The following is a 121,896-nucleotide window of genomic DNA, read 5'->3' as shown; positions in this document are numbered from 1 at the left end:
GCTGTATTTTTAGCTTTTGTTTTTAATTTACAGGCCTACGGGATTTGTGGTTTGCCACATAAAAACAAGTTTTACTAGTGTTTAAGTGATCAGGAACTTTGGGTTCTATAACCTTTTACATAGCTAACCTATTAGTCCTTAAAACTGATGATATGGAGCTAGGTTTAGCCACACACTGCCATCAGCTATTGGTTTACTGTCATTCATAACGTGAGAATTCAAATACAACCACTGGAGTACCTAAATAACCTTCATTTGTTTAAATATACATGGGGATTTAGGAACTTTTTTCCTTTGGTATTTACTGTATGTATTGGGGCTGATGTGTACTATGGTCGTTGCTGCCGCCCAGGAGTGATGGGAGTTTGAGCGCAGGACTTGTTTTTTTTGTATTTGTATTCACTTCTTGTATCACACAGCTTTGTTACAATGCTGCCGCCCATCCCATGTGTTCCCTATTAAGGGTTAATAAGAATGAAGGGGTGTATATAAAAAATACCCCTCTCTGTCTCATTAGAGATATCTTTGCCAGAAGCTCAAGGAAGCAAGGGGACAGGTTAGTGTAGGACCCACCCAAGGTGTTTGCCTTGACGTGGCAGGCGGGCATTCCCTCCAATGGCCATTGGAGTAACTAAATCAGGTAAGAATTGTTTGGAAGATATCAACAAATCCACTGTTGAGAAATTAACAGATATCAACTCTCTCTCTATATCTGGATTTACTATTTACTAGTCGCTGAGGTCTCAAATTACCTGGCGAGTTCACTCCACTCAATTGAGAATTGCAGCGTTCACATATAATAGAAAGGAACTTACAGCCTCCACACCTTCCGACGATGCAAAAGGCTTCCTGGAGACACTTGTATATGTACGCAGAGGGTGGGGCAATAATTTATAATCTACATTCATAAGATGAAATCCCAGCACTACAACACTGCAATCTTAAAGGACAGCTGCCAACGCAACACTATAGCTTTTCGTGTTAAATTATCTATATATATAAAATAAAACAAAAAAACACGATATCCATACCTTAAGTATAGGACAGGATCCTTAAGCCAAATACATAGACCTTGGGTAACACAGTGTTTGAAAACCTCTATACAGTCTCTATGGTCTACCTTGCTTTACACATCATCAGACCGACTAACTGCCAAAGTCAAACACTGTCTGACCCCAGGTGTATATATATATGACTGAAGGATCCGCTCATATACTAAATGTAAGGGTGAGTCTGGTCTCATTTTTGTACATATACTTTATTAAACAAAAAAACAATTTCCTTTCAAACACGGATGAAAGGATCATTATATTAAAAGACAGGGTTAAGATGAAATTTCCCATTTAACCATATCCTAACCTTTCATGTTAGTGTGTAAGTTTAACCCCTTAAGGACACATGACGTGTGACATGTCAGGATTCCCTTTTATTCCAGAAGTTTGGTCCTTAAGGGGTTAACGGTGTATTGTCACAGTGTTCTTATGAATGTAGCAACTACTTAATTTAACACATTTAAAACGTGTTGCTTCCATGGAGACGTTTTAAATGTCAAGGCCGTTTTGTAAGCCAGTCAAGAGCACTGTTGTCCTGTCACCATGTTTACAAAAAACAAAAAACATTCACATCTTGGAAATACATAGATTTAATTTTATAATACATCTGACATACATCTCTTAGATTAACAGTGACTGTATTCTCCTTCCAAGTGCAAATGGTAACACACAGGGAAGGTAGCAGCGTTAAACCCTCCACTGATTCTTGCTAAAAATTGACAACATATTATGTGTGATTTAAATCATAAACCCAGAAAGTAAACTAACACTAGCCGTGCAGGCTTACCCTAACAATAATATAGAGACATCCTCCTAATATATATCCGAGAGCTAGGCAACCTGGGGCTAGCAAGCTGTTATATTAACAGGTCCCAATGATGTTCACCTATTACTTCCGAGGCCTGCAGCAAGCCTGGTGGATCATGGCAGTTATAATTTAACAGATGGAAAGGCAAAAGAAGCCTAGCTCTAAATGTGAACAGTCTGACAGAGTAGTTGAGGAGGTTAAGGAGAAAGTCTTAACCTTTAGTGTTGTATTTTACAAATGAAATTCATTAGAAAGACTTTATTATCCATTAGCCAGCATTTGGAGGATGCTAGGTGTCCGGTCAATAAAGCAGGTGTTGGTGAATGGCATTGGCCGAAAAGACATCTGTAGTTGAGGCAGAAGATCAGTACTAACCCTCCTGCCTGGGTGTCTACAATACCCTGAAGTATCCAGGCAAGCAGAATACAATGATCACTGTCCAGGAAACTGCGCATTGGATAGAGAATTACGTAAAAAGACATTGCTTGGGGTTACCTGAGATGGGAACGTAGAAGAGAAAATACAGGAAGCAGTGGGCTGCTATTTCCCAAATGAAGCTTGAAGTAGCAAGAGCATTAGGGCGGTCGGAGATGTAAGGTGCGCAGTCACTCATTTTGTGGTTTAGCGAAACAGTCAGGGCTGAACAAACAGTGTAAATAATGTAAGGGTTAGACAGTCTCAGGAGCCAGCAATGCCATAGAAGTCCATTTTATATCCCAGTGCTCCAAAAATGTTAAGGGCCAGCAGAAACATTTCAGGAGCCATGCTCACCTGCAAATTGTCTAGCCTCGGAGACTTTGGGTGAACACTGTGACTGTCTTCTTTAAAGACCTCTATGGAAAATGCACAGTGTTTTAAGACAGCTGGTAGCTGATGAAACAGGCAATACACAAATTGAGTGTGCTTGTTTTTCTGAAGATGGCAAAATGTCCCCATTGTAGTGTTAAATACATGGCTTTTCTCAGGCCTCCACTAGTCTGGAATTCGTGTGAGCTAACACTGATCAGTTTCAACAGTTTGAGTTGATAGAGTCTTTGGAGGTGGTTATCCAAAATCTGCATTCATCTATTTGTACTTAATGTTCAGTGTAACATCGTATAGAATGTTAGTAGGTATCAAACATGAGTGTCTTTCAGAAACAGGGCAATGGCCCCTTAAAGACAGGAAAGCAGGGGCAGAGAAAGTGGACCTGAGTGTGTGGATCGAAAGGGGCAAATAAAGTTACTTGTGGACGTGACAAAAACAATTCCTGGCTGAGGGTCTCTTGTCTTACTGCAAAGAGTCAACAAACGCATCAAACTCCTTCATGTTTTTTTCATGCACGGCTAATTTCTCTGGTATGGACTGCTGAGGGGAAAAAAAGAAGAATGTATAGATGAAGAAGAAGAGGAAAAACACAACAACACAACAGGTCACCATTCACATCATTTGCATTTGATATCCACAATATTTGATGGATAGTCACACCTTAAAATACGTTTTCCAGTTCTGACAAAGGGAGTCCATCAACAGTTGGTGTATTACTGTTCCAGACCTTGCCAGCGACCTATTAAAGAACAATGTTTCCCCCTGAAGTCAGTCAGTCCACACATAACACTACAAAATAGTGCTTTAGTTTATGGGGGGGCTGGATTTACCATGTATAGTGGACATGTCAGCTAGTAGGATATTAGCTTTACTATCTGCTTTCTTTAAAACTACCTACAACTTGAGTTGGGATGGATTTATTTTACCTCGGCAGAGTGGAGTTCAGTTTTATTTGCGGCAAAGCCTGTGTAGTCCACTAACACCCTTTTTCTCACTCCTTCTCCCTCTAAGGCTGTAGAACTTAATGGAAAGAAGTAGGAAGCAGTTATGTCAGAGAGTGAAGGAGGCGGCATCCATGAACCTAGGCCCACTTCAGACCTGAAATGCCAGCATCCCATTGCATGAGAGAATGTCAATACTTATCCCTCGTGGCGTCATGCGATCACGGAAGCGATGTCTCTTCTGTGTGCCTCATTATGACATCATATATGGAGTGGAACTCTCCCTTTGGTCTCCTTTTATAATGCCAGTCTATGTGGTGCTTTTTGATGATGTGTACACACTTGTGACATCATGGCCCTATGTACACTTCCTGATTGCCCTTGTTTGCTTGTCCTGTCATGGTTTCTGTTTATCCAAGAGTGTATACTTACTTGTTTTTTGGTTTGGTTTTTCTAACCTTGGCTTGCCTGATTATTCTTGCTCTCTGTTATCCTTGACCTCGGCCTGTTTACGTTAATTCTGCCTTTTCTTGCAGAAATTCCAACTTAAAGTCTTATATTATAAGTGCTAGACCCGGGTCAGGTCAGTCTTTACAGAAACACAGCAACCCCAGCCAAGGAGCTTGCCCGCATTTCAGATATGGACTGTCCATGCAGGAGCAATCAGTCTAATATGCAACAGCCACAGGTTCTGTTTTTACCCATTCTCTGTTCGCTTATATTCTGTCTGCTTTTGCTTAACTACTGACGTTCCTCAGATCTATTTTGTCTTTAAATGGAGGAAGTTAAATCATTCAGGACTGTTGAATTACAACTTGCATAAAGCTTTAAAAAAATAAATAAAATTAAAAAAAAAAAAGGAGAATATTTTGGTTTATGGGAGATGTAGTATTAAAGTTTAAGGCCTACAACAGCACTATTATTATTATTATTATTATTGCAATTTATATAGCGCCAACAGATTCCGACTATAACAGCAATGCCACTAGAGTCCTCACCAGATCTTCTGCCATTGACCGTGCACCGCCATCTACAGACAAGCTACTGAGCTGTGGTGGGTTCTGAAATTCCCGGAAGAAAGTGCCAACGTCCATTCCAATATCATCTTTGGTGAAGGCCGGTCTCTGAAAAGCAATAAAAGTCACATAACAGAGATCAGCTGGGAAAAACGAAAAAAACAAAAACAATTAATTCATTAATAGGCTTGTAAACAAATCCCTTTTACCTGAATTAATTCGCCAAGCAATCCCAAATTAATCGATTCATTTGACCATAGACTGACAGGCATTTGATTTGTTTGGCGCAGTTCAAAGAGATTTGTGCACAAGTCTATCCATTACGATTAACTGATGAGACACTAGACAACCAGAAGATAATAGTAATAGAAAACAAGGTTCTATAAGTGGTCTAGTTTGAAAGAATAGGACCACCTACCCAATCGACAATCACAAAATCATCTTGAGCAGCTTCACTGCTAGCGGTGGAACTCTGCAAACTCCTAGTTTTAGGAGAATCCTCTTCTGGGGTCTCTGGACAAACTACCTAGAATTAAAAAAATAAAGAGACCGACGGACATGTGAGTAAATAGGGATCAGATCTTACTGCAGTGCTTGCTTGGTATCTTTAAGAAGTGAAAAATGCTGGAGTATAAATTGACATCTTGTATGGTTCCCTCTAAGCTTTGTGTAAAAATGGTGGTTCTAGGGGACACAAAAAAATGATAAAATGCTGAGCAGGAGGCCTGATATATTTGGTATTGGGTGGGAGGCAGTACCATGGGATCATTGTCCGAATCATATTCACTTCTGGGAGCAAAGGCGGCAAAAGGTATATCCAAGCTTTCATAGGTGATCTGAAAGCAGAACAGAGTGTGTCATAGTCATTTTGCCAAAATATAGCAAGGCCTAGTGATGCAACGTTAGATGGAAATACAGAGATTGGATTCATTTATTTTGTCAGCTACCAAAAGCCACAAACACTTAAAAACAGAGCAAGTAATGGCCTGACAGATAGCTCAAGGCATGGGTGTAAAGCAAGATAGAGGAAGAAATGGAAATAAAGGGACCATACATTTCAGTGCTTGTTGTACTGTACATCTTGATCTTGCCACCAACCTGAGGAGAGGGTTTGTCCACAAATGCTCCAACTTTCCTGGAGAATAGGATGCGCGCATGTTTATTAGGGGAGGTGTTTTTGCCAGGTGCACCTTTGCCTGCAGGTAATTCTAATTCATCACTGTGGCAGAGAGAACATAATCAGCATTGCTTTTGCCGCAGTAACTTATCACTTTACACTGTACAGATGTGGGTTGTACCTGCTGGATGTGCCACTCATTGCATTAGAGGGAGGTGTGGGAACTGGTCTATCATGGTCTCCCTGAGCCGGCTGAGTGTTCGTGTTGGGCAATCCACCTTCTTTTACTGTATTCATCATCTACAAAGAGAATCAGATCCCAAGAAATGCTTTTATTAGCTTTCACTGACATTCTCAGTCTAGAAGACATGCAGATGACACTGTGCTTCAGTGAAATTTCAGCTTTCCTACACATGGAGATGCATGATCTTGCTCCATTTCATTTATTTGATGGAGCCAATAAGTATGACAGATTGTCAAACAGCAAACCAGATTCAGGATCTGCTTATTTTTTAAGCTGGCAGAGAAAAAAAACAACAACAACAAACAAACAAACAAAGAGGAAAACAAACGTAACATGAAGAGTACAGTGTTCGCCCAAAATATTCCGAGAGGAAAGACTGGTTTTGACGTTTACCAAGTCTTTAAACTTGCATGCATTTATTTAACAGGCACGCCGATGGGCTGGCAAGGTATATGCTCATCCTGTTCACTGTGTGTACACTATGCGTGTTTTGTCCACCTTCCCAGGAGTACCTGCTGGGTATGGGTGGCACTCACTCCAGCAGCTAAGCCTACTGGGTAACCCAGTTCCGAAGATCCTGCTCCAGCTGGCTGGTAGGACAGACGAGAGCTGCACAGCTACAAAGCGAAAGAAAAAAAGGAGACGAAAAGAAAACAAAAAAAGCTAAAATAAGACAGAGAAAGGTATGTAGCAGAGATGCAATGTTATGCAGCGCTAACTACCGTAGTACATGCCTTGTAGGTTTTAGTAAATAAACACGTGAATGGATGAGGAACTTTTGAGAAACTACCACTACCCCTACACAGGATACGACCACTCAAAGTTTAAAGTAGACAGGTCACCTACAGAAAAAGGTATTAATTAAATTCATACAAAAGTGTTGAATTTATCTGGTTGAGCAAAAGATTGTTTGAAGATGCACTTCAACTAACTGGCAAGTCATCTATAGTTTGTCAGGCATCTGTGGCAAAATACCTAAGTAAAGGGACTCTCTCTAAGCACTGCAGGAATGCATCTAACAGCAAAAAAAAAAAAAAGTTTAAAGGGACACTGTAGGCACTTTAACAACTTCATTTTATTGAAGTTGTGATAGTGCTCTACAGTCCTGCCCCTCCACACATACCTCCCAAAACACTTTAGTTCACTAATAAGAGAACTTGGAGGCGTGGCTTGAAGCCCTCTAGGATGGGGGACAACGACAAACACCTAATTGATTAGGGGCATCAGGGCTGTAGCATTAGGAATACAGGTATGTGTTACTTTAATGTTCTTTGCAAAACACTCCTGCAATGCTATGTCTTTGTCTCTTCTTTTCAAGGGAACTTGGGAAGAAACATAGACATAATCCTAAAACCGTATGAGTTACAAATATTCACTAATGGTACAGGACAGCATAGGGATGTTTCCGATCATAGCATTTAGGCATCCCTCAAAGACTAGTAGCCTACCAGAGTTCGGATATTTGTACTCTGCTTTTCTATGGCTCTTCTGCCATACAGCATGGATGAGAAGATAGTTCTGTGGACACACCTAGATATGAGGGTGGAGATTAAAGTAGGGACTTGTGCAGTGGATGCCGCTTGGCCAGGCACCCATGATCTGTCCTCAAAATGGAAGAAGTGATCTGTGAGTAAGTTTGTGTCCAAGTAGACTACGCTTAGTAAGACTTACTTACTTACGGATACCATTAGGAAATCACCCAATATTGACTACGATTTAGGGATGAGCAAATCCACAATGTCACACACAGTTCCTCAAATAACTGCATTAGAGCCACTATCATCAGTGATAATGGTCCAAAGAATAGTGGTTCATGGGAAATGTATAAGTTTCTCAAAGGAAAATATGGAAGGACCGGAACCAGTAGCTTACAAATGTCACCCACTGTAGAGTTACTGCAGTCCCACTATACAGTGCTGATATGTGCAGTGGGGTTGGGGGGCACAAAGAGACACACAAGGGGTAAAAGGGAGTTAAGTGATGCACGAAGAGGTAAATGGTGGAGTTAAGAGACAGACAAGAGGTAAAGAGGGTTTAGGAGATAATCAAGAGGTAAATGGGTCATGCACAATGGGGTAAGGGGATTGGAGAGAAACAAAGGAGGAGGCAGCGAGAACATTTTTTTCCCCCCCCACAAATTAGGGTGGTTGCCAACACACAATTCTGCCCTGGATGCCAAACAACCTAGGTATGTCTACTACCAGGATTTAAGCCCTTTAATTTCCTGGACAAAGAATTACTGCAGTAAGATCAAAGACCAGGGATTTCCAGAATGCATTAAAAATGGGTGTTAAATCCTGGGGAGGTTCCTTAAGTTCTAAGCACAGGATACAGACAAGTTAGGTGGAATTTAGTGTGGAATTAAATAATTCCACAGATGCCACAAGAATTAGGTGTGCATGGCAGCAAATGTATTTACAAAAATATATTAAACACTGTTCACCTAGTTAAAATATTTTAGCACAATTTATAGACAAAGTTTTTTGTTTTTAAGGTATGATATGACACTCTCCAAGATGAGTTACTGTCTTTGTCCACTAGTATGAGCCCTAACAAAATTAACACACTGAGCAGGCTGTACCTCTAGTTTGAGCTGCACAGAATACACAAACAGTTGCCCACACACTGTACGCATTATTTGCTACAGACTCACTTGGTGTGATAAGGCCAGTCCCATTGTCAGGACCCTGGGAGAGTCGGTCACCACAGGAATAGCGGTTTGACCCTGTGCCTTACTGACAGTGAACACATACTACATATAGGGACATACAACAAGCCAGAGAGAAGAGAGAAAGAATTTATAGATGAGGAATGAAGAACATTGTATGGGTCCCAAAATGTCACACAGACTAGTTTAGTGTCTACATCCTCTTCAGCAGTTTTGATAATGCAAACGTTACACTTTGGCATTTTCAAGGGTAATTTAATTCAACATGGATGGCGATGATAGGTACCCAGCATACCATTGCAATCCAAAGTTGGAAGTGTTAATGCAGAAGTGAAGATTCACATTAAATGAGCAGCAGGCTAGCTTTCTATTCACACTAAAAGGGACTGTCAGCTCAGTGAGATGTAGTTCCACCAAAGCAAAGCTACATCCTGGTAACTCTTATACAACCAGCTTTGTACCATCTTTAACAAATGGGTTTCTCCCTATGCTATATCAGAGAGCAGATATAAGTAAATATTCTATGTTCTGTAAGAAACGTAGCTTACATGACCGCAGCTCAAACATGCTTGTGCAGCATTTCTGGATACTGCCCATGTTAAAGGGGCAGTCAAGGCAACATAACTACTAGAGCTGTCCATTGGCACCATCCCAGTTTTCAAATATGAAACAGGTGCATCTAGGGAAGCCAGATATTTGTCAAAATGCTTTTATTAATTACCAGAGAATGGCGCCGGGTGACTCCTGGTAGCAGAGCCACTGCAGTAGAGATGGTTATGGTGCCTAGATTGCCCCTTTAAGAATAGGAGATTCACTGCACAGAAACAGATCTCATTGACTTTACATAAAATTATATAATGGAAAGACAGGCTGGTTAAGGACATGACTGGTTCGCTCCGCAGCCTCTGATCTTTCCAAATAGCATTTGCTTGTGGAGTACACTTACCTGTTAGGAAAATGTAACTGGTTGAGTTCATATTGGGGAAAGGCCACTCCATTTTAGGTACCCCATTTAATTCAAATAAAAATACATTCCTCATCAAGAATATGGTTTATGCTTAGCTTATGCTAAGGTCGGAATACAATACAAGAAGAAAGTACCTCAATCACTATGAAAACAGTGTAGGATATAACATTTGAGAATCTGCCCATTCATCAATAGAATAAACCCACATGACTGCCTAATCCCTTCAGAATCTGCCCATCTAGCCAGATAACTATCAAATCATGGTCAAACTAAGATTCTCAAGTATAGCAACAAGTTGTGGGAAAGCATGTGTATTGTTTGATAGGATATGGAACTACTAGAAATGGTGATAAAAACAACAATTTGCAGATTCTCACCTGAGAGGGTGGGGAAGTCGAGAAAGATGTGGCAACGTCTTGCGATTCGTCCCCTGCAGGATAAGCGTTCCCTTGGTCGTCAGGTGCCCTGTTTGGGAATATTTATATAAAACCCATGGGTGTTAGGAAGAAAGATTATGCTGAATGTGAAAGGCAGGAGGGGAGAGGCAATATGGTCAATACAGTTGATGTAAGGAATGAGCCAAAACTGTGAGCAGTAATCCAAATCCATGCAACAGGGTACGATTTCACCTAGTGACACAACTGTCCTTCACACCAAGTCCCTGCAAATTGATGAACATGCTAGAACTAGCAATACTTTTGATTTTACATCAATCTCTTTGGTTTTTGCAAGCTATAATAATAATATAGGATGGGTGAGGGCAATGGGAAAGGAGGTTTGCAGGTTCTCTGACAACTCAGTCTGAAGAAAGAGTGTGGAATATGAGGTTTGATATTGGCTTTCTGCTTATGAGAAAGGGTGCAGTTTATCTACAGCTGAAACGTTATGGGTGGCCTACCCCAATTTTAAGAACCACTGAGAGGGGTATTGATTTTATTTCGTGCTATCTACATCCTCACCTGTAGTTGCAGGGATGCATGTGTGAGGTGCTGGGGAATGGTCGGTCAACAAAGTGATCAATTATAATCCCCATGATGGGTTGGGTCCTCTCAAACTGTCTGCAATGCAACAAACACATTGGCATTATTTACCAGCAAGCCTCACTCTCTTATATAAACCCAGCCCATTCCAGTTTCCTAAGTTGAAATGTCCTCCAAGAAGTGGAGAAACATGAGCAGCGATGAAGTATAAAGCAGCTTGCTGAATGACAGTAAAGGCCGGGGTATGTGAATGCCAGTGGGTCAGTGGCTTTTCCATCAGCGCGTGGCTGGTACAATCTAAAGTGTCCAATGGCCAGTGTGTGAGTTTCTCATGGTAAAGAGTGGCCAACTTCCCTGAGAGCTCCCACTTACTTCCAGTGTTTCTGGCATGGTTACCTGGTTGAAATAAACGCTAGGTTGGTTCTGTAGGCGCAGGTCAGTGTGACCGTGCCACCAGGAGTTCCCACACTACCAACGCGTATGGTCTGGAATCCTGAAAAAAAAAAAAAGTGTAAAAAAAAATATAGAAGTCTTTTTTTCTCTAGCGAAAATACAACAGCACGTCTTGCAAATAAATACGAAAACATATCTTGAAAGGCAGAATTCTTATTTCCAAAAGACTACAATTCCCAGGAAATTGAATTGCTTCCTGTAACTTTGATTGAAACCTGGAAGTGTCTGAAATCATTCAACCTATCCTTAGCCACCAATAATTTCCTATGGTATAATCTGATCTTGGGAACCCTCTAGTGTTGTAATCCAGAACAGCAGAAAAACAGACGTTGGATAACTGCAGAAGAAGCTCAACAGGAAGGATTCTACAATTATGGGTCATTATTAAGTCTTATTCATCAGTTTCCAATTATCTTGTGGATGTGCATGACACATTACCTTCTTTAAGTCCAAGGAGTTGAACGTCCCCAAAATAAATCCTGAAAAGAAACATAAGGCAGGTTATAATAATGCAAGAAATTGTATTGTGATTGAATAATACAGAGGAACAGACTCCTGCACCTTCTTAAATGTTCCACAGCTTTATAGCCCTCCCAATCTACAAAGAAACGCAACACTATATAATACTAGGACGCATAATTGTAACCATGTCATATATTTTCACTGAAGAATAAATATACATATATATATTTATATACCAAAAAAGTTATAGTGGGGAAAAAATTGTGATTGAAAACCCCTTCCACCTGAAGTCTGTGGATAGTTAATACAATGTTAAACAAAAATCTGCACACCAGTCAAGCCATAGGAAAAGCAAGTCTTATGGCTTGACTGGTGTGCAGATTTTTGTTTAACATTGTATTAAATATATATATATATATATATATATATATATATATATATACATACATACACACACACACTTGATATAATGATACATACACGATCTTTAGAGAGGACTGTCCCATCTACAACAATTTGCAGGAGTTTACAGTAAAATGTCAAGGATTTATTTACAGATCACAGCTGTCCTCTGGGGCAGTTGCCCATTTTATTCTCGGGCAGTAGAAGAGATAGCCTTGGACGTGCGTCTTGATGCACAACATAGAAACAACAGGCCATATACCAGTAATTAAGTGGCAAAAAGCAAAACGTGAAGCTATTGCCGTGGACACCAAAGAGACCTTGCACATGTTTACTCCACAGTAAGTACTTTGCCCCCCGAGTTCTTTTTTGAGACAAGACAATTATGGATCAATGGAAAGGAGTTGAAAATTTACTGTTGTGCATCACCTGCATAGCTCAAGTTCGACTTTGAGAAGTTACCCTTGGGCACAGAAACTCGAGGAATCGGGTTTCCACGACAATCCCAGGGTTCCCAACTTGACATGCAAATGATAGAATCATGGTTTCTCGAGTTTCTGCCCCGGAAGGGACCTTTCCAAAGTCCAACTTGAGATATGCAGATGATGCCCAACAGTATTTTTTCCATTTTGAGATATTTTACTGTGTTTGGTCTCACCACAAATGTTTTCGGCACCTAATGTGCGAAGTGAAAGATTGATCGACGTAGAAGGAATTCATGTTTGGCAGAAAACATTTTAAAGTCAATGCCCAAGCTTTTTCTAGATATACAGAGCAATTCAAATGTAGAACATTCATGATGTAAACCAAAGTTATGACTGCTCCACGGCTGCTGTTTATGCATAGCGGCCAATGTATTTCAAGTTACCTGTACAGAATAACATATTCGTGACCCTGTTTTCTGGAGAGTCTGTAAGCGGGAGTCACTCTGGTAACAGCAACTAACGACTTCAGCAGGAATGACAGTCTGTTATACACAGTGTATGATACCTTGACATCCGACTCACACCTAGGGTACAGGAGGCAAGCAGTGAGTTCGAGATCATTTATTACAGCCAATCAGGTCCAGCTTTGCTGTGCAACATAGTGTGACATTGCCGGAGACACTGGCTGTGACACTGGCAGAGCATTGTTAAACCCCAAAACACACACACATTTTAAATAACAGACAGAAACCATAGAGCAACATGAAAGCCAACAACGCCAAGTATTATTTTCTCCAGAATGTTACTTTATGCCAATGTTTTCAGCTGACTTTGCTCTCGAAACAAACGATGATTTGCTACTAACTTTTCATTCATTCCCAGGCACCAAACTTCCAGCTCCATTGAATCCCCCTAAAAAATAGAAACAATGAATGAGAATGTGTAGCAATGTTTTTGTTCCACATTGGGCCGATAGAGAGAGAGTGAAGGGAACCCTAAGCCAGAGTTCTAAATGGAGGTAAATGAAAGCCCCAAAATAGAGGTAAATGATAAAATAAATACTGAAAGCCCAGGTAAAAAAATGAGGTGACTGTTCAACAAATTTATGAAGTTCTTAACTTGACCGCAGTTAACACAACATACTTTGAGCAGCGTAATATAGCTAACTAGGTCACATTGTATAAATGTACTATCTACAGAGATATACCTATTGCCGAACAAATCCTACATTCCCAACCTACAGATTAGTACTGGAATATAAATGCTCCTATGGGTTCACGAGATCGTGGTGAAAGAGATTTGGCTCTTCGATCTATGGTACACAGAATATACTTGAAATTAAAGAGAATTGTCAATGTCTACAAGTGCCCAAGGTTGCCTATCCCTGTGCTAGATGAATGTGTTCTCATGCACCAAAGCAAGTTGAGAAAAAGTAATATTACTACGTAATAACTATGGTGGTGAGAGGAAATTTAATAAGGACAAATTCTTTATTTAGAGAGTAAAATGACTGGTACCTCTGAAGTCTTTAGAGAGATCTCCACACACATAGAGCGTCCCACGGTGGGCAGCTGCCCACACAGAGCTTTCTTGGCTTCATGGGTAACCTCTGGGATGTCTTTTATCGCCAAGTAGAACTGCAAAATTAAACATGAATGTCTTAGCTTTACCCACTAGTAATGAGCTCAGCCAATCAACTAAGGCAGATCGTCTTTTCTTATCACAATAAATATTTAAAAGGAAAACACAAAAATGGATAAGTGCTAAGGAAACAACTGACTAGACTTAGGCAACAAACACTGGATATAGGGGATACCCTCAAACCCTACAAATAGACAGCATAAAATACAAAAATGGAGGTTGCACCAAAAGGTGTGAAAAGATAGAACATCATAATAATATAAAAAAGTACAAATACTCAAAGTCCAAATATTGCAATCTAGATGTGCAGTTAGGTATATAAAGAAGAAGAAAATATCCAACAGTGCTCACTGTAAACATAAATATGTGATGCAGTAGAGCTATTCGCCTCAAAAGTTATATCCACCAGTGGGGATTGTACCGCTGCAAGCAATTTTACTTAGAGCTAGATTAAGCTCTATGACATGTGAGTGCTACCTGTCATGGAGTTTAAACAAGCTGTTGTGAGTCCTATTTTTCTGTCAAAACAGTCTGCACTATTATTTGTCATTTTTGTGTCTCCCTACATATGTTTACAAGCACCTCAACCAAGAACCAACATTCCCCAGGAATCCAGAAACAGCTGGGATTGCGATATTTGGACAATAAATATGTGTTTAAGTAATACAATACATAATACCTTATATCTGGGAATGTAGCACACAAAACACATTAAAAACATGTATTTTATTTTAATGTATTTTAATATAAACATTTTTACAATTTAATGTCCTATAAATGCCAACACCATATTAAATTACTCTTAATAGTTTAGTCAATAAAATCCAAATTAAATGGATATTATAGGTACAAGGAGCACTTAATCTCAATAATGTGATCTGTGTGCAGTGCCCCTGGCATTTTGCTCGCTAAGGGCTGAACATACCTCTGGTGGTAGTACACGAGAATCAGGGGTAAGCAACCTCCGGGACTTCAGATATTGTGGACTACATCTCAAATGATCTTCTTGCAGCTATAATGCTGGCAAAGCATCATGGGAGATGTATCTGGAGTGCCAGAGGTTGCCTATCCTTGCACACCCTTGATGGTGCTTTCTGTGTGAGAACCAAATCATGCTCAGTTATTGGTGTTTGACGTCCTCACGCACTGCACAAGGATGTAAAATATTCAAGCAATGCTTGTCTTTGAGAAGCATTTGATTCAAGGAGTGCAGAGTTCACCAGGCATACACTTATCATTCACAATGCCAAAGAGAAGTTAGCAGGAATTAAGACAAAAATAGGAAGTGGAGCAGCCCTGTAAGGGATTATTTAGAGTTTATTTTGAAACAAAAAGGAGGGGTGTGTGTGTGTGGGGGGGTTAATAGGAAGCGAATAAATATATATATTTTAAAAAAAGGAAAATTTTTTTACATTATAGTTTCCCCTTAACCCCTTAAGGACCAAACTTCTGGAATAAAAGGGAATCATGACATGTCACACATGTCATGTGTCCTTAAGGGGTTAAAGTTGAATCTAGAACCAACTCACCATATTTTATGCTAAATACCCTATTCCTGAGAAATTCACCAAATCTAGTATAGTCACAGCTTGCTATTTTTATCTCAATTTTGCAATCTGGATTTTAATTTGCTTCAATTTTGAGTTTACTTAATAAGTACTCCACTAAAGAAGTAGTACAAGACATAATATAAACTAGAAGCAGAGGTTTAATGGGGTTATTAAAAAAGAAATGCAGAAGGTGTGATAGAAACCACACTTACCCAGTCAGAAATGATTGGCGAGGAGTCAGAAGGAGTACAGATCTTATATCCTAGTCGAGATTGCACAATCACTTGAACACACTATAAAACAATGACAAGAATTCATTTATTTACTGTACTCGTGAAGAGCAAATTAATTAACGGTCTCTCTTTGCATAACAAAAGTTACCACAGGTATAAATGCTGTCAGGAGAGATGGAGTTATTATCAGACAGCAGTATAGATCAGGAGAATCTGACATAGTAGCAGGTGGAGTTTACACTGAATACAGTTAAATATATTTTTACAATGTATTATCCAAATAATGTGCTTAAGATTGTAAAATTAATACATAAATACAATTTTAAAATAATACAGATATTCACCTACAGGAGTATTTGCAAGTGAGAGATCTCACCAGATCAGGGAACAGAAATTGGACACAAATAGCTTCAATAGTTACTCCAAACATCATAACATCTACAGTGGGCTGATGATTTATCTGTTACCTGTGTCCAGCTGAACCTCCTCTAATGCTGGGAGACACGTGTCTGGCTTCTGCAGAACCCCGCATTCTGATCCCGCTGGTCATTCATTGGCTGATAGTGTCAGCTGAGAGCTCTCAGCCAATAACAGACCGCTAATGCATGGAATATGCACATAATTCTATAGGACTCTGATCTGTAAGACTGACTCGCACTGCGCCCCCCACGCTGGTGGATATTAACTAGGGACTAGCCTCGCTATCTAACGACCGGTAAGAGATTGTAAGCAAGACTTGTGTGTCTATCAAAGTTGTAGGCCAGCATTCTTACGACTACGGCAATGTTACATAAATTAACGTTTGGCACATGCTGTGCTCATGTCGTCATTGTTAAGATGCAGATTGAGACCTGCGAGTCTCACTAAAATCTCGTGCATTACTACCTGCTATTGTACGAACTGCCCATAAATGCACTATTTACAAGAAAATACATGCTATGCTGTGGCCTACGTGTCACCAATGTATGATCGAACACCACTTCCTAGTATGATTGTCATTGTTTTATGCTGACAGGACCTGCGTGTCCTAACTGACGCATTCTCATAGTTATTTGACAAATCGAACGATTGCACAATTCAATAAAAGCATATTTACAAAAAAAAATAAAAAAAAGAATATGCACATAATTCACATAAGCCAACCTGCAGCTCTCAATCCGAGCTGGCTGATGACACTGCCAGGGGTGGAGTTACACCTCTGGCAGCAACATAAAATATCTCAGCATGTGCAGAGTATCAGACTGAATTGCTGCACATACAGACTCCAAGCACCATAACCACTTCAAATCGCTGATGTGATTATATTACTTGGAGTAACCCTTTAACTGAATGAAGGGTGAATGGAATTGTTTGCCAGCTGTACAGCTTCCTATTATTACATCTTGGTAGGTGTGTAAAGTAACTGAAGCAAGTGGGTAATTCAAATTATTTTAGTCAATTATGTTATTAGTGTCATAGAAAGTGATATTACAGTTCGCACATGATCTGCTATATTATTGTAACAAAAAGGGAAGGGGGAACTGAGAGGGGATAGATCTTATTACTGTGCACGAAATTAAATATGATTGAAAATAACGAAGTGAACAATCACTGATAAATCGCTTGGTTCGGGTATTAGTGAGAGTCATCCAACCCAACAACGATGATATTTAGCATTAGCTACTAGTCATGATGAAGCCTACAATTATAGAAAATACACCTTGTTACCTTCAGAGCAAAGAACCGGATAAACTTGTCCAAGTCTTTCCGATCTTGGGGGTCCATTGCATCCATCGGCCTGAAAGATAAAAATTAAAGAAAAAGATATGTGACATAAATAAAATGGGCTTTGTAGAGAAGCAAGCATTTGCTGCAGTTTGACAACTTAAAATAAAAAATTGAAAACCTATAACGTGTACCTGTTTCAATTTTATGTGATGCCCAATTTTCTTTTAAAGGACGACTATAGTCACCCAGACCACTTCAGCTCAATGAAGTGGTCTGGGTGCCAGGTCCCCCAGGTTTTAACCCTGCAGCCGCTAGAGGAGTTTCTGCAATGCTCAATGCGAAGATCGCATTGTTTACATTGCAGGATTAATCCAGCCTCTAGTGGCTGTCTTCCTGACAGCCGCTAGAGGAGCTTCTGCAATGCTCAATGCGAATATCGCATTGTTTACATTGCAGGGTTAATCCAGCCTCTAGTGGCTGTCTTCCTGACAGCCGCTAGAGGAGCTTCTGCAATGCTCAATGCGAATATCGCATTGTTTACATTGCAGGGTTAATCCAGCCTCTAGTGGCTGTCTTCCTGACAGCCGCTAGAGGAGCTTCTGCAATACTCAATGCGAATATCGCATTGTTTACATTGCAGGGTTAATCCAGCCTCTAGTGGCTGTCTTCCTGCATTCAGCACGCAGAGCGTCCATAGAAAAGCATTGAGAAATGCTTTCCTATGGCCGCACATGCGCATTCGGCTCCACTTGGGAGCTGACGTCGGAGGGGGAGGAGAGGTCACCGGTGCTGGATAAAGGTAAGTAGCTGAAGGGATTTTAACACCTTCAGCCCAGCAGGAGGGGGGCCCTGAGGATTATACAGTGTCAGGAAAACGAGTTTGTTTTCCTGACACTCTAGTGATCCTTTAAATGTGTATTATTAAAACAATTATGAGACGACATTGCGATTCAGTTCAAGGATGACCCAATCAGAGCACATATTGCATCGGAGCAGGATAAACATACACAATGAGGGAGATTTATTGATTCATTTTTATTACTGTTGAATAATCTGCCCATTTTCTGCGATTTTCTTCTTGCTCTTACAGAACACTCCAAACAAAAAAAAGTATTTCAGCTTGGTGTGTCCTATTGTTTTTTTTATTTTATTTTTATTAAAAAGTGTTGAATCAAATAGAAAACATCAATTGTATTAATGAGGCTTGTTAGACAGCTGGCCCTGTTATTTCCTGGTTTAATTAACTCATTGGAGTTAAACTGAAGAGGCAGCAACTGCCCAGAGCACCTGCCTTGCAAAGACTTCTCATGCATTGGGAAGACTGTGATTGGACAGCCACAGAAAGTCTGGGCGGGGTCAGAAGGGGAGAACTTGCTGTAGCTGCAGATAATAGATCTGCAGCTATTGCAAGCCAACATTTCTTACACTCCCAAGTAAAAAAAAAAATAGCATGCATATTTTCTTTGTGCATTCATTTTTTTTTCTCTTGCATAAAAGTTTTGTGCAGCACATAAAATGTATTAATATTTACTCTTTTTTTTTTTACGGCAAAAGTATTGTATATTCTGGAGTTCTCGTACATCAATTTTACAGTAGAAAGCAAAGCAAAAAATCTGCAGAACTATTCACACACTTATTATTTTGTGGCTACTTTTAAAGTAAATTCATTAACTGGAAACACATTTCTGTCCTCACTAAAATTACTTTTCAGAATTCTTTCTCAAATCTCCACCATTGGTCGTTTCTCCTCTCACTATGTGCTTTATTTGCGACTGACAGGTGTGAAGGACAGACCTTATACCTGTGATTGACAAGGTGTTTACTTCCACTGACAGCAGTGTGGGTTTTTACATATAAATTTAGGAATTTTCAGACCTCAGAAAACGCATTTCTTGACTATAAGAGATAGATAAACATGATATTAAAAATCCCGGGAAATGGTGGCCCACTTTGATTTATTATCAACAATCAATAAAAAAAACCAAAAAAAACCCCAAAAACTAACATTCAACAGAAAATAAGTATTTTCTATCGAGCCCTAAATTTAATTTGTTGTTTAGTAAACAATGCCAGCTGAAGTTCATTTGAGGCAAATCTTGTTTGCAATGTTTCTTGGCACACTCGTGTGTTTCATAATACGCAGAATAGACACTGGATAACTGCTGTCAGGGTTGTGTTTGTTGGCGGTATATTCAATGGATCTCAACGCTGTGTGATTGGTAGCAGCCAATTCACTTCCTATGTAATTGCTAGATGCAGTCACAGATTTTTGTTGCCAGCCATTCTAAGATAAGCAATTTATTAATTACATCAAAAATTCAACAAAATATTTGAAGAAATGCTCCACAGACATTTGGGAGAAATTAGTAATATTACAGTGTTAACAGAGGACATAGACATAACAAACCGGATTGGTTATGTAACACAGAAGAAGGGTGTGTGGATGAAACTCAGAACAGAGGTCAGTGACAGATGACGGCTCGGATTTTATTTAAACGATTCTGTGCACCAGCAGCTCTGCAGTATTTACATAGCAGCAGCAAACAGGACAAAGCACGGCTCGTAACCACCAAATGAAAATCAGGTCAAGATTTGCAAAATAGGTCAGAAAATCTATCTCACAGCAGTAATGCCAGAAAGCTCTCGATTCTCCTCCAAAAATATAAACCCGATTGTGCGGCAATGGTCTATACTTTATTTACACTACTGTCATCGAACATAAAAACAAGCATTAAAAATAGTAAAAAAACTAAACTCTCATATGAGCCATTGTTTGCACTCAGAGAAAATTTTCAGTAAGGGACCATTCTAAAATATAATCTCTCATTATGTTATAAAAATGTCAGGAGCTATATTTATTTATAAGAAGTTGTCTTCTAAATGTGCATGACACCGCAGGACACATTGCATATTGGACTGTTTGACGACGAGCTCCCAGGAGGACACTACCTTCCAGACGGACTATGAAGTTTGGTGGAGGAGGAATTTGGTATCTTGGACTATTTGTCACGGTTTAGTTTAGGCTAGCATCTTAGTACTACAAGGACATTCTAGGCAGGTTGTTGCAGACATATTCCAACACACAGTGGAGAGCCTTCACAGACCACTGGAAACAACAAACCTGTAAACCATGTAATTCCTAACTCCTAGTAAAAAAACAACTATAACAGATTAGATTGAAACAGCACGTCAGCAGAGCGGGACATGAGCAAGTAAGACATGTCTGACAAGTCAGAGCTAAACCCTAGACAGCAAGACAGGCTCTCTGATACATAGTAGTCACTGAAGTAGTCAAGAAGCACTTTGTGGGCATCTGTTCCACATCACTCGGCAATTGATCTGAACAGGCAGCACACGGAAAGGTTAGTGATGTTGATCATAGGAAAAAACGAGCAGTAGAGTATTTAAAAGGGCCATCTCTTAAGGTTCTTTGGAATGTTTGTCCACTTGGTCCCTGTAAAAGGTGCTACCTAACCCTCCAAATTTATTTTTTTTGTTGGATTATGTCTCAGTTTAACCTTGAGAATATACTCTCAGAGGTTTATCCTGCCTGGTCAGGAAAAATACATCCTTTCCATGTTACTGATTACAGTAAAACAGGGAGTTGCAGAAGCATGATAGACGTCTATCCAATAAGGAGTCAGATAATAGGGGTTAAGGAGAATCCATAAATTGCAAAATGTGTAAACGTTTCAGGAGAATGGCCTCACATGTTCAATAGGAAAAACAAACAGGTACGCCTCACAGAGCTGTGTCTCAGGAACACAGGTATTGGACTTGTACCCTATGTGTTCGAGAAGCCATCATTAAGCGTTTAGATTCTCCAGTAGGTCAACAAATAATGTTTGCAGGATACAGAGGTCTGAGCAAACTGGACCAAATGATTGCCTCTTCGTGACATCCAGAGACCGCTCCCAGGACTCTAAGCCAACAATACATCTCAGTGTATGCCAATCAGTCTGATAATGCAAAAGTATTATAGTAGGATTTGACAGGTACATAACTTATTTATTAGTAGTTCAATATATTTTGTTTTTTATAACGGAGTCTTGGGAGACTGATCATGAGTAATTTCACGAAGGAACAAAAGAATACAAATTGTTGAATTTTATTTCAAAATGGCAGTAAAATAATGGAATTGTTTTTTAGGTCTTTTAGTGGAAAATCATATTGAAATGTGGTTTCAACAGGATGGGGCTACTGCTCATATAGCCAGGGACACAATGGACCTTCTGAGACAATTGTTCAACGAGCAGATAATTTCAAGAAGTTTCCAATTTATTGGCCACCATGTGTGCTTGACCTTTCAGCTCCCGATTACTTCCTGTGGGGGTATCTGAAGAAGCGGGTGTACGTCAACAAACTGCGTACACTTGAGCAGCTCAAAGGGAACATCCGTGCAGAAATTCAAGCACTAGTCCAGGCATAGGCAACCTTCGGCACTGCAGATGTTTTGAACTACACCTCCCATGATGCTTTGCCAGCATTACGGGTGTAAGAGCATTATGGGGGATGTCCACAACATCTGGAGTGCCAAAGGTTGCCTACCCCTGCACTAGAACCTCAATCGAAAGAGCCCCAACTTTGCCAGGCAGCAAATGGAGCTCTTTTGAAAGATGTTACCGTCCGTACCTAGTCAAACAAATCTCCATACGTTAAGCATTCACTGTATGTAATATCACTGAAATTGATTCCTTAGTAAGAAAAGTTATTTACTCCTCAAACCCTACTCTGAATTTTGGTCCACCTTGTACTTAAGGACTTAAGGTAACATTGCCATTACACTGAGCTGTTGTGGTTATGTTGCTCACAGTGCCCCTTTGAAATAGCAGTTTAGGCACCATAACCACTACATGCCAATAAAGCGTTAATTTAGCTATTGGATACAGCAGTTATAGATCAGGCGCATACCGTATATTTCTTTGATCCTTCCAAACACTGACTGACAAATGCAGCAACAATATTGCTGCCCCCCTCTGACTTGGAAGCAGTGAGAACGTTTTACTTTTATTAACTGGAACTGTGGCTGGGGTTGAGCTACATATCCCACAAACCGTGTCTGCACAGGGGTTGATAAAAACAAAAAAAAACAAAAAAAAAAAACAATAACGTTGAGGGGCTCCAGATTGGTCTGAAAATGATCTACATACAGCTCATTCAGTGTTTTAACATAAGCAGCAGGAACTTTAAATATATATTTTATTTCGTCTATTCTAAATGCATTATTGCATTACCTTTTATAATGCAGAAAATACTGTGGAGACATACAGGTGATGGTGACTTTAATATAGTTTTTTCAGATAAAAAGCACGGGGTACAGAATTATCTACACCCACTCGCCCCATTACAAGGTACATCAGAAAAGATACTAGAGTGTCAGGATTACTGTTTGATCCAGCACGTAGAACTGTATAGCACGAATGACAAATAAGTAACGTATTACCGGTCCTTAGAATGGCCGGATTTAACGTACAAAGAATAGTAAAAAATACTAGCCGAGGTCAGGGAACACAGAAAGGGACGCAGCGATGAGGAAAGCCAGGAGTCAGGATACCAGAATATAGAGAAGTCAATAAACAAAGCCAAAGTCAAAAACCAGGTAGAAAACTAATAACAGGAACGCGCTCTCGGACAACCACAAGGGAAACCACGACAGGGCACTGAGCAGGATGAGAACGGGGCCTAAATACCCCTCCTCTAGATCTGATAGGCTGTAACCGGCCTTTGACCCCAAAGTCAGTTACCAGGTCTCATTTGCATAATTGCTGCTCGGCATTAACCCTTCTGTGGTTTAGGTTGCTGCTCGGCACAACTTTTCCTGTGTGGACAGTAAATGTCATTAACCACATTTCTATAAGCGGATGAATACGTGACACCAGGTTTCATTTGCATAATTGCTGCTCAGCATTAACCCTTCTGTGGTTTAGGTTGCTGCTCGGCACAACTTTTCCTGTGTGGACAGTAAATGTCATTAACCACATTTCTATAAGCGGATGAATACATGACACCAGGTTTCATTTGCATAATTGCTGCTCAGCATTAACCCTTCTGTGGTTTAGGTTGCTGCTCGGCACAACTTTTCCTATGTGGACAGTAAATGTCATTAACCACATTTCTATAAGCGGATGAATACGTGACATAGAGAGACACATGTAGAAAATTTCAAAATTTCTTTTAGATAGCAGTATTTTAAATTATTAATGCTAATCAAAAATAAAACATCTCAATTGTGATATTGGGCATGTAGCAATGATAATAAGAAAGCATCATATAGATTCATAGGGAGATTTTCATTACAACGTTCTCATGCTCCCCCTGCCAGAGTATAAGGTATAGCTGTAGAACAAAGTTTCAAGGGTTATTTACTAAAGAGAGAATTACAAATGTATTTCTAATTTAGGCCAGACCAGCTGAATTGATTACATAGCTAACCTAGAGAATATTTACAGTTCAACTATGTTTGTCTTTAAAGGAACACTACAGTCACCAAAACAACTTTAGGTTAATAAAGCAGTTTGGATGTATATATCATGCCTATGTAATTTTACAGGTCAATTCTCTGCCATTTAGGAGTTAAATCACTTTTGTTTCTGTTTCTGCAGCCCTAGCCACATCTCCCCTGGCTGTGATTGACACAGCCTACATGAAAACAAAATAGTTGCATTGGATTGAAAATAAAACTAACTTTAAAGGTTTTTATATCCTGCTCTGTAAATTGAACTTTAATTACATACAAGAGGCTCCTGCTGGGTCTAGCAAGCTATTAACAGAGCAGGAGATGAGAAGTTAAACAGAATTTAAAATAAAGTGTAAACATTAGATGACTCTTTACAGGAAGTGTTTAGGAAAGCGGTGCAAGTCACATGCAGGGAGGTGTGACTAGGGTTGTATAAACAAAGTGATTTAACTCCTAAATTGCAGAGAATTGAGCAGTGAGATTGCAGGGGCATGATTTTCCTATCCAGTCGGTCCTCTCACACCTCGCCCCTCTGCCAGTCCTTACATTGGCTCCCTGTATCCTATAGGAGTCAATTCAAAGTGCTAACCCATACATTTAAAGCACTGAACAATTCCAGCCCCTCTTATATCTCTTCACTGATCCAGAGGTATGCCCCTCCTCGTACCCTCCGCTCTGCCCGCGACCACCTCCTGACCGCTGCTCGCACCCGTACGGCCAACTCACGCTTGCAGGACTTCTCACGGGCGGCTCCTCTCCTATGGAATAACTTGCCTACTGCCATCAGACTCTCCCCTAGTCTTCAATCATTTAAGAAGGGCCTTAAATCCCATCTCTTCAGGAAAGCGTATGGCCTCCCAGAGTAATCTCTCCCTTACATACCTGTCTCTTGCTCTCCTATGGGATAGTGCTTTGCTCTCTCCTCCAGCTCTGCTCACTCCTACTTGATATTTCCTATCCTAATGTTTCTAATACCCCACCTCCTATAGACTGTAAGCTCATTTGAGCAGGGTCCTCTTCAACCTATTATTCCTGTAAGTTTTCTTGTAATTGTCTTATTTATTGTTACATTCCCCCCTTTCAAAATATTGTAAAGCGCTACGGAATCTGTTGGCGCTATATAAATGGCAATAATAATAATAATAATAATAATCTATACACCAAAACTGCTTCATTAAAGGGACTCTCCAGTGCCAGGAAAACAAACCGTTTTCCTGGCACTGCAGGTCCCCTCTTACCCCCACCCCCCATCCCAAGTTGCTGAAGGGGTTAAAACCCCTTCAGTTACTTACCTGTATCCAGCGCCGATGTCCCTCGGCGCTGGGTCAGGGTCCACTCACGCTCCTCCCCTGCCGACAATCATTCAGCGGGGGAGACCGATTGAGCATGCGTGGCCGCCGGCAGTGGAGATCTAATGCGCATGCATTCCCAGAAGAAACAAGTTTGGGTGCAAAAATGCAGCTTTCCAAGTCAGCCCTTTCAATAACTCTTGAGAATGATTCTTCTATATCACGGATCGGAAACCTCTGCCAGAAAAATGGCCAGAGTGAATTTGTGATGCCTACTCGATATAATACCGGCATTCTTTCCTTGAGGTTCCCAGCAAATCTTTCAAAAATCACCAGGACCTGGCTTCCTCTGCCAACGGAGAGCACCAGGACCTGGCTTCCTCTGCCAACGGAGAGCACCAGGACCTGGCTTCCTCTGCCAACGGAGAGCACCAGGACCTGGCTATCTCTGCCAACGGAGAGCACCAGGACCTGGCTATCTCTGCCAACGGAGAGCACCAGGACCTGGCTATCTCTGCCAACGGAGAGCACCAGGACCTGGCTATCTCTGCCAACGGAGAGCACCAGGACCTGGCTATCTCTGCCAACGGAGAGCACCAGGACCTGGCTATCTCTGCCAACGGAGAGCACCAGGACCTGGCTATCTCTGCCAACGGAGAGCACCAGGACCTGGCTATCTCTGCCAACGGAGAGCACCAGGACCTGGCTATCTCTGCCAACGGAGAGCACCAGGACCTGGCTATCTCTGCCAACGGAGAGCACCAGGACCTGGCTATCTCTGCCAACGGAGAGCACCAGGACCTGGCTATCTCTGCCAACGGAGAGCACCAGGACCTGGCTATCTCTGCCAACGGAGAGCACCAGGACCTGGCTATCTCTGCCAACGGAGAGCACCAGGACCTGGCTATCTCTGCCAACGGAGAGCACCAGGACCTGAATTCCTCTGGTATTGGAAAGCACCAGGACGTCGCTATCTCTGTTAAAGGAGAGCACCAGTATCTGGTTGCCTCTGTTAAAGGACACATCAGGACCTGGCTATCTCGGACAATGGAGAGCACCAGGATCTGGCTATCTCCGCCAACGAGGAGCACCTGACTTCCTCTGCTTATAGAAAGCACCAGGACCTGACTTCCTCTGCTTATAGAAAGCACCAGGACCTGGCTTCCTCTGCTTATAGAAAGCACCAGGACCTGGATTCCTCAGCTTATAGAAAGCACCAGGACCTGGCTTCCTCTGCTTATAGAAAGCACCAGGACCTGGCTTCCTCAGCTTATAGAAAGCACCAGGACCTGGCTTCCTCAGCTTATAGAAAGCACCAGGACCTGGCTTCCTCTGCTTATAGAAAGCACCAGGACCTGGCTTCCTCTGCTTATAGAAAGCACCAGGACCTGGCTTCCTCTGCTTATAGAAAGCACCAGGACCTGGCTTCCTCTGCTTATAGAAAGCACCAGGACCTGGCTTCCTCTGCTTATAGAAAGCACCAGGACCTGGCTTCCTCTGCTTATAGAAAGCACCAGGACCTGGCTTCCTCTGCTTATAGAAAGCACCAGGACCTGGCTTCCTCTGCTTATAGAAAGCACCAGGACCTGGCTTCCTCTGCTTATAGAAAGCACCAGGACCTGGCTTCCTCTGCTTATAGAAAGCACCAGGACCTGGCTTCCTCTGCTTATAGAAAGCACCAGGACCTGGCTTCCTCTGCTTATAGAAAGCACCAGGACCTGGCTTCCTCTGCTTATAGAAAGCACCAGGACCTGGCTTCCTCTGCTTATAGAAAGCACCAGGACCTGGCTTCCTCTGCTTATAGAAAGCACCAGGACCTGGCTTCCTCTGCTTATAGAAAGCACCAGGACCTGGCTTCCTCTGCTTATAGAAAGCACCAGGACCTGGCTTCCTCTGCTTATAGAAAGCACCAGGACCTGGCTTCCTCTGCTTATAGAAAGCACCAGGACCTGGCTTCCTCTGCTTATAGAAAGCACCAGGACCTGGCTTCCTCTGCTTATAGAAAGCACCAGGACCTGGCTTCCTCTGCTTATAGAAAGCACCAGGACCTGGCTTCCTCTGCTTATAGAAAGCACCAGGACCTGGCTTCCTCTGCTTATAGAAAGCACCAGGACCTGGCTTCCTCTGCTTATAGAAAGCACCAGGACCTGGCTTCCTCTGCTTATAGAAAGCACCAGGACCTGGCTTCCTCTGCTTATAGAAAGCACCAGGACCTGGCTTCCTCTGCTTATAGAAAGCACCAGGACCTGGCTTCCTCTGCTTATAGAAAGCACCAGGACCTGGCTTCCTCTGCTTATAGAAAGCACCAGGACCTGGCTTCCTCTGCTTATAGAAAGCACCAGGACCTGGCTTCCTCTGCTTATAGAAAGCACCAGGACCTGGCTTCCTCTGCTTATAGAAAGCACCAGGACCTGGCTTCCTCTGCTTATAGAAAGCACCAGGACATGGCTTCCTCTGCTTATAGAAAGAACCAGGACCTGGCTTCCTCTGCTAATAGTAAGAACCAGGACCTGGCTTCCTCTGCTAATAGTAAGAACCAGGACCTGGCTTCCTCTGCTAATAGTAAGAACCAGGACCTGGCTTCCTCTGCTAATAGTAAGAACCAGGACCTGGCTTCCTCTGCTAATAGTAAGAACCAGGACCTGGCTTCCTCTGCTAATAGTAAGAACCAGGACCTGGCTTCCTCTGCTAATAGTAAGAACCAGGACCTGGCTTCCTCTGCTAATAGTAAGAACCAGGACCTGGCTTCCTCTGCTAATAGTAAGAACCAGGACCTGGCTTCCTCTGCTAATAGTAAGAACCAGGACCTGGCTTCCTCTGCTAATAGTAAGAACCAGGACCTGGCTTCCTCTGCTAATAGTAAGAACCAGGACCTGGCTTCCTCTGCTAATAGACAGCACCAGGATCTGGCTTCCTCTGCTAATAGACAGCACCAGGATCTGGCTTCCTCTGCTAATAGACAGCACCAGGACCTGGCTTCCTCTGCTAATAGACAGCACCAGGACCTGGCTTTCCTATTAAAAAGACAGCACCAGGACCTGGCTTTCCTATTAAAAAGACAGCACCAGGACCTGGCTTTCCTATTAAAAAGACAGCACCAGGACCTGGCTTTCCTATTAAAAAGACAGCACCAGGACCTGGCTTTCCTATTAAAAAGACAGCACCAGGACCTGGCTTTCCTATTAAAAAGACAGCACCAGGACCTGGCTTTCCTATTAAAAAGACAGCACCAGGACCTGGCTTTCCTATTAAAAAGACAGCACCAGGACCTGGCTTTCCTATTAAAAAGACAGCACCAGGACCTGGCTTTCCTATTAAAAAGACAGCACCAGGACCTGGCTTTCCTATTAAAAAGACAGCACCGTGACCTGGCTTTCCTATTAAAAAGACAGCACCGTGACCTGGCTTTCCTATTAAAAAGACAGCACCGTGACCTGGCTTTCCAATTAAAAAGACAGCACCAGGACTTGGCTTCCTCTGCTAATAGACAGCACCAGGACCTGGCTTCCTCTGCTAATAGACAGCACCAGGACCTGGCTTCCTCTGCTAATAGACAGCACCAGGACCTGGCTTCCTCTGCTAATAGACAGCACCAGGACCTGGCTTCCTCTGCTAATAGACAGCACCAGGACCTGGCTTCCTCTGCTAATAGACAGCACCAGGACCTGGCTTCCTCTGCTAATAGACAGCACCAGGACCTGGCTTCCTCTGCTAATAGACAGCACCAGGACCTGGCTTCCTCTGCTAATAGACAGCACCAGGACCTGGCTTCCTCTGCTAATAGACAGCACCAGGACCTGGCTTCCTCTGCTAATAGACAGCACCAGGACCTGGCTTCCTCTGCTAATAGACAGCACCAGGACCCGGCTTTCCTATTAAAAAGACAGCACCAGGATTGCCAGCCGCCAATAATGAAAGCACTATTTATATACACGCCCAATAAATGCCCTTACGGTTCCAGTGCCTCTCCGCACCGCCTCTGTCCGGGGGCCTTTACCGCAGGCTCGGGTTACCCACCGCAGCAGCCATTACTGTTTGTGTTTTGCTATCAGCGGCGGCAGCTCAGCTTTCACACCCGCACATTCGTCACGAACCCCCCACACGGAGCCTGTCAGACGGGGAAAAAAATCCATCTTATACCAGCATTACCCGAACGGACTACCCAGTCTCCGAAACGGCCATTATTTCCTTATTCCTGTAATTCCTGGATTATCGAACCGGGTCTGGTGACGAATCTGCTGCTGGTAACACAGAGGCTGCATTGGATTCAGCGCAGACCGTCTGGCGAATGTGCTGTGTGAGTGTGGGATGGGTTTACCTGTACGTACAGTGATACTTCCTGGATCACCCAGACACAGGGCATGGGCTGCCTACAGTGTAATGGGGAATATTTATTATTAGTTAAATAATCTGTTTATATTGGGGAAGGTGGTAATATAGGGTGTGTATAGATGGGTATACCTGTACGTACAGTGATACTTCCTGGATCATCCAGACACAGGGCATGGACCACCTACAGTGTAATGGGGAATATTTATTATTAACTAAATAATCTGTTTATATTGGGGAAGGTGGTAATATAGGGTATACCTGTACATACAGTGATACTTCCTGGATCACTCAGACACAGGGCATGGGCTGCCTACAGTGTAATGGGGAATATTTATTATTAGTTAAATAATCTGTTTATATTGGGGAAGGTGATAATATAGGGTGTGTGTAGATTGGGTATACCTGTACGTACAGTGATACTTCCTGGATCACTCAGACACAGGGCATGGGCTGCCTACAGTGTAATGGGGAATATTTATTATTAGTTAAATAATCTGTTTATATTGGGGAAGGTGGTAATATAGGGTATACCTGTACATACAGTGATACTTCCTGGATCACTCAGACACAGGGCATGGGCTGCCTACAGTGTAATGGGGGAATATTTATTATTAGTTAAATAATCTGTTTATATTGGGGAAGGTGGTAATACAGGGTGTGTGTAGATAGGGTTTACCATGGGTACAGTGATACTTCCTGGAACACTCAGACACAGGGCATGGACCACCTACAGTGTAATGGGGAATATTTATTATTAGGTAAATCATCTGTTTATATTGGAGAAGGTGTTAATATAGGGTGTGTGTAGATAGGGTATACCTGTACGTACAGTGATAATTCCTGGATCACCCAGACACAGGGCATGGGCTACCTACAGTGTAATGGGGGGAATATTTATTATTAGTTAAATAATCTGTTTATATTGGGGAAGGTGGTAATATAGGGTGTGTATAGATAGGGTTTACCTGTACGTACAGTGATACTTCCTGGATCACACAGACACAGGGCATGGGCTGCCTACAGTGTAATGGGGGGAATATTTATTATTAGTTAAATAATCTGTTTATATTGGGGAAGGTGGTAATATGGGGTGTGTGTAGATAGGGTATACCTGTACGTACAGTGATAATTCCTGTATCACCCAGACACAGGGCATGGGCTGCCTACAGTGTAATGGGGGGAATATTTATTATTAGTTAAATAATCTGTTTATATTGGGAAAGGTGGTAATATAGGGTGTGTATAGATGGGTATACCTGTACGTACAGTGATACGTCCTGGAAAACTCAGACACAGGGCATGGGCTGCCTACATTGTAATGGGGAATATTTATTATTAGTTAAATCATCTGTTTATATTGGGGAAGGTGGTAATATAGGGTGTGTAGATAGGGTATACCATGGGTACAGTGATACTTCCTGGAACACTCAGACACAGGGCATGGACCACCTACAGTGTAATGGGGGCATATTTATTATTAGCTAAATAATCTGTTTATATTGGGGAAGGTGGTAATATAGGGTGTGTGTAGATAGGGTATACCTGTACGTACAGCGATAATTCCTGGATCACCCAGACACAGGGCATGGGCTGCCTACAGTGTAATGGGGGGAATATTTATTATTAGTTAAATAATCTGTTTATATTGGGAAAGGTGGTAATATAGGGTGTGTATAGATGGGTATACCTGTACGTACAGTGATACTTCCTGGATCATCCAGACACAGGGCATGGACTGCCTACAGTGTAATGGGGAATATTTATTATTAGCTAAATAATCTGTTTATATTGGGGAAGGTTGTAATATAGGGTATACCTGTCCATACAGTGATACTTCCTGGATCACACAGACACAGGGCATGGGCTGCCTACAGTGTAATGGGGGGGAATATTTATTAATAGTTAAATAATCTGTTTATATTGGGAAAGGTGGTAATATAGGGTATACCTGTACGTACAGTGATACTTCCTGGAACACTCTGACACAGGGCATGGACTGCCTACAGTGTAATGGGGGGAATACTTATTATTAGTTAAAAATCTTTTTATATTGGGGGAGGTGGTAATATAGGGTGTGTGTAGCCTTGGATTTAGCATTTCTGCAATATTATTTACTGAAGTACGAGTTGTTAGGAATTGAATGATAATTTCAAATTGTAGGTGAAACAGCCAACTCAAGACATAGATGACTTGGATATGTTTTCTATTTTGGCTACTGCGGCCAAACATTTTAAATTAATTTTGAAAACGTACTCATTTTTATTATTATTTTTTTTAAATTCGACTAACTTAAAAGAGTTTTACTCAAGGTGTGTGGTCTATATTGAATAAAGCCTGCTTACTCAAATTGCAGAACTGTGAACAGTGTAATTTTTTTTTTTACAATCCCATTGCTACTGTGCAACAATATAGAGCTAGCTAACTATAAAATGTTGCAAAATTTATTTTAGCAGCAAATCAATATCCAGAATACTGAATTTACTTAGTATACATGATTATTAATCTCCAAAATACTTATTTTTAAACCAGAATACCTTTTTTGTTGACTGCTGTTCTGTTATAGGGATAACAATAGCCAATGGATAGCTCTCCAACTGTAGTTGAACTTTATTCGTCAGTCTGTGTCCAACACAATGCTGGCTCAATCAGTTCATCATTAAGCAGCAGTTGGAAAGCTAATTTTTGCTATCCCTGGCATAGCTAGAAGAGGCAATACCATGGTGACAGTTGAGGTCAGTTGTGCAAATGATGTGGTTTGATTCATGGCAAAATACAGGGAATTGAATGCTAATGATTTCCCTTTTCAGATATTTTCTGAACAATTGAAGATGTCCGTCTAGGAGGTGATTTTGAATATCTAAGATCGCTACATGGCCATCTCTATTACAATTCTGGACTGTGATCTCCTCCTGTATGGCCGTGGACATCGCATACTTGACCGATGTAGGCTGGATGATGTTACAGATGAATACCTGGTCTCCACATATGGCTTTCCACGATCCTTCATTGACTACCTTGTTGAACTGTTGGGAAGTAGTCTATCCCGGCCCACCCAGCGTTCGCGGGCTATAAGCCCAGAAACCCAGATCATGGCAGCACTTGGATTCTACACCTCTGGGTCCTTCCAGACACGTATGGGAGATACAATTGGAATCAGCCAAGCTTCCATGAGTCGTTGTGTTACCAATGTCACAGAGGCTTTGGTGGAGAGGGTGTCCCAGTTCATCCACTTTCCACGGGAGGAAGGGTCCATACAACGGCTGAAGGATGGGTTTTACAGTCTGGCTGGGGTGCCTGGAGTTCTGGGAATAGTAGACTGTATGCATGTGACAATAAAAGCCCCAAATGCCGAAGACATGTCATATGTGAATCAACGAGGCCTGCACTCTTTAAATTGTCTTTTTGCATGTGATACCCAGGGAGTACTGCTGTGGGCTGAAACCCACAAGCCGGGTAGCATACAAGACAACACGTTGCTTAATCAGTCTGAGCTATGTTGCTTGTTTGAGACTGAGCTGCACAAAGAAGGATGGCTTCTAGGTAGGCAACATTCCATGATCTTAAGTACCTGTCACAGTTTTCTGAAAAGTTCTACCTGGATTAGAAGACATGATGGTCTAGTATGTCAGAGTTTAAAATATTAGGGATTTGTGTGGTGTGTGTATATGCAGATCTTCCTATGTTAGCTCTCTTCATCCAGCCTCTTGCTCTCCCGTTTCATGACCCCTTTCTGTGTTCCTCTGGTTATGCCCCTTCATACACTTACTATGTCCACCCAGACCTATTTCTCTATGTCCTTTCTGTTTCTCTTCCAAGCCAATATTACTTTCTCCAGTGTAATCCCTGGCTAAAAAACAGTTGTGGAATGGAGAGTAATAGAAGGACTTCTTCAGTGAAATAAACATGTGCTTTTATTGCAGTATATCAGGTAGACAACATTTCAGTCCACTAGTGGGACTTTTCTCAAAACACTGAATTAACATGAGAGTAAGTATTAAATTAAACAGAGGTGTGACAAAAAAAAACAAAAACGCACACAACCACATGTGTGTTACATAAAAAAAGTACACGTAACCTATAAAGCATTTAATAGGAGCCAACACCTAAGGTTTGGATTATAGGACATCCATACTCAGTGACACAAAATGCACCTAAATGCAAATTAAATGCAATTAAGAGAATAAAAACGAAAATAAAAATAAAACGTACCTTTTTATAACTTTTTATAGTACACGGCTAAAAATGTCCATTTGTCCTTTCACGTTCTGTGAATGGGAAATGAGCCAGCGGCTCAATACTGGCAGTAGAAATGGGTGCAGTTGCGCAGAATGTGCATTATATAACAGCTGATCTTTGTAGCGCCATGCGGTATATGCTGTAGATCTGTGTGATGCCATCCTATACTAAACTGCATAGAGCTAGACTGCTCCACACAAATCACTATTCACCAGGGCTGAGGCCTTATCAGCTAGGTAAGGTAAGCTAATTGGGGAGGCCTCAGTATATGTGAATGGACACAATGGGCTGTGGAATAAGAGTTGGTGGATTTGTGACATGTAGTGGAAAAATCTAAACAAACTGACACTGTGCCCAATCACATGCACAGTCCTACACTTCTCTTGTACACGTCCCCACATCCATACTCACTGACATGCCGTGGGCATCCCTTGAATAAAAAGCAACAGATCTTGAATGAGATACATGGGTCCTCTTATGTTGCTATTTTTTTTTCCTTCTTTATTTATTTGTAATTCTTTGTTTCGTGTTCTTGAATAATATTGCATAGCAAAAGTATATCTTGTTCAGAGAGTGCTCATTAGTGCGCCTTGATTGCTATTTTGCCGACGCAGAACTTTTTATAAATAATTCCATGGTCATTTGAGGCGTGTGTATTAGGCCCTTGCTATAACAAGGCAAGTTGTGGTTAAGTATGTCGTGATTTTACCATTTTTGATGCTGTGCCATTATGTGATATGTTAAATGAAATTCAAAGGGAAAATAAAAACAATATGCAATAATAAAAAAAAAAAAAATCTAAAAAGCAAAAGGCCTATCTGTACATAAACACTCACATCTCAAAATGTTGCTCTTACCATTGGTGAGTGGAGATTCATCCCTGGCAACGGATTTAATACCCACAGATACACACAACCTGTGGCTCTTGAGTGTGAGCAGGTGTGTTGAATTCAATAAAAACCAGACTAAACACAATATTTATTTTTTTCTATGGAAGGGGAAAGAGAACTTAGTTTCTACATATGAAAGTGCTTAGCAAATAATGAATATTATGTATTAAAGTGTTGACATAGCTGGTTACCTTATACTAGATCTGCTTTTTAGAAACATTTTGCATACTCCTGGATAATGTTTTATTTTTATTATTCTTGTAGCAGATCATGCATTTCTCCTCCGGCCGTGGCTGATGACCCCAGTGCAAATTCCTGGAAGTTCCTCTGAGTATCGCTACAACATGGCGCATTCGGCCACGCACACTGTTATGGAACGTACTCAACGCGCCCTTCGATTACGCTTTCGCTGCTTGGATGGTTCTAAAGCCACACTGCAGTACTCGCCAGAAAAGGCTTCACAGATTATCCTTGCATGCTGCATCCTACACAACATCGCTCTGCAGCATGGTCTAGACATCTGGACTGATTCTGGAGGGCCTGGACTGGAGCAAGAAGAGGAATGTGTTCACATGGAGCCTGTGGATTCGGAAGCTTACCGTATGCGCCAAGAAATTATCCTCACATTTTAGCTGACCATGATGGATCCCACATCAGACATTTAATAAACTGCAAACATAAAAAATATGCATTTTATTTTTTTTAGGTTTCGTCTTTTTTTTTCCCCTTTGCGTTTACCCTCTAACTGAGCTAAACTGAGACTGACTGTGACTCTACCTCTGATTTGAAAATTAAGCAAATATTTCAGGTCTAAAATTTTGGCACTACTTTAGAGAAAATGATGGGGGGGAGGAGTTTGTCCAAATTGAGTCTCTCTGAATTAATTTGAATGCCCCCTACTCTTAGATGATAATGACTAGCTCGGGAACTGCTTGGAATGAATTACTGAAAGGCTAGTATAATCAGCAGGGGGTGGGGGTGCAACACATCTACTCAATGACTCTTATCCCTTACTCAGTGTGAGATCCATGAGCGATTGCAATAACCTAATTACAACTGTATTTGCAATTGTCATATTTATTGAAGATCAGTCTTTTTGAAATTTGGCTATTTTAACTGAGCATATGTCATTCCGTACAATCCAGGGTCTTCAACCTAGGGAGCTTTAAATTTTGTCTAATTATCATAGTTATTTCCAAATTTTGAGCTGTGTATTTCCATTGTTCCTTACCAGATTTCAGACTTTTACATTTACAGGATTATTCACCAAAGTGAGAATTTAAAGTGAATTTCAATTTAAGGACAAAGTACCTGAATTGTAAATATTCTCTAAGTTAGCTAATGTTTTCAGTTTAGCTACTTTCCCCTTAAATTTGAAATTCACTTTTAATTCTCTCTTTAGTAAATAACCCTTAAACCTTTTGTTGTACAGCTATACCTTATATTGTGGCAGGGGAAGCATGCGACCTTTGTAATGTAATAATAGCTGACTGTCAATCTATATCATGCTTTTATTATTATTATTATTATTATTATTATTATTATTATTATTATTACTAGATGGCCAATATTATAATTAGACTTTTTATTTTTTATGTTCCATCTTTTTCCCCCCTTTGCTTTATACCCTCTAACTGAGCTAAACCGTGACTGACAGTTAATCAACCTCTGATTTAAAAACCGGGCAAACATTTAAAGTCTAAAATTTAGGCACTACTTCAGAGAAAGTGTGAAAAAAGTGGTGTCAGTCTTTCTGAATTAATTTGAATGCCCCCTACCATAGCTCATAGATGGCAAGGACTAGCTCAAGAATTGCTTTGAATTAATTACTAAAGGGCTAGTACAATCAGTGAGTGTGGGGGGTGCAACACATCTACTCAATGACTTTCTATTATCACTTACACAGGAACCGGCCTGTATAATCGCCTAGGGCCCAGGGGTTAAAATTCAGTGGCCCCAGAAACCATCCCTATGTGAAAAATGAAGTGGAGGGGGAGAGAGCTGTTAGCCTGCCTAGATAGTAATCCTTGTCTGGACATTGACGTTCACGAATGAAGGGCACAACAGTAATGTAACACAATATACATGAGCCATGTGCACGTTACATAATGCCTCCCTGTGCCATGGGATCTATAAGGACTAACCAGAAGACAGATACAGTTGGCACGGAGTATGTTACCTATGCCATGTACGCTTGACATTTCTGTGTGTGGATTAGTTGCTTACTGTGACTACTGGAGTAACAGCCACACATGACTGATGAGACCACCAAAGGGCAAGCTACTCTTTAAATTCCCTCCAGGCATTTGCAAGCTGTAGTACAGCCCTAGCAAGAGTGCCATAGATCCACACTGCCTGTGCTACACCAGCTTGTTAAAAGTAGGAGCATGGCTGGTATCTTCAGCCACGAGAGAGAATTGCCATTAAAGGGACACTATTGGCACCCAGACCACTTCATCTCATTGAAGTGGTCTGGGTGCAGTGTGCCTGTCTCTTTTAGCCCTGCAATGTAAAACACTGCGATTTCAAAGACAATGCAAGGTTTACATTGCATGATTAAGACTGTCTATCAGACAGCCACTAGAGGCGCTTCCTGCTGTTCCACGGAGTTTGACTCTGTAATACAATGCTGGATGTCCTCACACTTTGCATGCATCCTCAAAGTTCCCATAGGAAAGCATTGATTCAATGCGTGTGCATTAGATTCTCCCTTGGCGATGACATCACAGGAGGCAGAGATGGAGCCTATAATGTTCCCTTAAACTAGAGTTTCAAGCTCTGTAGAGATAGTAAACATCAGCCACTTAAGGACACTTCATACCTAACAACACTTCAATTGGGTAAAATGTGACACTTACATTTTAGGGGTGTGGCCAAGGGTGGGGCTGTTCTGAAAATGTTTTGATGATTCATAATTTATGCAACTAATATGTAATTTAGAAGAAGAACAATGTATCCTATTTACACAGACTGATTGCTAAACACGTTTTATTGTAGTTTAAAGACACGTTACTTGGCGTATTATTGCTGTGGAGCTCTGTTATAAACTTAGATGCAACAACTATACTGAACTCCTAGAAAAGAGGGACATTAGGATTGAAAAAAGGGACAGAGGGATTTGGGCCCAAAATGAGGACACTTGGGAGGTATGCAACGCACTAAGAAACACCATCAGCATAACTAAAAAGATGGTGCTTGCACTTCTCTATCTAAATACATGAACTTATTGATTACAGTTCATCAATTATCCTTGCAAATAATAGTAGAACACTGTGAGCCATTCCTGTCCATAGTAGAACACTGTGAGCCATTCCTGTTTATAATTTAACACTGTGAGCCATTCCTGTTTATAATTTAACGCTGTGAGCCATTCCTGTTTATAACACTGTGAGCCATTCCTGTCTATAATACCACACTGTGAGCCATTCCTGTTTATAATACAACATTGTGAGGCATTGCTGTTTATAATACAACACTGTGAGCCATTCCTGTTTATAATCTAACACTGTGCGCCATTTCTGTCCATAGTACAACACTGTGAGCCAATCCTGTTTGTTTATAATACAAAACTGTGAGCCATTGCTGTTTATAATATTACACTGTGAGCCATTCCTGTTTATAATATTACACTGTGAGACAATCCTGTTTTAATGTTACACTGTGAGCCATTCCTGTTTTAATATTACACTGTGAGTCAATCCTGTTTATAATATTACACCGTGAGCCAATCCTGTTTTAATATTACACTGTGAGCCATTCCTGTTTTAATATTACACCGTGAGCCAATCCTGTTTTAATATTACACTGTGAGCCATTCCTGTTTATATTACACTGTGAGCCATTCCTGTTTATATTACACTGTGAGCCAATCCTGTTTTAATATTACACTGTGAGTCAATCCTGTTTATATTACACTGTGAGCCAACCCTGTTTATATTACACTGTGAGCCATTCCTGTTTTAATATTACACTGTAAGCCATTCCTGTTTATAATATTACACTGTGAGCCAATCCTGTTTATATTACACTGTGAGCCATTCCTGTTTATAATATTACACTGTGAGCCATTCCTGTTTATAATATCACACTGTGAGCCATTCCTGTTTTAATATCACACTGTGAGCCATTCCTGTTTATAATATTACACTGTTAGCCATTCCTGTTTTAATATCACACTGTGAGCCATTCCTGTTTATAATATTACACTGTGAGCCATTCCTGTTTTAATATCACACTGTGAGCCATTCCTGTTTATAATATTACACTGTGAGCCATTCCTGTTATAATATCACACTGTGAGCCATTCCTGTTTATAATATTACACTGTGAGCCATTCCTGTTTATAATATTACACTGTGAGCCATTCCTGTTTATAATATTACACTGTGAGACATTCCTGTTATAATATTACACTGTGAGCCATTCCTGTTTTAATATTACACTGTGAGCCATTCCTGTTTTAATATCACACTGTGAGCCAGTCCTGTTTTAATGTTACACTGTGAGCCAGTCCTGTTTATAATGCTACACTGTGAGCCAGTCCTGTTTTAATATCACACTGTGAGCCAGTCCTGTTTTAATGTTACCCTGTGAGCCAGTCCTGTTTTAATGTCACACTGTGAGTACAGCTGTGATATCAGTAAAGGTGCCATCTCCCTATGAATTAGCCTGGAATTGACCAATAATAACAATATGACGTGCTGCAGGTTCAATCTGTGGATACAGCCAGTCACAATGCAAATGAACCAATGTTCCTCAGCCTGACTCGGCGCTCGACTAGTCTGCTCTGGACTAGACACCGCCCTCTGATTGGCTCAGGCTGATCCTAGTTGGCTGCCTATCGATGCGCTCGGGTATCCGGTGCGTTCTACTCTCCGCTGCTTTGGTCTGGCGGCCGCCATTGCCCCGGTTTGTTAGTGCTCCGGCTGTCTGGCGCCACCGCACCGCCTTCCCGTCTCCCTCCCCGAGCTGGTAGCTCATAATCCGGGCAGCTCGGGGCCTCCAGGCTTCGCACCAAGAGACAGCGGCCTGCCGGGCCTCCCCCGCATCCCCGGGCTGGAGTGAAGGCCTGCCGCCGCCGAGAGGTGAGATACCTGGGGGTAGGGAGACATCGAGAGAGTGAGACACCGGGGGAGAGGGGAGAGAGATACCGAGAGAGAGTGAGATACCGGGGGAGAGAGATACCGAGAGAGAGTGAGATACCGGGGGAGAGAGATACCGAGAGAGAGTGAGATACCGGGGGAGAGAGATACCGAGAGAGAGTGAGATACCGGGGGAGAGAGATACCGAGAGAGAGTGAGATACCGGGGGAGAGAGATACCGAGAGAGAGTGAGATACCGGGGGAGAGAGATACCGAGAGAGAGTGAGATACCGGGGGAGAGAGATACCGAGAGAGAGTGAGATACCGGGGGAGAGAGATACCGAGAGAGAGTGAGATACCGGGGGAGAGGGGAGAGAGATACCGAGAGAGAGTGAGATACCGGGGGAGAGGGGAGAGAGATACCGAGAGAGAGTGAGATACCGGGGGAGAGGGGAGAGAGATACCGAGAGAGAGTGAGATACCGGGGGAGAGGGGAGAGAGATACCGAGAGAGAGTGAGATACCGGGGGAGAGGGGAGAGAGATACCGAGAGAGAGTGAGATACCGGGGGAGAGGGGAGAGAGATACCGAGAGAGAGTGAGATACCGGGGGAGAGGGGAGAGAGATACCGAGAGAGAGTGAGATACCGGGGGAGAGGGGAGAGAGATACCGAGAGAGAGTGAGATACCGGGGGAGAGGGGAGAGAGATACCGAGAGAGAATGAGATACCGGGGGAGAGGGGAGAGAGATACCGAGAGAGAGTGAGATACTGGGGAGAGGGGAGAGAGTTACCGAGAGAGAGTGAGATACCGGGGGAGAGGGGAGAGAGATACAGAGAGAGAGTGAGATACCGGGGGAGAGGGGAGAGAGATACCGAGAGAGAGTGAGATACCGGGGGAGAGGGGAGAGAGATACCGAGAGAGAGTGAGATACCGGGGGAGAGGGGAGAGAGATACCGAGAGAGAGTGAGATACCGGGGGAGAGGGGAGAGAGATACCGAGAGAGAGTGAGATACCGGGGGAGAGGGGAGAGAGATACCGAGAGAGAGTGAGATACCGGGGGAGAGGGGGGAGAGGGGGGAGAGAGATACCGAGAGAGAGTGAGATACCGGGGGAGAGGGGGGAGAGAGATACCGAGAGAGAGTGAGATACCGGGGGAGAGGGGGGAGAGAGATACCGAGAGAGAGTGAGATACCGGGGGAGAGGGGGGAGAGAGATACCGAGAGAGAGGGAGATACCGGGGGAGAGGGGGGAGAGAGATACCGAGAGAGTGAGATACCGGGGGAGAGGGGGGAGAGAGATACCGAGAGAGAGTGAGATACCGGGGGAGAGGGGGGAGAGAGATACCGAGAGAGAGTGAGATACCGGGGGAGAGGGGGGAGAGAGATACCGAGAGAGAGTGAGATACCGGGGGAGAGGGGGGAGAGAGATACCGAGAGAGAGTGAGATACCGGGGGAGAGGGGAGAGAGATACCGGGGGAGAGGGGAGAGAGATACCGGGGGAGAGGGGAGAGAGATACCGGGGGAGAGGGGAGAGAGATACCGGGGGAGAGGGGGGAGAGAGATACCGAGAGAGAGTGAGATACCAGGGGAGAGAGATACCGGGGGAGAGGGGAGAGAGATACCGGGGGAGAGGGGAGAGAGATACCGAGGGAGAGGGGAGAGAGATACCGAGGGAGAGGGGAGAGAGATACCGAGGGAGAGGGGAGAGAGATACCGAGAGAGAGTGAGATACCGGGGGAGAGAGATACCGAGAGAGAGTGAGATACCGGGGGAGAGGGGAGAGAGAGAGTGAGATACCGGGGGAGAGGGGAGAGAGAGAGTGAGATACCGGGGAGAGGGGAGAGAGATACAGAGAGAGAGTGAGATACCGGGGCAGAGGGGAGAGAGATACAGAGTGAGATACCGGGGCAGAGGGGAGAGAGATACAGAGAGAGAGTGAGATACCAGGGCAGAGGGGAGAGAGATACAGAGAGAGAGTGAGATACCAGGGCAGAGGGGAGAGAGATACCGGGGGAGAGTGAGATAGATACCGGGGGAGAGTGAGATAGATACCGGGGGAGAGAGAGTGAGATACCGGGGGAGAGAGAGTGAGATACCGGGGGAGAGAGAGTGAGATACCGGGGGAGAGAGAGTGAGATACCGGGGGAGAGAGAGTGAGATACCGGGGGAGAGAGAGTGAGATACCGGGGGAGAGAGAGTGAGATACCGGGGGAGAGAGAGTGAGATACCGGGGGAGAGAGAGTGAGATACCGGGGGAGAGAGAGTGAGATACCGGGGGGGGGAGAGAGTGAGATACCGGGGGGGAGAGAGTGAGATACCGGGGGGGGAGAGAGTGAGATACCGGGGGGGGAGAGAGTGAGATACCGGGGGGGGAGAGAGTGAGATACCGGGGGGGGAGAGAGTGAGATACCGGGGGGGGGAGAGAGTGAGATACCGGGGGGGGGAGAGAGTGAGATACCGGGGGGGGGGAGAGAGTGAGATACCGGGGGGGGGGAGAGAGTGAGATACCGGGGGGGGGAGAGAGTGAGATACCGGGGGGGGGAGAGAGTGAGATACCGGGGGGGGAGAGAGTGAGATACCGGGGGGGGAGAGAGTGAGATACCGGGGGGGGAGAGAGTGAGATACCGGGGGGGGAGAGAGTGAGATACCGGGGGGGGAGAGAGTGAGATACCGGGGGGGGAGAGAGTGAGATACCGGGGGGGGAGAGAGTGAGATACCGGGGGGGGAGAGAGTGAGATACCGGGGGGGGAGAGAGTGAGATACCGAGATACCGGGGGAGAGGGGAGAGAGTGAGATATCGAGAGAGAGTGAGATACGGGGGGGGGGGGGAGATGGAGGGGGAGAGTGAGATACCTGGGGGGGGGAAGATATCGGGGCCGGTCTGTCCGGGATACAGGGAGCCTTTCCCGGTGTGTGAGCGGGTATCTGGTAATATATCCCATTATTGGAGGTATCTGGTAATATATCCCATTAATGGGGGTATCTGGTAATATATCCCATTAATGGGGGTATCTGGTAATATATCCCATTAATGGGGGTATCTGGTAATATATCCCATTAATGGGGGTATCTGGTAATATATCCCATTATTGGGGGTATCTGGTAATATATCCCATTATTGGGGGTATCTGGTGATATATTCCATTATTGGGGGTATCTGGTAATATATTCCATTATTGGTGGTATCTGGTAATATATCCCATTATTGGGGGTATCTGGTAATATATCCCATTATTGGGGGTATCTGGTAATGTATCCCATTATTGGGGGTATCTGGTAATGTATCCCATTATTGGGGGTATCTGGTAATGTATCCCATTATTGGGGGTAATATATCCCATTATTGGGGGTAATATATCCCATTATTGGGGGTAATATATCCCATTATTGGAGGTAATATATCCCATTATTGGGGGTAATATATCCCATTATTGGGGGTAATATATCCCATTATTGGGGGTAATATATCCCATTATTGGGGGTAATATATCCCATTATTGGGGGGTATCTGGTAATATATCCCATTATTGGGGGTAATATATCCCATTATTGGGGGTAATATATCCCATTATTGGGGGTAATGTATCCCATTATTGGGGGTAATGTATCCCATTATTGGGGGTAATGTATCCCATTATTGGGGGTAATGTATCCCATTATTGGGGGTAATGTATCCCATTATTGGAGGTAATGTATCCCATTATTGGAGGTAATGTATCCCATTATTGGAGGTAATGTATCCCATTATTGGAGGTAATGTATCCCATTATTGGAGGTAATGTATCCCATTATTGGAGGTAATGTATCCCATTATTGGAGGTAATGTATCCCATTATTGGAGGTAATGTATCCCATTATTGGAGGTAATGTATCCCATTATTGGGGGTATCTGGTAATATATCCCATGATTGGAGGTATCTGAGCCCGCAGTCACCATGTAGCGGTTTATATAGAATTTATTCTCTATTTATTGCCTTTATACCGGGGGAGGGTGAGATACCGGGCTCGGTCTGTCTGGGATACAGGGGGCCTTTATCTGGTAATATATCCCATTATTGGAGGTATCTGAGCCCGCAGTCACCGTGTATCAGTTTATATAGAATTTATTCTCAATTTATTGCCTTCATACCGGGGGTGGGTGAGATACCGGGGCCGGTCTGTCCAGGATACAGAATTATTCTCTATTTATTGCCCTCTCTCTGTCCATACACCCGGTTTCTGTGCTTTACATGATAGATAGGGATTCACCATAGATCAGGAAATGCTCCATAGCCTTCCACAAGGCGGTCTGTATAATACAATAGCAGAGTCTGTAGGTAGAGTGTGAATTTTTATAAATTGTAGAACACTGTAGACAATATTGGAACCATTTATTTGGTATTTTTAAGCCCCAAATTTTAAATTCACTTTGAGTTCCACACTTTTTAGCCATTGACCGAAAATCAACCGGTGTATGTTAAAAAAAACAAAAAAACAAAAAAAAAAACTTTTTGCGTGAATTTTTTATTTTTTTTGGAGGGAGAGGTGAGGAAGTACAACTTCATGTCTTTAATCACAGCGTTTTTTGTTCTGTTTTTGGAAATCTGCCAACATGAATATTAATATATTTTATATTAAATACGTAGGTGTTTGAGTATTCTGGATACATAGCCAGACCTCGTACATTTGCAGAGAACAATATGTCGTGGTGGATTTATATCTGGTTTTAAGGAGCACTGCACGCAGCATTTAGTACAGCTTGATGTAGTGGTTGTGGTGTCAGAAGTACCCTGGCTCCCCCACATGTAAGTAGTGAAACATTTCTTTGGTAGTCAGTTTGACTTCATATCTGGAGTCCACTGGCCACCACTCCCTGTTCATTATTTATAGTACTGAGAGCCATAATTAGCTCACCTGAGCTAACCCCACTAGTACAGGGACAGCTCATTGTCTGAGATCGTCAACTGTTCCCTTGGCAGGTACTCCAGGTAAGTAGTCTAACTATTAGAAAATGGTTTACCTACTTGCATGGAGGGGGTGGGCAAAGCACTTCATGCACCATAACCACTACATCATAAAGTATTTATAGTGCTTGGCATGTTCCTTACTATGTACATACACATTAAATTTTTCAACGGGAATGTTTACTCACACAAAATCACTTGCTATTCATATTTGTAGGGTCAAACTTTGACAAATTGTATAGCCCAAAATGTAAAGTAGAGAGAAATGTATGTGTGTGTGTAAGTATATTTATTTGACATTTTGGATTTTATTATTTGCCATAGTTTGACCCAGTGTAATATGAATGCCTAATGGAATGTAAAAACACGCAGATATCTAATGGAATGAAGAATTAGAAGTAATTAAAAACTACATATATAGAGTATGGATTTGGCCCCAAATATTTCCTCCTTGAACTATACGTGTAACACACACACATGTTTCTATCCCCTTCCATCCATCTGGAGAAAAGGGGCCCTCAGCACCTCCTGTAATTGTTTGTCAAATTTTGCTTTGTCTCAGATGTATTGTATCTTTTGTATTTTTACCAGTTGAACAATTGCACTCATGTGCAGCACTGCAGAATGTGTTGGCACTTTATAAAGTCTAATAAAAATGGAAAACCAAAGTGTGCGATATAATATTGCGCTGTTTTTACCATATGAGTGGTTCATCGAGGAATCCGAGGCAAATTCTGCACTCCGTGTCTTTAGTTGCAGTTTACGTCTAGTTGTGAAGCCATATTTTGGCTCCCTCCTTCATCCGTTGTTTACCTTTGTCAAAACAATTGACTTTAGTGACGGTCGAAGTTTTCATTTTATTCAAGATCTCAATTTCACGACTTTTACAAATGCAGTAACGCCAACCGGTTCTTTTATAATCTCTGTGAAAGCCGCTTTCGTCATGGAGAGAATATACAGTGCCAAAAAAAAAGATAAAGCAATGTGTTTTTTTTTTAAACACAGCTGATATTGCAGATGGAACACTAGTGCTCCATCCTATGTTTTGGACCGGACGGTCATGTTTTTGGATAGATTGCTGTTGTAAATTAATATGTACAAATTTGCGAATTATGGATATCAAAGTGTTTTTTTTTTTTTAATTTACACTTCCTTGTTAGATTTTTAGACGTTAAGTATTCACTAGGAAACAAACCTACAGCTGTTTTCTTTATGGGTATAATTGGAAGCATGCCAAACCATCTGTAATGTTGCTTGTACCGAATTTGTTATTGCCGATCCTTTGGGTAGTCCTCACCTGCACTTGTTTTGAGCAGTTTCAACAGTTTGCTTCTGTCCTAGTCCTTACACCTAGCAAATGCGGTTTCATATGTTGAGGTCTTTTAAGTTGCTTTAGACAATTGTTTATCTAGTGGCCTGCAAGCCATATATCCTCAATTGCGTAATTGTTCTTTGAATAATTTCACAAGGTAATACATATACACCTGATCAGTTACTACCAGCTAATGTCCCCTCTTTTAATGATGGGTGACTGGTATATCTGTTCATATGGCACTTGAGGAAGGTTTAATGGTTTATTTACCAAACGGCGAATTGAAAGTTAAATTTTAAAAATGGCCATGCTACTACCCACAAACAACCATCTGCAATTTGTCAAACTTGAATCCGTTTACCGCACTTAACATTTCAGCAAATAGACCCTTTGGTGATCGCATATAATTTTCCTGTATGCCACTAGTGTACATTTTATGTCTTGTAAGATGGTTTTTGAAACCGGCTTCTTAATATTTAGAATCAAAATTTAAAACCATGTCAGTAAATTACATAGAAACATAGAAACATAGAATGTGATAGCAGATAAGAACCATTCGGCCCATCTAGTCTGCCCAATTTTCTAAATACTTTCATTAGTCCCTGGCCTTATCTTATAGTTAGGATAGCCTTATGCCTATCCCACGCATGCTTAAACTCCTTAACTGTGTTAACCTCTACCACTTCAGCTGGAAGGCTATTCCATGCATCCACTACCCTCTCAGTAAAGTAATACTTCCTGATATTATTTTTAAACCTTTGCCCCTCTAATTTAAGACTATGTCCTCTGGTTGTGGTAGTTTTTCTTCTTTTAAATATAGTCTCCTCCTTTACTGTGTTGATTCCCTTTATGTATTTAAATGTTTCTATCATATCCCCCCTGTCTCGTCTTTCCTCCAAGCTATACACGTTAAGATCAATTCAGGGTTTAGTGCAGTATTTATGAAAAAAGCACACATCTGCATTATAGCTCTATGTTACACAACTGGGCAGAGATGGCTAGCCAAGCATCATGGGAAGCGCTTGTTCTTCAACATCTGTAGACACTGTACATTGAACCATTGCAAATAAAATTACACAGGTCCTGTCAACATTGTGTCACTTGCACCTTCACAATCAGGACAGTAGTGTAAAGCAGCATTTATGTCTGTCTTCCTTGTATGGTACTTTGCACTTTTTGATTGTATGATTAAAACACATCTGATGTTGTAACGTGTTTTTATTAAACTCCCAGATCATTCCAGGTACAGTTTAAGTTGACACGTAAAGTACTCCTATTTTATGGGTTATGGTACGAGGAGACCCTGCCACCATGTATCCTGCTGTAATGGTTGGCAAAAACTGCTGCAGTAATAAGAAACTTCTTCAATGACCTCGCAGTTCTCTTGCCATAGTCACAGCTGGTTTTTACAGGTCCTTTTTATAGCTTTCATTGAGACCATCTGTGTTGTGGTAATGCATCTAGTTGCATTCATGAAAAAAAGTTTGCTAAAGGAATCAGTCCTACAGTTTGTATTAGTGTGTGCAATGGTGTTATCTGTCTATTTGCATGAATGAAACTGTCAAATTGTTTCCGATATGGGAGACAAAAAAAAATGGGGAATCAATTCTTGCCTGAAGGATGTAAATGGCAAAGCAGAATTTAGACAGAGTGCAAGTTTGCAGCAATAGATCTACCACACATATTCCAAACATCCGTAGAATCCTGCTCGAGTCAGGTTCTTCAATTTCTAAAGTACCGGTATATTTTTACCATGTTGATTTTCATTGTCTTTCTTTAAGGCTTCCATGAAGTCTGCTTGTCTGAACCTGAATGTCAGCTACTGCATTGTGTTCTGAGAAACTGCTGTGACAGCGCCAGTGGTGTCATGAGGGTAGTGCCCGAAAAGAATGCAGTCCGGATCCTTTCGGGCCGTGAGCGGGGAACGCAGGCTCTGGGAGCCCAACGTCTCTTACAGTGTCTGGTGGAGGACAAGACCCGCTTCATGAAATGGGAGGGCAAGGTGAGGAACGTGTTTGGCCATTAAGCTTGTACCTCTCTGCTTATCTTTTTGGATTTGTAAATTAGGGATGGAAAAGTAATCACGAATCCAGTTACCCAAGTCCAATTCGTTTACCTATTTCATTTATTTTTTTTCTTCAATCTTCCCTTTCACCTTTTTCTTTCCAGAACCCACTATTTTTTTTATTTATTTTTTAAGCAGTTGTCCCATCCTTATTTTACAGACAACTGAAGTGATCCTGCAAACTAAGTAGTGCATCCCGTCTCTTGATATAATCCATATATGCCTCCTAATAACACTTCCTTTTTTTTTTTTTTTGCAGAGCTTATTAGAAGCACTACAATCCCTAGCTGCTAGCAGCCATAATCACGTGTATTATTTTCTGGACAAATTGCATAGTCTAATGCAGAGTTAACCTCTGGTATTTATTAATTGTGGCAGTGAATGCAAATGGCTTCTGGCTTCCTTAAGTTTTTAGCAAATGAAGGTAACAAACAACTGGATTGCCAAGGTAAACGATCACTTCCTCATAATTTAAGGTGACGTTTCAGAAGCCAGTGGTTACTTGATAGGTAATGTTAAAGTTGTCACTATCGTGTCTGTGCATTTTTGTTTTTGGAGAAGACTGCCTACATATTGGTGCGTGGAGGAACAGTACAAGAATGATCCTTGCCTGATGCTCTTCTGAGCATGTCCCTCTTCATCTGTGTCTTCAGCACCTAATGCTTGATTGCTGGAAGTCAGAGTACACGAGTACAAAACTGGTTTCTGTGTGTGAAGCTGTGGGATCCTCAGCAGATCTTCTTGCAAGAAAATACAGGTTGCCATCAGCAGGAGAGAGTGATAGATTGTTGAAAATTACAAGAAGTGACAGAAGTAGTAGTTTGAAGTTTATAGATATCCGATTAATTGAAATGAATAAAGTTGATATCTTTATGGAAAACTCAGGCGTCACAAGTAACTAGCTGAATTACAGATGAACATTGGGAAAAGACTTGACCGTGAAACATGGTTAGGACAGAGTTGAAAATTTAGTCTAATGCTCTGATTTAAAGGACTTCTATAAATATCATAAAAATCAACACGTGAAACATTTAAAGGTATCTGTTGAATAATCATTTGACTCCACTGAGGTATAAAGAGTCTTCTTTGCCTGCTCGTAGTCAGAGCTCTATACTCCTCGTGACCGTCTTGTCTCATGTTTGTCTTTCAGAAGGTGGAGCTTCCCGACAGTCCGCGTTCTACATTCCTACTGGCTTTCAGCCCAGACAGGTGAGCTTCCTCATTCTCCATGTGTCTTCCTGGCAGGAGTAGCTAAATAGCAATCACTCAGCTTGCTGGCAGAGCAGCGTACTAAACCATCCCTATGGTTTTATGGGTTCTGCCAAGAAACTGCACTGTGTGTCTTGAGCATATTTATTTGAGGCTGCTAATACATCTGCTTAAAAGGTTGAAATAACAATATACGGTGCTCACATGAGCATCCCCCCCAGAATAAGAACCCGCAGCTTTAAAAAAAACAAAAACAAATCCAAGATAAAAGTTCCTCTTTAAGAAAATAAGTACTTTGACGTGTTGAATAATCAGGAAGTTTATTTTTGTTTTTTTGTTTTTTTTAAAGAAAAGTAATAGAACTTGTTGGTAAGTCAAAAACCAACCTGACTTCTCTGCAATTTTTATATTTTTTAAAAAAAGGTTGGCATCAATACACCAAAATTACTTTAAGTTTTATTTTTATTTTGATGCTTAGCATGCCCATTTAACATACACTAACCAAAGCTAAATCACAGGTGCTAAATAGTCTGGGTCTGTATCTTGTGAAGTACTGGGAATCCTTACGCTTGTTGCTGTGTGTTTAAAGGGACATTCTGAGCACCAATCGGCCTATGCTCATTACCTAGATATTATGCAATGAGTTCCATTTACGGTGTTACTCTTAAATGCAGCAGTTTACTTCTTCTGTGACTGTTGTCAAGCGAGGAAATCTTACTTCATCCTGTGCTATGCAATTCTGAGAACCGTTATGGCAAATCAACATAGTCTTGTTTTATTGCTGATGTTGTCTTATTCAGCAAGTCCACTCATCAGATCTGATGAGTGACACTAAGATTGGTAACTGAACAAGATATCACATACTAACATGCTAGGTAGTGGCTTATGGGACAAGATCAGACCCCATAAATTGTCTATATAATGCATTAAAAATGTCCTCTTAAAAAGTATCAATTTTCCTACACAAATAATTGATTAAATAGCTTAGTCTTTCTTTCACTGAGGTTGATATTGATTTAGAAAATTAGGTATCTATTTAAAAAAAAAAAGTGCTTTTCCTGAGAGTTCACGGTTATAAGCTAAAACACATGCTTTGTGGTTAAATGGTGAGAATACACTGCATTTCTAATCCAAAATAATCCCTTTCTCAATTGTAGGACATTGCTGGCATCCACCCACGTGAATCACAACATTTACATCACAGAGGTGAAGACTGGACGCTGTATCCATTCTCTCGTTGGACATCGTCGCACTCCTTGGTGTGTAACGTTTCATCCCACCATCCCAGGACTTATTGCATCTGGTTGCTTGGATGGGGAGGTTCGAATATGGGATTTACATGTAAGTATAGGATTCCTTACTTAGGAGTTTTATCTGTTTTTAATATTGATCCTGCAGTCAGTTGGTACCATGAGAACGGTTAGAGATTTACGAGATGTGCTGAATTGGCCGCTGTGATGAAAATGGTTTGTAAAAAGTGGAGGAGGGGAGAGATTGTCCCCAATTTGCCCCTTTTTTTTGCCTTTATTGTGGCACTTCGCTTACATCCATTTTTGAGGATAGTCCCTCCCTAAATAGGCTTAAGTTGTAACACATTCCATTCAGTCATTATAACACAGCTAGAGTGGGATGTCAAATTAAAGAAAACTATCTGTCAGCTGTTCTTTAGAACAAAAGCGCCCGCTACTTGCGAATAAAACCCTCCCGCTGTTCACCGCTCTCTATTTGGCTTGGTACAGTTTTGTATAAGTTAGTCTTGATACCATCTGGACATCTTTATGAATTGACAATGTTTCTGCATGTTTGGAAAATCCAAACATGGAAGCCTGGAATGGATGTGAATGCTGTGCTTGTGCACCCGTATATGTATTGCTATTCCAACGGTAGTAAAACCATTGAAAGTGAAATTGTATAAAATGATAGATAACTAGATCTGTCTGGGGGTGAGACCCTGCTATTGTGCTGGTATTCGTTAAAGAAACCCTAAAGAATTAGCAATACAGATTTGTGTTCCTGTCTCTGGGTAGAAATTACACCATCGCTCTAGGGACCAACAGATATTTATTTTTTTATTTAGAGCCGACACCGATAATCTGTGAATTTTCAGGCCAATAGGCGATAACTTCTGTACATTTACCACTTTGAAAAAATGATTTCTAAAGGTAAATGCACAAAATATACACGCCACATGTAGTGGATGCAGTGTGTTTGACAGTGGAGCTGTGTGTGTGTGTGTAGTGGGTGCAGTGTATGTAATGAATGCTGTGTGTGGTGTGCGTAAAGTGAATGCAGTGTGTGTGTTTCTGTAGGTATTTAATTTTTTTTTTTTTTTGTCTCCACCCCCCTTCTTCTTTTTACTTGGCCAGGGAGGGGGGGGGATATGGCATTCCCTGGTGGTCCGGTGGCATAGACTGTGCAGAGGGAGCCCAGCACACTCTTGTTTACCTTCCCAGCAGCTCCCCTGTCTAAATCTTGCAGCCTGTGTGCCGCGCGGAGCATTGCCATGGTAACTGCTGGGAAGGTAAGTAAGAGTGTGCTAGGACCGCCAGGCTTGTCGTGGGCCCGGCGGTCCTGGTATGTATTATCAGCAATATCCGTATCTTTATTGGCCGATACCGATATTGCCGAAAATACCTAATATCTTCGGATAATATCGGCCAGACCCCTACATCGTTCACCCCCCAAAAAAGGCTAAGGCTAACTCTGCACTACTTAACTCGTCTCCTTCTGTATTGCCTCCTCATAGGCAGCATTGGGGATCTGATGCACATCTTTGTTGAGCATGGCATGCTTATCTAACTTCCTCAAAGAAAAGCATTGAATAAATGCTTTTCTGTGGGGCCTACAGTTGCATGACTCTTTTAAATGTCCACTTTAGGAGGTTTGTCAACACTGTAACGTGAACATTGCTGTCCAAAAAAATAAAGGCAAAACAAAAATGGGGATTTAAGTGGCTTGGGTGACTTTAGTGGTCCTTTAATGAACGAGAAGAAAGGTTCACTTTTTCAAACCTTCTTTGTTATTTAAGCAGTTGGTATAATGGAGAAAACTGACCTCCCTGTCCACAATCCCAACCCTGCCTGGGCTTTAACTTTATTCTGTCATGTTTTAATACAGGGCGGCAGCGAAAGCTGGTTCACAGACAGTAACAATGCCATTGCATCCTTGGCCTTCCACCCTACTGTTCAACTACTCCTCATTGCCACTGCCAACGAAATCCACTTCTGGGATTGGAGTCGACGAGAGCCATTTGCTGTGGTGAAAACGGGCAGTGAAATGGAGCGTGTGCGGTGAGTTTATCTTTATTCTAGGATTTCTAGAGGATCAATCACTGGCATTTGAAATCTGGAGAATAGTGATTTAAATGATTACAAGTTGCATGTACAGGGTGCAGCAGAACCGATTTATGCAGTTTTGAGGGGTTATAAAAAATTAACTGAGTATATGTGTGTGCATATAGAGAAAAAACTAATTATTTTGTAATTTTTTTTTTTCTTTTAAATCAGCAGTAAATACCATTTTATATTCATTAAGTTTTGAAAATAATGTCCTCAATAAGGCGGCTATTAGCAGCAACACACCGTTGGAGACGATCTCTGAAGTTTTGTCCAGCTCGTTCACAATCACGGGGTATGGTGTTAACTTCTTCCATAACCTGCTCCCTTAGCTCTGGTAGGGTCTGAGGGCGATGTTTGAATACTTTTTCCTTCAGATATCCCCAAAGAAAAAAAAATCGCAAATGCTCAAAATTGGTGACCGTGCCGGCCACCCCACATCACTCCGTAGAGATACCAGACATCCGGGAAACATTTTTTTCAAAACATTGAGTGAATTTCGGGCTGTGTTGGCTGTAGCCCCATCCTGTTGGGACCAGAACTCCTCCAATTCCTCTTCTTCAACAATCTCTTCCATTCTGGGATGCAGAAAATTTTACAAAATTGAGACATAACGTTCAGAATTCACGGTCACGCCTTCCTCCTCAATAAAGTACGGGCCTATCCCTCCGAATTGTGATACGGCACACCACACCATTAGTTTAGGGGAAAGTAGCGGTCTTTCATGAATCATTTGGGGTTTACTTTAAGCCCAGTAGCGGAAAATTTACCTATTCACAGCTCCACTTAGATGAAAATATGACTTGTCGCTACTGAAGAAATCTGCTGCGGGAGAGATCTGTGCAAGCCTTTGCTCACACAGATTTCTGCGTTTGGCGTAATCTGCTACACTCAATTCCTGAGCCAACATCATCTTGAAGGGGTGAAACTGCAAATCTAAATGAAGAATCCTCCTCAGACTGCGGTTTGACATTCCCAAAGCAACAGCATGCTTTCGAGCAGAACGTCCTGGCGACTGCTCAATTGCTGCACTCACCAGCTGCACATTTTCCGGTGTTCTTATGGACCTGTCTCTGCCATGTGCACCTCTTTTAAGCGTGGTACCAGTTTCCTCCAACCACCTAACCCATGACCGAATTGTGTTCGCATTAGGAATGGCGTTGTTTCTCGGAATGTTGAACCGTCGCCGAAAAACTCTTTGCATCGCGATCAGACTGGTTGTTTTCTACATACACCTGCACGGAAAGCCTCGATGTACTCCGGTCCATACCATATTGGCTACTGAAATGAGGTGACGGACGGAACACAATGAGACCATGTGCACCTACCTCCACCCACCACAGCCCGAGCATTTACCCCTCAAAACTGCTTAATCGGTTCTGCTGCACCCTGTATGTTCATCTTTCATCACTATTTATGTGGTTATTTGTTCAGATCTCATTATATCTTTTTCAAATAGCCTATTCTTAAAGGATAATCAAAGCACCATAACCACTACATGACTGTTTATGGGCCTCTTAGCGAGTGCGGTCTCCTGGTATTTGGTTAAACCATTTGGTCGTTTAACCAAAACAAGCGTCTCCAATGTACCTGCAAGCCGCTCTCTGATTTGTTAATACCAGCGTTCCCCTTATGCTTGGTAGTACTGCATACATGGAGACTTGCTGGAACTTTAAGGTCAATTTCAAATTTAAGGTTAAACTAGGTGAATTGAGAAACATTCTCCAAGTCAGCTAATCTTCCAGTTTGGCTACTTTCCCCTTAAATTTGAGATTCCCTTTTTGATTTCCTGACAATTCTCACCTTGTTAATTTTCGACAGGACTCACTGACATGGCAAAGCTCAGCGTGTACTAAATGTGTAATGCTTTAGCTTGTTAAACATTTATTATAATGGCCTGTTATTTGCAGCAAATATGAGTTTCCTTTTTGTTTTAATTTCTTTTTTTTGTTTTATGTAATCTATTTTAATGCTATAATATTTTTTCCCCCCTCTTCCCACAGATTGGTACGATTTGACCCCCTTGGGCATTTTCTTCTCACTGCTATTGTGAACCCCTCTAACCAGCAGGTAAACCCCTCCATTCATTTAATCTCAGCCTGAAAATAGAGATTTTTGTCTGCACCAAGTTCTTTAGTAGTGCCTGGTCTATTCACTAAATAAAAGTAGAATAGAGAATAATTGAGACTTGAATTTTAAAGTTTAAGCCTAATTAGGAAAGAGTTCTCCAATTGAAATACTTTGGACTAAATTTCACAGTGTAATTTGTTTAGTGAAAAAAAGACCCTACTTGAGTTTGCATAATGGGGACATCCACGGGTTTCTAAGCGACAGACAGTGATCTGTGTGGCTCTCAAGGTACATGATAATCATACCAGTTACAGTGACATTACCCTGAGTCATGATCATTAAATGGGAACTTGAAGCACTCATAGAAGTTTAACCCCTTAAGGACCAAACTTCTGGAATAAAAGGGAATCATGACATGTCAGGCACGTCATGTGTCCTTAAGGGGTTAATGCATTTGATAAGTTTGGGCCTCAAGTGTTTTTTTTTTTTTTTTTTTTTTATAATTGGGTTAGATCTAAATAAGTATATATTTTGCACACAAATGCCTTTCTTTTTAGGCACGCTCCCTCATGCTTGAAAGTCTTCCTTATCAAATGTATGTACACAACCTCATCTCCTAAAAGCACTGAGCTGAATGCTTTTAGTTCACTACTAGATGCATGTAATCATAGAAACTGCAAACAGACAAGTGTATTAATGAGGCCAAAGCCTATTATCTTTAAAGGAGCACTAAAGGATCAGGAACACAAGCCTGTATTCCTAACCCTATAGTGTTAAAACCACCATCTAGCCCCCCCGTAACACCCCCTTGCCTCCCTAAATATAGTAAAATCTTGTATTCAAGTCTGCAGCTACTGGCTCTGCCTCTGACCTGCCTGCTGTCTGCTGACATAATCAGAAGTGGTGTTCTGAGCCAATCACAATGCTTCCCCTTAGGATTGGATGAAACAGGTTTATCAGGGGCAGAGCCAGCTCAAGTCAAACACAGCCTGGGCCAGTCAGCATCTCCTCATAGAGATTAATTAAATTAGTGCATCTCTATGAGGGAAGTTCAGTGTCTGCATGCAGACAGTGGAGACACTGAATGGCAATGCTGCTCACTGTGCAGCACTCCCCCAGGAAGCACCTCTAGCAGCCATCTGAGGAGTGGCCACTGAAAAGACAATGTTTACAGCAAAAAGCCTGAAGGGAATGATGATCTTTACCAGAACACGTGCAATAAGTTGTAGTTGTTCTGGTGACTATAGTGTTTCTTTAACGTGGTGCTTGGAGTGTCCCTTTTGAGGATCTACATAGAAAGAGGAGTGTAGTATAAACAAAATGCAAATTGCAATTTGCTCATATGTTTTAGTTTTTAAAGCTGTTTGCGATCTTCCAGTTATAGGTTGGCAAATCGTATTGACTGCTTTGTCTTGTTTCAGAGTGATGAAGAGTCAGAGATTCCCCTGGACAGTGCTGAGATTCCCATATACCGTCAGCGCTCCTTATTGCAGACCCAGCCGGTACGCAGAACTCCGTTGCTGCACAATTTTTTGCACATGCTCTCTTCTCGTTCCTCGGGCACTCAGGCTGGTGAACAGCCACCTGTGCAGGACTCTGCTACACCATCTCCACCTCCACCCCCTCCTCCTCCTCTTCCTCCCCCAACCACAGAGAGCAATCAAAGGCTCATTTACACTCGCATTCGAGCCACAGGTGTGAATGCTCCTTGCTGCCAGGACCCAAACATGCTGTGCCTCTGCATCCGATGCTCCAGTGCACGACTGAATTCTCAGCTGTTTCCCCATCCTGAAGCACCAGGTGCGCCCTCCACCTCTTCAGGGGTTACCTCCACGTCTTTTTCCCCAGTACAAACTGAGCCCCCACATTCTTTGGAAAGGCAGCAGCACCAATCCTCTGCTCAGCATGATCATGGGCTTCTAAGCCGCCCTTCTGCTTTCAGCAGTGTTCATAGCAGCACAGCTGGAAACACACTGCGCAATCTGAGCCTGGGGCCCACACGCCGCTCACTTGCAGGGCAGCCATCCCGCTACCAGCAGCCCTCTACTGACATATTGGGGTCTGATTGGACACGCACAGTGCTGAACATATCACCACGGACTGAACTCGAGCCTATGCCTCCACCCAGGACGAGTGCCTCCTCTGTTAGCTTGTTGTCAGTTCTTAGACAGCAAGAAGGAGAGGCTTCTTCTTCTGTATACACATCTGCCACAGAAGGGCGTGGGTTCTCCAGCTCAGAGCCAGAGAGCTCAGGATCTCAGCCTTCCGTCCACCCCACAGCCACCCGAACAGAGCTACAGTGTGATTTAAGGCGCTTCTTCCTTGAATATGATCGGCTACATGAGCTGGAACCAGGAGCACCCGGTCCTGCACAGGGACAGACTCATGAGATGCTTAATAATAACTTGGAACCTGAGCAGCCTGGTACTTCTCACCAAACCAACCAGGCACATGGTGGGGAAGCCAGCACTAGTCAGCCAAGAGGGCACTTAAACCGCTGTCGAGCATGCCACAATCTGCTGACCTTTAATAATGACACACTGAGGTGGGAGAGGACACCACCAGCTTATCCAGAGCCTGCAGGGACATCTGCTTGGCAGCCCCCACCAGTACCCCCTCCTAGCTCTTTTCAGGCTGGTCTTGCCGCTGGCAGCACAGAGCAGCCTGGGACCACAGGAGCGGAGAGAGCAGATATAGGAAGCATTGCGGGCAGCAGTGGTCGTCTGGAAACTGGGGCAAACCAGGAAGAGAGAACAGTGGGTGTGGTATATAACCCTGAAACTGGACACTGGGAAAGGGTCTACAGCCAACCAGCATCTGTTACTAGAGCTCCGAATGTATCCCAAGAGGCCTTACCGCAGGATCTGCCAGAGGAGAGCACAGAAGAGGACTCTCTCAGGAGGTAAGAGGGGAAAACCTTTTTGGTATATATTAGAATTCGGTGCAATAAATGTCAGGTATCCAAATGTTGCCTATCTGAGACATGTAGCACACAGGTGACCGTTACTCTTTAAACATTTGGAATGGAATGCAGAAAACCGTATTGTTCTCTCTATGACCATGAGGTATGAATTTAATTGATTCAACAATTTGCCAAGAACGTTTTATAGATTTTATTTTAACCTACATATTTTCACACAGCGGATGGATTTCAGTTGACTGTATTTACTTCCTTAAGGTCATTCCTCAACTTTCCACTAGGAGGCAATGCAGTGTAGGGATTAAGCTAGTTTTTTGTAGAGCAGTGGTTCTCAAACCAGTCCTAATGGCCCACCAACAGTCCAGGATTTATGTATTTCCCTGTTTTATTCCAATGGAGATACTAACAAAACCTGGACTGTTGGTGGGTCTTTAGGACTGGTTTGAGAAACGCTGTTGTAGAGCAATGTGTTTGCATAATACACCTAAAGGTTTAGGGGAGAGAGACTTGTTTAAAAAAAAAAAAAAATGACTGCATTTCCTCAGTAGCCTGGCCAAGTTCATCCAGATTTGATGGTAATGGTAGGCTTCTAGAACTCACAGCCTATCATTGTTGTTCAGATTTGAAGAATTTGCATACCAGGATTATTTATTTATTCTTTGTAAATAGGCCAAAACTGGTGGAACTGGAATCCAAGACTCCCTGCTCCACAACTGCTACAGTATACGATAATGTGCTTTGAGTGTCCCTTTAACTTGTTCAGTGTGATTTCTTGCTTTACTAAAGTGACCCGAAAAGCTACGCATGAGACTTGGACTGATGACCGAATCGGGAATCATTTTATAATGTTGCTTTGTGAAAGGGAGTGAAAACATTTTCAGACATTTTTTGTTGGCAATCTTCAAATATCGCACCTCTATTATAAAACTGCACAGCAGCCCAACGGCACGTATCTTGAGGGTGACAATATTCATTTCAGTAGGGAAGACGTATTTTTAAATTTGCATTTTCCTACACACGTCATGATACAATCAAAGAAAACTAGAAAGATCTGTCTTTTTTTATTTAGCTTGCATAGAAAAATAAATAACTTGTTGTTCTGCAGTTTTTATCTTTTTGATTCCTCTTGATTAATGTTCAGTTAGTTTAGGATGTCAAACTTGCGGCCCACCTGCCCTGGGGCCGCTTTGTGCTGTGGCTGCAATCAGCCGCAAGACAGGAAAGATCTTTCCTGTCTGATTCTTGTCTCCCCCCCCCCCCCACGGCAACAAGAGGGCAGAGTGTCTGTCTGTCTGCAGAGCTGACCAGCCACTACCCATTCCCTCCTGCTGGCCGTGCCAGAGGAGTGTCTGGCTTGCTTGAGAAGAGCAGGGCTGGAACTGGAGGATTGGCGGTTCATCTTAAGGTAGGAGAAGAGGGGCTCGGAGGACCTTCCTTGGTAGTGGGGGGACAGTGTATTAATTTGAAGGAGGGAGGGAGGAGGCCAGTGTATTAAATTGGGGAGGGAGGAGGCCAGTGTATTAAATTGGGGAGGGAGGAGGCCAGTGTATTAAATTGGGGAGGGAGGAGGCCAGTGTATTAAATTGGGGAGGGAGGAGGCCAGTGTATTAAATTGGGGAGGAGGGAGCCAGTGTATTAAATTGGGGAGGAGGAAGCCAGTGTATTAAATTGGAGAGGAGGAAGCCAGTGTATTAAATAGGGGAGGAGGGGGCCAGTGTATTAGAGTGGTGGGAGGGGCAGTGTGTTAAATTGGGGAAGGGAAGGAGCAGTGTATTCAATAAGGGGGGAGGAGGGGGAGGGCAGTGTATAAGAGTGGAAGGAGGGGGCATTGTATTGAATTGGGTCTGCATGGAGGTGCTGAATGCTCCCAATGGAGATGCTGATTAGCTGTGCAGCTTTTTTGCCACACATGCACAATAGCCTCCCAATGCTTTCCCATGGGAAAGCATTGGATTGGCTGAGATAATCAAGTTTGATGAAGAACACACTCAGAAGAAGTGAAGAACACACTCATAGAACTTCAAAATCAATAAGATAACGTCATTAGTTTTTTCACTGCGCAACAGCATGCATTCACCATTTCAGTCCCATTACCAAAGTTTTCTTAATATGTGGGACTGAAATATTGGTTATACGCAAATGCACGTCTGCTTAAAATACATTTGCTCTTTTGTTTACTTTGAAGCCCCACGAGCGTGAAGACGTCCAGTGCCAGGCAACTTTTTTTTTTTTTTTTTAATACTGTACTTTTCCACAAAAAAAGATTTTTCTATGAAAACGAAAGTTTTTGTTTTTTTGCAGCCCACATAAACTTAAACCTTGTTTATTTGGCTTGTGTTAGCCTTTGAGTTTGACAATGGATTAGTTGGTGCATCGACCAGTGAGGATGGATGGATTCCTAACCTGAACATGATCCGTCTGTCTTATTGTAATAGGCCCTTGTTATTTGGCTGATGGTATCTCTTCGTGTGACTTGTGTATAATTAGTGATGTACAGCAGAGATACAGCTATTGATAATGCACTTCAGGATGTAATTCGGAAGCCTCACTGTGCGGAATTGCAGGGTACACAAGCACACGGGAAGGTTTTGAGACCTGCATTTTCCCAGAAATAGCAAATGACTCCATACACTAGACAGATTGAAGATGATAGGTTAATTACCTTAATTCCAATTAATGTCTCTCTTAATGGAGGCTTGATGAACTTGGCGTGTACGAAGGATGGCTCCTAGGATTTATGTTGTAATGCTTGTGGGAAGACCATGCAAGATAGAAAAGCACACAGGCTTTTTTTGTTTTAATTATCTGATTCTTGTGTAGTGGGAGATTTCTCTACATGTGCATTCAGTATGCCTGTCCGTGCACAGAGTGCATTTGTTGTGAGAAGCAAGGACGCTCATCAGATACAACATAGCCTCTCTTGTACTGTGGCTGCTATTATGGACTTCTGCACTAGCCTATCAACTTTGGACAGCAGTGGTAGACTGTGCTGGGAACTATTAAACGGTAGTGGTTATGGTAGTTAGTCGCCCATTGAATATATCACTGGTGACAAGATTTTATCATGACATGTTCAGGTGGCGCCCACCTGGGGAAGGGTGGTGGCTGGGCATGACGCTGGAGACCCGGGGCCTCGCCCCGCATGCCTCACCTCCCTCAGGAATATTAGCCTCACTTATCTGCAATGGTCTGGCAGCTGGTTCTTCCCCGTCCCACCGGACAACACAAGCTACCTAAATGTGGCTGTCCACCCCGGTGTACACACCCTACCCGCCTCACACATGCCCTTCTCATGCCCATTGTCCAGTTGTATGTACAGACCCGTGAACTGCCAATGTTCGTTAAAGTCGTGCGACCTAGCCATTTTTGTTCTTTCTAGCTCAGGTCTTTTTTGTGTATTATCAATGTTATGTTACGTGTATACACACCAATACTTTTCTAAAATAAAGAATGTGCAAAAAAAAATTACATGTGCAGGAATTTTGCACATTAAAAGTATGGCATCTGTAATGATATGAATAATTTTACTCTCTGCATGCTATGTAAATCAATATGCACCCCTGGCAGTGCTATGTGCACATACACGGCTCCATTGAAGGCATGCCCTAGTGTTCCTGGATCATTATTGTACAATGATGATGATGTACTGTGTAGATCAGTTAAAGCTGCTGCACGATTCACCACAGTACACTCTTCCTGCTGTGTGGGTGATCTTAGGATATGGCATGGCTGTGGATACTGGTAAACCATTTCCTTTCAAAGCTCTAGTGCAGAATAAAGGTGATTAGCTTAGTCTGGCTGGAGTGACCATGCTATTGCAGTTCTGTGAGCATCTATGAATAGACACAGGTGGTGGGGGTCTTCCCGTGCCCTGGATTCCTGGGAGCTGTACCTTTAACCCCTTCACTGCAGGAAGGGAAGCGGTATGTAGAGAGGTGTCAGGGGAACCCTTCTGTTTATTTTTCCAGTTACACAAATCTAACCTCTGTTTAATGGCTACTCTAGGATTTCATCTTCTCCTAATGCAATCCCTTCCAGTTTGTCAATTCAGTCCTTCTTCATTTACTAACGTGTTCACTGTTTTCCTGGGGTCCTTTTTAGCTACGCAGAGATTGTGCGTATGCCAGCTGTTCTGGACTTCCAAGGAATGATTCTCGTACGGTTTATTCATTAACTACGTCAATCCTCACTCTTCAGCAGGACTAATTCAAATGCTACTTTACAGTTTAAGCACAAATCTGTGAGATGTGGTAAGCTCAGAACTGGTCGGAGGCAAGCACTGCAAAATGTAGGCCACTAGTGGAAAGTTGTTTAAACTGATGTGTCTGCCAGCCCATCCATTTGAAAATAAAACTTGCATGTGGGTGCTCTCTGCCTCTGGATTTATAGAGTACATAAACCGGTAATAACCCCACACGAAATGAGGTTCAGAAAAGAACCAGATCCTTATTATTCTCAATCGGCCTCTTTGAATAACCTACAGTTCTGCTAGCGGGGCTTTTCATACCTCCTAACAGCCTCGGATCTTGTGGCGACAATAACAAAAAACAAAACAAAAAAACATGAGGCATGGTTCTGAATTCTAAAGAGTGATTTGTGTAACAGTGGCATAACGTTTAGAAATTCTTAGTCCACACTTTTCTTTTCCCTTTTGTGTGGATACCATTTTTGTATGTGTAACGTAAACATTTTTTTACACCTTAAACTTTCAAGCCTGTTACAGAAAACCCCGCCACTGTGGCAAATGGCACAGCTTCAGAAATACTCTAGACTTTGGTGGCACGAATATTCGTAACACAAAACGTTAGAGAAATCACTGTATAGGCGCAAAGGGATTTTCTATTTTATTTTTTTTGTACATACTTCACTACATAAGCAGAAACAAAAAAAGTGATTCCTTATCTTTTATTCATAACTCGCATGGTTTCTCGGCTTGAAATATCATTGTTATTTCTCATAAGCCAACAGTTTTTAGTAATTAAAATCCCTGCAGTGATCTATTTTTTTTTCACTTTGTAGATTCACAATAACTACAAATACTATTCAAGAGTCTCTTTAACAACTTGTCATGTGCATGATTATATTTTGCTAGTGCTGCAGCCTTAGTCATTCTGTCCACCCTTCCACGAACAAATAGCGTTTGCAATGCCTTTTGTACAAAACCTATACTGGGTTAGAGAGCTTCCTTTGTCCACCTTCTTGCTGTCTTTATAATGAGCTCTCTCTGCTTTTTTATTTAATATCTCCTGCTTGACCTCCTGCTCTTTTTTTTGTAGTTACATTCTGCGCCATCTTTTCTATTCTTCTCTCTATTCGTCTTCGCTTTGTCTGCTCGTTCGCTTCCTCGCACCGTCTCTCTTTCGGTCTCTTACCCGCGCTCACACTATCTCTGTGTTTCTTGCTTATCTCTTTTTACTCTTCTCTCTCCCCTTTATCTGGCTGCTCAGAAAAGAAGCTTAGGTCCACGTGGCTTCAGGCAACTTAAAGTCATCCTGTGGTGCTATTTTATTTCATTTATAATTTTTTTTTTTTTTTTTTTTTTTTTTTTTTTTTTTAAACCTGCTGTCACAGATAAGTTTAGTAGCATTAAGCACAATTCAGCATCTTTTGCTGCCCTCAATTCCATTCTTCCTTTGGTAAAGAATAGTAGCCAGCGCCAACCGCTCGAGAGAGGGGTGGGGAGCAGAGCGCAAGGAAGCGGCATTGAACATAGACAAGTCCTGACAGTGCAGCTTCTTCTCCTCCTTTTGTTCGTTCTAATAGGATATGTAAATTCTAGTCTGGGGAAAATGGAACATTTGAATGAAACGACATGCACAAAAGCATTTTTAAATCAAAAGGAAAATCCCTGAGCTTGTGAATCAGCCACTGGATTATAGGGCTCTCAAGAGAAGTGTTTTGAAACCCTGAATAGTCCAGCTCTTCGGCCTCTTTATCCATCTGAGCAAATTCCTTCCTGTACTGAGTACATTATATTGAGTGCGGTCACTCTGTATAGTTATGCATGCCGTGGACGAATTCATTGCTCTGTATGGGATACCGGTGTAGCGGTTACGCAAACTGTGTAGCCAGTGCAGCTTTGAATGAGATCTTTGAGGACCCAGGACATAGTTGAAAACGAGAGAAATCTCAATGTATCTTTCCTGGTAAAATATTTTACAAATAAATCTTTAGAGATAGGTCTGTTCAGTAGAGGCCTTAATACAATGTGTATGCCAATACTTTAACGTTATTTTCTGTTTTCTGTTCTACCCAAAGGGCCTTACAAACGCTTCAATTTACGGTTTTCAACATTTTTAACCAGATTCGTAGCTATTTACTTTCCCCAGGGCTCAAAACTTCCATTTGCCCCCTAGCCATTGGCAAGTAAAAATTAAGGTTGTCCCTGGCAAATAGAAATCCACAATAAAAATAAATAAATAATCAAATCGACTTGGCTTGTTTTGTTGTGTACAAAAGACATAGAGGATTCTTTTCAGTCTACTTATACTAAGTGAAGGTTTTTGTGTATATCTGGAGTATGGCTTGCAGTTGCTAGTATCTTTTAAGGCCTGGCTAGTAGTTATACCACTTCAAAATGTTTTGCCTATGACCATCTTAGTGATATTACTTTCATTACCTTGGAAAGCTGAAGCTACCTGGAACAGTAGCCAGGAAGTTTTGAGTTAGGTGCTACACATATTGGCTATCTCACAGTAACTGGAGAGCTACAAAAATGTGAACTAGTCTACTATGAGAACTACGGTCTATTTATTATCTCTCTATTTTTAATGTGTGTGGCTGTGTGCATACCTTCCCTCCCTACTTCCTCTACAGAAAAGTGTTGTGTAAGTACATCTGCCCAGTCTCTGTTCCTTCCATATTGCTGTACTGCGCATGTGATACTGTGGGAGCTAAACCAATTTACATGGGTAATTTCAATTTACAAATTAAAAACAAAAGTCAACAGAGGAGATTATTTTCTTTTTTTGTTTCTGTTTTCCATTGCTAACTTTTAGGTAGCAGGGATTAGTTGGCAATTAGTAAGTATTCGGGAAATAGCTACACTGCGTGAAGAGACTCTTATTACATCACAGAAAAAAATATAAAAGGGCAAAACGTCACTCTCTGTAAAGAACCTTGACAAGCCTCTATTTAACTTACTTGGTGAAGAGTCACACCACATACTGTGATCTTGAATTCAGTCCTTCAGCATTTTGACACTGCTGTTACAATTGTGGGAGATTTCATTACTGGGGGTTCGGCATATTATGTACTTCAATACACTCCCCCCCCCCCCCGGCGTCCAAATAAAACCCCAGATTTTCGCAATACTCCCCTACAACAAAGCACAGTGACGCACATAGTTAATTATTTGATTACATGCTAATTAGGATGAATCCTAAAACTCTGACAAGTTGCTTGCCTTGAATTATGTTGTTTATGAGCCAAAGAGAGTTTAACCCGTCGATGGCTGGTTATGTAGGTCTGCGTATTTGCGTGACTGTAAAGTTGTTCTGACAGTCCAGGGATCTATCTACACAGCAGAAACATTCTGGATTCTGTCCAATTCTGCCTTCCCTCCATTTCCAGCCCAGTACTGGGCATTGTGACACATTGCTTTATAAAGGATCTGGATTGGATCTGGCACAAGTCCTGCTGTAAATTTGGTATAGTCTGTTTTGTTTTTAGTCCTGATCTTCTGTGTATTTTGTTAGTGTTTCTTTTCTATGAGCAGGCATAGAATTTGCCAACCGCTTCTCTAAAACCCATCTCCCCAGGCTCAGTCAGACCCCCTCACCCCCTGCCTCTTTCTTTTACTAATATTATTTTCCTGCCCGCACCTCTCTTCTCTGCCCCATCACTAGGCGGAAAATCTGCTTCTTGCAGCAGAAGATTCTTCATTTAATGGAATTAAGAGCTTGGCACTTGGCGCATGAAAATACCCCTGTTCTCAGCCTCGCTGAGCACAACGAATGCTTGCCTCTATCATTTAGCTTTCTCTGCGTGCCATGGACAGATGCTGTAGTGCACGATCTCTCATTCTAAAACCATATTGTTTGAAGAAATACAAACCAGCCTGTTATTGATCAGAAGGCTGTTATTTGAGTTGTCTTGTAGAAGCAGTGTGTTGAGTGCCTTGGAAAGGAATATTTCACTTTTAAACACTCTCTTGAAGTGGTCAATTTTGTTTTTCTCACCCCTCCTGTATGGCACTGTTTGTCGTGTATACAAGGGAATTTGCAAACACTGTATTGGAGTAGACAATCCTATATCATTCCCATTTTGTAAAAGCATTATGTCAAAGATGCAGATATAATTGAGAAAATTATTACCTAATTTGCTGCAATTGTGCAACTTATATATGAACCAGGAAGTCACTGAGATTTTTCTGCCAATCCTAGTGAATCTCTCAGCACACCGTAAAACTCGGCAAGCTAAAATGTGACTTCTTCGACTTTCTTCATGGGTTTCTTGTATATTAATTCATGAATGAAGCTACTTGCTGGTGTAGCAGCTGTAATGGCTTAATCATTCAAAGCTAATAGAGTTGCAGGTTATTCACTTTTAATACGTTGGGTCCTTTTGTTATTTCTGAAAACGGAGAATTGCTGGGAATTCAAAGTGAATTTCTCATCTAAGATAAATGGCTGAATTGTGAGCATTGCTCGGCTATCCTTCCTTTTTGGCTATTTTGGTGTAAAATTTACTTTGAATTCCTGATAATGTGAATAACCCTGTATGTCACCCCCATCCCTCCATTCCTCTTCTATAAAATCATTTTCTGTGTGTAAAACTAGCTTACGAGTGCTGTACTGGGAACATTTCTTTTGTCGTCAGTGGAAGTACAATGTGTGGGTCTTCATGAAAGTGAGGGACAGCCCTGCAGGACACCCATCTGATTGTGTTTGTAGTGACTGACACATATACAGAGAGTTTAGCGTTTGCAGGCAGTGTCTGTAATCCGTGACTCTGTGGATCGATCCAGCTGTCAGATCTGCAAGCTGAACAGTCTGGATTTTTTTTTTTTTTTTTTTTTAATTGGCACAAGTATCCAGCAGGGTGCTAACTGAGCAGTTCATTACTTGGCATCAACTGGACACGTTGTTTATATAGTCTCCATTTAACAAGCGCTTGCTGCAATCCACATTTAGCCATTTCTGTGGCTGTTCTGGCGTTTTGATGGTCTGCACTCTTGATCAAAGGAGTTGGGTTTACCGAACTCCTACAACTAGGCTGGCCGAGCATCGTAAGGAACGTGCATCACAAACCTCTCCGGTAAAAACGTGATGCCTACAATTAGCAAAACTCCTCGCCTCCCCTAACTTCTCCCTCCTGCTAATTGTATATTTTTGCTTTCTGTGTACATAGCAAACAGATGATTTTGAAGTATCTTCACAGGCAGCTGCCTTGTTTAGCAGCCATGTAGCTGCTGGATAAGTGCTGGTGTGTGTTTTGTTTTTTTTTGTGTGTTTTTTTTTTTTTAATGTTTTTAAACGCCATGGCAGTGTAACATGGTGACACGTAATGTAGCGTCAACTATACTTGTATTTATTTAACCCCTTAAGGACACACGACCTGTGTGACATGTCATGATTCCCTTTTATTCCAGAAGTTTGGTCCTTAAGGGGTTAATGTAGAGTTATTGGGAACAACTATGTGAGAACATGCAGATTTATGTAGGAGACACCTGGATCAGACTAGATGGGCCGAATGGTTCTTATCTGCCGTCACATTCTATGTTTCTATGTTTCTATCTTAACTTCAAGCAAATTTAACATTTTCTATTTCTATAAAATATACAATTTTTTTTTATGGGATATTTTTGCCAGCAGGGTGTATAGAATGTTATAATTTACCCGAAACAGACAGTGTTCACTTTAAAGTATGTGAGAAACCTATACTTTTATCCTAAGTTTATATCTTAATAATGAGATCCCGTTGTCTTTCCTTTCTGACTCTGTACATTCTTCCCCTCCTTTTTTTTTTTTATTTATTTATTTTTTGTTCTAAGCAGCCCAATGTAGAGCATAACAATGTGTACAACGTAAAATTCTCAAAGGGTTTAGCTGGGCCCGCCTGGCACCCACACGTGCAATGTACAGGTTACGTATACTCAGTGGGTTTCTTTAACAATTTTCTTTTGGTTGTGTGTGTGCGTCGTTATTCTATTATTGGTCCTTAAGGGGATATACATCTGTTTGTTGCCTCTCCCAACCACCCTTTGGTTTAATTAGACCACTATATAGGCTGCCACTAACTAGGTTAGAAAGTGGACAACTGAACTACAACTCCCTTGAAACAATCGTGGTGACCATTAAGCACTGCTTATGGGATCGACAGAACTTTTTCAGGAGATGTTAAATGAACATTAGCCTGAGCAAACTGCAAAACCGCCAGTTATTTCACAAAAATTCAATCTACTTTCATAATTAAAAAAAAAAAAAAAAAGAGGGAGGGAGGATTATGCTCACTTTTTTTTTTTTTATTAGTTTTAATGCATTATCTCTATAGTGCATACTAAATGAAAATGGATCAACATCCGCTTTCCTTTTAGCTTGGTCTCTGCTTGTTGTGAGAGTTAAAACAAGTTGGCTTGCCAGGGTCACCAGAGTACCTCTGCCTTGTGACATATTTTAGTTCCTGTGCAGCTTCTTGGCTTCTTCAGATCTTTTTGATCTGAAAGAATGTACGGTGTTCTTGCATTAATTTAAATCTTATGTCTGCTGCTCACCCACTGTGTGAATTCACTTTAAACATTCCATCAAGTACATATCTTTTCATCAAAAAAGAAATATATATATATTTTCACAGGGGAAAGAAATATTGTCTTCTATAAGAAAGTACAGTATCTTCCGATGGGATTCTGTTGGTTTTAATAATTAAAGGAAAAAAACAAAACATTTTTTTAAGTGTCCATTTTTTTGTGTGTTTTTGTTGTTGTTTAAAATACGCTAATTACAACATATGTGCAAGGGTAGTTAAGCTTATTTTGTAATCGTTTATTAATTGGCAACTAAGGTTGAATTCTGTATCTGTAAGCATTCTAGGGTTTATTCACAAAATCAGAAATTTTGGGTGGATTTCACAGGGAAATGCAAATTTTAGGCTGGCTATGAGCATAAAAATAGCTGCATTTTGATACGTAATGGCATAAAAACAGCTAGTTTGGAAACCAACATTCTCAAATTCATTATCTTCTGCATTCGCAGTTCAGTAAATAAACAAATGTTTGTCCAACTATGACTGTCAAAAATTCTTGCTGTTTGGCAGATCTATTATTAAAAGCTGTAGAAGCCTGTAGCTTTCTTCTTTTTTTTTTTCTCTATGTGGATAATTAGTCTCCAAAGGCTGATCAGCCACAAGATCGATTATCTGCCAAAACTGATTATCTGATAGCTACATCTCCACATGGGCCAAAGATAACAGATTATATACATTACATTGCCAGGAAATGGTGTAATTGTTTAATGTAATATATTTTCTTCTCCATGAAAATGACTGTTGATCCATGTTTGCTCTCTTCCAGGAGGCTTCTCGAGTCCTCACTGATCTCACTGTCCCGTTACGATGGCACTGGATCTCGGGAACATCCGATTTACCCTGACCCAGCCAGGTAAGTGGGATCATCTCCCTGTTTTCTGTTTTACTCCAGAATACCCCCTCCTGGTTACTCTGTATAGGCGAGAGTAACAATGCCAACATTCATTTGGAAGTGATGTTTTATTCTACCATCAAACGTGGATTTGGCAGCGTTTCGACCAATTAAGGTCTCTGTCAAGCCATGCTAAGGCATAGGCTCACTGAGTTCTCAGATCATCATAACAATTTCTAGATCTTAACAGTATGCATTATTAGAGTGATTAGAACAATTTACTTTGTGGATAGCTTTCTACACCCTGTTCTACAAAAAATTTGCCCAACCTTAGTCCAGCAGGTGAGTACAATATTCCTCTTAACAACAGGTTCTAATTTAACAAAACATGGACAATAAGCATTTTTGTTTTGCTTTGATGACTTTTCTGTATGCGCTGCTAGCATAGGCTGAATCTGTGTAAGCCGCTACTTACGTGATTCAGTTGGTAATGCAGTGTGTGGCTATTTTTAATGAATTTTAGGATCCAGCCTGGTGCACTGTGTTGTCTACATATTTGCTGGCAGTTTTGCTAGCAGATTAAATTATTTACATCCTAAATGTATCTCCTTGGAAAGGCCAGTTAAGTTTGGCAGGGAAAATCTTTACTTAAACATATATGGAAAACAAAGGAAAAAGGACAGCCTACTTTAATTCCCATGGTTACTTCTCTCGTCAGTCTTATTGTTCTATTTTGGAACTGTGTGTGTGTGTTTGTAGATGACAGCTTCACATTTTCAAATGCAAGTAACACAGTCGTTAAGAAAAAAAAGAACATTGTAAGTGTCTAGGAACGTAAAAAAATGGTGCTTGTTTCACTAATCTCTCTCCCCGGAAGCGGCCACCTTTGCTTATTGTTTAGTCTGTGTGACTTCATTTCAGACTATTGTTATTTCCCAGATTGTCTCCAGCCGCTTACTACGCACAAAGAATGATCCAGTACCTGTCTCGGAGGGACAGTATCAGGCAGCGTTCCATGCGATACCAGCAGAACCGTCTGCGTTCCTCTGCATCTGCCCCGTCATCTACTGAAGGCCAGGGAGCTGTGGAAACTGGGGACCTTGAATTTGAAGAGTTTGAGTAAGTTTTGTTTTATCTGTAACACCTTTGCTTTCCAGGTAAGTGGGTCAAGAAGGACTACATTGCCTAAGTAGTGTCTAAGATTTCAGTGAAGTGAACACCAATCCCCAAATTCTGTTCATTGAGAAAAATTCAACTTCTGTTTCATTCTATGGATCATGGTATGTGTAGCTACCCTGTGACGACTTATGTCCTTTTGCTGGGGACTTGGGCGAAAAAGGTTGTAGCACCAGACATGAAGATCAGAATAAAACTAATGGTTGTTTGTTTTCAAATGGAAATGGATGCCCTTTAAGCAGGGTGTCTGGGGGATTTTGCTCATCTATAACACTCTAGCCTCCCACCTATTGCTGCACTTTTTTTCCGAGGTCCCGCAATCTGCTGCCAAACCAGCTACCTCACCATGTACCCAGGTTATTAATTGAGTAAAAGGGTTTTAAAGGTTGTCACTCTTGCCCCATTTTTAAAATCCATATTCCCACATCATTTTCCGTAGAAGTACTGTGATGGACAGTAATTTATCCAAATTCTTTGTTATATAAAAAGAAACCAGTCATTTCAATTCCTTTTGTCTTTGGATCAATATCTATATTTGCAATTCCCTTGGTTATATGTAGTTTATAGACTGCTTGCATTTACACTGTAAAAACGGGGTCATTTTCACTAAAAATTGAATTGTGATGTACGGACTACAGTCTGCAAAACTTTGGCAAAATTGCGTAATTCTGAAAAATCTTCTTTATGGCTTGGCTTACATTTTGCATGGATCCCACGCAACTCACATAATTATTTACTGAATTGAGACTTGTCTGGAGTTCGAAATATATTTTAAAGTTACATAAACTTTTAGCCCTAACATTTTCAGTTTGGGCTATTTTTACAGAAAATTTGAAATTTATGTAGAATTTCTGACGAGTCACTTTGAGGGGAGAACTGTCGGTAGACGGAACTCTCTGCCAAAGTAAGGTCACACAAGTTCAGACAGGAAGTAGGCATCTTTTATTACACATCATCCCTGAATAAACATCTAAATAGAATATAATTAAAGCAATTATTACTTGCAAAAATAAGTAGTAAATGCACTAGGTGTGGACAAAACAATTAAACGCCTTGTATGCTTGTAACTGTTAGATATTAACGTTTAAATTGAATCTGTCATCCGTAAGTTGTCCGTGTGACGTGGTTACAGTCAGGTAGGCATAGATCCAATCCTTACACTGTAATGGTGAAATTGTCTCAAATGTATACCTTAAAAGATACATGTGTGAAAATTGCTTCTTTCACACTAAGTATATCTTTGCGGAAAAGAAATTGCTGTATACACAGCATATCTATCTCAACTGCTGTTATCCCTAGGTGTAGGTGCATGCTAGGGGTCATGGGATGCCACCACATCATTTAACCCCTTAAAGAACCAAACTTCTGGAATAAAAGGGAATCATGACATGTCACACATGTCATGTGTCCTTAAGGGGTTAAAGGCATGCTAGTTTGCCGTCTTTACAGCTTTTCGTTTTCCATAAATGTTAAATAATTCAAAATTGGCTTTCTGACGCTCTAATGACCTGTCCTTATCATTAGTGGAACTACTGTTATGCCTGCAAACAAAATCTGTTTATTGTACAATTTATCTATAATGTACAATGTCTGTATTTTAGTTTTTAATGTAATTTATTAAAATCCAGACAAGGCTGGCATTAAAGGTTTTTTGTATTTTTTCCACCCCATAATCATGGCCTTTTAGGGCAGATTAACAGCTGTAGCAGTATCAGCTCTCCTTTCAATTTGTCTTACACTATTAGATAAAACATTGAAATTCACTTATACCTTTTGTTAACTTTTTTGTGTGTGATGTCCTTGAGGTAAATACATTGGTGTGGATTTCTACATTTTATTGTATATTTCAAACATCACAAACGGCTGTTAAATATAGGGGATAAGTAAACGTAATATTAAAAATCCTAGGACATGATGGTTCTCCTTTAAAAGTACACCAGTAAACCCAATATTACACCAAGACCTATTCATAGCACAGGCTGTTCCACCGTGGCTCTCTGTCTGTGCATCGTCGTTCAGTCCTCCGTCAGAGTAAGCTCTATTTCTGTGTCTCGGTGCAGCTATACACTTCCTGTCAGCCAATCAGAACCCGGGTCTGTAGTATTCGGCCCTCCCCACCCCTCTACCTTTTACTCAAAGCTATTAAAATCTGTGGATCTAGAGGCAGGTAATTATTCCTCGAATGTAAATAGGTTGCAGTATATTATAAATGTCATCCTAAAGTGTATTGTGTGGGGCCATTGAGACTCCGTCTTGATGAACGTGATTTCCCTTGCTCTTTTTATTTATGTATTCGGCTCAGCATGCTTCTCTTTGCCTGTAATCTGTATTCCTGATATAATAGGGACAGATGAAATAATCAAATTCCTCTTATCCTGAAGCAGTTCTCTTTGTACACTGTGCCAGTTCTCTGCATGTTCTATGAAAATAAATGGCCTTTTCTTACATGTCGTAAATAGAACCAAGATTTATTGCGCAGTAATGTAAGCCTGGCATCATGACATTCGCAGAGCATTGCTTGGTCAAAAACATATTCTAGCTTCTTTTGCAGAAATCAAAGTGATGGAATATTCCAATCTATCTGCAATTTGCTTCTTCTTGCACCCGGTGAGAACACTAGCGATGGCAGTTAGGGGGGCAGCGTGATCACATGTTTGTGTTCAGGAAAACTTTTTGTTTGCTTGTGATCACACTTTATTTAATAGTTTTTCTGTGTGTGTATATATATAACGGTGTATCTTGATCTGATTAATGTCATTATTTTACTGATGGGTCGTGGGTAAATTGGATTAGCAACTAAGCTCTGCCCATTGTAATTTTGTCAACATGACTACTATATATAAGGAAATATAGTCTCGACTTCTCCTTGTGTATTTTATGAAAACACGGACTCACAGGAAAAGAACGGCAAGCAAAATAAATAGAAGCAGATTAGATGACGTTTATTTTTGGCGACCGACTCTTTTTTTTTTTTTTTTTTTTTAATTTGTGCTGGCAGATTTGCTAGCAGTTTTATAGCTAAAATGTTATCTTAGCTCATAATTCTAGATATTTCTATGCCATAGACTTAGAAATATCATCTACAGATATGGCGGCTGTAGCAGGTGCACGCACAGATGTGCAAGTTGTGGTGGGGGCTTTAGAACGCCCTCCACAGGGACAGAGACTACACGCTCATACCGTATAACATTTAAAGTATAGATTGATTCCACAGGCACAGTATTTGGATTAAATGCTATAACTACTGGATTCTGCTGTCAATATTCTCACACTAATGTAAATGTTAATTGCCAATGGTGTATATATGCACCAAAAGAGGAAAGGGGAATCTCTGTGTACCTGGGTTTTGCCAACAGATCTAACTGAACTGTTTTATTAAGAATATCTATGAGAAATGGGTAAGATGCTGAAGTATAGCATTCTTTTTGGGGGGAGAAATGGATCGTGGGTAAATTGGATTTGCAACTAAGCTCTACCAGTTGTAATTTTGTCAACATGACTGCTATATATGGAAAAATAGTCTTGACTTCTCCTTGTGTTTTTTTTATTAAAAAAAAAAAGCAGATAGTATTCTTTTTTGTGGGGATAAATGTATACCGAAGCACCTTCTTCAGTATGTTTCTCACCTTTTTGAAGTTTACTCTTTAAAAAAAAAAAAAAAAAATTGCATACCATAAATACATAATAGAAAACCAAAAGGATATAATCCAATAATTCTACAAAAAAAAAAAACTGTACATTGGACAACGAGATGAGAGAAAAAAAAAAAAACCACACACAATGGTTGCCAACAGAAATACAGATTCACCCAAGATTGCAGTTTTAATTTCTCGGGGAGTTAAAGTACCAATTAACTTTATCATAATCATTTTGACACATTTGGAACGGTTTGGCTGAGAACCATAGCCTACCAATTTCCACCTTAAGCTGACAAAGTAATAGATTAAAAAGAAGATTATTTTTTGTTTTCATCCTCTTGTGATGAATATTTTTGGCCGCAGCACAGGTGTGTATTATACTCTATAAAGTTCTAGGAAACCTCTAACTTAACGTACAACTTACTGCAGGTTTGTGTTCCATAATGGGCATAGTCTTGGACCCAGGTTAGTTTGGCAGTCCTTGGGACTCTCCCCAATAGTATAGGATTATGACCAGAACATAACTGTAGCAAAATACAGATACAATCTCATGCTTTTATGCTACCACGACATCTTTTGTTCTGAGAAAGAAAAAAAAAATTACCTATTGCTAAAAATTTTAAACATTGTACAAGCATGTTGACAAAATGTTACCCCTAGCCTACTAGTCAAGCCTGCTTTAGATGGTTTGGACGGTCAATCATTTTGCGGTGAGCCTGCATGTCCAGTTGACAAATACACCCCCAAGCTGCAGAAGTGTTGCTAAGCAACATATCTAAGCTCAGATTATTAAAATGAAAAATTGTCTGTAGAAAGACTGTATATATCCTCCACTGTACTGTTTTGTGTTTTTTGTTTTGTTTTTTTCCCATCTTCTGCCATTCTTCATTTTGGGACATTGCAAGGTTTATTAGATCTGTTTGTTGCAATGGGAGGATGGATGCGAATTTCTGCATACAGCGAGGTTGAATGTGGAAGATGCGCTGCTGTCAGAAGGTTTACATGAAGCATTTGCTGAGACGAGCTTTGATATGTAGACAGTGGGGTGCTGACACAGTTTGGGAAACGTCCTTTTTCCTTGCTCAGCGGCTGCCGGCAGCTCCATGCACTTTACAATATGGCAAGGAGCAACATCTTTGTGTCTATGCACCTGCAGACTCTTTGTGAACAAAAATAGCTTTCTAATTTTTCATTACCGCTATAACTACTTAACTGCCTCTCGACCGAACATCTTCGCTCTCTTACAGCTGAGAAAATCAGGTCAAACGTGGGAGAGCAAAGTAAGACGGACAACAGTGTTTGCTCAAATTTTACAGCCCATTATAGAATTTTTTTGTTTTTTTTGTTTTTTGTTTTGCTTTTGCATAGCTAGCATTTGAACTTGGGATATAGCTACCATTTTATGCATAGCCTGCTTTCCATTTTTATTGAAGAAGAAATATGTGTATGTATAATATACACATACACACACACACACCCATACGCACACACATTAATAAGTAAAATTTTAGGCCTAAAAACCCCAAATGTGCTGTTTTTTTTCTTTTTTTCCTCTCTAGACCACTTTGGCCTAGTTTAGCAAATAGATATATTGGTGCATGGGAACAAGTAACATTCTATAAAAGAGTGGATGGAAAACTGAGTGGTCAAATTCCATGTGGATGTGTATTTGAAATGTATTTTTTGGGGATGCAGATTCCCAGAATGTAAATATTATGACACAATGCCCACAAGCAGTTGTCAGGCAGTTTGTCGTGCTGTCCTGTTGATGACTTTTTCCTGTTTTATGTACATAGGGATAATGGAGACCGTTCTAGGCACCGGACTCCAAGAAACGCACGTATGTCGGCTCCATCACTAGGTCGCTTTGTTCCAAGGTAAGAAAATTCACCCTCCGCCACAAAGTACAATGAGCATTGGTTACCTTTCTTCTTTTTTTTTTCTTTTTTTCTTTTTTTTTTTATCTTTATTTATACAGTGCAAAGAGTTACAAACAAGCCTGCCATGCCCCAACAGAATAAACAAGCTTTAGAGATCACAAAGTAAAACAAGTGTGTGGCATGTGATAGTAGTGCACCATTTTTTTATTTTTTTTAATCCAGTTTAGAGACAAAACAAGCTTTGGTCTCCTGGCGTTAAACTGGCATGCATTACGGCAGGTTCGACCTGAGGAGTAGTGTTACAAACAGGCATGTGTAGGCATTTAAAACAAAAATAAAATCTGTAGATTTGTAATCAGGCTAAACGTAAAATGCCAGAGATACTTCTCTATTATAAGTGAAACAAAAGGAAAGAAAATCAGACAAATCCAGGCAGTCCTAGTATAAATAGGACTGTTGATTAGCTGCAGTTGTTATCTTCCTATGAGAGGCAGTGATAGTAATGGCAGCCCCAGAAACCCTTAGGATACTACATGTTGGACATGAGTCCCAGAGACCCCTCTTATGCAGCTAGCTCAGCTGATGCCCACAAGGGGTAGGGTGAAAACAGGTGTTATGGAGAGGAGCATCCAGACATACAGGGTAGGTGCTTGTAGACTCTCCCCCCCTCCATTGGTTACCTTTCTCATACTCCAAGAGCGAATCCTCTAAATTGTCATTGGATGTTGTCACCTTGGCTCCATTATCAGATATGTAAAGCACCTTTCTAATTGTCTAACTCTCCTGTATGCAGTCCCTTCTATCAATGGAGATTATAATCCACAATTCAGAAACAATGTTCTTAGAGTGTAGCAATAGCAGGAACATATGTTGTCGTCAATGGTGATTGCTCCACTTTTTGAACTTTACCCTACCCCATGTTATGTATTTAATAAACATTGTAAGCTAGGTAAGAAAAATACATTTGAAATATTTAATTGGTATATATTTTTCTATGTTTAGACCACAACAAGTCATTGTTTGTTTGGTGCCTAATTAAAAAGATTACTATAGTGGTTATGTTTCCTAGAGTCCTCTAGAGCTTTCCCCCTGGTTTAATATCAAACTGTTTAAGAATGGTTTGGTATAATCCAAGGGCACTGTGAAATGTTACTTCCACCTAATCAATGTCCATTTCATCCAGCCTAGATAACATTGATTGGCTGTGAGCTCTTGCTCCAGGGCACTTTAGGCAACCTTAGCAATTCAGGCAGAGGTAGTTGGTAGTTTTATTAGTGTTCCTTTTAATCTTTGGATGATGAAGGACAATAAAACATTTAACCATCATTGTAATTGCCCCACCTGTTAAGGGAACACTATGGTCCTTCAGACCACTTCATATCAAACCCACCTCCAGTGGCTGTCTTCCTGAACGCTATTAGAGAAGCTTCCTCCTACACCCCGATGAAAACTCAGTATTGGAATCAAAAGCTACTTGTAGCAGCATTTGATTGGGGGTGTGTGTTGTTTGGGCGCACAAGCCTAGTTGATTTTCTGTAAGAAGCATTGGATTGGAGGAGATCGCGGGTGATGTTGGCTTGGATGCTGACATCACCGTAGGAGCAGCTAGTGGCTGCAGTGGAGGAAAAGAGGTGAGTAATTGTTAAGTAACTTCATTTTACGGAATCAATTGGGCTGGACAAACACTTTTTTCAGGGCTCGAGTTTACTTTTAAACTTGGCCCAAAAGGTTTCCTTTTTAAATCCTATTTAAAATGTTCTTTTATCTCAAACATTAAAGTTACTCTGTTCTTGGTTCTTATTCCATTTTCTAACGTTTCTTTGTGTTTTTTTCCCTCTTCCATTGCAGGAGGTTTCTGTTGCCAGAATACCTGCCGTATGCTGGAATTTTCCATGAGCGAGGTCAGCCGGGACTTGCCACTCACTCTTCTGTCAATCGAGTTCTAGCAGGTAAAATTATTCACGGTTTGTGCTCTGGACACTTGTTTATTCTGCACTACTTTTTGCTCCTTACTTTTTCCCAATATCCCACAATACTAACTGATATTAACTGATACAATACTAATCTATATCAGGCCCACCTGCCATAACCACATGAAGGCTCCTGTACCTTTAAGTTCTAGACTGATATTCACAGTCTAACACTAGACTGTGTCATTGTGAATGTGGAAATCTGGGGGGAATTCAGTCTGCTCACAACATAGGGAAAGAACTTAAACAAACTTTTCAACCAGCTCATGAAATTATATTTTAACAGCTTGCAAATTGCGCTCTGTATGAATGTAGAGGAACCAGGTAGTTTGAAGTTAGTCACGGTTTTATATGAGTATGGTGGCTTTGCAGACTCTCATAAGAGTAAGAGTGCTGGTGTAGGTTCTAAAACTTCCTGCATGCAATTTTTTCAAATATTGCTTCCCCTTTGATGTGCAGGGAGGTTTGGGCTTAGAGCTCTAGTGATTTTTGCAAACTGCTGTGATGAAAAGAATGGCAACACACTGGATAAGGGGAACTTCGCTGATCATAATCTGGCACAGAGGTTGTTAATGGTTAGTTTCGCTTTTCAGTTGAGCGCATCGAGACAGCATGAATATCTGAAACATGTTTACAAAATAACTTTTTTAAATCACACCTCACTCCATTGGTATATAGTCATGTGAACTATGTATCTCCTCTGGGAAGAGGTTTCACAGATTATGTTTCATTGACATTTTCTTTTTCAAACTATTCGTTTAGGTGTGTTTTTTGATTTTCACAGCTTTAATTTTCTCTTTAGCAGTCGAGGGGTTAAGGATTGGTTCTATCACTTTTCCTACCCTCTTGCATATCCCTGTCTAGTGATATGTTGGAGAAGAGAAGCTGCCGTCACCCCTAAGGATATGTAAGACTTGGGGCGTTCCTCTGTGGTAGGTGGGTTATGCTCTCAAAAGTGCATAGCTTTGCATCATTGAAACAGCTGCTTCCATGGTAATTCCAGTGACCCCCTGCACTGGTGCGTCAGGAAACCTTTCCGTGAGGGGATAATTAACCCAATTACCTCTTGCTCTAACGAGGGAGAGCAAGCCAGTGATTTGGTTGTCATGACAACGTGGGAGCCAAGGGAGCTGTGTTCCATCCGCGAATGCTTAACGTGATCATGTCCTGTGCCCCTCGCAGAGTGTCCGAGGCGCGCGCTCAGTTTTGCGAAATCCTCCCCTCTTTCTTGTTGCTGTAGTTACTGGGATTTAATCCCTCGTGACGGGAGTCTAAATAAAGCTGCTGGGTCCCCCGCGTTGCTCAGACGAAAGGTTTTTAGCAGAATTGGAGCTCGCTTTTCACAGCCAGCATTTAATTAGGATTGCAATTTGATGTCAGCCCAGACTATGCCTGGGTAAACACTGGGTCTCCAGCTGATGTTTATGCCTGGGCAACATGAAAATTTTAGCTTGGCATCAGACACAGGGCCAGAACATGCCCAGCAAGATACCACTGCAGCTAGAAAAAGTAAAAGGAAGCAGTCACCTGCTTCTCAGCACCAAATTCATCATGGCTGAACTGCTCCATGTTTTGCCCCAATATCACATCTCTAATTGTTTTGATGAACATGTACTTATGATCAAAATTCTGTCTGTAGGTCTTTTTTCATGTGTAAGGCCCATGACTAAAGTGTAGTCAGGGGCTTTACACATGAGGGGTTTTTTTTTTTTTGTTCCTTGTTCCGTTTCTCGACATGGTCCCCAGTTACGAACTAGGCAGGATCTTTTAACACTGAAAGACGATTGATCTACCTTTGCTTGTATTATGTCCTTATGTTCTGTTCTGTAAACTTTCAGAAGGAACCTTTTGTACCAGTTGCAGCATGGAACCTTAACCTTTATGTAAATTTGGTATCTAATCTTGAACATATTGGATAATCACCAGTTTGACTGCAGTTTTGGCCTTTTGGTGGAAGCTTGTCTTGGAGCATTAAACCATGTTTATAAATTGAATTTAGTGGGGTTGGTCTACAGAATATGTATCCGGAAAAGATGATAACTTTTGCCCACCAGACCCTAATAGTGGCACAAACTCCTTGAACTCTGCAGGTGTTTGTCTTCTGTGCAGTCAGTGGTACAATATTCTGACTATATTGGCCTTGGTTGTAATGCTCTGCAGGACATTAATTTTTATTTAGTGGGCTTTCCTTCATGTATTTCCATGCCATGCTGTGCCGACTAACTCAATCCTATTATTGCTGAGCCGCAGGGGGCTGGCTTTCCTGATCCTTCATGCCATTTAATAGTCGATTGAGCATTAAGTCAGCCGCAGAATTGTTTTCGGAAGATAATTTGGAAATGAATTTCCCTGCAGATGAGCCGTCAGCCACTGAAGCGCTCCGAAATGTCAGCTCCGTACTGGTTGTCAGTACTGGGTCAGGAAGCATTGGTAACGAAGGATGAGATCTCCCCCTATTTCTTCCAAATCGTAGAGCACATGTGTACACATTAACTTTTACAGACGTACATTGGAATTTAACTCCAGTAATCAAAGTACTAACGGGACACTGGGACCCAAACCGTGTGTTAGGAAAAACAAATATAGGGCACACTAACGTTTTGCCATCAGAATTACTAGGGAATGTTTAACCCCTTAAGGACACATGACATGTGTGACATGTCATGATTCCATTTTATTCCAGAAGTTTGGTCCTTAAGGGGTTAAAGCAAGAGAGGTTTGCTAAAATGTCCAACCCCTCTCACTGAGCACATCGTCTGTCTGTCTTGTCTTACCGCCTCTGCCTGCCAGTCCATATATTGGCATTACTGTACAGAAGTTATGTATGTTCCTTAGACTTAGATTGAACATAAAATTGATTTTTAAATCTGTTTTTCACTTTTTAAATGGTATGTACCAGTGCCTTTATGAAGATTGTATTTTTTTTTTATTTTTTTTTAATATAGTGTTCTATACAAACATCCAGTGGGTGGTAGTCCTTTTGGGAAGTGACCCATGCCCTGGATTACAATAGATACTTTTATTTTGGCATCCCTGTTCTATAGACTCTAAATCTGTGTCCAGACCTTCAGGACCAGTGATGTCTCAGGGCTGTCATGATAATGAGAAGATTTGGCCAGCTTTCATTGTGAACGTGTTAAACACCTGTTTAGGTGACAGCTTGCCTTTCATAACATCTCGAATGCCTAGTGATTCTAAACTCCTGCTCTGCTTTCATGTTTATTTTCCAAGAGAAGAAAACCTACAGATTGTGGGTGTTAATACACCTGTCATATATTAGATATCACCCGTCAGTGATTCCACTGTGTACAATGTTTATTCACACCAATATTGTTATATTGTGATAGATCCAGAAGCCAAATTAGACTGTATCATATTAGTTTTTATTATATAAGCTTCTCTCTCACTCCCCCTTGAACAATGTTAATTGGAAGCCTCTGCCAGTGTTTATTTGAGGTTTCTGGGACATCTTGACACCAGTAGCTGTTACTTCCAGCTGACCAGACCATTTTTGATGTGGTTGAGCCTAGGGATGGCTTGGGAGGGCATTCATTATTAGCAAGTTAATTACAAAGTGAGTTATAATGTTTAAACTGAAGAATCCTAGCAAGGTCCCTGCGTACCAAAGCTATATCTCAGGGAGAAAACCATTGCTTTATGGAGTAATCAGAATCAAACAGTTGGTCCCTCTGAGTGGACAGGGACTTCATTTGCTGTAACAAGTCAAATCCTGCTGTTAACAGCAGGGTGTGTTGATCTGACTCACGCCAGATATTGCAGAACTACAGCTACCATTAATCTATGCCATGCAATAACAGTCCACCAATACGTCGTACAACATCTCCCATCATCCCCCGTTAACCACCACAGCAAGATTGTGAGACGATGGCTAAAAGTTACACCAGAATAAAAATTTGGAAGAATTCAGGCCCTGTGATTTGACACAACTGCTTGTCCATAGATCAGTTGAAGGAGTAGAGCAAACTGCTTTGAAGGACTTCTTCAGTAACCCTAGAACTGTAGAATTTCCTCTTTCCAATATTATTATTGCCATTTATATAGCGCCAACAGATTCCATAGCGCTTTACAATATTATAAGGGGGGGGGGGATTTAATTAGGATAATTACAAGCAAGCTTACAGGAACAATAGGTTGAAGAGGATCCTTCTCAAACGGGCTTACAATCTTGATTCATAAATCCAGTGAACTATTTTGGGAGCTGGGGTAGAGGGTCAAGCATGCTATTTTTTTAGATGGTAACCCTCGGTGTCACCTCTTGCCTATAAATGTGGTGACTAAGAACTGTTAACTGAGTTATAGCAAAATGAATCTTTAGATTTTAATTTTTTTTTCTCACTTTCATGTTAACCTGATGCTGATATTTTGAGGATTTGCTTAACCATTCATCATAAGAGAATAAACTGATTTGATTAAACTTTATGAATGTATTTTTTTTTTCAAGCAGTAAATCGTTCTCTTCCCTTCTTTCTTGAAAATGTTACCAAGCCGTTTCAGTATTTGCCATCTCTAACCGTGTTGGTCATTGGCAGACTGATATGTTCCGTGATAAATGTCGGAGGTTTATCCATGGCTGCTAACTAATGACTTGCACACTTTAAACGTGAAATTATTTCGAAATCGGGTGTTGAAGTATTTCACGAGATACAGGAATGCAGATTGATAAACTAGGAGCTAGAGCGTGTCGTTTATATTCCGAAAGATCAGTCCAACTCGCCACTGAATTATCTGCTGCCATTTCCAATTTGACCCACTTGTTAACCCTTTGTTATTTTTTCACTGCTTTGCACAAAGGATTAATCTTTCTGTTCCAGAATGAGATTCTCTGCTTCGTGGATCTGACTTTGCAGAATAACTTCTGTTTTCAGACCGTAAGAAAGAGACTAATTGACTCAGTGGCCTGAAACTGACCCTTATATGAAAGTTCAGTTCAGCAAATAAAGGCATGACGTTAATTAGTTTAAGTTCCAAAATGAAAGGGCAGCAGCTTAAGAAACCATTTCCATTAACTATCTCAATATTGAACGTCCATCTTTTGTTTAGCTCGAAAAAAAGGACAAATGAGTTTCCCTAATGAGCCATCAGCCTCATGGGGACAGTTTGCATTTATGTAGTGTGAAGGCAGCCTTAATGGGACCTCCATTAGATTATTTTGTCTGCTGAAAAATCCCCCTCCCTTCCCATTATATAGCTTGTCGAGTGTGCAACCCGCAGGCTGCGCCATCAAGAGCTTGGGACATGTTCCACTGACCCGGCATCTCCTCCATCCGCTCCTTTTCAGAGTTTTCAGGGCATGAACGGCAGACTCAGATTTATATAGTATGTATTTATATGAAGCTTTGGCATTAATAGCTTGTAGTAAAAATAATGGAATGAAAGGAAACTCCCAGATGATTTTGGAAGAGTTCAAACTTATCAGAGTTCATTAGTAGAATGTCTAATTGTAGATCCTGCTCATAATGGCTGATGAAGATTACAGGATTGTTGAGGAATGTGTTGGCCTTTTTGCGGGTGTTGTTGAGGGTGCTCAGAACATTGTCTGATTTCAGAACCTTCAATGCTTTTATATCTGAAAAGTTAATTATTTGCTATTCGATAATAGGATTCATAATACACTAGCTGCACATAGCCTAGTGCTGTTGATAAGAAGCGATGTTTACTTGTTTTGCTTGTGGTTTTGGGTATATTTTTCTTCTGATTATGTTTGATTTGTGGGGTTACAACTTTTTTCCATCTGCTTTAAGGTGCTGTGATCGGAGATGGTCAGTCTGCAGTGGCCAGTAACATTGCCAATACCACATACAGGTTGCAGTGGTGGGACTTCACCAAGTACGACCTTCCAGAAATCAGCAATGGTGAGTAATGGCTATTAAACATGGATATTATTCGACAGGACTAGCCATCGAGGCTTTGTGGTACCAATTACTTCAGTACAAAACGTACTTCCTCTAGTCATTTATTTTCCCCTCTTTTGACATTAAGTTCACTTTTGTTTATGCAGCCTCTGCCAATGTGCTTGTTCAGAACTGTAAGATCTACAATGATGCCAGTTGTGACATCTCAGCTGATGGTCAGCTACTGGCAGCCTTCATACCCAGCAGCCAGCGTGGCTTCCCTGATGAGGGCATCCTCGCTGTGTATTCACTGGCACCACATAACTTGGGCGAGATCCTCTTCACGAAGCGTTTTGGTAAGAGCTTTTTAAGGGTTTGAGGTTTTTGTTGTGTGTGTTTTTTTTTTAATATATGCTTGATGCAGATATGCAGAAACCTATATATATATATGTATGTGTATATGTATATGTATGTGTGTATGTATATGTATATGTATGTATATATATATATATATATATATATATATATATATATATATATATATATATATATGATAGATAGATAGATTTATGTGTATGTATGTATTATATATATATATAATGTATTTTTAATATTTATCCTCTTTTAGGTCCCAACGCCATCTCGGTCAGTTTGTCCCCCATGGGCCGGTACGTCATGGTGGGACTGGCTTCCCGCAGGATCCTGCTACATCCTTCCACAGAGCACATGGTGGCTCAGGTCTTCCGGCTTCAAAAACCGCATGGAGGAGAGACCTCTATGAGAGTGAGTGCAGATATTCATTATGTATATTCTCCTTCCTTCCCTAAACACACATTTAATACCAATTTATATGTTTTGGATATGGATATATGCATGTCTTGCAATCGTCGTATTCCAATCTTGGCTTGAAAGTCCTTTCGTTCTGCACTTTGCTTTACAAATGCATGTTCTTCAGCTGCGGCTAACTCAAGCCATATAATATACTGTAATGACTGTTCGGCTAACTGTAAGAAATTGGTGTGTGTGGAAATTCACTGTGACCTGCTTTGTCCTGCCTCTACTGAATTAAACAGTCTGCTTGGTAGACCGAAATGAGAACTAAAACCAGTACCCTCGAGGTAAACTGTTCACTGAGCAGGGACGATTTTCCCAATAAACAGATTATGCACTCTGTGTGCTCCAAGATTCCTAGAGCCTAAAGCTAATCCTTAACTGGTTTTAGTGCCATGTTTGTGACCTGGATAGATAATGTATCCGCTATGTTAGACTACCATATAGGCTAGAAGTTTGAGATCAATATTTTACCAAGTAATTCCAAACATTTGCAGTTATGAGTTTACCTGCTGTACACTAATATCATCTTGTCTAGGGTTGGACATACAAATCCCATCATTTTCTTCCAACTTCAGGCAGCAAATTATGAGATTTGTAGTTCAACAAAAGCTGAAAACTTTTATTAACCATGCGTGTAATATTGAAATATAAAGTGGAAATATGCAAGGCAATGAAGGTTAAATTCTAACATTTAGATATACTTCTATCAAATGAGTAAGTGAAACGGAACGAACAATTTCTACATCACTTCGGCTTTGTTCCTATTTAAAGAAAGAGAGCGAATGGGGGGGTGAGGAGGGGGGCAGGAGGTGGTGTAAGGGGAGGGTGAAAGATTGCCTACCCTTGACCTAATGTGTGGTCTTCATTTATATTGTACATATGTCAGTCAAGCATAAAACATGGGATTTTACAGAATTATTTCTACCAAATCTTGAGATCAGAGGAACGGTTTTGATGATAGTTTTTACTCTTGTTTGCTGTTGCTCTCAAACCTATTCACCAGAGGTCCAAGATTTAAAGACTGCCTATTGTTGTTCTGCTGGGGACACTGATAAGATCTGAGTTGTTGGTGGACACTTTTTGGGAAGCACTAACTTAGTCATAATTCATGCATTATGCAATTGAGGAGTTTTAATTAATTCCAAAAACATTATTGGTTAGGCATTAAATTGTTGGCCCAATTCTATGGAATTTCTAGGTACATACATATATTTTGGGTCCTTTGAACATTAGGGGAAAGTGGAGCTTATCCCATTTTGAAGCTGTCAAACTTGACATTGATCCCGTCACGTAATCCTGGTGTTCAGGATTTGTGTGCCATCTCACAAAGGCCTTTCCCTTATTGCAGACACAACACTTGGGATGTGAACAATATTGTAGCGTGGACATTTACTTAGATGGAAACCATTTACAAAGTTGATCTAATATTTTTCCTTCCTGACTGACACTTGCTTTAAGCCTCATTGGCCTCTGCACGAGCGCAGTTCATAAACCCTCCAGCCTGCATTAGCAGTGCCAGAAATAAATTAACACGCCGGGTGGGCAGGCCAGAAGCGCAGCATGCTGGGGCTGATAGTATTTGTGTGATGAAATCTGAACATGGGCCAAGAATATGTCTGCTTGAGCCTCCTGCGCCTTACTATATTGAGAGAGCATCCACTTCCTCGTTTTGACTCATTTCATCCACCCCCTTACGTTCAGCCCTCCCCTACTTGCAGGTGTTATTTTCTGAGTTGTCAGAAGGAGGGTCCTGCACTGCTCTCACCCCCGCCAAATAGGGGAAGGGGAAGAAATATGTGAAATCGTCCTGTCAACATTCTCCACGTTGTCCCTCCTCTATAAGACATCTGCAGACTTCCTGCCACTGTCAGCATGCGCTGGATGGAACTCTTTGCCAGCACTCTTAAAACCAGCCCTTTAAGGATTTGTTAGGGCCATTTTCAGGGTTATTCACAATGCACCCGGATGCACACTGTATAACAAGGAAGCTTCTCTTCCTCGTTCAGTGAAAGTGAAAGTTTGTGTATATGTTGGCAGGATAGAGATTGATCCGTTTAGTAAATAGTATAATATGGGTTTTGGTGTATGGAAATGACTACACAGTTTTTGTGTCTCACTAAAAAATGGTGTGAAGGAAATATCTTTTAGGGAGAAATTTATGAAAATGTCTCTAAAAGAAGAGTTTTCACCATGGCAGACAATGAAAGGTTCCTACAGGGTCCATTGGTTTCCATGGTAATTGCTCCTATTTTTATGTTAACACTCTTATAACCATTCCAATAGTTCGCAAAGTCATGCAGATCTACGCCACAAAGATGGGAGCCACCATTTAAATGGACATCAAATTCTACATGTGAAATTTACCACCTACCCTTGCGCTCCTTAGCTGGTTTACAGAGATTACATTTTAATGGAATGGGAGTCCGTCCCTACCACCCTACCACCCCCATGTCTCCTCTTATTTAGTTTTATTATTAAATGAACACTATGTTTAAATGTATCAGCCTTTTTAATGCAACCTGCTCAAACTGTTGCATAAATTTTGGAGGGGTCCGTATTGGAAGACTGTGTTCTGTCTGACCTGTCATGGGAGTCATGACACCAGTGTGCCCCTAGGATCCCAGGGTGAGAGCCACGGACGTGTGGGTGCAGTACTTGGAATAGCAGGGTTTGCTGCAGGGCCACAAGGTGCAAGTACAAAGATCTGTTGCTTGGGTAATCATCAGGAATACAGAATTTAAAGGATGATGCAGGCCAAAGCTCAGGAGTAAGTAGATTTAAAGAAGTTTCTAAAAAGTAGGTGGATGCCACAAGCAGAGGGGCTGTATATGTACTGCAGATGCGTATAGAGTTTTAATTGCACGCAGGTCGTCACCACTGATTATCTCTTCCCAAGATCCATTCTTGTTAATTTTCTGTGAAACGGTGTCATGCGATTAAATGCAGCTTCCTTCGTAATTATGACACATGCGACCTCCGGTACAGTTGTTTAGATAAGACTTTATTGGCAACATGAGTCTGAAACCTCGAGGGAGAGCGTGTATATGAGCGAGTCACAGAGGTTACACGCTGATGGCAGTTAACAGACTCTGGCTGTTAATGACAGTTTTAGCAGTGTCTACAGCAAAGCAGAAAACCCTAAGGCGGAGGGAGAGGACATAGCTTTTTAATTACTGACTTGTTGCATTACGCATTTCTTGGCTAGTTCCTTTTTAATTTTCAAACTCAATACACTAAAAAAATAAAAATAAAATATGTTTGGAAAGAAGACTGGTTAATTGCCATAAGGTCATACATTTTTGTGTCCAAATCTCAGACCAACTAAATAAGCCTGCTTTTTAAAGGGATCTGAGTTGTTCATTCCTACACAGGCCGACTGGTAATAAGACACTGGACTGTCATGAGCATATGATAGGATTGGTAAGGGATGTTACCATTGGGCATATTATATTGATGATAGGCACCCATCGGTGAGGTCACCGTTATGGGTGGTTCCTGTCTTCTGGAATAAAGCTTTTGACATCCTGCCTAAGCACATAAACACATTATGGGTTTCCAATCTCCTGATGCTAGCATTGATCCAACGTCATGTCTTATCGGTCATTGTCACATTGCGAGATTCCTCAATCTTGTGATAGATAAGACCAGACTCTCTGTGCAGGGTTTGAAAGGTCATGTGCTCTGGCCGGAGCTAGGTGGACATTGATTTCACTCCGCATTGAGAGTAGCACCCACTAAGCCTTAAATCCTCACTGAGAAGGAACACATTCCTTCGTCATAGCCTAGACATTAAGCTCACCTGACTAGGAATGTTACACGCTATTAACCTCTTGAGTGCAAATTTAATCTGGCTCTCGGAAGTGCTTGGTTGCGCTTTGCGTTTTTTTGCAAACCCTGATGGTTTATGTCCAGTCTTTCTATTTTAAAACTTATAAATCTGACGTTCCCTGTGGCGTGTTTTAAAACCAACAGATTTGCAGAGACTTTTGATGTTGAGGTTTCTTAAGTTTTCTAAAAAAAATAAACAAAAAAAAAATGCTACATCGACATATTTAATTAGGCCACATTAAAGTATCTTGATACTGTGGAGTGCTAGAAGAGGGAATAATGCCTTTACTTTGTATATTTTTAAAGTAACACTGTAGGCACTGAAACCACTTCATCTCATCGAAGTGGTTATGGTGCCTGGAGTCTCCTGGGGCCTTAAACCATTGAGGGGTAAATATCTTAAATGTAAATGACCGTTCCTGGTAGCCCCTCCCCCAGAAAGTAGGAGAATGGATTTGGGATAAAGGGCAGACTCACAGTCTCCACTTAATAATAAATCTCCCTCTTGTGTTACGTTGTCTTTATTGGTCTTTAATGAAGGACCTCATGTTATGTATTCTAACTAGGAATGCACCGAAATGAAAATTATGGGCCACATCCAAACCCAAAAATGAATTTTTTTTTTCCCCCAAATGATTTTAAAAGTTTGTTTTTTTTTCTCTCTCCCCCCTGTCCCATAGTGTTCTTTTCTCCCTCCCTCCCCTGTCCCATAGTGTTCTTTTCTCCCCCCCCCCCTCCCCTGTCCCATAGTGTTCTTCCCCCTCCCCTGTCCCATAGTGTTCTTCCCCCTCCCCTGTCCCATAGTGTTCTTCCCCCTCCCCTGTCCCATAGTGTTCTTCCCTCTCCCCTGTCCCATAGTGTTCTTCCCCCTCCCCTGTCCCATAGTGTTCTTCCCCCTCCCCTGTCCCATAGTGTTCTTCCCCCTCCCCTGTCCCATAGTGTTCTTCCCCCTCCCCTGTCCCATAGTGTTCTTTTCTCCCCCCCTCCCCTGTCCCATAGTGTTCTTTTCTCCCCCCCCCTCCCCTGTCCCATAGTGTTCTCCCCCCTCCCCTGTCCCATAGTGTTCTTTTCTCCCCCCCTCCCCTGTCCCATAGTGTTCTTTTCTCCCCCCCTCCCATAGTGTTCTTTTCTCCCCCCCTCCCCTGTCCCATAGTGTTCTTTTCTCCCCCCCCTCCCCTGTCCCATAGTGTTCTCCCCCCTCCCCTGTCCCATAGTGTTCTTTTCTCCCCCCCTCCCCTGTCCCATAGTGTTCTTTTCTCCCCCCCTCCCATAGTGTTCTTTTCTCCCCCCCTCCCCTGTCCCATAGTGTTCTTTTCTCCCCCCTCCCCTGTCCCATAGTGTTCTTTTCTCCCCCCCCTCCCCTGTCCCATAGTGTTCTTTTCTCCCCCACTCCCCTGTCCCATAGTGTTCTTTTCTCCCCCACTCCCCTGTCCCATAGTGTTCTTTTCTCACCCCCTCCCCTGTCCCATAGTGTTCTTTTCTCACCCCCTCCCCTGTCCCCATAGTGTTCTTTTCTCCCCCCTCCCCTGTCCCATAGTGTTTTTTATTATACAGAGGTATTTTATCAGATTTCTTGTTTGTTTTTAGCATTTTTTTTTTGACTATTTTGTTTGAATCTTGTTTTCTGATATGTGCATTTGTTTACATTGTGTTCCATAACTTTTTTGTTTGTGTTTTAGCGTGTCTTTAATGTGCTTTACCCAATGCCTGCGGACCAAAGAAGACACGTCAGCATCAACTCTGCCCGCTGGTTGCCTGAGCCTGGGCTAGGATTGGCATATGGTACAAACAAAGGTGACCTGGTGATATGTCGGCCCGAGTAAGTTGTCACCCTAAGTGCTTTGGCTTTTTATTCACTCACTCCGTGCTCTTCATATCTGTACATTTTGTCAATAATAAAAACTATATATGTTTTGTTAGTCTGAGAGTATCACTGTGTTTAAGATATTAAAATTCAAAGACTTTTTATGCTAATTATTTTTCCTTTCTATTACCACGAAAATCTGACAGAAGGGTTACTTTGTCTTTAAAACATTATAATAGGTGAAGGAACCCAATCTTAGATATTGACATTAAGGGGAAAAAAAAAACTTCAACTTTACTGATGTGTATTTAGAGACGTAGGATCAGACATACATGTTCGATAACTCAGTTAGGATGAAATCATTACAATACTAGGTATAAACTTTATCTGCCAGTGTCCTATCTAAAGTTACATGTGTGCTTCAGTGCTATTCATTCACTCCTGCTGTTTGTTGCTGCATAATTGATCAATCCATTTATTCCTCCGTGTTAGCACCCCCATATACCCATCCCTGTTTCTTGAGCGAGAGAAAGTGACTTTCTTCAAACACCTCACTGCTGATATGTCCCACTGGTGAATGGGAGCTGACTTTTACATTGTGCATCTGATGCATTACGTCTTACGTTTTCCTTTTGCAGAATGTCTGTATCTATCTATCTATCTCTGTCATGAATTGGACACTGCTTTCCCTTTCTACATTTTTATATGTGAGAAAATGTGTGATCCCTTCATAATTAATAATCCTGTTTTAAGGCAACCTTAGTGTGATCTCATCGTAATTTAAGTCACAATAATACTCAGTTTAAATTGCACGTTTTGTGCATTTATCGAGCACATTGTTTCAAATTTCACTCTTTCATTAAAGCACAGTTAAACCTCCAGGATAATTAGGACTTTCAAGGAGAGAATATGAGTAAGATTTGCAGATCAATGCTATTTGGAGTATGCTCTTCATAAAACCGTCTGAATGGAATCATGACCTAAACCGCAGGATTTGACACTTTCAGAGAGCGTTTTCTTATCTAAAAGAACAAAGGAAAGAGTTCTAGAACTATTCTAAAACCTGTCAAATAATTGTCAGAGGTTCATACAGTGTACAAATGGTGGTCTTTACCCTTCCCAAAAGTAATTTGAAAAGTGTAAAACAGCCCAAGAGGTCATAAAAAAAGGGACTGCAGGACCATCTGGAGTTGAGTGAAGATATCTGGACCGAACAGGTTGTAATTTGAAGAACTTATGATGGACAGAGGAGACAAAAATGAGAAACATTTGCTTAAAACGAAACCTTCTCGATGTGACCGTAATAGTGGGAATATTCTGGTTTGAGGCAGCTCTTGACCCAGATGTCTTGCAGTTATTGAGCAGACAGTAAATTCATGCAATCAAACGTAAATACAACTTTTTTGCCTTATTCAATCTAAAAGGAAAGTGCGAGTGAAAAGAGGTAGCAATAGGTTATAAGTTAAATGGGAAAATATATCTAGAACAGCGTTTGGAAACCACATATCTCTGTAGAATGCATTCTGAGGTTACTAACCGTCTGCTCTAAAGAGGAAGGTGGATTGCATAATGAGACCGTAAATTATCTCTATCCATAACATAAACAAAAGATGTGAAGTATTGTTAAATTGAAATAAACTTGTCCAAAGACTGATTGCTCATAACTAAAAGTCTGAATAAATGGCACAGTTAAAGCAAGCTGTTCTCTAATCATGTCTACTTTGTAATACAAGTCCCTTTCCATCTTTAATAGAAACTATTTAAGGAATGAATCAGATTTAAAGAAATGTATTTTGGCCAATAACCTGATATATTTCTATATATCTATCTCTAATATATATATATATATTCACTTTAAACCTAAATTACACTGGCTGTGTCTGCACATATTCTATAATCTAAGATTACAGACAGCTGGCCGAGGTGCTATCAGACTCTAATCTACAAGTAATGATAGGAAGGCTAAAACTTTTTTTGGTAGGTTTCAGACTTTTGCCAGATTAATTTGTTAGACCCTCCCTAAGCCCCTTCTTTCATTATTATAACACCGGATATTGTGCAGGGTTCACATACTTTCACTCCTACGGTTGTATCTAACGGCAATCGTTATGATCCTTCCCAATGGTCATCCAGCAGACGCCCTGTGGGATCCCTTTGATAAGGGCAAATGTGTCAATGAGCTGTGCGTGTCAATGTGTCACCGCCTCCTAGAAAATCGAGTTTTATCCTTGCAGCACCATTACCTTATCGCTTTCTGTGTTTATTGACTACGCAATCAATATGGGTGATTAACAGAGCCTTCTAAAGACATTGCTGTACTCCCCTTTCAGGCTGTCGGCAATGTCTTTCTGCAACAGAATCTAGACTATACAGAAAAAAAAAAAAACACATGGGGCTGAGTTACCGTATTGTTAATTTTGGTGCAATATATGCCTTGCCCGGGTCGGTCTATGCTAAAGATTATAAAATAAATATGGAAAATAACAATAGTTACGTAATATTAGATTCTCCGTAGGTCCTAAAAGAGACCGCAGGCGCTCATTTTAAAGATACATTTGCATACCTTTCTCATGACTTAAACAATGGTAATTCTACGTTTTAAAGCCACAGTATGCTCCATAGCGCATAGTTACCCAGTCAGTGCCAAGCTGGCTGCTGTACTTTCTAGCTTGTGTATTCCTTTTTGTTTGTGTGGGGTTTTTTTTTGTGTTTTTTTTTTTTATCATTTATTCATAAAAATGTCAAAACTCACTTCCTCTCGCAACCCCTGCATTTGTTTGCATCCAGGAACACTTACTAGAATGCATGCCAAGCATTGAGGTTGCCAAGATTCATCTTCTGTATCAGCCTGTACTTATAATTCAACTGTGATGGCGATCCTGAGCACATAATGTCATTATGGGAAAGCAAAATATGTTTTACTGATAATAGTTAAATAAGTTATTATACTGCTGTCTACTGCGTATTAAGATTGGTTATTTAATGGTCCCTACTGATTGTATTTAACAGTGATACGCATTCTAAAATAGATGTCACGGGGGCTGTTACAGGCCACTACAGTTTAAATGCCACATTTTAGGATTTGTAAAAAAATTTTTTTGAAGGAGGGTTAAAGCCATCAGCCTGAAGCTTTTTACCTTTTATCTATCTGGTTTGCACAGGTTGAAGGATGTGGTTGTTTTACACATTCTAGCAGTTTTAGTACTAGGCTGCTCACAATGTCACGTTTGGTTAAACGATCGGTAACCTGCAGCCGACTTTCAATACCTCCTTGTTCTCTGGGATTTGGTTCTTATAAAGTCTTTGATTTCAGTGCTGACCCACTCACTGTAATTGGTTTAGTGAGAATATGGGAACAAGTTATACAATGAATCCTATCTTCCTTTCACTAAAATAAAACGCCATACAAATGATATTGATTAATGAGCAGCTGTCTATTAAAGGAAAAATTTTAAAACCGTTTTTTATTAGCTGCAGAATTGGCCTCTGCAATTAAGAACAACCATCCCCCCCACACCACCACTTTTTCTTTCCTTTTTTCTATGCACTTACTTCCTTGTTAGTGCTGGCTGTTGTTTAATCAAATCCTTCGCTTGGAGAAGCATTGAGTGCAAATCTCATGTAAAGCTTCTCTTAGAAATGGATGTATTCTGGGATTTGTATATTTAAAAAAGAAAAATCAAATTGTGATAGGCTTTCTTACTTCAAGTGCAGTTTCTAAGTATTTGTATGTGTCCATTAAATTTGTGATTTTGGAATTGGCAAGGATCCAAAGGATAAGGGAGGACTAGCGGGGAGGATATGCCACCATTGGACGCCCATTGCCTGTTTGCTATGTCTGCTGATGGTATACACCTATTGTATCTTGGAACTTCACATTGCCGATTTGTTACTCCTGGAGGTGGAGTTTTTTTTGTATCTCTGTGCAGCATTTCTTACTGAAATGCTGCACATAAAGACTCCCATCACAATGGCCACAACAAATCACTGCAGTAGTTATGGTGCTTTATCATTTTCCTTTTTTTCAAATTGCAAACATTTAGATTTCTACATATTACCCTGACCAGTCCCTGTGAACGGAGTGGAGAGTTTAGACGTCGGGGATGATGGGATTTAATGCATTACACTCATTCCTTTGTTCTTGTATGAATAATTACAAACTTGAGTGGATTCTGCACACAGCCGGCGGCAGTTATATCTTGAGAAGAGTTTGGCGCTAAATGGCAGAAAACCAGGCATGCGGATGTGCCACTGAAAACGTAATGGATGTAATTTGCTGCCAAGCTCACGTGACCTCTGAAAGACCTTCCCCCTATATAATTTCTAGAGATCGAGTTAAGTCACGAGAGTGGATCAGTCATGTTTGTTTTTAGCATTGATAAATTCCGTAATGAAGTCTGGCTGTACGTTTTTTTATCTAAAATATGGTGTTTTTAAGGTTTTCCACACTTTATCTTATGGACACTCGCTGACACTCTCTCTAACTCACTCAGCACGTTCGTTTCCTTTACTGAGGCACCTTGTGTAATTTAACTCATGGCTGATGAGAGCGATTTATCAATTGGCACAATATATGTAGTTCAAACGAGCGTGCTACCAGAAAGAGAAAATTTAATGAGTTTAAATAGTCTTCACATTTACACAACAGTAACTTGAATCTGGCAGATCTGTATTTTGTGCTGGATAATGCCTCCATTAATTTTTTTAAATCTTTGATGCGGTCTCTAAATCTTCTCACTTGTTGTCATGTGACAGAGATGGAGACTCTTGCTAGGTTGACCAGCTTTTGGTCTTGTTTTGATGGATTCTTATGAATCTTTGTTAGTGCTGTTCTGGCTACACAGAATACTATCTGCTTGATGAGTTACTAGATCCAAACTTGACTTGTTCCAATGTTAACATATCTAACACATTTTGGTTTTAATTTGTTTTTCTATATTCCTTTTTAGGGCCTTTGACAATGTTTGTGATCAGTTTTGGGAGCATATGAATGAAGCAATCCTGCAGCACAATACTCCTAGGAGCAGTGAGAGGCCTGGGTAAGGAAGAAATGTGTCGGGGGTATGGTTTGCAAGGTGGAAAAGGTTACTGTTCCGAGTGGACAAAAGAGAATAGGCCGGTAAACTTGGCCTTGCAACTGCGCCAACTGAGCATCATGGGAAATGTAGCTTGCAACCAACCATAGTTGTCCATCTTTGGACATGACTAATGAGAGGGCAGTCTAGGAACCCCCAACCATTTCCCCACATCTAAATAAGACGTGCGGCTGTTGCTTTAGAAAAGGGGTATGTTTGCCTTGCCCAGATGCTGGAGTTGAGACATGTCAGACCTGCCATGTCCATGTGCAAAGTCTTAAAAGCAGTGCAGGACATTCTTAAATGCTCTTACAAGCACATTCAGTTACATGCTCACAGGTGGCCAACTGAGAAGTTCGCTGGGAGATGGGAGCCCACGTGTTTAAAATGGGGATAGTCCCACTGGATCCAAGATAAGGAGTACAGGGATAAATATTTATTGTAATTGTTAGGGTTGTAAATCTGTGTCTTGCATACCTGTTTACATTGCAGGGTTAGGCAACATTCCAGGTGTGGACTACATCTCCCATAATGCTGGCAAACTATTAGGAGATATGTGGCCCCCACAACATCTGGGGAGCCGAAGGTTGCCTACACAGAGTTAAAGGGAAATTCTAGGCACCAGAGCCAATAACGTTTTATTGTAGTGCTTCTTGGGGAAACAGCTTGTATCTAAAAAACTAAATACGCAATGGTACAGCTCTGACTCCAACCGCAGCAAACTCTGAAGTTTGAGTCTCTAAATAAAGCTAAAAATAGAAAATTTGAGAGAAAAAAATTAGGCAGTTGCGCCTAATAGATAGCAATGCAAATAACAAGAATATACTACTGTATATGGATGGTAAAAAAAAAACTTTTTTTCTCTTACTGCATAAGGCCTTCTCCAGTGACTGTCACTTGGGAAGCCATTATAGGGCTGATCGCTCCCCGTAGAGATGCATTGACTTGATGCAACTGTATAAGGAGATGTTGATTGGCACAGAGTGGCACTTGCCACACATGCACACTAGCCTCCCAATGCTTCCCTGAATGATCTTGGCTTGAGAGGCGGGACAGTCTAAGTAAAACTAAATTTTTTACTACTCGCATATCTCAATAGTTAGGGAGTCGCATATCTCAATAGTTAGTAGAGCACTATAGCATTAAAAATAAGATTGTATTCCTAACTCTAGTGTTCCTTTAAGGGTGATTAAAGAGTTACAGAAATTTTCAGTAGGTATGAGCATACTACAGAATTGCATTAGGAGAACAATAGAAGAATAGAAGATATGGTAGTGCGGATGTTACCTAAACTTGTTTAGTTTTATTTATATATGTTGTTTTGTGTATATATCTATATATATCATTTTCATTCACTGGTGAGTTTCTGCTACACATGTTGAACTAATGGAAAGTGGGAAGCGCACACAGTGAGCAGAATGGTCCAGATCACTTGACGTGATGTTATAGTGCATCACAATGAATCCATTGTTTGTTTCCTAGTGTTACTCATCAATCACAATTATTTATTACATTGCTCTGCCAGAACTAGCCGCCCTTCGTGGAGGTCAGACAGGGACATGGGATTGATGAATGCAATTGGCCTCCAGCCTCGGAATCCCAGCACTTCAGTAACCTCCCAAGGCACACAGACCCCGGCTCCCCAGCTGCAGAATGCAGAGACACAAACTGAAAGGGAGGTGCCCGACACCCGGCCCACACTGCCCAGTGGTAATGGTAAGAAAAACTTCCCAATACACAGCCACTCTTAATTGCGGTTTCTTTTTTTTCTTCAATCATTTCATCCTCTGCTTTCAACCTCGTATATATCTCATTACAACTAAAAGTAAATAGTCTCAAACCAGGTGTGACTGCAGCCTCAAAACAAGTTTAAAATCTCGTTCTTCTGCTCCACTGGATTGTACCCTACAGCGCTGGAGAATTGGCAGTTCCTATATTGTGCGCATTTATTTTGATAACGTGTTTTTTATTTTTAATGTTTTTATTTTTTTTCCTCCTCCTCCACTTAGTGAACAGTCACTGTAATGTATATAGCTGTATTGCATGAACACTCAAAGCAATACTTTCAGAATTGTCACAATAATCAAAGGAAATACCTAACCTTGATCCTTGATCTGTTTAATTGGAAACCAACACTTTTCTGAAAATCACCTATAACATGTATTAACCTCTTAATCGTGTGGTGCTCCACTTTCTTGTAAATGAACACTATAGTGTTAGGAATGCAAACCCTTTTTTCCAACTTACCTTGTTCCAGCTAGCTCAGTCTCCAAAACCTGCAAACACCTTTTTTATTTTATTTATTTTATTTTTTATCTTGCCTAGTTGGGTGCTGTGGTCAGTCTCCACCTCCTCCGACGCATCGCGACCTAATGCGCATGTGCCGCAAATGCCAAAGTGCTCATTAGCCCTTCCCCATAGGAAAGCATTGAGTCAGTGCTTTCCTATCGGGATTTTTAAAGCAGGTGCAGAGCATGAGAACGTCCACCGTCGTTTCACGGATTTAAACTCCGTGAAAATGCAGGAAGTGCCTCTAGTGTAAACATTGCAGCAGGAAGCGCCTCTAGTGTAAACATTGCAGTTTTGATTTCCACATTTAGTATTATTTTTCACACCTCACTAATGCATATTTGCTAAATATAGAGTAAAAGGTATATAAAAAGAGCATGCGAGTGTTCATTCCTGGATTGATATACATTTTGTAGGAGTATAGATAACATGACATTAAGATGTGTTTATGCTGTCTGAGTAAATGCAGAGAATTGCGATACTGAGATGTTGCATCACTGCAGCCTGGTTTAATGTGACACACGTAGTTAATGTCATGTGATTGTAGCTTGCCAGGGAACATATCCTGGTGTCATGTGATTGTAGCTTGCCAGGGAACCTATCCTGGTGTCATGTGATCATAATGTGTCAATTCACATTTGGTCTTGTGTGATACAATCATAAAGTGCCAGCTATACATTCAGCCTAGTTTGAGGCATCAAAGGAAAAATATAACACTTCATGCCTGTGCTCCGCAACTGGACTTCGCTGAAGGTACAGTTCTGAGTAATAACTCACAGCATGCAGATATGATAGTAGAAGGGTTTACACCATCACGGTTGTGTCAATTTACCTTAATGCCTGCCATAAAGTGTTAGTAAGCCATCATGTTGAGATATATATATAAAATAGAAATGTCATCATGTATTGTTTTCATTCACTTCCTGTTTGAGTACGGTTATTTTTTTTTTTCTTCAGTAGCTATAGCAATAATTATTAGGCACAGATAATATTCCTTTCTAACCACATGTGACTAGAGCTCCGCTTCCTGTATATGGAACATAAAGGTGCATTCTGTATATAGAAAGCACAGCTAGGAGGGATTTAGGTGTACAAGTGGAATGGGAGGTAGCCCTACCTATCTCACCTGGAGGAGATATGGAAAATGGTCATAAAATGTTTTGTACAATATTATAATGCAACTTATGAGCTGAGCACAGCAATATTGTTCTAAGCTGTGCTCTCCTTGAACCACAATTTGTTCGGTGCTTCGTCCTCGTGTTAACTCTCCTTTTGTGAACTGTAGGTTCTGGTGGAGACGAGGCTACAACTTCCAGCGGTGGCTCAACGGACACAGGAACATCATCGGAGACGCCTGACGGAAATTTAGAGTCTACAGAGGTGCCTGGCACAGGTGGGATGGTTGGGGGTTGTTGTGGATATTCCTGAGCTATCCTTTTACACTCCTTCCTTTCCGCTGACTTGTGCATTGGATGGATTTAAAGAGCTCTGAGGCACTGCTTTAATAGTGGAGATACCATGATGAGTGCTCCACTTTTAGAACCTAGACTTGCCCTTAAAACATAACCCTTACTGCTGGCATCATAACCAATACCAATAATAATGTCGGTTGAGATTTTCCAAGTGTAGTAAATATTACTGCAATTACTGCTCGAGATATGCTTTTTCACTGTGGAGGTGGCTGTCATGAAATTGCATCGCCATTAGGAGCCTCAAACTGTTCGTTTACAAGAACAAAAAACACCTGAGTGAATTTAATTGGCACCCAGCACTTGCACTGCCTGATGATGCAGTATGCCCCCAATAAAAAAAAAATCTAATTTAGCTCACTTTTAGTTCAACTTTAGAGAGCACAGGGAAAACCGAACCAATGCATGCAAAGTCATCATTTTCATTCTTACACTTTTCTCCTTATTATACCTTGGTATATCTTTCTCCCCTGGACTTGCCCTTCAGGTTTTTTGACTTTATACTGGCATTTCTTTTCCTGATAATATTTTGCTACATATTTTCTCTCTCATACTTTGCCTCTTAATGTCTGACAGGAGAGGGCCAGGAGGATGCTTTGAGCAGGATTCAGCGGCTCATGGCAGAAGGAGGAATGACAGCCGTGGTCCAAAGAGAGCAGAGCACAACTATGGCCTCTATGGGGGGATTCGGCAATAACATCATCGTGAGCCACCGCATCCACCGCGGTTCCCAAACTGCATCCGACTCTGCCTCCCGTGTTTCCACCCCACATTCACCGCAGCCCTCCACCTCCAGAGAATCCGTGGCAGAGCTTCAGCGACACCTCTCCCCACCTCCATCTCTTGAGCCGCTGTACCCTGAGCTGCTGTCAAATAACAATGATGGAGACCTCGAGCTCCAGCCTCCCAGCAGCGGCTCCGTCCCTAGTGTTGAGAGGTAGAGACATCAAACTACCAATCTGGTACTGCTGTAAGGACAGACCCCTTCCTGCCTCACTTTTTTAATTTAAAGTGAGGGGCTCTCAAGCTGTGGACAATGGTGCTATAGACTTGGAGGCAAATTTATTTGATAATTGACCCTCCAAGTCCAGGGAGGGAGGGGAATGTGCAGAGCATAGTATGAGAATTGTGAAATTAGCAGCTAAATGTGCTCATGCAGCCCCTCTGCCCTGCTTCCCCACCTTATACTCTGCCTTTTCTGTTGGTAATGTTCAGAACGCAGAGAAAAGCCATTTCCCCATTATACTTAAAAGGGTTTTTATCCTCCCTTCCCCCCTCCTTAAAGGGAGATTAGTGAGGTGACGTTCCATCAGAGATCCTTCGCCCGTGCCCCTTCCTGCCCCTCTAGGTTTTATTTCTTTCCAAAGCTGTGTTGAAGATGGAGATATTAGCACTAAATATCCCTGTGAGCCAGTGTCAAGTCAAGTGCAAGGAGCTGCTATGAGACTGTTACTGCCCTCTGTGCTTTGACTGAAGCTCAAGGGGGCGCTGCATGCACTACAGGAAGGGTGGGGCTGGGGACTCTGTACTCTGTGCATCTTCTTCTCTCATCATGCATGCCTGTTTGGGTGTCCTACATCCTCTCCCAACCTCTCTTCAGTGCCAGTGACGCAATGCTGATACTTAATAGAGCTTGGGAAATGACGGCTGCTCCATCCCAGCACAGGCAATGCAATGTTGACAGATACGGAATGGGGTTCTCTGTCAACAAGGACGCAAGGTTATCTTCCGGTGGTCACAAATCAAGAACCTGCCGCCCCACAAAGCTGATTTTATTGGGTTGCCAAATAGGTTCAGAGATATGCTGCATTTAGACTTGAGATCTGCCTTTAATTTTGCTTTTTTTTTTGGTTTTTTTTTTCTCCCCACTTTGCAACAGCAACCTTCATAATCTTGCAGTTCTAACCAGCCCTCACCTGTTTTCCCTGCGTCTACAATGTGTGTCTGATTACAATGTATGAAGTGTACCCCCCCCCCCTCCACCTTTCCCCTCTCCCCACCTGGACAGGTATTCCCCTCTCTGTGAATATGTCTGCCCAAATGAACATGTAACCTTGCCAAAGGCCAGTAGAACATTGTGTGTTTAAACCCTTCCCTTGCAGAACGATGGGCAGTTCACGGAAAGCCCACCTGGGCAGTGACTGGGTTAATGCAAGATACTGTACACTTGACCCAGTTATTTCTTTCTGTGCCCGACGCTTGCGCTAGCTCATCCAGATCTGTACACCCGCTGGCACTCTGATGGGCCCTGTGGCTCGAGAGTTACTCATGGGCTGCGAATAGATTTTGACAGTATTAAAGATAAATGTTACAGAGGGTGTGGATTATATTCAAGCTCTTGCATGTGAAATACTACAGTGAAAACATACTTAAGAGCCTAAAGAAAATTAGTGCTGCTGACCGCAGCTCCTACTCTCGGTTTACGCAGTCCTCCTCCTACTTATCTCTCTACTACCCAGCAGGGAGTGAGGGAGACCTACACTGGGTATCTGCAGGCGAGACGGCAGACAGGGCCCAAATCTGTGTGGCCTTCTGTGTTTGCTCTTATGATACTCATGTACAGCATCATGTGTGTTCCCTGCTGTGAATTGCCCCAATGCCTGCCTCATTATGTAGAAACAAGGCTTCAGTGCTGTTATAAACGGCCCTGCAGAGCATTCCTTAAAGCTTTATTCCCAGTGAGCGTTTTTGTTTACTTAATTTTATTTTAATTATTTTAATACCTGTGTCCTTAATCTAAGATGCAGAGTATTATTATTCCTTTATATTCTGTAGCATTGCATACTGGAAATACTCTGGTTACACCCCTTCCCATACACATCCCTTTCACAGAGGCCTGCAGAGCATCACTCCAGTGCCCCGCTGTAACATTCTAAGAATTGCAGAGCATTGCTCCAGTAGTCTGTAATGCTTGGTTGGTTTTTTTGCCATTGCAGTCTGTGTAACACTTTTTTTTTTTTTCATTTTTATTTTAAAGGTGCTGTGCAAAGCATCATTCTAGTAGCCCATTGTGTCCTTTTTAGGGCATGACTCAATTCATGTTAACAATTGTTGAATCTGCAGAGCATCGCTCCAGTAAACCCTGTGACACCAATGGAACTTTCCGAGTCTGATTTTGGTCTTCATTGCATTATTCCGAGACGAGTGGTGGAGTTTTAACATTAAGCGTGTGGCATTTTTTTTCTCTTCTTCATGGATGTGTGTGTGTATATGTATGTGTGCCTTCAGCAGTTCAGGGGTAATGCTTGATGATGTTGCACCCTCTCTGGTGCTGTCATGCTGCCTTTTTCAGCTAGTTAGGTTATTTTAATTGGCTCCATGTTCCCGCCTTTCCATCGAGGCTACCCCATACATCCCAGGCCTCAACAATCCTGGCTTTTTGAGCCTTTGATAATTGGTCTCAACTGAGAGGTCTGGCAGAATGAGGGCGACTGAGACGGGCAGCTGTAAGCACTATCATAGCAACTTTCCCTGTGCCTTATTCAGCAGCAGGCTTGTGAGAGGCAACACTTTTATCCTTGTACAGTAGAACATTCTTGGTTAACGCAGCGCAAAAAGATTCTGCTCATTCTTCCAGCAACTTTTCACCTTAACTCTGTTAACCCTTTGCAGTCCATGCTAAGAGAGGAACATGGACTGCAGAAATCATATAATGCCCAGTGCTTCTATACATATATATTTTATCCTTAAAAGGAACACATTGTATGGATGTTGCATTAAAAATATACGCGAAAAGTAATTACGATAAAATAAGATGCTGACTTTTTTTAAGTTCTGTATTTGCTGCGATTTTCCAGACTTGGCAGCTTCAACGGTGAGCTTTGGCTAGACCAGGAAACGGCTCAACCAATCACGATGCTCACGTAACATTCTAAATTTCCAGTGCTAAATCAATAGGACATTTAATCATTCTTCACAATTTCCACAATAAACCTGTTTTTTTTCCGGCATTTGATTGAGCGGTGAAGACTGTTCAGTGTTTGAATGGTAATAGAATGCTCAAAATGCCCAGAGAAAGTCCAGATTGGTTAGAATTTTAATTTATATTTTTTACTGTTATGAAAAAATAACATGCTAAATTTATTCAACACAAGGTTCCGGGAATTTTGTAAATCTGTATATTATGCAATGAACAAGTAGAATGTTGAAAACACTGTATGGTCTTGATCATTATGGCAAAGAATGTGAATGATAACTCTAGTTATTAAAGTTATTTGATCTTATTAAGGCAAAGGATAGACAATACTCCGTGCACTGGTCTATCCTAATTCTTTTTAAGTGGATTATCTGCTGTGATTCATAGCAAAAGGTTAGTCAGAGGTGGACATGATGTGGTATGGAGGAAAACTTCACATGGTTTGTCACAACTAGTATAACAATGCCAGAAGGCTTTTTCTGAATTAAAATTTTAAGTCATCGCTGATACATGATATTGAGATATATATATATATATATATATAATTTTTTTTTTTTAATATAATGATCCTTTCACCAAGTCTTGAAACTTAATAGAAAAAATAAAAATCTCCTCCTTACATTTAGGTATATGACCGGATTGTTCTCCCAGACAGTGTTTGAATTTGATAGTTGGTCTGATGATGTCATTGTACTGTGCAGCGCAGACAATAGAGACTGTATAGTGGTTTTCACTGTCTGACACAAGGTGCATGTATTATTTATTTATAAAATATTTTACCAGGAAGGATACAGTGAGATTTCTCTCGTATGTCCTGAGTCCCCTAAATATGGCTTAAGGATCCAGTCATGGATACTAAAGGTAGAGCTGAGTTCACTTACAATTCATTTAACAAAGAATCGATTTATTTTTTTTCCAAAACATGAAAGGATTATTATAATAAAATCTAGTTCTGCGATAGTTATTCTTTAATGATGGTGGGGGTGCGGGAGGAGAGTCCTCGGATTTGACTTGTTTCACTCCTATTTATCTCCCGTATACTCACGCCATCCCCAGTGATATGTGTGCTATTCAATACTATAACGCTACACTTTTTTGGGTAAATAACCACTTTGCACAAAGACTGCTAGAAGACCGGGCAATGCGTAACGCTGTATCTACAATCTGATAAGATAATGCGTGAACACAGAAATCCTGCTAAAGCACCCTAGAGCATTGAAGATAGATCCACGTCGAGAAAATGGGGCATTTTAATTTACACACACCACACCCCTCCCACCAACAATAATCAGTTACCCAACCTCTCCAACTATCAATAAAACCCTTGTGATCCTGCGGAACAAATTGAAAATATACGGTATATAACTTTTTGTTGTGAAAATAAAACACTCACCTGCCCAAATGGACCAAACTCCTTTGATCACAGAGTCAAACCTACCATTGTTACACTTGGATGGGTTAGCATGGCTGTTCTACAGTGTACACTGTCTAATTCATGCAATTTAAGCAGAAGGTACGGGTATGGTCAGGCTCTAGAACAGGGATAGGCAACCTTTGGCACTCCGGATGTTGTGGACTACATCCCCCATAATGCTCTTACACACTGCTGGCAAAGCATCATAGGAGGTGTAGTTCAAAACATCTGCAGTGCTGAAGGTTGCCTATGCCTGCTCTAGAATTTAGTAGCAGTGAAATCATGATATATAAGCTCAAACAATTCACCAGTTTCTGCCACATAAATGCGTTGTATGTTCAATCACACCTACAGTTTTGTAACCACACAACCAGGAGTGTTCCATGATGATAAAAACCATGAGACTGTAGCATAATGCACAAGGTTTAAGAATTATCCGGTTGTCTCTCATCTCATTGTATACAAGGAGGTTCCTTGACTTCTACACCTTTTATTGTCTGTTTTTAATAAGTGTCTCCATTGGTTTCCCACCTCAATTTCATGGCAGGAATCAAATTGTAGAATTCAGCGTACAAATGGTTCACACTAAGAATGTGCTGTGATCATCAGACTATGGTACACGAAAACCTTATATTCCTGGACATTATCAACCAACTATCAACTGGTATTTAAGTACAGGGTACTCTAGGTTGAGTACCCTGTACTTAAAGACCAGTTGTTAGTTGGTTGATAATGTCCAGGAATATAGGTCCTAGAGAATATGTATTTACAGTAGAGAACTTGCCAAATTCCCAGTCTTGGACAAAGGACTATCAGTGCTGAGGCATCTTAATAGCATGTCATCTGTGCTAAATTAGAGCTGTTAATAAATGCTGTGCTGTTGGTGTCTTGTATAGTCAAGATTTAAAAACCAAAAGTAACTATCCTTCATTTTACCATCGATGGTATGAGGAATTCCGTATTACTACATACTATGCCAGTCAGGGCATTTGGAATGGTCAATGAAGCAGTGCTGCAGAGGTCAATATGGTGGCACCTATGATTTCAATCCTTATTCATGTGATTACCTTGTGATATCCTCAGCTTTCGCACTCTTTCCTTTATAGCTTGGGAATTTGCCCATTTACCACGAGGGTCGCTGGGGCTTTTATTCAGGGTTACGGCACTTATTCTGATAATAACACAAGTATGAGAAGGTGCTCACTATAAGGTACCCCTTTAGTGCCACCTCTCCAGGGTACCCACAATTCCAACTGTAGAAAAGACCAAGCATAGAAACAGGAGTATAATACTTGACTAACCCATTCACCAATAAAACACAGGTGGTCTACACACATAATAATTGAAACGGGAATTACCCCTTTTCAATAACATAAATTGTAGATAAAAAAAAAAGGAATCCTCTAAAACCTTGACAAAAAACCTGACAAAATATCTACAAAAGAATACACAAAGGCCAAAATAGTGTAATAAAGTTACTACACCAAAAAATATCCTTTGGTTCAAGGTTTTACTCTCAAATCTAGGTAGAACAGTAAGCCTGTCGTTAATAATAAAGCTGATCTCTGCTCAGGTGAATCTTCTAAACATTCAGCGAGGCATGCAATGACAAATAAATGCCATAGTGCAACACTTAAATCACAGACATAAATAAAAGTGAAGCACAAATATACAGGCTCTACGCGTTTCGTCTTACATAAGACTTCCTCAGGGAAAATAAAGTGCAGCATTATCCCTCTACATCCAGAAAAACTTTTCTTATACCATGTGTAATCCATGTTCAGACCGCTGTCAGCCAATCTGAGTACAACGCCTCAACTGTAGGTGATAATCATCTGGGCTCAGTTCGCTCCAAGACATTCCCTTGTAGAGCTCCACCAGGTTGTTAGATAGGGTATTTGTGCCCCTAAAATCACTTAAAATTCAAAGTTTGCCGGAGGCTGAGCTCAGTTTTATTTATTTATTTTATTCACCCTTAAGTAGGCACCACTTATTTCTTATGGGAAACTTAACCTTTGGCATTCTTTGACATTGCAATACAGAGAAAATTTACCCATAATCCATTAGTCAAAAGGATCCCAGAGAATGCCAAACTGTGACTCAGTGGGCAGGGGAGAACAAAATGTAGGCATCATTCATTGCAATTAGGAAAAAATAAAGATTATGCGTCTCCTCTTGTCACTTGCCTTTAAGATTCAAGGGGCAAAAGGAAGCAAAAACCAAAAAGGAAAAAAATAAAATAAATTACAGTACGGCTTTAAATACATCGCCTCTTTTAATAAAAGGTTTAAAATAAGACTATGTCCTTGGAGATTTAGTACATATGGTCACTATAAATCAGCTTTTATCCTTATCATATATATAACAGACCTGTGTAATTATGTTTGACCTCAAATAAATAGAAAATCATTAATAAAGTCAGAGAGGGAATTGTTAGCAGAATGTGCGTGTTGAGTTGGCATTACAGTGGTCCCGAGGGGCACCGTGCCAACTCTAGTCGTACTAATTACTTCCATCAAGTGAAAACCTCGCTGGAACAATTAATAGGAGACTACAGGATTCTAAGCAAGGCTTTGTCAAGTATTTACTTACCCAGAACTCTCTGATGTGGACCCTCTGGCTTTATGTGGATTGCAATTACTAAAATGCTTTGCCAGCTCTTGGATGAAAGATTTATAGGAATTGTAGTCTCGAAAAACTGCACAGATGTGTTTGAATGCCTATATACGAATCAAATGCCCTTAGCGATTGATTATTCACATTCTAAGTTCCAAACACCTATAAAGAAATTGATTACATTTTTACCATGTTTTTGATCAACTGAAAAAAAACAAACAAAACAAAGTTTGATATCGTCTAAATTTGTCACCATGAAGAAGGCACTACAATTCCCATTTTGGTCAGCCCCATAGAGATGCACTGAGCCACTGCATTTCGATGTGCAGCAAGATGATTGGTGTGCATGTGCACTAGCCCCACCTCTGTGCTTGGATTGGCTGAAATCATCTGTAATGATGACCTCAGCTGGGGGAGGAGCGGTGAGGAATATAAAGTAAACTAGGCTTTTTTTTTTTTTAAATTCAACAATTATCTAAAGCCCCTGGGATGATCTCTAGCGTGTTCTTCCTCACTGCTTTGTGTTATAGCAGGGGTTCCCCAACCCAGTCCTCAAATCCCCCCTCCCACCCCTAACAGTCCAGGATTTAGGGATTACCCAGTTGTGTCTAAGGTGTTTTTAGAAAGAAAGACCAAAACACTTTAGACACAACAGGGTGATCCCTATATCCTGGACTATTAGGGGGGACTTGAGGACTACATAGTTACATAGCTGAAAAGAGACTTGTGTCCATCAAGTTTAGCCTTCATCACAAATGTTTTTTTACTGTTGATCCAAAAAAAGGCAAAAAACCCAGTCTGAAGTGCTTCCAATTTTGTAACAAACTAGGAAAAATTCCATCTTGACCCCAAAATGGCAGTCAGATGTCATGAATGACATACTGAACGGACTACATGTACCCTGGGTATGAAATTGGGATTTAACTACGCCCTTTTATATAATAGTTGGTGATGACTTCCTTCCTGGCTGAGGATGCTTGTTACTTGTTCCTGTATCCAGTAAAGTTATTGCTTGTCTTGTAGAATTGTGGGACACTGTATTTCTGTGTAGCTTGTTATAATGTCTCCATCCCTAATAATGCATATTTTAAACGCAAGTAACAAAGTTAATAATGAAGTCTGGTAGGACTCGATTTTGAAGAATTTCCTGTTCTTTAAACACATGATTGAATGGGTTATGGGAAATGTAAGCTGATTGACAATAATTGCTCTAACTGCATTTTCAGAAGGCCTTTGCGAGGACGTGAGAGAAAACTCATAATCTAATCTTAATAAAAAATTACCAAAAATACTGGGGGGAAAAATTCAATATCACACGCTATTTATTTTATCAAGTGTGACAATGACATGGTGTGACAGATCTGATTTAAAGAAACATCAGAAACTCACAACATTCTTGGCAACATTATCAAACATGCTGCCATGTCAGTGGGCCAGTGCTACGCATGCTGGTATGGCCAGGGACAATAGAGTCCATATCATCCAAACACACATCTATCAACATGCCAGGCTGCTCAGCAAGGTTGCCAATTGGGACAGAAAAGGTCAGTGGAATCGCCAGGCACCTCAGTAGTGCAAAATGGGCTTTATGGGGGCTTTTCACTGGTGTTGTCAAAAGAGGACCTGACTTATCCGATTCCAGACTGTTGGCAACTATGGATCTCAATCTCAGAAAAAAAGTTCTTGAATATGACACTTCCAGACCAGTTAAAACTGGCTGCCCTGTCATTCCATTAAATCCCTCACGTGGTTCTCAGCCCTTGCTATGGGTGGTCCCCACCATTGTTTGTACCACAGTACTGCATTCACACTAATTTAATTAAGCTTTGTAGTGTAATTGTTGTTTAACCCGAGTTCATGCCGCTATTGTTTGGCTTGGGCTCACTGGGCTGTTTAGGAGGGGTTATGATGGAGGACCTGGAGGGAAACATTGTGTACCACTGTGACCCCATTGTATGTAAATGAGGCTGTGGGGGTATAAATAGATGTGCTGTTTTCAATAAAGGTTGCTGTTGTTTTTAACCTTCACCATCTGGTGTTTGGGGAAAGGGCTTTGATCACTGTACTGCTGGAGAAAGCGTTTCCAGAGCTATAATCACAGTAGCCTGGTCATGGGTGGAAAAGGCCCTTAGCAATCACAGTCAAGCTTTGGCTACTTGGTCTGAAGCACTCCAGGCAGGGCCGTCTTCCTGGGCAAACATTTTGATTGGGCCCCCTGGACCCTGCCACCATGGAATGCAATAAAGCCCTTTACATCATTGTCCCCGCCCCCCCCAAAAAAATAAAAAACCCACATACAGATACAGAAAATTACACTCATACAGATAAAAACACCGACACACACAGATACACAGGGGCACGCAATGACACACATTCTAATATACAGATTCACATGTAGACATATAGACACACATATAGACACACAGATATACATACAGACACAGATATGGATACAGACACACAGATTCACATAAAGACACACATATTCACATACAGGCACACAGTAACTATACTGACAGACATATTCACATACCGACACACAGATACCCATACAGACACACAGATTCACATACAGGCACACAGATTCACATACAGGCACACATATTCACATACAGGCACACAGTAACTATACTGACAGACATATTCACATACCGACACACAGATACCCATACAGACACGTAGATACAAATACACACATATAGACATGCAGATATACATACAGACACAGATACACATACAGACACACAGATTTACATACAGAAGCACAGATATGCATACAGACACACAGATTCACATACAGGCACACATATTCACATACAGGCACACAGTAACCATACTGAAAGACATATTCACATACCGACACACAGATACCCATACAGACACGTAGATACACATACACACAAGTACATTTTTCAGCCTGTTTCCCAGCTTTTAGATGCAGGAGGATAGCTTCCCACAGGTCCAGTGGCTGGCTGATTATGTTGGGACTCAGAGACTCTCACTCTGCTCCTCTCCTCCTCCCTCCCGCGCAACGCTCGGTGTTAGCTGGGAGGAATTAATCGACAGTCACTTAATTCCAGCACTGACATCATCACAGGTTGCCCAGTCACACTATTAAAGGGTTGCAACGCTGACCAGGCCCCTACGGACACAATGCCATCAGGTGGCCCTAAGTGCTCCCGATGGCGCCCCTCAGCATGCGGGCTTGCTTCACACAATAATATCTTTTAGGTTCGGCGATCCTAAAATAAATTATTGTGGGCAGAGGGCAAACAGGGCAGCTTTGGACCCCCTAAGAGTAACTGAGCCGGGGACAACTGCCTTGTTTGCCCCATGTTAAAGACAGTCCATACTCCAGTATCCTTGATAGCGATGAGGATGCAGACTTGACGGAGGTACTTGGCTGGAGTACGGGAGCTCTGTCACACTGTAATTAGCACAATTTTCTAGAAATGGAGGTCGCCATTTTGAAATGACATCACAAACTTCAAATCCATAGTAACAGTAGCCAATCAGAATGTGACTCATTGGATAACTGGCACCATTACTCTGTGTAATAGAGAGGAAACGTTTATTTGAAATCCACCGCAATGTTAAATGCTCAGAGTTCCCAAAGAAAGCCCAGATGAGATCTAAATATTTCACACAATTTCACACAAAAAAATAAAAATCTAAACCAACTTAGTTACTCTTTGTTGGTGCAAAGCACATAGCTATTAGAGACGTACTGCATTAAATTGGATGACAATCTGAAAAATCAAATCTCACGCAACATTGCATTTGCCATTTTTGCCTTTATTATACAATTTCATGGTTTACAGATGATGTTCAATATCTGCATCATTTAAATTTTTATAACTCTCACTATTTTACTCCCGTGCCTTTCTGATTGGCATTATGCTACAATACTGGAACAGCAGTAATATTTGATGTGGCACAGATGAGGCTTATTTACTAAACCAGTAGTAGTCGTCTCCAAAGTGTAGTAAATTGAATTAGGTTAAAATAACTGAGTTTAGCTGATTTGGATATTTTGCGAATAGCCTATTGTTTCTTAACTTTAGCAAAAACCACAATAATTTGTTTAACTTAAAGGAGGACTTAATGCACCGGATCACTTTAATTCAATGAAGTGGTTTGGTTGCAGCAGTGGCATAGCATAGGTTTCCAGCACCTGGGGCTAGGCAAGTATTGCGCCCCTCAACCCGTGGACTCTTAGCACTCCCCGAGTCTCTAAACCGTCACCCAATTATCCTCGCTCCTCCTTCCCTACCCGCCTCGTCTCTGTAATGTGTGTGATACTGACTGCTCCCTGTGTAATGTGTACAGTCTATTATATAAAGAAATTAACCAAAATGTAAAATAGCCTGTAGGGCTCGATATGACCCCCCCCCCCCAATTAGTACAAGGGAGGTTTAAGACCTCCCCCAATTCCCCTCTTAAAACTTTTGCCATGCCCCGAGTGGAGACATGTCTGTTAAACGGCAAGCAGTAAGTGTCTGCTCGTGGTAATAACGCACGTGCTATTAAGAAGTGGTGGGGGCATACTGTCCCCCCTGTGCCTCCACGTGGGGCACTGATTAAATTATAATGCAGGGGTGGGGGCAGGGTGTGGGGGGGTATTTCCCAAGCTATGCAATTTCAGTCAGAGAGTTCTGATTGGTTGGCTCTTCCTACGCTAATTAATTTACCACACCTTAATAAGGGCTCCCGTGCTGCAAGCTCATTCTGTACGGAACCCACTTTGCATCATGATTTTCATTTTTCTAATAGTTGTGTCAGTTATAATGGACTTTTATTTGGCTTATTGTACTGCAGTGAGCAGCCAGTGGCTTCTTGCTGTTTAGCAGACATGCGCCTCACTAGCGGCATGGTGAGGGGGCCATGAGGAAGCTATAAAACCTCTCTCGTACTAATGTGATAGTCACATTGACTCCCACAGGCAGTTTATAACTATTTGCCTGCTACCTGCTATTTCTGTCACCGTACAAATACCTAATCCGTAATCCCAAAGCAACCCACGTTTTGACTGCTTCAGAATTAGTTCACGTTTATGATCGGAGATCAGTTTTGTGGCAGAATCACAATTCTTTTAATACCGATTCTCCTAGTCTACCGGGTAGCCAGGCAGTGGGGTACAGGCAGTATGGCAAAGTGCAGACAGACACACTTTGCTAACAGTATTAACTAAACGACATTGCGATGTTGTCGCAAGCAGATTGTATTTAACGTAGCTCTTTGACATTCATAGCAGAGGGATGTGCAACCAAAGAAATACAATTCAGATTAAACACAATTAAGGTCTAGCTTGATAACACACACAGACGCATACTGGAAAAATTAACAGAGCTAAAACAAAACGGAAAAAAATCCAATAAAATGTCGAGTCTGTTTTGCAAATATGAGTACTTAGCGGGTGCACAATGAACTTTATATAATGATCATAGAGCACTTCATCTTATATATACAGGACACATTGCTTGTTATGTTGCAATAGACTAACCAAGTAGAATGTTTGTGTTTTGCAGTGTTGATGTTTTATTGTGACATATAAAGCACACAGTTCAGAAAGACAACTACAGAAACAATACACAGTGTTCCAGTTGCCCTGTATGGCAGATAGTTGCGGTGTTGTTACACACTTCTTTTCAGTGTTGAGACGTGAGAGTTCGGGCAAACTTGCTGATCGAAGTTTTGTCTCTGTGACACGGTATCTCTAGTGAATAATTACTAATGTTTGTCATGTGCCCTGGGCGAACGTACCCTGTCTGCTGAGGATTAAAATGTTGAATTTGTCATTGGGATTTGCTTGCAGAGAGAGCTAGCGTGCTTTTGACCTCCATGTCCAGGACCGGCTTTTCTTTCTCGATAGTTTTCCTCCATCTAAAAGGGTGATCCGAATTCTGACATAGGTTCCATTAAAGCCATGAATAGGAGTGAAGTCTTTCGTGCATGTGGAATATTTCTTTGAAATAATATGATCTAGAAAAAAAAGGTGACTAAATGGTGCTATGCCGATATACAAATAAAGACTGAATATATACCCTGTTCCAAATTATTATGCAAATTCTATTTAAGTGTCACAAAGATTAAATATTTTGTTTTTCAGTTTAACTCATGGATGGCATTGTGTCTCAAGGCTCTTTTGATCACTGAAAACAATCTCGGACACCTGTGATAATTAGATTGCCAGGTGAGCCCAATTTAAGGAAAAACTACTAAAGGAGGGTGTTCCACATTATTAAGCAGAGCACCATTTTCATGCAATATGGGGAAGAAAAAGGATCTCTCTGCTGCCGAAAAGAGTGAAATAGTTCAATGCCTTGGACGAGGTATGAAAACATTAGATATTTCACGAAAACTTAAGCGTGATCATTGCACTATTAAGAGATTTGTGGCTGATCAGAGCACAGACGGGTTTGTGCAGATAAAGGCACATTGAGGAAGATTTGTGCCAGATCCATGCATCGGATAAAGAGAGCAGCTGCTAAAATACCATTAAAATACCATTATATAGCAGCAAACAGATATTTGAAGCTGCTGGTGCCTCTGGAGTCCCACGGACATCAAAGTGTAGAGTCCTCCAGAGTCTTGCAACTGTACATAAACCTTCTATTCGGCCACCACTAACCAATGCTCACAAGCAGAAACGGCTGCACTGGGCAGAAAAATACACTCATTTTCAAACAGTCCTGTTCACTGATGAGTGCAGTTCAACCCTGGATGGTCCAGATGGATGGAGTAGTGGATGGTTGGTGGACGGCCACCCTGTTCCAAGAAGGCTGCGACGTCAGCAAGGCGGTGGTGGAGTCATGTTTTTGGCCGGAATCATGGGAAGAGAGCTGGTCGGCCCCTTTAGGGTCCCCGAAGGTGTAAAGATGACCACTGCAAAGTATGTGGAGTTTCTGCCTGACCACTTTCTTCCCTGGTACAGAAGTAAGAACTATGCTTTCCGTAATAAAATAATCTTCATGCATGACAATGCACCATCTCACGCTGCAAAGAATACCTCTGCATCAATGGCTGCTATGGGGATAAAAGGAGAGAAAGTCATGGTGTGGCCTCCATCCTCCCCTGACCTCAATCCTATTGAGAACCTTTGAAGCATCCTCAAGCAAAAGATCTATGAGTGTGGGAGGTAGTTTACATCCAAACAGCAGCTCTGGGAAGCTATTCTGACATCTTGCAAACAAATTCAAGCAGAAACTGTCCAAAAACTCACAAGTTCAATGGATGCAAGACTTGTGAAGCTGCTATCAAATAAGGGGTCCTATGTTAAAATGTAACGTGACCTGTTAAAATGTTTAACCCCTTAAGGACCAAACTTCTGGAATAAAAGGGAATCATGACAGGTCACACATGTCATGTGTCCTTAAGGGGTTAAAAAGTTAAAATGTTGTTATAAGTTTGATGGAAATAGCTTTTGATTTCAGTAAATATGCTGCAAACAGAACAAATGCCAATTTTCAGTTCTTTACAACCTATAAAGTCTTTTGAAACTTACTGTGCGTAATAATAATTTGGAACAGTGCATTGTGAGTTTTTTATGTTTAAAAAAAATCCTGTTATCATTAGGAGGTTTGTTCAATAAAATTTGAATTGTACTCTTAATAGTTGATAACTTGAGAATTATGCTGACTGTTATTTTTCATCAATTATTTAGGTAAATGAGAAAAATATAATTTGCATAATAATTTGGAACAGGGTGTAGAACAACAGCATCTAAACAATTGTACTGGCTCAACACTATATAATACAATTCATAAAATTATATATAAGTGCACAGGGCTGATCCTGGGTGGGTGCAAAGAGGCAAATCATCAAGGTGTGCACCGACCGCTCATGTTAGGTCCTGACCCTCCAGTTAGACCCCACCTATTCCTAATAATCACTGGGCAGAAGAGCTGGAAGGAAAAGGTCACAAGCTGACAAGATGTTTGAGGATAACTGGGAAGAAGTGACCTCACTTCCTCCCAGCACTGAGCTGCAGCTTAAACAGGGGCCCAGTGTCCTATTAAAGTGCCGGACCCCGGATCAGAGAACCACATCGGGTAGACTCAAATTTGTGGGCAACCTGATGGGCCTCCCCAACTTGCAGGCCCCCATGCGGCTGCACTGTCGGTAGATCTGCAAATGCAAAAAGATGCAAGGCTACAGGGTCCCACATTTGGAGTTCTAACCCCCAAGCCCCTCACTATTGACGCCCCTGGCTCCAACCCCGTTGTAGGTTTTCATCAATGGAGGGGAATTCATGCTGCGTGGGTTCCTCCTTTCGATTAGTTGTACAAATTAGTTGCACCTGGAAAGAACGTCAGACACTTCTGAGAGTGTTTCTAAGGCTCAATGCTGTAGCCCCGCCCCTTTTTAATGACTTGATGATGTCCCACCGATATTGTGATGTCATTGCCACACTACTCATATTTTGGGGTGCGGTTATCAGGTAAGCACCACAGGCCTATAAACAATTGAGTTTAACAACTGTTCAGTGCCTTTTTATAGTCTCAGAAACCAGTGTGTTGATTTTGTGTTTATTGACCCCGCTAGATATTGACTTCGATTTTTCCAGTATTCCCTGTGTACATTTGACCACGATTACCTTGTTTCTGTATTGTGTACCAGGCTCTGGTGATGTATGGCATTGTTTTTTCCTATTCCTGTATGCCTTTTAGACCCGGTGTGTTTGTGGCCTGCTCCAGTTAATCCGTGCCAGTTTTCAATATTGTTATTGCTTTGAATAGATATAATATTAGTTAACTTACTTCCTAGTTCCTGGTTTGCACTAAGCCGCCGTTACTCTGAGCTTCGGTAATACGCCTATCTCATCACACTTAGCCTTTTTTAGGATTATGAACAATAAATAATATTATTTCATTATTATTCCAAATATTAGCACCAAGTATTCACCATTATTTCTGATTACTTTGCTAGGATTGTTGCCTGGTATCTTGCGGAGGATCCCAACGTATTGTGGCAGTAATATTTATTGGACTGTCTGCAAGAGCCCCTTCCAAACATCTCGTACAGAATGTATGGGTACAGGATAGCACTGGGGGTCTTTATAAAGACTGCATCACACCAGACAGGTGAAATCATCTTCAAGAGACGTCACTGTGTTCACAGCTGATAAATCTGGGATATCCTATGAAAAATGTGCCTGTGCTTCTATATTATGTAAGCTGGCTTTAGATAAGCTCAAATGCATGTTCATGCTATAGTACACAAATCCTGGGGGGGACCAGATACAAGAAATGCAATCAAATCAATAAATCACACAATGCAAGTCACAGAAGGACAGCAGTTGCGTCTCCACACTGCAACGGTTCTCTGATAAATGCAGACACCTTGATTTGTAATCTTTACAAGTAGTCTTGTGTATTATGACATCATAATGCTGATGTCTTATGTGGTCATATCCTGGTTGCAATGCCTTATGGGAAACTCACTTGCCACACATCTTTGAACTCTACCTGTTGTGCATTTTGCTGAAATTTCGGATGAGTATATTGCTTACAGTTCTTTTATCACTAGAATTAATAAGCAAAGTAAACTTTATCTGGGCACCTACCACCATGCCACACTTGCTAGTCTGTAAAATCTCCTTTCTAAGCCAAATTAAAATAGGACAACATGGGAAAACCTTGAATGATACAAGTGTACCTTAAGGGTCAATAAAGGCTCCATAAGCATTTCAATATTTCGAAGGGTAATGGTGCAAGTAGCCTGTTTGTGCAAAGCTTCAGTACGAAGCTCTGCACATGTAGAGATATTTAGGAAAAGTCATTAATGACACTAATGTCTAAATTGGTTAAATGAGTTGCAGAATTGACATCCTGCTACTGCGTCAGCCGTTTGTCATTCAGCCAGCTAGGTAAGGGGCAAAACACTGCTAAATCTTGGGCTCCATAACCAGGGAACAGATCAAGGGTGCACCTGCCATTATATCAACTACAGTGGCCTGTAATGGTTATGATGCTTGGAAGGGCCCTTTCAGATTGTGTCCTTAAAATAGACCTGAGATCCACAAAATGTGTGATTGACAAAAGGCCAGCTTCAGACAGGTGGGCAAATTAAACCAATACATTGTGTAGGTGAAATCAGATTAGATCTATAGTGCAAAAGTTACACAAAGCCTTCTTCTGCCTCTCCCAACAGGTCCAACATAAAAGATACATATCTGCTTGTGACAGGAAATCTTTGGTGGGCATCCAAATGCACTTGGAGTCAGAGGCGTAACTAGACACCACAGGGCCCGGTGTGAAAATTGCTCTGGGGCCCCCCCATACATCTACCCCCTGCCCCCTCATATGTCTACCCCCCTGCCCCCCTTATACATCTACCCCATACATCCCCCGCACACATGCAGACACATACACACATATACAGAGACACACACACACACATACAGACACACACACACAAACACACATACACAAACACAAATACATACAAACACACATATGGAGACAGACATATAGAGACACACAAAGACAGACACACATACACTAACACTCACATGCAAAATGGTTTAGTCACCCTCCTGTTTCCTACCTTTTAGGTGCAGGAGGGTGACTTTCTCTGGGGTCCAGTGGCTCAAGTGCACATGAAATAACAATTTGGGCTCCCTTGAATATACCAAAGATCACATTGGATCTATATCAACACTGTTGCATCGCACTAATATGAGCTATCTATATGGCCAGAGTAGGAAGGGAAGGAAACCTTTGGCGCTCCCGATGTTGGGGATTACATCTCCTCTGCTGCTTTGACAGCATTGTGGATGTAAGAGCATTGTGGGAATGTGGAGTGGCTGAGTTAGTCTACCCATGGCCAGGGTGAGTTCTTTCCTTGTCCTACTAGAGTGCTTGAAGGAGCTCTCCCTATTCAATTCCTTTCAATTCCCGATACTCTATCGTTTCACACTAACCTGCACAATTGACGTGCTGACGTGCATTAGACAGCATTAGCCTGGCCCAGTGATGTGTGTAAAGGAACTCTAACATTTCACATTAACCTCCGGCGTTCCTCAGCGATTTCTACCCTTTTTATTGCATGTTCTATTGATGTGTATAACGAGCCCATTCGCGTACCATAACATGTACCATTCGTGAAATAATAGCACTGTGTCTGCATGTATGGAACAATGGTAAATGTGATGAAATTGTGTCCTTTCACACTAACTTGCACCATTGCTGTCTATATGATGGCCTTGTGCTTTTTATTACAATAGCCTGTGCTCTGTCCTTAGCTTTCACACTAAACTATAATATCAAAGAAGATATCAGAGCTCTGCTATTAACCCCTTAAGGACACATGACGGAAATATTCCGTTATGATTCCCTTTTATTCCAGAAGTTGTGTCCTTAAGGGGTTAAAAGGGTGACAGTATGCACTGTTACTATTTCATCTCATTTAATCCATTATAGTTTAATCCATTTCATCTCATTTAATCCATTATAGATTGGACATTTGATATTGGACTACTTAGTCTATCCAGGTATTTACCTGGCACAGATTCGTTTATTTATTTTTTACTCTTTGATTTTAAAGAAATAAAGCACTTTATTGGATTCACTATCCTGGACCTGGTGTATCTATTATTCCAAAGCACTGGAAAGAAGAACTACAGCACTTTAAAGGAAAACACCTCACACAGAAGGGGTTTGGACAACCTTGAATGGTCCAGAGGCATATACCACCGGAGTCATATGACGGTATGACTCCAGGCTTAATATTTGCTGCATTGAGCTCCACCTTTTTATGTATGTATAATCCATTATAGTGCCTGTAGTCCCCTGGCACTGTCTCTCCAGTTTGTGTTAAGCCATTTTTGAGCTGTTTAACCCCATATAATGTCCCTGGATGCCCACAGCCCGGCCCCCTATGGAGGTGTGGCTAAAGCAGAGATTACACACTTCCTTCTAGCCACCGATTCATACCAGTATTGGGCTCTGTGATAGGCTGAAAGCAGTCAACTGACACTTTGCCCAATGCTTCCTCGTCTGCCCAAGATGCCCCAAGAAGATGGGCTGCTGGGCACCTGTTTAGCACTAAAACATTGAAAACAGTTTAACTCTTAACAGAAAGAAAGAGCCAGGGGACTGCAGACACTATAACCACTTCAATGAGACGAGGCAGTTACAGTGCCTACAATGTCCTTTTAAACACACACCTGTCCATATAAAGTGGTATGGCCTGAGCAAATTTAATATAAACATAATGTCTCATCATCCCCCATCCAAATAGTACAAAATATGTATTTATTTTTTGGAGGGGGAAGGGGGTTAAAGTTTAAACGCTGGTATATATTTCCTGCCTTAATATTATGAGAATTGCAGTCTGAGAGTGTGGCGAAATGATAAATAATAGTTTAATGGGCCCGTGTACATGTCTGCTGCTTTGCCTTCTTGTCTTGCCCTAGTGACGGCGCAGCATCGGCGAACAAGCCAGTACGCTTCCAGCTGCCGATACTTTGCGAAGAAACGCTTCTCATTAGCAGATTTTTCTTTTGAAGAACACGATCGCTCTTCACAGAAACTTCAGATCTCCCTGGCAGACGTGGCTGACAGCCGCTCGCTGTCCCTGTTCCTACACACTTTTCTCTCTGGGCTTCAATTCATTAGGCTGAAAAAAAATCTTTTATATAGGGAGAAAATGTTACAGAGATGTGAAGGATTACCAACACAAACAGGCTTTGGCGGAGAAGGGGACGAGGTGACAGAGATGGTAAAAGCTGCAGAGATTTCACAAGGAAGTCCTAAATTAGGCCGAAAATTGCCTTAACTGTTCTGCTTCCTGCGTGTTTTTTTGTTAGAGCACTCATCTGCCGTCTCTGCTGTGTGATGATGCAGTCTGTTTGAGTAGAATGTGGGCGTCATTAATTTATGGATGTCTCTGATGTTTTTCTGATAGCTGGTTGCCAGATTGCACATATCTCGATTTAGGCCTCAATTTAATATTTTTTTGGTAAGCCGTTCAAACAATTTAATATTTTTGGATACACTTTTAGATTTAATTTGGAAACAGATTTTAATATTTTGAATTTTTATATACGTTTTTTTTTTTTTATTATTATTATATATGATTTAAAAAAAATATATTTTAAATATTTAAAAAAAACTTTTTTTTAAAGCTTAGTTAAAAATATAAAATTTAAGCTTTAATTAGATCCTATAAAGTGTTTTGTGTTTCATATCTCTCAGAAGCCCCCTACACCCACTGTGTATGTCTCCTGTCATCCCTCAGGAATGACAGGTAGTCCCCCTGCTGCCTGCAAAATGTAAAAATAAAAGATAAAACAGTTTCAAATAAAATAATATATACAAATATATTTACATTATATGATCTAAGTATATATTTACACATACACACACATACATACACATACACAGTCTTAAGTGTATTTTAATATTAATATATATATAATTATATATATTAATATCAAAATACACGTAGAATAAAAATGATTAAATATATATATATAATTATATATAATATAAAATAAATATGTAAATACGTGAAAATAAATATATATGTGTAATTTCGTTCTAACTCGCTGGCTAAGTGGCTACTAAAAACGACTGGACATGGGGGTTACTGTTTTACACGTGAGACAATGCTGAATACAAATATGTGTATTTTATTTCAGTAATCAAACAGTATTATGACATTCACAGTTAACATGTCATGTAGAACTAAATAAATAAACAAAATTCTAATTTTCTCCAATTTTTTGTTATTTTATTCATATTAAAGTATGTTTCATAGCTAAACATTGTTAAATGAAAGCCCTGTTTCTCCTGAATAAAATGATATGTAATACGTGTGGGTGCACTTAATATAAAAGAGGTGAATTACAGTTGAACAGACATATAGTGCAAATTCAAGTTTTTGTTTACGTTTTGTTTTGATCATAACGTGTACATTTGGCTCAGTCCTTAAGAGGTTAATCAGAATCAAAGGAGCCCATCCTCTTGGTCATGGTTTCACTTTGCTTACCCAGGTACCTACTCTTCAGGGACCTCTGCAGCCCCATAGCCCACGTCTGCCCACTGCCATGATGGCATCCTTTATGGCCTCTGGTGCCCCCGAGTGAAGACTATGTCACCACGGCAGTCAGGACCGTGGAGAGCTGCAAGTTCCTATTGTCTATCTGCATAGTACTAATACTGTTAATGACACTGCATATTTCCCAAGAGACGCATGTATGGACATCCTCTGCAGCATTTTTTTGACGTGGCCAACATGCCCGCATCCTCTCTTGACGTAGTTAGAAGTGTTAGTGCCTAAAATAATGCAAGTCATAGCAGAGGTGTACAGAACGATGCAAGAGTCCTACCCATATAAAAGCTGTAAAAGCACAAAACACTCCTCATTACACAGACGTACAGTGCCTTGCAGAGCGTGACTTGTAAGACTTGCTCCAGTTTTCCTATTTTCCTGCCTGCTTATTGATCGTTTGTTAAGCCTACTCACCTGTGAACCTTCACTGCCTAGACCAACCTTGTCCCTGATTTGACTACGCTTTCGGGATTCTCTGTCTTTCCTTTTGCTATATTCTACATATCGGGATCCTACGCTACATATCTGACATGTGTACTAAACATATGATGAACATATACTATATAAATGTGCTATCAAGGTGCTTCTTTCATAACTATACCCCCATACCTGATATCTCATAGTTTTTGCTCAACAATTATCAACCTTATCTGACTTTCCCCCAAAACGCTGAATATGAACAAGTTCTCTCTCTTAATTTACATGTTTTTTTGCACCAATCCCTGCAGGGGTATTGCTGCAACAACCCCCCACCATCCTGCCACCCTCCTTCGTACCCTCAAGTCAGATTCGTGCTACAGGATTTTCCTACTGAAGCCTTTTGATTTTAGAGATGGATAAGGGGAGGAACGGAAGAATAATATGACAGAACCTGTAAAATGCTGACAAT

General features: G+C 41.2%; 3 protein-coding genes and 1 long non-coding RNA gene across 15 annotated transcripts; 2 read left to right on the top strand and 2 right to left on the bottom strand.

Moving 5' to 3' along the window:
• Nucleotides 1-1,622: 1,622 nt before the first annotated feature.
• ATG13 (autophagy related 13) lies at nucleotides 1,623-29,278 on the bottom strand. 8 transcript variants are annotated; one of them, XM_063437831.1, is made up of 19 exons: nucleotides 29,173-29,278; nucleotides 17,474-17,543; nucleotides 15,746-15,826; nucleotides 13,860-13,979; nucleotides 13,208-13,254; nucleotides 12,786-12,926; nucleotides 11,492-11,532; nucleotides 10,997-11,093; nucleotides 10,580-10,678; nucleotides 9,998-10,085; nucleotides 8,639-8,737; nucleotides 6,498-6,602; nucleotides 5,923-6,041; nucleotides 5,723-5,843; nucleotides 5,383-5,460; nucleotides 5,043-5,150; nucleotides 4,607-4,732; nucleotides 3,328-3,406; nucleotides 3,116-3,204 (listed from the first exon to the last, which is right to left on the bottom strand). In XM_063437831.1, exons 2-18 carry the CDS (start codon nucleotides 17,537-17,539, stop codon nucleotides 3,329-3,331), a joined length of 1,614 nt encoding a protein of 537 aa, XP_063293901.1. In that variant the 5' UTR covers nucleotides 17,540-17,543; nucleotides 29,173-29,278; the 3' UTR covers nucleotides 3,116-3,204; nucleotide 3,328. The 8 variants fall into 8 exon arrangements, with proteins under 8 accessions (XP_063293902.1, XP_063293899.1, XP_063293905.1 ...); XM_063437830.1 differs by having other exon boundaries at nucleotides 3,120-3,207; XM_063437832.1 differs by lacking the exon at nucleotides 3,328-3,406 and having other exon boundaries at nucleotides 1,623-3,204.
• Nucleotides 3,530-4,301, bottom strand: LOC134578795 (uncharacterized). The gene is made up of 2 exons (XR_010086130.1): nucleotides 4,067-4,301; nucleotides 3,530-4,035 (listed from the first exon to the last, which is right to left on the bottom strand). It is a non-coding gene; the product is annotated as an uncharacterized LOC134578795 (long non-coding RNA).
• Nucleotides 29,279-29,430: 152 nt separating the features above from the next.
• HARBI1 (harbinger transposase derived 1) lies at nucleotides 29,431-35,516 on the top strand. Of its 4 annotated transcripts, none has more exons than XM_063437839.1 (3): nucleotides 29,431-29,516; nucleotides 32,359-33,091; nucleotides 34,942-35,387. In XM_063437839.1, exons 2-3 carry the CDS (start codon nucleotides 32,422-32,424, stop codon nucleotides 35,307-35,309), a joined length of 1,038 nt encoding a protein of 345 aa, XP_063293909.1. In that variant the 5' UTR covers nucleotides 29,431-29,516; nucleotides 32,359-32,421; the 3' UTR covers nucleotides 35,310-35,387. The 4 variants fall into 4 exon arrangements, with proteins under 4 accessions (XP_063293909.1, XP_063293910.1, XP_063293907.1 ...); XM_063437840.1 differs by lacking the exon at nucleotides 29,431-29,516 and adding an exon at nucleotides 31,391-31,426 and having other exon boundaries at nucleotides 34,945-35,516; XM_063437837.1 differs by lacking the exon at nucleotides 29,431-29,516 and adding an exon at nucleotides 31,395-31,426.
• Nucleotides 35,517-39,494: 3,978 nt separating this feature from the next.
• On the top strand, nucleotides 39,495-103,157 carry AMBRA1 (autophagy and beclin 1 regulator 1). 2 transcript variants are annotated; one of them, XM_063438083.1, is made up of 19 exons: nucleotides 39,495-39,761; nucleotides 47,796-48,016; nucleotides 49,230-49,288; nucleotides 50,446-50,629; nucleotides 52,406-52,578; nucleotides 54,627-54,693; nucleotides 56,115-57,595; nucleotides 69,123-69,209; nucleotides 70,128-70,307; nucleotides 75,799-75,879; nucleotides 77,731-77,831; nucleotides 83,615-83,725; nucleotides 83,872-84,060; nucleotides 84,333-84,487; nucleotides 90,046-90,185; nucleotides 95,120-95,209; nucleotides 96,771-96,961; nucleotides 98,820-98,927; nucleotides 99,580-103,157. In XM_063438083.1, exons 2-19 carry the CDS (start codon nucleotides 47,882-47,884, stop codon nucleotides 99,942-99,944), a joined length of 3,897 nt encoding a protein of 1,298 aa, XP_063294153.1. In that variant the 5' UTR covers nucleotides 39,495-39,761; nucleotides 47,796-47,881; the 3' UTR covers nucleotides 99,945-103,157. The 2 variants fall into 2 exon arrangements, with proteins under 2 accessions (XP_063294153.1, XP_063294154.1); XM_063438084.1 differs by having other exon boundaries at nucleotides 98,820-98,914; nucleotides 99,580-99,692.
• The last annotated feature ends 18,739 nt before the right edge of the window (nucleotides 103,158-121,896 follow it).

The sequence above is a fragment of the Pelobates fuscus genome, chromosome 12 (genome assembly GCF_036172605.1).
Source record: "Pelobates fuscus isolate aPelFus1 chromosome 12, aPelFus1.pri, whole genome shotgun sequence".
In the NCBI taxonomy this organism is placed as follows: domain Eukaryota; kingdom Metazoa; phylum Chordata; class Amphibia; order Anura; family Pelobatidae; genus Pelobates; species Pelobates fuscus.
Note: the sequence above shows the minus strand (reverse complement) of the source record. Positions and strands in the feature narration are given on the sequence as shown.

What these genes read in the sequence shown, in the direction of transcription:
- ATG13 (XM_063437831.1), bottom strand. Translation starts at nt 17,539, where the DNA reads ATGGATGCAATGGACCCCCAAGATCGGAAAGACTTGGACAAGTTTATC. An exon ending in CGCCAATCATTTCTGACTGG is followed by an intron (nt 13,980 to 15,745) that starts GTAAGTGTGGTT and finishes TTAATTTTGCAG; the next exon opens with TTCTACTTGGCGATAAAAGA. An exon ending in CGACTTCCCCACCCTCTCAG is followed by an intron (nt 8,738 to 9,997) that starts GTGAGAATCTGC and finishes CCCTATATGTAG; the next exon opens with TATGTGTTCACTGTCAGTAA.
- HARBI1 (XM_063437839.1), top strand. Translation starts at nt 32,422, where the DNA reads ATGGCCATCTCTATTACAATTCTGGACTGTGATCTCCTCCTGTATGGC. An exon ending in CAAAGAAGGATGGCTTCTAG is followed by an intron (nt 33,092 to 34,941) that starts GTAGGCAACATT and finishes TTATTCTTGTAG; the next exon opens with CAGATCATGCATTTCTCCTC.
- AMBRA1 (XM_063438083.1), top strand. Translation starts at nt 47,882, where the DNA reads ATGAGGGTAGTGCCCGAAAAGAATGCAGTCCGGATCCTTTCGGGCCGT. An exon ending in TGAACCCCTCTAACCAGCAG is followed by an intron (nt 54,694 to 56,114) that starts GTAAACCCCTCC and finishes GTCTTGTTTCAG; the next exon opens with AGTGATGAAGAGTCAGAGAT. An exon ending in AGGAGCAGTGAGAGGCCTGG is followed by an intron (nt 95,210 to 96,770) that starts GTAAGGAAGAAA and finishes TTGCTCTGCCAG; the next exon opens with AACTAGCCGCCCTTCGTGGA.